The sequence below is a fragment of the Vombatus ursinus genome, unplaced genomic scaffold (genome assembly GCF_900497805.2).
Source record: "Vombatus ursinus unplaced genomic scaffold, bare-nosed wombat genome assembly UNPS02014171.1, whole genome shotgun sequence".
NCBI classification, from domain to species: Eukaryota; Metazoa; Chordata; class Mammalia; order Diprotodontia; family Vombatidae; genus Vombatus; species Vombatus ursinus.
Window position 1 is genome coordinate 5,191,502 of NW_020953949.1, and position 144,179 is coordinate 5,335,680.

The 144,179-nt window shown below is 38.0% G+C and overlaps 2 protein-coding genes and 1 pseudogene across 7 annotated transcripts; all 3 read left to right on the top strand.

The window, feature by feature from the left end:
* The first annotated feature begins 38,605 nt into the window (after nt 1–38,605).
* Nucleotides 38,606–84,576, top strand: MEFV (MEFV, pyrin innate immunity regulator). 4 transcript variants are annotated; one of them, XM_027859631.1, is made up of 11 exons: nt 38,606–38,621; nt 56,952–57,303; nt 61,883–62,611; nt 71,364–71,803; nt 77,658–77,753; nt 79,104–79,334; nt 80,729–80,751; nt 82,333–82,448; nt 82,649–82,681; nt 83,248–83,280; nt 83,775–84,576. In XM_027859631.1, exons 2-11 carry the CDS (start codon nt 57,024–57,026, stop codon nt 84,317–84,319), a joined length of 2,526 nt encoding a protein of 841 aa, XP_027715432.1. In that variant the 5' UTR covers nt 38,606–38,621; nt 56,952–57,023; the 3' UTR covers nt 84,320–84,576. The 4 variants fall into 4 exon arrangements, with proteins under 4 accessions (XP_027715432.1, XP_027715433.1, XP_027715431.1 ...); XM_027859632.1 differs by lacking the exon at nt 38,606–38,621 and adding an exon at nt 42,387–42,474 and having other exon boundaries at nt 79,161–79,334; XM_027859630.1 differs by lacking the exon at nt 38,606–38,621 and adding an exon at nt 42,388–42,474.
* A 16,355-nt stretch (nt 84,577–100,931) lies between these two features.
* On the top strand, nt 100,932–121,487 carry LOC114041276 (zinc finger protein 200-like). Of its 3 annotated transcripts, none has more exons than XM_027859658.1 (5): nt 100,932–101,020; nt 105,790–106,151; nt 106,936–107,027; nt 107,384–107,513; nt 119,957–121,487. In XM_027859658.1, the coding sequence occupies exons 2-5, from the start codon at nt 105,902–105,904 to the stop codon at nt 120,700–120,702; spliced, it is 1,218 nt and encodes a 405-aa protein (XP_027715459.1). In that variant the 5' UTR covers nt 100,932–101,020; nt 105,790–105,901; the 3' UTR covers nt 120,703–121,487. The 3 variants fall into 3 exon arrangements, with proteins under 3 accessions (XP_027715459.1, XP_027715461.1, XP_027715460.1); XM_027859660.1 differs by having other exon boundaries at nt 119,960–121,487; XM_027859659.1 differs by lacking the exon at nt 100,932–101,020 and adding an exon at nt 101,064–101,126.
* Nucleotides 121,488–127,246: 5,759 nt separating this feature from the next.
* Nucleotides 127,247–128,650, top strand: LOC114041278 (annotated as a pseudogene).
* Nucleotides 128,651–144,179: the final 15,529 nt, after the last annotated feature.

Here is a 144,179-nt window from a genome sequence, read left to right on the forward strand (position 1 = left end):
CAAACAGAAGTTGGCACGCCGCCTGAGCAGTCATCTGGAAGTGGAGGGCACTAAGCCTAGAGGAGACAAATCTGGCAAGGAGATTAAGCAGACAAGGCCAAAAAGAGGTAAAAGGAATATACTAAGGTTTTCATGGATGTCTCACATCCAGGCTACTTTCTCTAGTAAAGTTCTGGGGACACTCGTCACCCTTACAGGTGGTACAAGTCAAGAGCCCAGCAGAGACATTTATAATCCCTCCCCGGGTAAGTGTCTGTATGGCGACCTGTACAGTCTCCATAGAGCTTGTTTCCCAAGCAAGGGAATAATTTCCCATTGAGAAACAGGGTGTTGAGATAGAAAAATTTTCCCATAAAGGAGTGGCCAGTACAAAAAGGGGTGGCAAAGACCTCTGAGCTGGTTACATTAGGGAGGGGGTTTCTTGCAAAAACTGCCTTAAACAAGACGTTCCTAACTTTTAACCTCACAACTGAATAGATAGAAAATTTTGTTCCACAAACTTATTTATACTTTTCTAATTATACTTCAGAAATTGAATCTTGTACATATGATAAATTCAAACACTAATTTTACTCTTACTTAGGCCATGGGATGACTACAAATTCAGATTAAAACAGCAAGATCTCACTTACATGGTGCTCATGTCTTTTACTGACCACTTGCTCTGATCAGAGAAATCTACTATAAAAGGAAAAGGCAGGGCCATGTGACATGCCAAATATGACAAGATAAAACATCCTTAGCTCTTTTTGAATTCAGATAAGAATCACAGTTCTCCAATCGTGTGGTATCAATTTTACATTATAGTCAGACTCAGAAATAGTCAGGTGGGAAACATTCCTTCTCAAAGGAACATAATGGGGAAACTGAGCCAGGAGGATCCCATCCTAGACTGAGACTAAGACTGTCCTCACAGCTTTTTCCCAAATGCAGACTTTCACCTGTTAACAGTACAGGATCACATTCCCTCTGAGTAGCATGTGGCATTTCTCTCAGATATTGATGTAATGCAGACAACTATACCCAAATTCAAACTCAAAACAAAATTAGTTATAGTCCCAAGAGCCTTTTACCTCAAACAGCAAGTTTCACTAATCACAACTTAAGGCCAGAAACAGTTAATTTTACTCCCATGAAGTTGCAATAAGCAATAAAGATTTACCAGGACTCACATACATGAGAGATTTCACTTAACATCTTTCTGTCTCAAATTTAAACTTGTCCTAGTATAAAAGCCAATCATTAGAAATCATTTCTATACACTTGCAAAATCTCAGCATGCCAAGTTCATTGTTCAGGAATTCCAAACAAGTTCTTTTCTCAGGGCAGATGTTTGCCCACACAGATGGTTTCCAGGGACCTTGGCAAGTTTACAAAATAAGGGGAATTGCCATGTACCCCAGGGAGGGGCTAATCTTGTCCCTGCCTGCTGACCCCCATATCCCAAGGAGGACTGTTTTGAATGTGCAGAACCAATCTGGATAAGGCTTTTACCCAATCCCCTCCTTTTCACACACAGTAATCAATTAACAATTCTAGGTTTTAACATTAAAACAGTAACTTCAAATAACTTAGTTAACAATCTTATAACTTTCATAAGTGATAATCAAATTGTTTTAGCTATAAGCTCTTCTTTAATTACAGGTAAAGATGGAAATACCTGATTTTCTAAATGGCAGTTATCAAACATTGTAAGACAGGGTTAGCAAGGCTGACAAAGTAATATAACTGGTTTTACACAATTTTTCCACTGTCCTTTAGTTTCTTTAAGTTCACACTTTAATAACATCCAAATTATGAAAAGCTGATACAAAAGTTTACCAAATTGCAATAATACTAGGTGTTTAAAACTTTAAGCAAATGCATTAACAATCAGGTGACTCCAATTCTGTTGAATGCATTTCCAAATTTCCTTACATAAAAAAAATCGGGCATCTCTTCACCATTGGCATTCTATACTGGTCAGATCTAATTAAGGAGCTAATAATAATAGTTGTTAACATTTTTAATGTCTGCCCTCTGCCAGGCATTGTGTTAGGCACCTTACAATCATGTGAGATAAACTGAAATAGTGCCACTTCTAACATATGCCATAAGCATTCTGCAGTCATCATTCTTCCTTTTTTTCCCCCCATAATAACCAAACACATGTACCAGTCCCCATGTATATTTAGAGTCTGTATATATATTCCCTTCCTGACCTTTCAACAATTTTATAGCTTGATTTAAAGCATAAAGTTTTTATCCCCATAAACAGATTTACTCCTCTAGGAATCGGAGACTCCTGAAGGTCTTCCCTCACTTTCAATATTACTGGATTGCCCTGGGCTGGCACTCAAAAAGGAGGCAGGGTTAACATTATGATCCTGTGCCAAAATCAAATCGTCCTTTTTCCAATAAAATTGCTTCATATTTCAATATTCTTGCCTCTGGCTACTGAATCCAGAAGCTTAAATAAAAAAAAAAAACTACTATACCTCTGCCCTCCTCTTATTTGTGCCAGAATTCCAAGGGCTACTCCCTTATCTACATTTACAAACAAATGAAATGGTTTCTCCAAGGATGGTAAAGCTAACACAGGGGGTGAGACTAGAATTCTTTTATTCTTTCAAAGCTTTGATTACTTTCCTTATCCCAATCTATGGGATCTGGTCCCTCAATCAATAAATGTCTATATAGTTGCATAAGAATCAATCCAATTTCTACAATACCCTACCAATCCAAGAAACTTATGGACTTCCCTCTTAGTCCTAGGTCTGGGTGTATGAATAATCCCTTCTACCCTAGCCAGATCTAATCTCTTACTTTCTTCACTAATTAAATGTCCCAAATATTTAAATTCCTTTTCCACAAATTATAATAAACTTTGAAATGATCCATTATCAACTTAGATAGATGTACTTCTAAGTCACTTTGTACAGAAAATCATTCATCTCATCAATAATATGTTGAGACTATAACTTTAAATCACCATATTTTTATAATAGTCAAGATTTTAAATAAAAATCTGTTATCATAGTTTTATAAACAAATACACCTCACTGGGGATTTAACAGTTTTCAAATTATCTCATCTTTATCTCTAAAAAGATCCACTGCTGGTCAAGAGTTAACCTTAACACCATTTCTTCCTCATAATGGTCCCTCAGATTTTACAATCTAAAAGTTTTAGAAATACAATACAATTTAGAAATACAGTAATAACTTAAACAATAAACTTCAGATAACATCAATTTCATTTCCATATTATCACATATAGAAATGATAGCTCTTATGACTCTTATTACACTTTTAACTTTTAACATTAACTAATGATGCCACATCTCATAACAACCATTGTTATTATTTTTTTTATATAACAGTAAACTTAAATCCAATCAGATCTGAATTTATAATCACTAATGATAAACATTTAAAAACATTTTTGTTTTAAATCCAATACTCTTGGCCCTTTAAAAGGAAATATCTTCCATAAATTTATATATCCCCTTAAAAAGATACATGTAAATAATTCCTGCTCTAAACAGTTATCTTTTTTTTTCTTTCTTGTGTTTCCCTTCACATTCAAAACTTGGCCAGAGCTAGAATGTAAAGAGAGAGAGAAAATTTTTTTTCCCCAACATTTTCCAAAAGCTTTCAAGCCTTTTACTTTCAAACACTCTGTTCACACTGTTCGTGCAAATAGCTTATACTTTTCTTTCTACCCAGACTCCTTTCATTTCTACATGCTTAAACTTTCTTGCCTTTCCTTCTGATGGACTTTGATTGAAGTCCCTTTAAAACTGCACATATCTTATTTCTTTCTAATTCTGACCTGATACTTCAAAAATCCTTCTCGACTTGCCTCTTACCAATCATAAAACCTAAATAATAAAGTATTTGTCTCTCTTTCTCTCTCCCAACCACCCGCTCCTCTGAGGCTGCTGTAATTAGGGAGAGGGGAAGAGAAAGAAAGAAAACACTTTTCCAAGCAATAAATCCAGCTGCAGCTCTTAGAAGCTAACCTTGCTGGCTAGGGTTTTTACAACTGATAGGGTTGATTACACAGATACTCACTCAATCAGACGGAAACAAAGTCACAAAACAAATCCTGTTTATATTTTCTTGACCTCACATTTTTAATAGTGCACTCAATTACTCAATCTGTTCCCTATATTTTAGAAGTTCATCCCAATTACTAAGTCTAGATCCCAAGGGACTATCAGCCGGCATATCTGGTAACTTTTCCTTGTCTCCACCCGATTTTGAGTTAGATTTCCCCATCCTCCTCAGATGGCCGCTTTACCGACTTAGACTTAAAGAGTCTAGGTGAGCTCGTAGGGCCTCCCCTGACAAGACTTAAGTTCCCTCGGACATCTTACGGACCTCTCGGCTTAGACTCCAGGGAACCCGGTCACCCAGAGGGTTGCCGTTCTGGGCTTGCGACACCTTACGGGCCTCCCCACTTAGGTTCCACGCCCTCCCGGTCCACTTAGCTGGGTCTGTGCACAAACTTATGTGACCAAAAATTTCCTTCACTTCACACGGGTGGCCGCAGTGGTCTTCTGATTACCGGTGCTGCAGAATTTTTTTTTTCTTTTTTGCTACTCTGAGATCTCCCTTCGGGCTTTTGCCTCCCCAGGGGAGAGTCCCAAACCAGCCAGGACCTGGAGGCCACCAGAAAAGTCTGGCGTGGCGCCTGCCCCCGAATTTAGGCTGGGGGGTCCTCAAAGGGGGGGGTGCAATCATGGAGATGAGCCCCCAAACTGTGTGGGGTACAGAGACCCTTATCAATGAATCGGAGACTCAGAGATATTAGCAAAAAGAAAAATTCATTTATTAGCTTTCTCGAGAAAGGGCTCCCTCAGAACACCAAAAAATTGGTGCTGACTGAAGACAGCAGAGGTGTGTTCAGATCAACAGGTTACATAGGTCCTAGGGCAATCCCCTTTCCCAGCCCCCTCCTCAGGGCTCATTAATGCAAGCTCTGAGGGTGCAATCTATTTGTGGCAATCTACCCCAGCAACAAAGAACAAAGACACTTTTACCACTTGCCTAGAGATAGGGAAAAGCAGAAAAGCTGGAGGTTTTCTTTTTCTTTTTAGAGTAAATAGTTTTAGAAAGGGAGGAGGAGGTCTGATAAAGTACAAGATGTGTTGAAAAGCATGTTTCTTTACAAGGTCAATCAGCTGCAAGTGTTTCAACAGAACAAGAAGCTACTAACTCCCTGAGGAGGCTTCATTCCTGAGAGATTCTCAGAGATCATCTCTCACATCAAGAAAAAAATTTTAAAGGTAGGAATGATGGGGAAAGCACTTTTAGACCACAAGCTATATTGTAAAGCAATAGTCATCAAAATAATTTGGAATTGGCTGAAAAAAATAGAAAAATAGATCAATGAGACTGACTAGATAGGGGAGAATCAGAAACAATGGAACTCACTGTTTGATAAACCAGAAACATACATTACTTAGAAAGAATTCTCTATTTGATTAAAAACTACTGGAAAAACTGGAAAGTAGTCTGGCAAAAATTAAACTTAAGACCAATTCCTAAAACACATTTCACAATATGGTCAAAATACAGTATAAAAAATTAGAAGAGAAGCAAATTATATAACTCTCATAGCCATAAGTAGGAGATATATTCTTAACCAAGCAAGGGATAGTGGCAATTACAAAAAAATAAAACAAGTAATTTTGATGACATGAAACTGAAAAGCTTCTGTACAGACAAAATGCATCTGGGATAATGCCTTAATTTTCTTTGGCTTGCATTTTCATAGTATTTTAAAACATTTTGCCTTAAACCCATAAAATACAAGAGGATTCTTTGTAATGCTATTCTTTAATATTGAAAATTTTTATTTCAATATTTTCTCTAATTTAACAGCCTGATAACTCTGGATAATGTTAGGAATATAGCTTTTCTTGTTTTACTTCACATATCCTGGTTATTTTAGTGTGTAAATGGCAAGATTAGCTACCTCTAGACTTTAGCTACAGCATCTGTATAAAAATTATTTTCTGGATGCCAGTCCAGCAAAGATAGAAGAAACTGGTACAAAGTTATATGCCTTCATTTTGAGTACTTGAAGTTTAAATTAATGTGTGAAATAGGTTCACACCCCTTTGGCTTGTTCAATGAAACAAGGGAAAAGAGTTCTAGGAAGCCGCGTCACACAAAACACAGTGCTTCCCTTATCTTTTTCATGAGTAGGATTTCCAGTATTTAAATCTCACGCAGCCCTCCAGGGGAGGCAGGGAAAGAACCACAGGGGAACAAGCTCTGTGGATCTAAAGAGAGCCCAGCCTTTAGAAGATCTGAGACAGGTAAGAAACAAACAAGAGCTGATTGTGTACCTGGGAAGATAAAAATGGAAATTTCATCCTCCATGAGGTATTCTGGAGATTTTACTTTTGGAATATTTTCTCACTAGTAGTTTAGAGTATAACTATTCTTTTCCCTCAGTTTCTTTTCTCCCTGGAACAATTTTTTTTCCTTTTCTTTTTTCATGTTTTGAGATAAATAGAGAAATAGAGTTTACGGCAGAAAATTTCCAGATTATCAGAAAATTCAAGTCAGTGTAGATTAGAAAGGAAATGGGAAAATTCTTTAGGGGAAAGACTGGAGATTTAGAGGAATTTACAAGATATCCAAGCTACTATATAGGAAAGAAACCTGAATATACTACTGTGAAAGAACTTTAGATCTTCATCCACAACAGAAAACCAGCCCAGGAGGGAAAACTTGTGAATATCTTCATTATGGAATTGATGGGGTTGGAATCTGAGCCCCAAAAAGGAAAAACTCTGGCCCTGATGGGGTTGGAATCTGAGCCCCAGAAAGGAAAACTATGGCCCCAGACAATTTCCCACCCTTGGTAATTCTATTACCTCATGGACTCTGTACTTTCCCACATGGCCAAATCTCTGGCATTCCCCTGAGGCTATGGTCCCATCAACTGGTCTTTCATTGTGGCTATACCCAATCTCCCCCTCTATTGTCTTGCCTCCCTATGGCCCCAGACCACTTCCCACCTTTGGTCCCACCTAGGCTCCATTTCCCACCCTTGGTAATTTTATTACCTCATGGACTCTGTCCTTTCCCCACTTGGCCAAATCTCTGGTGGCTATGGTCCCATCAACTGGCCTTTCATTGTGGCTACACACAATCTCCCCTCCATTGTCTTAACCTCCCTATAGCCCCTGGCCATTTCCCACCCTTAATCCTAGCTAGGCTCCATTCTCCCTTTCTGTTCACCCCTGTTTACTAGCTACTCCCATTCACATCTCCTTAGGCCCTTCCTCCTGTCACCCCAAACTACTTGGCCACTCCTAGATCCCTCCCACAATCTTTCTGTATATAAAGTTCATCTTGTCTCCATTAAGATATTCTGATTCTTAGAATCTAGCCAATAGCCCATATATGCTCAGATTCCTTAAGAGTCTAGTTAATATGGCCAATCTTCAATAAACTTTGTTTTTGGCTGCAAGAAGGCTTGGGTTGAATTCTTTCGGGCAGGACCTGGGTATTGTGATTTTGGGGTGCCAGGACCCCTAACCTCTAGACTGCATCAGAACCTGGGCACCAGAGAATTCACACAGGAGACAAAGGTCATAAATGCCTTGAATTCAGGAAAGCTTCAATTGTAGTTCCGGTCTTTTTAGACATCAGTGACAACACAGAGGGAAGAGAAATCAATGAATGTTCTAAATTTTGAAAAAATGTTTCATTTCGTGGGCATATTACACAGGGCATCAGAGAATTATACTGAAAAGGAAACATTAAAATGTGTTCAATGTGGGAAAAGTTTCTGTCATGGCCCAAATCTTAAAAGACAACAGAATATAAACACAAGATAAAAAGCAACCCTGTGTCTGACACAGGTATAGGCCCTGGAACCTCCTTCCACCCCACCTTCCCCTGAACTTTCCCACATGGCTGTCATGGCACTGTAGCTTTGGCCTTGCCCCAACCTCCAATTCTCTCTTACCTCTACCTCTAACCTAGCCCAGCCCTTCATTGTCTGGATCACCCCAGGCCACTTCTCATCCTTAATCCTATCTAGATGGCTTCTCTGTTACCTTACAGTTACTCAAGACTACTTGGCCACTCAAAGATCACATCCAGATCTTCCCACAGTCTTTCTTTATAAAAGGTCCATCTTGCCTCCATTAAATTGCTCAGATTCTTAAAATCTGGCCAATTTGCTCAGATTCTGCTGGTTCTTAAACGTCCTGCCTGCCTCTACTGGTGAAACAAACCTTTTCTCTGACTGAAAGAAGGCCTGAGTCAAATTCTTTCAAGGCAGGACCTACACCTTTTGCCCTTGAATTCTGGGGTTCCCAGCACCCCTAGACCGCACTATCACCACAGTTGTGAAAAAAAACTTCATTTAGCTCACTGCTATAATCATATATGAGAGAGCTCACATTAAAGAGAATTTTTGTATAGAGTTATTGTGGGAAAAGCTTCAGAGACCTGGCTTTGTTACTAGTTTAAGAATTCACATGAGAGAGAAGCCATAAATGTAAATGTAAATTGTACAAAAAGCTTATCAGGCCTTATGCACCAGGAAATACATCTAAGAAAGGAAACACATATAATAATTCTATCACATTAACACATAATTGAAGCTTTCCTCTATTCCCACGCAACCACACATATACAATTCCTGGTGGACCCTAAGAAAAACAGCCAAGTAGATGAAGATTGTTTTTTTGGCAACTTTTCATCTTCCTTCTTTCATCTCTCTCAAAATCCTGAATTTTTTTGCCTCCACTCTAGTGTACATGACTTATTAGGCAACTAGAGTGAATCTGATAAAACTTATTAATCTAAGGGATTTAAAACTTAATATGTTGACATTTCCCAATAACATTTTTGTTTTAACAGAGCCCTTCAGTTATTCCAACAAACTTTAAATAAGGCACTCCATGTCCTTGCCTAAACAAATGTGGTGATTAAAAAGGTTCAAGAGACATAATTTCTGGGTAATTTAATCATTTTGTTAGTAAGGCCAACACTCTTTTTCATTTTTTTTAAAATTTTAAACTTAGTACAAAATAAGGAAAGAAAAAAGAAGCAAACTTAAATACTAAAACAATACAAAATGAGGAAAAAAAGCATTGCCATATGCACAGCAGAATGTGATAGAACATTCAAAATATACAGCAATAAATTTCCATTTCAAGAAAGCCTATATAAAAAACACTATGCATTGTGTTGAAAGCTGTCCATCTTTTCTTTGCTTCCTTAAAAGTTTTCTTTTGTTCTCTGCTGTGCACTTTTTACTTTGTTCTTTTTTCTCCCTTCCTTCTCTCCTACTTCCAGAAGGCTACAGTTAAATGCATGTGTATACACATGTGTACACACACATACATGCACGTGCATACATATATACATATACACACATATACCTGTACATACATACACTTACACATGCATATACTTAGATATTGGTAATCATAGTAATATATAGACATATACATTCATATGCATCTACATAAGACCATACCATACTTACTTATCCTCCATTTCTCTGAGGGTGGATAACCTCTTCCTTCATAAGTCCAAGTCTTTCCATATTTTTTCCGAGTCCACCAATTTGTCATTCCCTACACCGCAGCAATATCCCCACCTTCTACTGTCTAGTTCTTTTAAATAGTCCAAAACAACTTTGATAAATATGGCTGATACATAGTATAGCTTCCTTATTTTTCTCTTTTGATTAAATCTGTTTTAGCCTTAACTTTGTCCAAGATGATGATTACCATCCCTGCTCTTTTTTCCCCAACAAATTCTACTCCTGATCTTTATTTTATATTTGTGTGTATCTCTTGTTTCCTATCCCTCCTGACTTCTCTACTTTATTCCTACCTGCTACCTTGCCCTCCTATTACTTAACCTACTCCCACCAAGGATCCCTCCCTTATCCTCCCATTCCCATTAATCTAAACACCCTTCTATACCCCCCTTTAACCTATTCCCTTAGCCTCCCCTCTAAAGATCCCTCCCTTATCCTCTCCCCTCTCCCTATCTCCTTAGTATTTTATTTCTTTCTGAATTTAGAAGACTTTTATACTCTAGATATATATGTATTGTTTCCTCTTGAACCCATTCTCAATGAAAGTAAGTTTCCATAATGACCAGCCCCCCTTCCTTATCTAATTCCTCCATGTCAATTCTTCCTCTTTTTTCTTTTTAATTTAAAATTTTTTTTTTATTTTTAGCAATTGGGGTTAAGTGACTTGCCCAGGGTCACACAGCTAGTACGTGTCAAGTGTCTGGACTGAGGCCTCATTTGAACTCAATTCCTCCTGACTCCAGGGCCGGTGTTCTATCCACTGCACCAGCTAGCTTCCCCTCAGTTCTTCCTCTTGCATCTCATTTGTACACCATAATTACTCCTTTTAGTTGTTCCTAAATGGTCTTACTTTTTAAAATAATATCATACTCAGGTCTACCCCAATCTTTCTTTCTTTCTTTCATTTTTTTTTTAGGCAATTGGGATTAAGTGACTTGCCCAGGGTCACACATCTAGTAAGTGTCAAGCATTTGGTCTGAGGCCAGATTTGAACTCAGGTCCTCCTGACTTCAGGGCTGGTGCTCTATCCACTGAGCCACCTAGCTGCCCCTACCCCAATCTTTCTTATGAACTACCCAATTACTAATAACAATCTTAGACAAACATTTTACATTTCACATACATAAAAGGAAAACAGTTCTCCATCACTGAGTCCCTTGTAATGTCTTTGGTATGTACCTTATATTTCTCCTGGCTCGTATTTGTCAAATCTTCTATCAAGTTCAGGTGTTTTTTTGTTTTTTTTTTAAACAAAATCCTGAAAGTCTGCCAGTTCATTAAATATCCATTTTTTTTTCTTTCAGGATTATGCTTAGCTTTGTTGGGTATGATAGCTTCAGCCAGAATCCCAGTTCTTTTGTTCTTTGATATATAGTGTTAAATATATATAGTATATATATAGTATATATATATAGATATATAGTAGTTGATTAGTATTGATATATTGATATATATAGTATTGATATATTGATATATAGTAGTTTGATATATAGTATAAAAGACCTGCAGTCTTTTAGTGTTACCACTGCTAGGTCTTGTGTGATTCTAACTGTGGCACTGCTGCATTTAAATTGTTTTTTTTTCCTTGTTGCCTGTAATATTTTATCCTTGAGCTGGGGGTTTTGGAATTTGACTATGATATTCCTGTGGGTTTTCCTTGCAGTATCTCTTTAAGATAGTGATTGGTGGATTTTTTCTATTTCTGCTTTTCCCTCTTGTTTTAATGTTTCAGGACACTTTTCTTTAATTATTTCTTGTATTATTGCATCAAGATTCTTTTTTGATCATAGCTTACAGGTAGTCTGATTATTCTTATGTTTTCTCTTCTTGATCTCCAGATCAGTTGTTTTTCTTATGAGATGTTTCACATTCTCATCTATTTTTTTTCGTTCTTTATATTTTGTTTTATTATTTCTTGATCTCTTATAACTTTGCTCGCTTCCCCTTGCCCAATTCTAGTTTTCAAGGAGTTGTTTTCTTCCTTAAGATTCTGGATCTCCTTTTCTAATTGGCTTACTTTCTTTTCATAATCTTCTTGTTTTTCTTGGATTGTCCTTATTTTTTTTTTTAGTTCTTCCTCAATCTCTCTTATTTGATTTTAAAGTCTTTTTAAAGTTCTTCTATGAATTCTTTTTGGGCAGGTGACCATTTTAGGTTACTCTATGGGGTAAAAGAGGGTTTTCTTTGCTTCAGTATCCTCTTCTGAGGATGAACCTAGTCTTCTCTATTCCCATAATAACTCTCTGTGGTTAGAGTCTTTTCCCTTTGCCTGTTCATTTTTTTTTATTTGTAGCAGCATAGTTTTTGTAATCACCTGTAGTCCTGGGGTATAGAGGATGGTACCTCTGGTCTCAGATCCTCCTTCAGTTCTCCCCTCTAGGTTGGAACTGAAATGAAGACCTCCAACTTCCTGTAAGTGCCCACAGCCAACTGTGCCCCCACCCTGCTGCTTCGGCACATATGGGGTGTGTGCTGGTTCCTTCTTACCCTGGTCACGTCTCCCCAGCACAGCTGGGTCTGGCGTTCCTTGTCAGCAGAGGTTCCCTCAATTTTCCCTGGCTCAGATGACTAACTCCCTTCACTTTCTTTTTTTAAATTTTTTTTCCCCCTCACTTTCCCAGGGGTAAAAGTTCCTGTGGCTGGGGCCAAGGCAGCCTCCCAACACAGCTAACTCCAGGGCTTGCTGCTTGTTGTTTAAACAGACCTAGCCTGGACCTATCCTGGACGTGTTTACTCTTCACAGGGACCAAACCTCATCCTGGGATTTTTCTTCAGATCTTCTCCAATTATCCCAGGAGGAACACGGTTCTGCCCCTACTCTTATTTATTTTTACTGCTCTGTGTTTGCCCTGAGGCACTATTTTATCTCATTTGTGGGGGAAATCTGGAGACCTTGGAATTTTCTGACCTACTCCACCATCTTCCCAGAATCCTCTCTCAACATGTTTATTAATGAAAGGATGGTCATTTGGCCATCTCTCTTAGACCAAAGACAATCATGGCAGTGGGCTCACAGTTTATATACCCTTGAAGAGTAGATGTTTCCCTAGGGTGGAAATCAATCCTGATTGGTTAACAACTCATGAGAGAATGATTATTACAATGGGGGGTTGAGAGTGATATCATGTCACCCTTGGACAAAGAGACTATCTCTATACTCAGACCACCCCCAGCCTTGGGCAATCTATTCAAAGAATTTATGGCCCACCCAAGTCCGAGCAGAACACAATGGCTACTCCACCTGGGTCGAGTTGAACAAAAAAGTCCAAATCTCATTGTCAGCAATGTCCTTCAAAAAAGGACATAAGACATATATCACTAATAACCACAATATATAAAGAAAATATGGGGAAGATGGCGGAGTAGGTCAGAAAATTCCAAGCTTTCCAGATTTCCTCCATAAACAAGACAAAATAGTCCCTCATGGTGGCAAAAATAAACAAGAGTGGGGACAGAGCAGTGGTCCTCCTGGGACAACTAGAGAAGACCAGAGGAAAGACCCCAAGATGAGGTTTGGCCTGAGTGAAATACAAACACCTCCAGGCTATCTCCACTGAAACAACAAAAAACAAGCCCTGGGGGCAGCTGCGTTGGGAGGTAGCCTCAGCCTCAGCCACAGGAACTCTCACCTCACAGTGTAGAAGGTCAGATATCTGAGCAGGGGAAGACCGAAGGGCCCTCTGCTGCTGAGGGAGCCAGGCCCAGCTGGGCTCTGCTTTAGGAGAGAAGGAACCAGCACACACCCAATGAGGGCAGAAGCAGTGGAGTGGGATGCTGCTGCCTGCAGGCACTTACAGGAGAGCTGAGTTCTTGGTTTTCTTCCACGCCAGAGGGGAGAACTGAAGGTTACAGCCACTGGAGGGTCCCCAGAGAGCAAAAGCATTTCCAGCAGTGTGGTTAGGGGCCCTAACTGTAATTTGGAGGGGGAAAGACATGTCAAGGTTGGGCCCTGGACAAAGCTCAAAAAAGAACAAGAAGGACCTGAGGCCAGAGGCAACCATCCCCCTATCCCAGGACTAGAAGTGATTATAATAACAAGCTGCTAAAAAAAACAACAACAAAATAAAAATGAGCAAGCAAAGGAGAAAGAACCTAACCATAGACAGCTACTGTGGGAATAGAGGAGACTGGAGTTCATTTTCAGAGGAGAATACTAAAGCAAAAAAAGCCTCTCTTATCCCAAAGAGTAACATCAAATCATTACCTACCCCAAAAAAGAGTGCCTGGAAGAACTTAAAAAGGACTTTAAAAATCAAATAAGAGAGATTGAGGACAAATTAGGGAAAAAAAAAAAAAGGAAGAACAATCTAAAAAACCAAGAAAATTATGAAAAGAAAGTCAACCAACTAGAAAAGGAGATCCAGAATCTTAAGGAAGACAACTACTTGTAAACTAGAATTGGGCAAGGGGGAAATGAATGATATTATAAGATACCAAGAAATAATAAAACAAAATAAAAAGAATGAAAAAATAGAAGAGAATATGAAACATCTCATAAGAAAAACAACTGATCTGGAGAACAAATCAAGAAGAGAAAACATAAGAATAATCAGACTGCCTGAAAGCTATGATCATAAAAAGAATCTTGATACAATAATACAAGAAATAATTAAAGAAAATTGCCCTGAAGTTTTAGAGCAAGAAGGAAAAGTAGAAATAGAAAAAAAAAAAAAAATCCACCAGTCACCACCTGAAAGAGATCCCAGGATGAAAACCTACAGGAATATCATAGCCAAATTCCAAAACCCCCAGCTCAAGGAGAAAATATTACAAGCAACAAGAAAAAAAAAATTCAAATATTACAGAGCCACAATTAGAAGTACATAAGACCTAAGAGCTGCTACACTAAAAGACTGTAGGTCTTGGAACACTATATATCAAAGAGTAAAAGAACTGGAGTTACAGCCAAAAATAACTTACCCAGCAAACTTAAATATAATCCTGAATGAAAAAAAAAAAAGAACATTCAATGAATTGACAGACTTTCAGGATTTTGTAGCAAAAAGACCAGAACTTAACAGAAAATTTGACATATAAGATCCAGGAGAAATAAGGTAAACATGAAAGACCAATCACAAGGGATTCAATAAGGACAAATTGTTTACTTTTTACATGTAGAAATGTAAACCATATGCTTAAGATTGTTATTAGTAATTGGGTAGTTGGAAAGAAAGATTGGGGAAGAGATAAGTATAATGTGGTGATTCTAAAAAGCAAATTGTGTAGGAAAAGGTAAAAAGAGCAATTATCTCATATAAATGAGATTCGAAAGGCAGAACTGATACAGAGGCATCAGGTGGAGGTGGAGTGCTGGTAGTGCTGGTACCCTACTCATCAGATCTGGGTTAAAGAGGGAACAACATTTTCATCTACAAGAATGTAAAAGTCTTCTAAATTTATAAAGAAATAAGAGGGTGAGAGAATAGGATAAGCGAGTGATACAGAAGGGTATGAGTGAGTAGCACAAGGAAAAGGAGGGTAAGACGAGAGGATAAGGGAGAGATTCTTTAAAGAAGTGTGGAATAGGGAGGTAGTGGTTACAATTAAATTAGAAGAGGGATAGGGTAAAAAGAAGCTGAGAAGGTCAATAATGAGGAAAAATAGGATGAAGCGAAATACAGAAACAGTAATTATACCTTTCAATGTGAATGGGATGAATTCACCTATAAAACAGAAATGGATAGCAGAATGGATTAAAAATCAGAATCTGATAATATGGGGCTTATAAGAAACACATTTTAAAATGAGAGATACACACAGAGTTAAAATGAAGGGCTGGAGTAGAATGTATTATGTCTCAGCCAATGCAAAAAACAAAAAAAAGGAGGGATAACAATCATGATATCAGATAAAGTCAAAGCTAAAATAGATTTAATTGAAAGAGACAAACAGGGAAACTACATTATGACAAAAGGTACCATAGGTAGCGAAGCAATATCAATACTAAACTTATATGCAACAAATACCATAGCATCTAAATGTTTAAAAGAAAAGTTAAATGAATTACAGATGGAAAAAGATAGTAGTACTGTAATAGTGGGGGACTTTAATCTTCCCCTCTCAGAACTAGACAAATCTAACCAAAAAATAAACAGGAAAGAAGTTAAGGAACTGATTAGAATTTTAGATAAGCTAGATATTATAGATATTTGTAGAAAAGTGAATAAAAATAGAAAGGAATATACCTTACGTGGTGACTTTACAAAGACCGACTATATATTAGCGCACAAAAATTTTATAGCTAAAAGCAGAAATATTAAATATTTCCTTTATAGACCACAATGCAATAAAAATTATACTTAATCAGCAACCATGGAAACAGAAAAAAACTAATTGGAGACTAAACAACCTAATGTTAAAGAATGTATGAGTTAAAGAACAAATAATAGAAACAACCAGTAATTTCATTAAAGAAAATAACAATAATGAAACAACATATCAAAACCTATGAGATACAGCAAAAGCAGCAATCAGAGGAAAATTTATATCTCTGAGTGCTTACATCAATAAAAAAGAGAAGGAGCAGACCAATGAACTAGGTATACAATTTTAAAAAATATAAAAAGAACAAATTAAAGATCCCCAGTTAAACACTAAATTGGAAATCCTAAAAATTAAAGGTGAAATTAATAAAATTGAGTATAAGAAAACCATTGAATTAATAAATAAAACTAGGAGTTGGTATTATGAAAAAAATCAGTAAAATAGATAAACCACTGGTTAATATTATTTTTAAAAAGAGAGAAGAAAGCAAATTAATAGTATTAAAAATGAAAAGGGTGACTATATCACTAAAGAAGATGAAATCAAAGTAATTATAAGGAGTTATTTTGCCCAACTTTATGCCAATATATATAACAACTTAAGTGAAATGGAAGAATATATATATATATATATTTTTTTTTTTTTTGACAATTGGGGCTAAGTAACTCACCCAGGGTCACACAACTAGTAAATGTCAAGTGTTTGGTCTGAGGCCAAATTTGAACTCAGGTCCTCCTGACTTCAGGGCCGGTGCTCTATCCACTGCACCACCTAGCTGCCCCAAAATGGAAGAATATTAGCAAAAATGCAAACTGCCCAGATTAGCAGAAGAAGAAATAGATATCTAAATACACCTATTTTAGATAAAGAAATTGAACAGGCCATAAATGAGCTTCCTAAGAAAAAACCAAAGGATCAGATGGATTTACAAGTGAATTTTATTGAACATTTAAAGACTAATTAATTCCAATATTAAATAAATTATTTGGAACAATAGGCAAAGAAGGATCCTATGATATTCCTTTGATGAATTAAATATAATACTGACACCAAAACCAGGAAAAGTGAAAACAGAGAAGAAAATTATAGACCAAATTCAATAATGAATATGGATGCAAAAATCTTAAATAAAATACTAGCTAAAAGATTACAACAATATGTTACGAAGATTATACATTATGACCGAGCAGGATTCATACCAGGAATGCAGGGATGGTTTAACATAAGGAAAGCTATTAACATAATTTATTATATCAATAATAAAAGTAACAAAAATCATATGATAGCATCAATAGATGCAGAAAAAAACATCTGATAAAGTACAACACCCATTTAAAAATTCTTGAAAGTATAGGTATAAATGGACCTTTCCTTAAATTGATAAGAAGCAGTTATCTAAAATTATTAGCAAGCATTATTTGTAATGGGGATAAGCTAGAAGCCTTCCTAGTAAGATCAGCTGTGAAACAAGGCTGCCCACTGTCACCAATATTATTCAATATTGTATTGGAAATCCTAGCAATAGCAATAAGAGAAGAAAAATAAATAGAAGGAATCAGAATAGGGAATGAGGTAATAAAACTATCTCCTTTTGCAGATGATATGATGATATACTTGGAAAATCCTAAAGACTCAACTGAAAAGTTAACTGAAATAATAATTTAAGCAAAGTAGCAAGCTATAAAGTAGATCCACATAAATCAGCACCATTCCTATATATTACCACCAGGATCCTGCAGGAAGAGATAGCTAGAGATACCCCATTTGAAGTAACTCTAGACAGTATAAAATAACTGGGAATACACCTACCAAAACAAAACCAGGATCTAAATGAACAAAATCATAAAAAACTTTGTACACAAATAAAATCAGATTTAAATAAATAGAGGAATATTAATTGTTCATAGGTAGACAGGGCCAATATAATAACATTGACAATTTTACCAAAATTAATCTATATATTCAATGCCATCCCAATTAAATTAACAAAAAATTATTTTTACAGAGCTAGAAAAAATAATAAAATTCATTTGGAAGAACAAAAGGTCAAGAATATCAAAGGAACTAATGGAAAAATGTAAAGGAAGGAGGTTTAGCAGTACAAGATCTTAAACTATATTATAAGGCAGTAATTATCAAAACTATCTGGTACTGGCTAAGAAATAGAAAGGTAGATCCATGTAACAGAGGAAACATGCAAGCTACAGCAGCAAACAAATATAGTTACCCAGTGTTTGACAAGTGTAAAGACTTAAATTTTTGGGATAAGAACTCATTATTTGATAAAAATTGTTGGAAAAGTTGGAAAGCAGTCAAACTGGGCATAGACCAACATCTTACACCATTTACCAACATAAGGTCAAAATGGATACATGATCTAGATATAGAGGGAGATATTATAAGAAAATTTGAAGAACATGGAACATATTACCTATCAGACTTATGGATAGATGAATAATTTATGAATGAACAAACCAGAGACAGTGTTGTGAGATGTAAAGTGGATAATTTTGATTTTATTAAATTAAAAGTTTTAGTGCAACTAAAACAAATGTAGCCAAGATCAGGAGGAAAGCAGAAAGCTGGGGGAAAAAATTTAAAGAAAGTTCCTCAGATAAAGGTCTCATATCTCAAATATATAAAGAACTTTGTCAAATCTATAAGAATGTAAGTCATTCCCCAACTGACTAAATGGTCAAAGGATACGAACAGACAGTTTTCTGATGAAGAAATCAAAACAACTTATAGTCAAATGGAAAAAATGCTCTAAATCATTATTGATTAGAGAAATGCAAATCAAAACAACCCTGAAACATCATTTTGCACCTGGCTAAAATGACAGGAGAAAGTGACAAATATTGGAGGGGATATGGAAAAATTGAGACCTTAACTCATTGTTGGTGGATCTGCGAGCTGATCCAAGCATTTTGGAGAGAGATTAGATTTAGAATTATGCCCAAAGAGTTTTTACATTGTCTTTATACCATTTGACCCAGCATACCACTATTAGGTCTGTTTCCCAAGATGATTAGGGAAAATGGAAAAGAACCTACATGTTCTAAAATATTTATAGCAGCTCTCTTTGTGGTGGCAAATAACTGGACATTGTGGGGATGCCTGTCAATTGGGAAGTAGCTAAACAAATTGTGGTATATGTTCATGATGGGACATTACTCTGCTATAAGAAATGATAAGCTCAATGATTTTTAAAAAAGCATGGAGAGACTACCACAAAATAATAAGGAATGAAATGAGCAGAACCAAGAGAACACTGTATACAGTGACAGCAGTATTGTTTTAAGAACAACTTTGATCAACCAAGTCATTCTATTATAAATACCAAATTAACCACAAAGATCCTAGGAAGGAAAAAGCTGTTAGAATCCAAAAAGGAATATTGCTGTGGTGTAGGAAATGATGAACTGTTGATTTAGAAAAACATGGAAAGACTTGGACTGATGAAGGAAGATGCTATCCACCTTCAAAGAAACAGATGACAAGTGGAAATATGCCTAGTACAGTCTTACATTTTTTGTGTATGGGTGTATATACATGTATACACATTTATGTATGTATATATCTATGTGTGTGTGTATGTTTATAGATATCTATATGTGTGTATGTATATACATATATATCCATGATTAATTGTAGCCTTCTTTACGGTGGGAAGAGGAAAAATATTAAGTAAAAAATGTGTAGCAAAGAAAAAAGCTGGGTGGCTTTGAAAACAATGTGTAGTATTTATTATATAGGTTTTCTTGAAATGGAAATTTCTTGTTTTATACTGAATCCTCTCTTATGATCTGTTGGGTACGTGGCAATTTTTTTTCCTTTTCACATTATGTATTTAAGTGTAAAATAAAAAATACCCAAATAAAATTACAAATGCTAAAAAAATTAAAAAATAAAAAATGAATGCTGAAAACTATCTTTATACGTAATTGAAAAAAAACACTATTTACAAAAAAAAAAGAAAATGTGATAAAAGAATAAAAAGATACAAATAAAGTTGAGAGGGAGAGAGAGCCTCTGAGTGGAAGAGGGGCATTTAAGTGGAACATTAAAGGATGGCTAAAATTTCAATAGCTGGAAATAACAAACTACAGAGCAGGGTTCCTATCATTTTTTTGTCTCATGAATCTCTTTGAAATTTTGCCAATAAGTCTTTGGATCCCTTCTCAGAATTATGCTTTATGTTAAAAAAAAAAAAGGAAATTAATTATACTGAAATAATTATCAAAATATTAAGAAAAAAATCATTGACTACCTTTGTCCCACTAAGAGGCTCTCTCTTAACTTTATTTATATTTCGTTATTCTTTTATCATATTTACTTCCCATATTGTAGTTATTTGTGGTATATGTCTTATGTCTTAAGGTTAAGGGCTTCCTGTAATGGGACCAGTATGAACAAAGTCACATCGATGGAAAAATACAGGATGTGCTTGAGTGATGGTGATTTCATCCATTTTGGATGGAACAAAGGACATACAAAAAGGAGTAAATAGCATATGGGAAAGCTAGAACGGTGGTCTGGAGCCAGATTAGGGAGGTTTATGGTGGCCAGATTAAGTAGTTTAGACTTTACTTGGTAAATAAATGGGGAGCTATTGAAGGTTTTTTAGGAATTGAGTTACAAGAGCAAAGGTGTTAATAGGAAGATTAACCTAGAGATAGTGTGTAGGATATACTGGAGTGAGAAAGGACTAGATGAGATAGGGAAAGAGAACTTCAACTAGAATGGTGAGAATGAACAGTAAGGGGCAGATGGGAGATTGCAGAGCTTGGTTGGATTTGTGGTAGTGAGTGAATTATGGAGAGGAAAGAGCCAATGAACAGAGAGATTAGAGATGTAAGCTGGGAGGGGTGACTGAAGGGGTTTCAGGAGTTAGGGGGGGATGGAATGAGGGAGACCACTGGACGGGTTAGAATTGGAAAGGACAGCCACCCTTTTTATTTTGAGAGCAGAGAAAAAACTGAGCCTATAGATAGAAAGGGGCAGCTAGGTGGTCAATGTGGATAAAGTGCAGGGCCTGGAGCAGTGAAGATCTGAGTTTAAATCTAGCCTTAGTCACTTACTACTTGTGTAACCGTGGACAAGTCACATAACCCTGTTTGCTCCAGTTTCTTCATTTTTAAGTTCCAGATTCTCTCCTTCCCTCCATTCCCTCCCCTCCTTCCACTGAGAAGGCAAGCAATTTGACATAGGTTATGTATGCGTAGTCATGCAAAACACATTTCTATGTAAGTCATGCTGCAAAAGAAAGACAAAAAAAGGGTTACATTTGTAAAAGAAAATGATGAAATAACTAGCATTTTTATAGTTCTTTGAAGGTTTGCAAAGCACTTTACTTTTGGTGACTCCACCCCATTTTACAGTAATAATCATCATTAATAGTATTTATATAGCACTTGTTAGGTGTCAGGCATCATGCTTATTACATTATATTATATCATTATATTATATTACATTAACTCATTATATCCTCACAACAACCCTGGGAGCTAAGTGCAGTTGTAATTCTTATTTTACAGTTGAGACAACTGAGGCACAGAGAGGTCAGTTGACTCGTCCGTGGTCACACAGTGTCTGAAGCCCCATTCAAACTCGGTTCTTGTTGATTCGAAGTCCCACACTGCGCCACCTAGCTGCCGAGTGTGTGTGGCTGGAAGAGCCAGGACGCCGCTCCGCCCTGGCTAGGTCTCCCCCCGCTCTCAGTCGAGCTTTCCTTCGCACTCGCTTCTGGGCAGGGTCTTGGCCGCACAGCGCATGCTCCCCGTCAGCTCCCACAGCTGCGCAATGTCGCTCTTGCTCGCTCCTCCTCCTCCCTCGGGGTCTCTCAGCCCAAGACTGGGCAGAGACAGCTTTTACCTTCGTCAGGAGCTGATCTCGTGCTCGGGCTCAAGGGACAGGTTTTATGTGCGACTCTTTGCGGCCCTGTATGGGGTTTTCTTGGCAAAGATAACGGAAGGGTTTGCCATTTCCTTTTCCAGATAAGGAAACTGAGGCAAACAAGGTTAAGGGACTTGCCCAGGATCACACAGCAAGTGTCTGAGGCGGGATTTGAACTATTTTCCTGACTCCTGGTCCAGCATTCTATCCAGTGAGCTGCCCAAGTGACGGTCTCACCCACCAGTAAGAAGCAAGACTCCACCTCCGGCCACACCCCAGCCCTGGGGTTAGAGTCCCCCGGAAGCGGTGGGAGGGATTCCCGGCAGCCCCGGAGCCGGAGAGGGCGGGGCTCAGTGTGCTCCTCTAGGACCTCCCTCCTCCCCTCCGCACCCCCCCACTCCCGCGCGTGGCGTAACGCAGGCTTCCGGCTCACCCGCGGAGTCCTCTGTGTCTTCCTTCCCAGCTGTCATTGCGGGCTGGGCCCGAGCGCCCACGCCGAGCCAGGGGACGAGGCTGCGGAGGCGTCGGGCCTGCAGCCGGGCTCCCCGACGGGCAGTGGCCAAGCGTCCCAGCGCTGTTCCGGGGCTCCCCCGCGGCCGGTCCTGCCGCAGTCCCTCCCTCCCTCCCCCTCCCCGCACGCGCTCTCAGCGCCTTTGTCCCTCCCTTCTCTTCCCGGGTGCCCACCCATTGTAGAACTGCCGACCATCTGGAGAGGAGAGGACGGGATAAAGCCCTCATTTTACCGAGAGGTTAGGTGGCTGCTGCAGCCACGCCCGTTATTCTTGGACAATAATACTGGAGGACTTGGGGAAGCAGGTTGTTGCTGAATCACTAAACAGGCTTTGCCGGCCGCCCCCACAAAGAAGCTTCCATTTGAGTTCAATTGGGGTTTAAAAGTAGTTCGAAGCATTATTCATTTCCAATGGGAAGCCTTAGAATTTAATTAGGCATTACATAGTCGTGCTTTAAATAAATTTTTATTGATGTTTTGTTTGAACATCACGTACACTTCCATTGACTTTGCCCCACCGTCCCAGAGAGATATAATAAATACAAGTTCGGCAAAACAAGTATTTGTAAACTTGCACTTGGTCAGTTCTCGATTAATATGTGGACCGTTCTGCAGCCCTCCCCCTCGCCAAGAAGGGCTCTGTCCCCACTCAAGCTCCGCCGGTCGAATCTCTGCAATGCCAAAACTGTCTGTAGTAGGCATTTAATAAACGCCTGTTCCTTCCCTCCCTATCTCCCTAACCCATATATGGAAAAAGTCTGATTTAATAAGCAGGATTCCATACCCATGCTACTCCACTCATTTCTCTGGGGCCAAGCTTAGTGCTCAATTTTGAGGCACCTGGTTTCTGTAAGTTTCCTTCAATTTACATAGCTGCAGTGGTGTAAATTGATTTCATTCATAAAATCTCATGCTTTCCTGTATTCATATTCATAATTCTTATAACACAGTAATATTATATTCATGTAGCACAATCTATTATTTAACCACTCTACAACTGGTAGGTAAAGAAGTACAAATTTCGGGTAATTGTTGCAGTCAGGTCTCCAGACCCTGGGGTTGATTAGATTTCAAGGTCTCAGAAGGAAAGGTCCAGATAGATTGTAGATGTCTCAATGAAAAATTAAACAAGTTCAGAGCAGGAAATATATTATTCTGCTATGCTGTAAACTCCATAAAGTTAGGAACCAAGACTTAATTGTTGTTGCTTCTTACCTACCACTTAATGCTTTACATATAGCAGGTACTTAATAGTTTTGGGAAAAATTAATATTGAAAGGGTAGGCTCACACTTACCCTTTAGTACCCTATAGTAGGTAGGGTTCACATAAGAATCAGGATATCAGGGGCAGCTAGGTGGCAGAGTGGATAGAACACAAGCCCTGGAGTCAGGAGGACCTGAATTCGAATTTGGCCTCAGACACATAACACTTACTAGCTGTGTGACCCTGGGCAAGTCACTTAACCCCACTGCCTAACAAAAAAAAAAGGGGGGGAGAGAGAATCAGGATACCAACTAGTTTTCAAAGTTTCCCCAGCATTAAAAATACTAACAGGGGAGAAAAGTGATGGTGGTATGTTATCAACCGGGAGAGCACACAACTTTCTAATAGTGTTCTCCAGTTAAGCCCTACTCCCTCCCCAATTTAAATGAGCTTAAGGTTGGAACATAATTTTGATTTCAGAATGGAAGTTGTGGGACTCCTCAAGGAAATGCCATTCTGTCATTGTCCTGCTTTATTCTGGAAGGGCCACTTGCTTCAAAAAACAAATTCTTCAGGCATTATTCTTCTGAGACCTAGCAATCTCTGTACTTTAATGTCCAATAAGGCTAGAAAGAAATGTTGGGGTTAAGTTGTAAAAGGCTTTAAAATTAAACAGAAATTTATATTTGTTTCTATAAGCAGCAGGAAGTCACTGGATTTTGCTGAGTGACATGGTCAGATCTGTATAGTGGTGTGGAGGATGGACTGAAGTAGCAAGACCTGAGGCAGGGAAATCAGTTCAGAGGCTCTTGCAATAATCTGGGGCCAAAGTGATGAGGGTCTGCACTAAGGTGCTATCTGGATGAAGAGGGAGAAGGGGTCTGGATTTGATACTGTGGAAGGAGAAATGGCAAAGATTTTGCAAGCGTTTGGAAGTGCGGGTTGAGAGTGAGAAGTTGAGGATAACGGCAAGGTAACCAATGTGAGGACTAAAAGAATGATGGCACCTTCCACAGAAATAGTAAAGTTTGGAAGAAAGGAAGAGAGAGAAGGGAGTGGGGGAAGGGCTGAAGAGAAGGGGAGAAAGATATTAGGGAATCATTGGTGTGATAAAGCATGCTTCCTACATCAACACGGAAGTGATAGACATAAGAGAGATTTTCAGACATGGCCAACTCATGGATTTGTTTTGTCTGACTACACCAACTACTTGAGAAATTTTTTTTCAAGGAGGGAGGAGGAGGAGGGAATGTAAGGAAAGAGGGAGAACTAGTGATATCACATTCTCTACCCCACCCCCCAACAAAGAGTATCAATGCAGTGACTTCCTATTGACTCCAACATCAAATACAAAATGCTCTGTTTGGCATTTAAAACCCTTCATAATCAAGCTCCCTACCTTTCCAGTTTTCTTACATCTAGCTCCCTAACATAGTCTTCATCCTCTGACACTGGTCTCCTGGTTGTTCCATGAACAAGACACTCCATCCCTTGTCTCTGGGCATTCTCCTAAGTCCCCTATTCCTGGACCACTCCCCCTCACGCTCTGACTAATTACCTCCTTGTCTTCCTAGCTTTAAGTTCCAACTAGAATCTTGCCTTCTGCAGAAATCTTCCCCCCAATTCTCTTTGAATCCCATTGCCTTTCCTCTGTTAATTATTTCTTATATACCCTGTACATAGCTTGTCTGTATAAAGTTAGAGTGTTAGCTCCTTGAGGGGAGGGATGGTCTTTTGCCTCCTTTTGTATCCCCAGGGCACAGCACAGTGCCTGGCATATGCTTAATTAATGTTTCTTGATTGATTGATTTAAAGAAAATAAACAGAAGAGGAGCAGCTAGGTGGCATAGTGCCAGGCTTGGAGTTAGGAAGAATCATCTTCCTGAGTTCGAATCCAGCCTCGGGCACTTCCTAGCCGTGTGACCCTGGGTAAGTCACTTAACCCCATTTGCCTCAGTTCCTCAACTGTAAAATGACCTGGAGAAGGACAAAGCAAACCACTCCTGTATCTTTGCCAAGAAAATGCCAAATGGAATCACAAAGAGTAGGACATGAAAAACCAACTGAACAACAAAACAGAAGAGATCAGAAAAAAGGTTCAAAGTCAACACAGAGAAGTGAGATAGCTTTCGAACTAGCGTGCTAAAATGAGTATATGTTTAAAAAAAAACAAACCAAGCTGTACATTAAGTTTTGCAGTTTCATATACAATTATCTTACATTCTTTGCATATGGAAATGTTTACGTTTGTTAGTGTTTGTCAAATTTAGAAAAGAAGCAATTTTTAAAAAGATGATTGCTTTACAATTTAGTTTAAGACCTGGTGATGCTACGCTTTTTTTATTCCTACTTTTCCCCGTTGCTTCCCTTGACATCGTGGAGCTTCTGTTCTTTAATTTTGTTATTTTTGTCTCCTTTTAAAAAATATCCCCTTGGTATTTTGATAAAATATTTTAAAGTTTTATCAAAACTATATTCTACTAGATAAAAAATAGACAAGTTGATGAGTGTGATAAGTGAAACAGGCATGATTTATATGAACTATGTACAGCACCAGCAGCAAAGCCTATTTATGGGTGTGTCCGATGCCTGTGATTTCATTAGTGTAGAGAATGCCTAGGAAGGAAAACCCCACTATGAAGGTAAATCTGGAACTGCTCCATCATTTATAATCCTCGACGATTGCTTGAGGGGGCTGTTGAAGTTAAGTGAATTGTCCAGGATCACAGAGCAATGATATTTCAGAGGCAGGACTTGAACCCGGGTTTTTCTCACTTTAGAGCTAGTTCTGTATCCATTCCACCACCATGCCCCTGTGACATACAAAGCACTGGGGAAATAATTCTTTATGCAAGAAGAACTGCCAGGAAAACTGAAGAGCAGTCTGGTGAAAAACAGGTGTGGGGTAGCTTCTCAGGAACCACATATTCGAATATAAATTCGAAGTATGCAAATGAGTTAAATATGAAAAATCACTTCAATTTGACAAGCATTAATTAAGCATCCACTATATGAGAGTCCCTACCATCAAAAATCCTACATTTTAATAGGGGGGAGGGCATGGGTTTTTTTGTTTTGTTTTTCGTTTTTTTTTTTGGGGGGGGGGGGGTTGCACAGAAGATGTGCATTCCAGGAATGAGGGAAAACCTGTACAAAGGCAAGGAGACAAGAGATGGCATGTGAACAGGTGGATTCGCCAGCTTTGTAGGAGAGAATGAAATTCCGGAAATGTAAGGAGTCAGATTGTGTAATAAGGCTTTAAAATTCAGGCCAATTAGTTGGCACTTTATTTGAGAGCCAATAAGGAATGGTTTTCATTTTTGCCTTTGCATACCCAGTGCCTAGCACCCCAGTTGGCACATGGTATGTGTTTAATAAATGCTTATTGAATTGAATCCACAAAAACACAAATCTGACCAGTCAAAACATTTCTGCAGTGCTTATCGTCTTTAGGATAAAGAGGGATTCCTCAGCAAGACACCTCCCTCCCCCGATCTAGCTTTACTTCATATTAACTAATTTATTTCATATTAATCTCCTTCACAAACTCTTTGTTCTAGTCAAACCGTCCCGGCTGGTCCCCATATATAACATTCCCAGCTCCTACCTGTGTGCCTTTGCATGGGTGGTCCCCTGTGCCTGGAATGGATTCCCTTGTCCCCTCTACCTCTTATGCCTTTAGCATTTCTCAAAGTAAGTTAGACAGAAGTCAAAAGAGAGGATCTTGGAGTCACTTTATCTACTTCATGCCTCAGAATTGTTGAAGAAGGCCTTCATCAAAGACTCCACCAATGGGTCTAGTAGTCTATGGAAACCTCTCCCTCCCTCCCAGCCTTTGGGGAAGGAACAGAATTTGCTGTTCATACATTTCAAGGAGGTTGATAAAGGGATGGAAGCACTGGAACCGTTCCAGTTAACATGGGGTTTGGATGTGTCTGGAGTACACCTACCAGTGTATGACCAAGGTTTAAAGTCATATGGATTCACATAGCCCTTGAGAACCACAAATTCAATCCATTTTGTGTCTAGCTTGACTCCTTGTCTCTTAGCCCATAACAAACCCTAGCAACCTGAAAGCAGAACTTTCCTTTCTCTTAAAGCTTACTGTAAGGGAGGGAAAAAACCTTATTGTGAATTTCTGATTCTGACCTTGTTTCCACCCTTGTCAATACCTCTTGCTTCTGGTTTTTTACCAGTTAATTGATCCAACTGCTCAGTTCCTGATACCGATTTGTTGTACCACATTCCTGAGCTCTATTTGTAAAATGAAGTAGTTAAACTAGATATGTCCAAATAATTAAGGGAATAAGCATAGACAATGGGGAAACAAAATGAGTACTCTTTGTAGATGATATGATGATTTATATAGAAAACTCTAAAACGTCAACTAAAAGATTAAAACAATAATTTGAGTAAAGTTGCAGGATATAAAATAAATCCACATAAATCATTAGCATTCCTTTATATTACAAACAAAACCCAGGAGGAAAAGATAGAAAGAGAAATTCCATTCAAAATGCCTCCAGGATATAGAAAACATTTGGAAATCCATCTACCAGGATATACCTAGGACCTATACAAACCAACCACAAAATACTTTTTACAGAAATAGGGAGACCCAAATAACAGAGAAATGTTCATTGTTCATGGGTTGGTTGAGCCACTAAACATTTTAATACTACCAAAATTCATTTATTTATTCAGTGTTATACTGTACTACCAAAGGACCACTTTATAGAGGTATAGAGGTTGAAAAAATGACAACAAAATCCATCTGGAGGAACAAAAAGTCAAGAGTCTCCAGGGAAATAATAATAATAATAATGATGATAATAAAAAAAGCGGTAAGGAAGGGAGCACAGCAATACCACATCTCAAACTATACTAAAAAATAATATTTTAAAAAAATTGGTGCTAATTAGGAAATAGAGAAGTGCAAACAAACACAGTAGTTTAGTGTTTGATAAATCCCAAGACCCCAGAGACAATAGGGCAAAAACTCACGGCTCAAGAAAAACTACTTGAAAACTGGAAAGCAGTTTGACCAAAACTATGGAAAGGTCTCAATTCCCACATACATAAGGAATTCATTAAAATTTATGAGCCATTTACCAATAGATAATTGGCCAAAGGATATAAACAAGCAGTCTTCAAAGGAAGAAATCAAAGCTATCAACAACCACATAAAATTAATCCAAATCACTAATATTTAGAGAAATGCAAATCAAACCAACTTTGAGGATCTACTTCATATTCATCAAATTGATAAAGATGACAAAAATGTTGGAAAGGATGTGTGAAAACAGATACAATCATGCACTCTTGGTGGAAATGTGAATTGATCTACCTATTCTGGAAAGCAATTTGGATCTATGCCCCGCAAATCACTAAACTTTTTGACCCAGCAATATCACTATAGACTTCTTTCCCAAAGATATAAAAGAAATATGGAAATAACCCATATACAGAAAAATATTTATAGCAACAACTCCTGTAGTATCCCCAAACTGGATTCCAGAGAATGGAAGAGGGAGCACAATAACCACTTCCTGTCAGGGAAATGATTTTGTTGTTGTTCAGTTGTGTCCAACTCTTTGTGACCCCCAGGGAGGTGACCGATAGGCATAAAATATAGGAGACAAAGGTTTTTTGGACATGGCCAATGTGGGAATTTATTTTGCTGGACTTATGTATTTGTTGTGAGGACCTTCTTCTTTTATTGTTCAATTGGAAGGAAGAGATAACAAATGTTTATTAAATAAAGAACTAAATTTAGAACTCAAAATCTTATGAAAGTGAATGCTGAAAACTAAAAATAAGTAAATAAATAAACTAACAAACAAACCAACCAACCAACCTAGGTGATGAATGTCTTTTCCAGCTCTATGTGTATGATCTCAGGATTGTAGAGCTATTCTTATCTCTCCAAGCAGGAGAGGACTTAACCAGCACTGTGGATCTCATTCAGCTCCCAAGCTTCACCAGGCCCCAGCCAGGGAGGGGCCGAATGGACCACTACACCTTAAAATACTCAAAAATAGTTAACCATATCCTATTTGTCTGCTCTCTGAATTTTAATTATTTAAACACTTAACCTCTTCTTGAAGCTAAACTTCTTTTTCAAGTTGTCACATGGCACGGTTTTTAGTACTCTTACCTACTGATCATCCTCCTCAAGATGGACTCCAGGTGTCCTTCCTAGAAAGTAGTGTTCAGAACTGAACACAATATTCCTGGTCTGATCAAAGTAGACTGCAGTAGGCCTGTAACCTCCACTGTTTTAGCATTGTAGGATCTGACATACTCTCCTGTTGACTCGCTGACCTGGTAACTCGCTAGAGCTCACGAGACTTTTTTCATGAATCGGTACCTTCATGTAAAAAAAAGACCTCTCCCATCCCCTACTCATTTAGTTGATTTTTTTTTTTTTTTTAGCCTAGGTATGGGCCTTTTATACCTGTTAAATTTTGTTTTATTATAGAGTCTATTCTTCTAACTTCCTGAATTCTTTCAGTATCTCAGTTCTGTATTTCAGCATCATTTCCAATTTCTTATCATTCATAAATTTGCTAAATGTGCTATCTAGGTATTTTTTTCATACAAATCACTGATAAAAATTTTAAACAGAAAGGACCAAGAACAGAACCTTAGGGTACTACACTGAAGACCACCTTTTAGGTTGACAACAATCCATCAATTATTACTATGGGTCCAATTCTGAACCTGTACTTTTCTACATTCTTCTCTCATGTCCATTATCACTTTATCAAATGTCTTGTTGAAATCCTGACACACTATGTCTATCACACTGATCTATTAATTTAGTAACCTTGCCTAAAAAGAAAATGAGATTAGTTTACCATGGCTTACCTTGATGATCTCCTATTCTTAGTTATCATTACTTCTAATAGTTTAACCATCCTTTAGTAATGTATCAGAATTTTGCTAAGACAGTTTTCATAAGAAATCAAAGCTGAGTCCCATGAAAAAAATGCTTTAAATTACTACTGATTAGAGAAATGCAAATTAAAATAACACTGAAATACCACCTGACACCTATCAGACTGGTTAACACAATAGAAAAGCAAAATGACAAATGCTTGAGGGGATGTGGAAAAAGTGGGACACTAATGCACTGTTGATGGAATTGTGAATTGATTCAACCATTCTGGAGAGCAATATGGAACTATGCCTACAAAACCATGCACACACTTTTTGACCCTGCACTACTGGGTCTGTAGCCCAAAGAGAACAAAGAAAAAGAAAAAGAAAAAGAATCTATTTGTATCCAAATATTTATAGCAGCTCTTTTTGTAGTGGCTATTGGAAACGGAGAGAATGCCCATCAATTGAGGGATGGATGAACAAGTTATGGTATATGAATGTAATTGAATACTATTGTGCTATAAGAAATGTTGAACAGGATGGTTTCAGAAAAACCTGGGAACACTTATATGAACTGATGCAAAGTGAAGTGAGAATAACCAGGAAAACATTGTACACAGTAACAGCAATATTGTAAGGATGACCAACCATGAAAGACAATTAATTTCAAAGGACCCATGATAAAAAATGCAAACCACCTCCAGAGAGAGAACTGATTAACTCTTAGTACAGATTAAAACATACTTTTAAAATTTTCTTGATTTTTCTTGTTTTTGTGTGTTTTCTTTTGCAATTTGGCTAATATGGAAATATGTTTTGCATTACTTTACATGTCTAATTGATATTATATAGCTTGCCTTCTCAAGGTGATTGGGGAGGGGTAGGAAGAAGGGAGAGAATTTGGAACTCAAAATTTAAATAAAAAATTAATGCTAAAATTTTTTACCTGTAGTTGTGAAATACTTAATGAAATAAATAAAAATATATATTAAAAATAATTTTGCCAAAAATTAAAGTCAAGCTCACTAATCTATAGTTTGAAGAACTCATCCTTTTATGTTTTTTGAAAATCAGGACAATTCCCAACCTCCAGTTTGCAGAACCTCATCTATTCTCCATGATTTTTCAAAGATCATCAATAGTGGCTTAGCAGTCACATAAAGTTCTTTCAGAGAACCCTAGCATTCTTGTTTGGGCTTTGTGATCTCAGTGTGGACAGTGAGGAACTCTTCTACCCTGTACCTACTTCTCTTGAGTTTCACTCAGTGCTTTTCTAAACATTTTTGTTCTGTCCTTCCCCATCCTAAGGAAGTTCCCTTTGGAAGAGAAAAAAGAAACAAAGGAGTTGAGTCATTCTGCCTTCCATGTGCCACCAATTATTGCCCCTACACAGTGGTCCTCTCCCTTCCTGGAGCTTCCTTGTGCCCTCAATGAATCTCAGCTTCTCCCCCTTTTTTGTCCTAAGTATTAATCACCAGCTTTAGCTCCTTTGAAGGTTATTGCTTTTGACACTATTTTTATAGAACCATGCCACTCTTTTGTATATTTTCCCTTAGTTTTGCACCTGTCTTTTAAAAGCCTCTCAAAGTGAAGTTGGTCAATGAGTTTGTTGTCTAAGTACGTTTCTCCAGATAGCTCCCCTTTTTTTAGCCCTTAGGTTCATTTGTCTCATTGGCACCTGCTATTCATGATTCTCTGTATGTGTATTCTGGGTGGCTTTTAACCTTGCACACCTGGTCTGCCTCTTACTCTATGTTGCCTTGTCCTGGAGTTGGGATTAGAAGGACGGGCAAGGTAAAGTGGGATATGAACTTGAGGAAATAAGTTTGGGCCAGATTGCTGCGAGTGCTGAATGCCAGGATGAGTCAGAATTTGACTTGAGAGTTAATAACAAGGTTTTTGAATGGAAGACTGATGAGATGAAAGTGGTGCTTGGACAGAGTCCTCTGTCATGGTGTTCAGGATAGGCTGTCTGGAAGCAGGGAGGAAAGAATGTAGCAAAAGAGAGACCATTTAGGAGGATATTAAAATATTCCAAGTCACAGCATGTCAAAGAAAAATATTAATACTGTACCCTGTATTTTAGGCACACATCTTCCAGAAATAATTTAACATTAATCTAATATCCAAACCATTTCTAGCTTAGAAAGAGGAGATACACAAACTGGAATAGTTCCTCCATGCCCTCCAACGTGCCTCAAAACAATTTTGGTAACATTTACAAGAATCCTGAAGAAGAAAATCACATTACACAAAAATACAGTTTTGGGTTAATATTCTAGAATAGATGAGTAATCAAATCACTATTCCATTTCTTCCAAGACCACCCCCTTTCAGGGATCCATAAGGCTCCAAGAGATTTATATCAATAATCTTTTGAAAAAGGAGGCAGAGGGGCAGCTAGTTGGCGCACTGGATAGAGCACTGGCCCTGGAGTCAGGAGGACCTGAGTTCAAATCTTGCCTCTGACATTTGGCACTTACTAGCTGTGTGACCCTAGGCAAGTCACTTAACCCCAATGCCTAGAGGGGAGGGGGGCCAAATAGTGTACTACCCTTTCCATAGAAAGGAAAGCATTTCCCAGTGGGGGGCAAGAAGCATCCTAATGTACTCACAGTTAAGTTTCTTCATCACTCTTAATCCATTTCCCTAAGAAAAATCATGGCTTTTGTTCTACCCATTTTCCTAAAAGGAAAAGTCTGGAAGGAAGTTTATAATGTGTCCACAACACGTATTACTATACGTAAGGTGCACTAACAATGAAAAATTAAAGTCCTTGCCCTTGGCCAAAAGGCAGATGATTGGGGGAGAAAGAGTTTTTCTTAGGCATAGTAAAGGTGAGAGAAGAGTATAGGAAGGATAGATAAGGGCAAGCTCAGAGGAAAGGCCAAATATGTATTGTTGCCTCCCTTGGTGGTTTGGGACCTTACCTGCCTAGCATGTGCTACTACAATGCATTAAGTTTGTATAACACTAAGAAAACATCAGCATCTTTGGCCGAATGTGTCACATACAGAGAGATGCTTGTGCTGTGGCAAGTGGTATTGTATAAGACATGCGAGAAATTGATTTCAACTTTTTTTTGTGTGTGAGGCAATCAGGGTTAAGTGACTTGCCCAAGGTCACACAGTTAGCACGTATTAAGTGTTTGGTCTGAGGCCGGATTTGAACTCAGGTCCTCCTGACTTCAGGGCCGGTGCTCTATCCGCTGTGCCACCTAGCTGCCCCAATTTAAAATTTTTAAAAGATAATTTGAGCTCTTGAATATCTGCCTTATCAATAGTAATTTAATTTTCTTATTCTTCCCCAGTTTTCTTTCACCAAAGTGAAATAATCACTGACATTTGCTATTTTGAAAACAACAGAATCCAAAGTTCTGAAGAAATGTAACCACATAAATCCCAAAGAGATCATAAAAATGGGAAAAGGACCCACATGTACAAAAATACTTATAGCAATTTTTTTTGTGGTGGCCAGGAATTGGAAATTGAGGGGATGCCCATCAGTTGGGGAATGGCTGAACAAGCTGTGGTATGAATGGAATACTATTGTTCCATAAGAAATGATGAGCAGGCAGACTTTAGAAAAACCAGTAAAGACTTACATGAACTGTTGCTAAGTGAAGTGAGCAGAACCAGGAGAACATTGTACACAGTCACAGCAACATTGTGGGATGACTAACTTTGAAAGACTTAGCTCTTCTCAGCAATGCAAGGATCTAAGACATCTCCAAACACTCATGATGGAAAATGTTATCCACATCCAGAAAAAGAACTATGAAGCCTGAATGCAGATTGAAGCATACTGTTTGCTCTCTTTTTTTTTGTCTGTGTCTTCTTTCTCATAGTTCCTCCCATTGGTTCTAATTCTTCTTTACAACATGACTAATGTGAAAATATGTTTAATATGAATGTATATGTAGAGCCTGTATCAGATTACACACCATCTTGGAGAGGGGGAAAAAAATTTAGAATTCAAAATCTTAATGAAGTGAATGATGAAAACTAAAAAGAAAGAAAGAAATGTAACCACATAGAATGTAGGAAAAGCTTCCATGGTTACCATTACCTTATTTTACACCAGAGAATTCATACAGGGGAGAAGCTTCATACTTGTGGGAAATGCATTAGTCAGTTCAAACCTAGGCACTTCCCACTGAGTGCTTATTGGGGAGAAATTCCTTAATCAGAGTGGAAAAAAACTTTAACCATACCTCCACGTTGTTAACATAGGTAAGATGACTATTTCATAGGATGACAGCCTTCCATACAGTAGAACGCAGAATTCCTTGTTTACTGGAGATCCCTCAAAAAGAAAGGAAATGGAAAAAGCAATTATAGCATGAGCCTTATCCAGATGTTAGTACAGTGCCTGGTACAGAATAAACATTTAATAAATGCTTGTTAATCTGACTTATAAATGTAACCACAAGAGCTTCAGTCGAGGATCATAGTAATAAAAGCTGACATTTACATAGACATTTTAGGTTTGCCAAGGACGATTTTCTAGGTTGTGAACTTGGGCAAGTGAAAGAGGGGTTGACAAATACAGAGAAATCAGGAGGGGGTGGTGTTTTAGGTGTAAAAATAATGAGTTCTTAGAAACAAAGTAGGTACTCATTGACTGGGAAATGGTTAAACAAATTGTGGTACATAAATGCAATGGAATATTACTGTGCTAGAATATAATAAATATGGAGAAGCATAGGAAGGCTTAACATGAATTGATTGATGCAAAGTGAAGTGAACAGGCCCAGGAAAATAACATACACAATAACTACAACATTGTAAATGAAAGTAACAACCATGACAAAACGATCCCTCTGCTCCTTTGCAGAGGTCAGGGCTAAGGGGTGTGAAACATGAAATATGTCAAATTGGGGGGTGGGGGGAAGAATGTGTTGATTGGTTTTACCAAATTTCCTACACACACACACACACACACACACCCTTTCTGTTATAATGGTCAACTTTCTGGGACAGTATAGAAAAGGGAAAAAGCTACTGATCTAGATGATGCAAAAAAAAAAAGATATCAATAAAAGTATTTTTAGAAGTTTTGTTATATATGTGTTGAATTAGAGATGTTTAGGGGATATTCACGTTGAGATGTCCAGCAGCCAGTAGGAGAGGCAAAACTGGGCACTAGCTTGGGAAAGGTAGGATAGGCTTTCCTAGGGCTTGGGTAGATGGTTCAGGGTAATATGAATGAAGATAACAGTTTAATGGGAGTAAGAATAGAAGGGAAGATCGAGCTCAGGCCCAGACTTCCACATGACATAGTGAAACCTAAGGAAGCACATACAAAAAGCTTCAAAGGGCATTTCTGTATAGTGAAATCCAGAGCCAGAGAACTAGAAATAAATTAATATCCAAAACAATCTCAAAATAGGAAGGAGCTAAATGTGACAAACGTCTTACGGTTGAGAGAAGGCAAAGCTCATACCTTCAGAACTCTTTGAAAACATTATTAATCTGAGCAGTTAGGTGGCACAGTGGATAGAGCACCAGGCCTGGAGTCAGGAAAATCAGAGTTCAAATCCAGCCCCAGCCACTTCCTAGCTGTGTGACTGTAGGCAAGTCATTTCACCCTGTTTGCTTCAGTTTCTTCATCTATAAAAATGAAGGAAATAGCAAACCACTCCAGTATCTCTGCCAAGAAAACCCCAATGGAGTCACGAAGAGTTGGACACATGACTGAACAACTATCCTGTTAATATACTGTAGGTAGATTATTGTTTTTTTCAATAAATCCCCTTATAATACATTAGGTTAGTGTGGTACTGCAGCACAAAATAAAGGGCAGAACAATCTCAGTAAATAAATAAAGGGTAGAAATCTGTGCTGTGCTAGATGATCTTTTTAATGTCCCTCCCAACTCAAGATCTCTTATTTTATTTAACCTACATTTAATAGAGATTGGTCTTCCAAACGGGATTCAATCAAGGCCAGGAGTTATTGGCCTAGCTTAGGTTCATTTTCCCTCTGAGGAACCTTGAAAACTGATTAGTGTCACAAAAATCACAAAGACATATACCATTCTCAATATATTCTCACTTCTCAATCTTATCTCAGTTCTTTACTCAAAATCTTAATTCAGGAGGATGTTTTTAGCTTCATTTCCCCCTTGTAACAACAGAGCTAACTTCTCTGCAGTTATCTGACCTGCTAAACAACCTCGTACTGAGCTATAACTGTTACATCACCAATTGCCTAACAAACTTTTACACTTGGATGTCCTGTAGTCACCTTCAAAACAACATTTCTAAAATTGAACTCATCTTCATCATTACACCAAACTCCAACTTACCTTTCCTTCCAGAAATAATGGGACATAATGGAAACCCTTAAGAATTTTTGCCTGGGGGCAGCTAGGTGGCGCAGCGGATAGAGCACCGGCCCTGAAGTCAGGGGGACCTTAGTTCAAATCCGACCTCAGACCAAACACTTGAAACTTACTAGCTGTGTGACCCTGGGCAAGTCACTTATCCCCAATTGCCTTTAAAAAAAAAAAAGAATTTTTAACTGACCCAAATTTACCTCATAGAGCGGATTACAACAGAGCAGTGTTTCTTTTTATTCAGAAATTGATTTGAACTAGAAGAAACCTTAGAAATATAGATCAACATCTTGGTTTTAATTATGAGGAAACTAAGGCCCACAGGGATGAACTGGCTTAACCCATAGCAAAAAGGCAAGTTAGTGGCAAAGCTGCAAATAGAATTCTGATCTCCTGAAATTCCAGGCCTAGGCTTCTTTCATATGTCCAAAGTCATGGGTTCACTTCCCGGGTCAACCGTGTTTCAAGGCCAAACACACCTTTTTGGAAAAGATGCCGCCATTTGCTTTAAGGGATATAAGGGGGAGAGATTAAAGAAAATCTGTCACTATACCTAGAAAACATAACGACTGATCAAATTTTATGGAGGGTTCTTCAAAGGCATAATCAGGACGCTGACGATCAACATCAGGTCAGGACTCAAGGAGCGGGAAAGAGTTACGAACCTGAGCCAGGTCTTTCCGAGGGCGTGGTTCCGGGGATACCGGAAGGGACACGCCCTTTCCCGACTCCGTCCCAGAAGGCTACCTATTGGCTAGTCCGCTTTTTCGGAGGGCATTCTGGGAAATATCAATCCCAGCGGGCTTCCTTAGCGCTGTTTGATTGGTCTGTTGACTCCCGGGCGTTCCTGGGAGTTGTAGTTCCAGAAGCTATTCATTACGAGGGGTTTGGTTTCTCTTATTCTAAGACTTTCCGGCCCCAGTTAAGGGAGATGGGGGAGGAACTGTTCTGTTCCTAATTCCCAGAGGTGGGGGACGGAGCCTGCAAGGGGAGACAGAAGCGGAGGCTAGTATGAGAATCGTTTTGGGGAAAGAGGGCAGCGAGCAGCCCCAACTGAGCATGAGATAAACAATAAAAATGAACAACCATCTCCTCCCCCGCCCCCAACCTCTCGATCCTTGGGACACCCTTGCTCCTCAACAGCAAAAGACCCCTTTTGTGCTGGTCTCTGGCGAGACCTCCTCCCTTTGGTCGGCATCCCTTTATGCTCCTCCCCCTGCTCTCACCCCGCCCCTGGGAGACTGCCTCCCTTCTGCCCACGCCCCTTTAGCCCCCGCCTCCCGCGTTCGCCCCGCCCACAGGAAAACCGCCCCCTCTCGGCCCCGCCCCTTCAGATCCCGCCTCTTCCTGCTCTCTCCCCGCCCCTGGTGAACACCCTTTTGGTCCCGCCCCTCCAGACTCCTCCTTCCGCTCTTTCTCCCGCCCCGCCGTCAGGTAGAAAGCTTCTCCTGGCCCCGGAGGAATCCCCTTCTGTAAATGTCCATGCGGGAAGGGATCTCAGAAGTCACCTCGTCCAACCCGGATCTGAAGAATCCCTTCCTTTTATGTTATCCTTGCCTCGTGGGCGTCTGTCCTCGCCGTGAAAGGGCACATCACCCCCTCCCTCCCAAGCAGCTCATGCTCTTCTGAACAGCTTCCACCCTCCCTTAGGTCCGACCCATGAGCGTCTGTCTGCCGAGGTCCTCTGTCACGTCCCCAAAGGTTCCTCCTTCGGCTCGGTCCCTCTAGATTCCGCTTCCTGACCCTTGTACCCCCTGGAGACCGCCCCCAGGCTTCCTTTTCCTTCTCCCTATCTCCTCCCTCTTTGTTAAGTCGTTTCAGTCGTATCCGACTTTCCGAGACCCTGCTTGAGGTTTTCTTGGCGTAGATACCGATACCGGAGTGGTCTGCCATTTCCTTCTCCAGCTCCTTTTACCGATGAGGAAACTGAGGCCAACAAGATTAAGTGACAGCTAGTACGTGTCTGAAGTCTGATTGATGAGTCCGTGTCCAGGCCCAGCATGCAATCCACTGAGCCATTCTCCTTTGTAGTTGAGGGTGGAGGGGAGGCGGTTAATAGTAAAATGCAATTATGAAGGGGATGTGGTTTCTCCACTGGGCCTTCCCGCCCCCCGCCTCTGCCCTCTCCTAGATAAGTAATGCTCTAAAGCAGCCTGCAGGCCTATTTCCGTTCAGGCCTCACCTCTTCTCCCTTTGACTTGTACCCAGCTGTGACCTGGCTTTGAATTACCCTACATCCGACTAAAGGCATGTCCTTCTGTCACAAGGCTCTTAAAATAGCCTGGGAGATTGAGTCATCTGGCAGGACCTTAGAGCTATCTAATATATTTGATGATGTTTAGCTTTCTATTTGGTATTTTTAAAAAAATGTTAATTTTTTATGATTTTTTTTTAAAATGATACCCTGATCACTATAGCCTTGGGAGACACTAGGGCTCCTTAGTCCCAATTCTCCAAACATATTTATTCCTTATCTTCCAAACCTTTTCATCCTCCTCAAACCTCCCATGGCTCCCCTCGCCCTATCCCCCATCCTCTCAGCTGAGAAACTTGCCTCATATTTTATAGAAAAATTGAAGCCATTCCTTGTGAGCTCTCCCTTCTCCCCTCTTCCTCATTTCTTATTTCTCAAATGCCTTATGCCACTATCATCTCCACTCCTGTCTCACGGGAAGAGGTGACTTTACTCCTTACCAAGACCCACTCTTTCACCTGCAAAAGCAATCCCATTTCTTCCCATCTTCTCTGAAAGATTATCCCCCTCTGTCATCCCCACTTTGCTACTTATCTTCAATCCCACTCCTTCCCTACTGCCTAAAAACATGCCCATGCTCCTCATCCTGTAAAAACACCCACTTGATCCGTCCATCCCTGATAACTGTTGTCTTCTATCTCTTCTACCATTTGTAGCTAAAGTCCTTGAAAAGACCATCTATACAATAGGTACCTTCATTTTCTCTGTTCTCCCTCACTTCTTAATCCCTTACAATCAGGCTTGCCACCTCAACATGCCACTGAAACTCCTCTCTCCAAATCTCCACTATCTCTTAATTGACAAATCTAATGGCCTTTTCTCAAACCTCATTCTTTTTGACCTCTCTCTAGCCTTTACACTTTTGATCACCCTCTTCTCCAACTACCTTTCAGACATCTCAAACTGTATGTCCAATAGACATCTTAAACTCAACATGTCTAAAACCAAACTCATTATCGTTCCCCCTAAATTTTCCCCACTTCTAACTTCTCTATTACTATAGAGGGCAACACCATTAAGCCCAGTTCCTCAGGCTCACAACCTAGGTGCCATCCTTGACTTCTTACTATTACTCCCCATATCCAATCTGTTGCCAACACTGCCTGTCAATTTCACCTTTGCAACATCTCACAAATATGCCCCCTTGTCTCCTCTGATACTTTCACCACTTTGGTACACATCCTCATCACCTCACTCTTGGACTATGGCAATAGCCTGTTGGTGAGTCTGCCTGCCTCAAGTCTCCCACTCCAATCCACCCTCCATTCAGCCACTAAAATAATTTTCCTAAAGCAAAGGCCTGACTGTGTCATGTACTTACTCAATAAATTTCATTGGCTCCCTATCACCTCCAGAATTAATACCAAATCCCCTGTTTGGTATTCAAAGCAATCTTCTTACACTTTGCTCCCCAGTATGTACTTTTTGCTTTAGTGACACTGGCCTCCTTTTTGTTCTGTGAACAAAACACTCTGTGTCTTGTCTCAGGACATTTTTTCTATCTGTCCCTCTCCCTCTTCTTTGCTTATTGGCTTCCCTGGCTTCCTTCAAGGCCCAATTAACCAGAAACCTTTCCTAATCCCTTTTAATTCTAGTGCTTCCCTATTTCCTATTTCTCCAATGCATAACTTGTTTGTATATAGTTGTTTGCATGTTGTCTTCACCATTAGATTGTGAACTCCTTGAGGGCAGAGATTGTCTTTTACCTCTTTTTTGTATCTCCTGCTTTTAGCACAGTGCCTGACATATAATAGGTATTTAATAAATCAATTTTGCCCTTTTTCAATGGAGAAGTATGGGTGCTAAGACTAATTACCGGATATATGGGGAAGCTATGTTGTGAGCTGGACAGAGTTAAATATGGTTATTAGCCTTAATTTATTCACTTAATGAAGGTCCTTCTCCCTCCCCCCTTTTTGTCCTGACCTATTATTCCTTTTTTCCCCAGGGGATTTCCCCCAGAGTTTGGAAAGGGCTTTAGAAAAATATTATTTAATATTTTCAGTTTTATTATAAATTAGGTTTTAAATATGCCTCCACAGTACATTTAGATTATTTTCCTCTTTCTTTGATGTGAGTCAAAAGGTATACACATTTTAGTAACTTTGGGGGCATAGTTCCAAATTATTTTTTAGAATGAATAGACCAACTCACACTCTACCAACAGTTACATTATTATTTCCCCAAAGCTCCTGCAACAATTGTCATTTTCTCCTTTTGTCACATTTGCCAGTCTAATTGAGCATGAACTCTGAAGTTGCTTTAATTTTAAATTAAGTCCCTTCAATTAATTTAAATTAATCAATTTAATTAATCAATCATCAATCAATCAACTGATTAATTTAAATTTAAATAGTTTCAATTATTAGCAACTTAGAGAATTTAAAAAATATGGTTGTTGATAGCTTGGATTTCTTCTTTTTTAAAATTGTCTGTTCATGTACTTTGACCATATCTATTGGGTAATGGTTCTAAGTCTTGTATATTTCAGTCAGTTCCTTACATATCTTTGAAATGAGTCCTTTATCAGAGAAACTTCCTGCAAATATTTTCCCCATTTATGTTTCCCTCTAATTTTACTACATTAGATTCATTTGTACAACAATTTTAAAATATTATATAATCAGAATAGTTTATTTTATCTTCTGTAATCCTATCACTTGTTTAGTCATGAATTCTTCCCCTGTCCATAGATCTGAATGACAATTCATTCCTTATGCCTCTAATTTGCTTATGATATGACCTTCTATGTCTAGGTTATAGAGCTATTTGGAGCTAATCTTAGTACATGATATGAAATATTGGTATAAATCTTATTTCTGCCAGATTACTATCCAGTTTTCCCAGCATTTTTTGTCACTTTGTAATAAGGCTCTTTGGATTTATAGAGCACCATGCTACTTTGTTTGCTTCTGTATGGTGTGTGACATCTCTATTTTTTAACTAGTACTAAATTATTTTAATGATTTCTGATCGATTGATGTATTAATTCTGATTCCCCTCCCCTTATTGTCATTGAGATTCTTGAACTCTTGTTCCTCCGTATGAATTTTACTATTATTTTTTACATCTCTATAAGGGATTCCTTTAGTAGTTTGGTATAATCCTGACTAAGTAAATTAATTTAGGTAGTATTGTCATTTTTTATTATATTTACCCATGAGTAATGAATACATCTCTATTTTTTTATCATTTATTTCTCCAGTTATGCAAAGTGTTTAATAGTTGGATTCATATAGTTCCTGGGCTCATCTTAGAAGATACACTCCTAAATATTTTATATCTTCTGTAGTTTTTAAATTTAAATTTTATTTTCAGTTTCAAATTCTCTCTCTCCTCTCCCCCCTCCCACACTGATTAAGAAGGCAAGAAAAACAAGACCAATTGTAAATATGTATTCATGCAAAACAAATATCCACATTAACCATGTCGAAAAAAGGAGAAAGAGGAGAAGATGATGATGATGATGATGAAGAAGAAGAAAGCAATAAAAAGAAAGAGAAGAAAATCAGCTTCAATCCACACTCTGAATACTGTCAGCTCTCTATCTGGAGGTAGATAGTATGTTTTATGAATCTTTTGGAATGATGTTTGGTCATTGTGTTGATCATAGTTTCTAAGTCTTTCAAAGTTTATTATCTTTATAATGGGTCATGTGGGGTGTTCAGGAGGACTAACACCTCTGGCATGAGGATTTATGGAACCCTTTTCAGGGCTGTTCATCCACCTTTGGTGACCACCTGGTTCACTTAACTCCCACCCCTGGCTCCAAGAAGCTATAGCGTGAGCAGTGGTCATACCACTGTAAAATCTTCTTGGCAGACAAGCTAAACCGTCTGAGCATAACCAACAGGCCTCAAATCTGTTGGTGAGTTAAGGGGATGTCTACCCCAAGCATGTGAAAAATGGGCAGATTAGAACAATTTGTTCCAAGGGCCATGAGGGCAGCTGAAGCTGGCACTATGGAGGTCTTAGAATTCGGTCAGACATCAAAGATGCCAAGGCCATCCACTGAACCCCAGGCCATCACCAGTCATCTTGATTTTTGTCTTGCCGCTAGACTTCTATGACTCTGGAAGAGAGAAGGAGGCTATGACTTTGTTCAACTCTTCCTCATTTAATTCCAATTCACACACTAGTCAAGACATCACTTTGTGATGTCGTTAGTCATTTTTGAAAATGAAGGACAGACAACATCGTTATATTATTGCTGTTATTGTATTAATTGTTCTCCTGGTTCTTATCACTTCACTTTGCATCAATTCATACAAGTCTCTTGGGTTTTTCTGAAATCATCTCCTTTTTCATTTCTTATAGCACAATTGTATTCTATTATATCCATATAAACCATAATTTGGTCAGCCATTTCCCAGTTGATGGGCATTCCTTCAGTTTCCAATTCTTTCCCATCACAGAAAAAACTGCTATAAATATTTTTGTACATATGGGTCATTTCCTCTTTCTTGGATCTCTTTGAGAGGTATAGACTAATAACACTATTGCTAAGTCAAAGGGTATGCACATTTTAACAGCTTTTGGGGCATAGTTGTAAGTTTTCTAGAATGGTTGGAGTACTACACAGTTCCGTGATCTGTACCTATTTTGAATAGAATTCTTCTTTCTAGCTCGTACTGCTAGGATTTGTTGGTAGTATAGAAAGATTCTGATGATTTATGTGGATAATTTTATATCCTGCAACTTTGCTAAAGTTGTTAATTGTTTCAATTAATTTTTAGTTGATTCTTCAGGGTTTTCTAAGCAAATCATCAGATCACCGGCAAAAAGTGATAATTTTCTTTCCTCTTTGCTTATGTGTACTCTCTGGATTTCTCTTTTTTGTCTTAGTGACACAGTTTTAGCAGTATGTTGATCAGTAGCAGTGATAATGCGTATCCTTGCTTTATTCCTAATCTTATTGGAAAAGCCTCTAACTTTTTTCTGTTACATATAATTTTCCTGTTGGAATTAGATATTATTTACAATATTAGGGAAAGGTCCATTTATTCCTATGCTTTCACCAGAAACAGGTATTGCATTTTGACCAAAACCTTTTTAGCATCTCTTGATATAGTCATATGGTTTTTATTGTTTATATTCTTAATATGATCTATTATATTTATCATGTGTTGAATCAATCCTACATTCTTGGTATAAACCCAATCTGATAATACCTTATAATTTTTCTAATATTTTGTTGTTCCCTATTTGCTAATACTTGATTTAAAAATTTGGGGTTGATATTCATTAATATGTTGTTCTGTAGTTTTCTTTTGCTACTTGATCTCTTCCTGGCTTAGGTATTAAGACCATTTTTGTATCATAGAAGATTTGAAGGGTATCTACTTTTCTTATTACTACAGTTTATATAATATTGGAATTAATTGTTCTTTGAATGTCATTTGTTAATCTGCTAGGTCCTGGAGTTATTTTCTTTGGGGGTTAATTTATGACTTATTTAATTTCTTTTCTGATATTAGATTCTTTAAATAGTCTACTTCTACTTTTGTTAATATGGATAGTTTAATATTTCTATAAATAGTCATCTATTCTAAAATACCTGTTTTCTTAAAATGTGATTGGACAAAATAGTTTCTGATGATTTACTTTGTTTCTTCTTTGTTGTGAGTTCTCCTCTTTCATTTTTGATACGAACAATTTGTTTTCCTTTTTATAAATCAGATTAACTACCTGTTTATTTTACTATAATTATTATTATTTTTAAAACAGCTTAATTTTATTGGTCAATTCAATTATCTTTTTGCTCTCAGTTTCATTAATCTCGATTTTAATTTTCAGAATTTCTGGGGGTTTCCATGCTAAATTCATAAATTTGTTATTTTCTCTCTTTTGGTGATGAAAATATTTAGAGATAATTTTCCCCTAAAAATAGCTTTACATCATACCAAAAGTTTTGATGTGTTGTGTAGGCATCGTCATTTTCTTTGATGAAATTTTCTATTGTTCTTTATAATTTGTTGTTTGAGCCACCATTTCTTTAGAATTATGTCATTTCACCTCCAATCACTTTTCAGTTCTTTCCTTAAGGTTCTTTTATTGAGTATTGTTTTTGTGGCATTGCAAACAGCAAATTATATATACAGTATTTCTGCTTTTCTAGATATTGGAGAGGATTTTATGTCCCAATACTTAATCAAATTTTGTAAGTGTCATATATTGCTTACAGTATGCAATTTCTTTTCTCTTCTCATTCAGTAATCACAAAAAATCTATCATCACTAATTTTCCTAAAGTTCTATTCATGTCCTTTAGTTCTTTCTTTATCTTTTGTTTAGATTTGTCTAAGTGTGAAAGTGGTTCATTACGATTTCCCATTATTGTAATTTTATTCTCTATTTATCTTGCCTATTCAGTTAACTTTTCCTGTAAATATTTAGGTGCTATGCTAGTTGGTTTGTATATATTAAGTAATGATATTGATTCATTATCTATGGTTGCTTACCCCTTTTAATCCTATCTATATCTGAAATCATAATTGCTGCCACTAGTTTTTTTTCTGAGATCAGCTGATACGTAATAAATTTTGTTTCAGCTCCTCATCTCAACTTTATGTGAATCTTTTTTGTTTCACATATGTTTTTTATAAAAGACATTATCAGATTCTGTTTTCTAATCTATTCTGCTATCCTCTTCCATTGTGGGGGTAAGTTTATTCCATTCACATTTATAGTTATGATTGCTAATTTTCTGTTTCCTTCTTGAAATTTTTCATCTCTTTGCTCCCATCTCCTTTTTTGAAAATAAGAATATGGTGGTAGTTTGATTGGTATGGTGTTGAATAAGTAAATTAGTTTAGGCAGAATTGTCATTTTTATTATTTTAGTTTGACCTATACATGAGCAATTGATATTTTTCCATTTGTTTAGATATGACTTTATTTGTGTGAAAAGTGTTTTGTAATTGTATTCATAAGGTTTCCTGGGTTTGTTTTGACAGGTAGTCTCCCAAACATTTTTTCATAGTGTCTGCAGCTGTTTTAAATGGAATTTCTCTTTCTGTGTCTTGCTGCTGGGTTTATTGGTCATATATTGAAATGCTGATGATTTGTGGGTTTATTTTATATCCTGCAACTTTGCTAAAGTAGCTATTTATTCCAAATAGTTTTTTAGTTGATTCTCTAGGATTTTCCAAATATGCCATCATATCATTCACAAAGAGTGATAGTTTTGTTATCTCCTTGTCTATTCTAATTCCTTCAATTTCTTTTTCTCCTCTTATTGCTATAGCTAACATTTTTAGTCCAACATTGAATAATAGTGGTGATGATGGGCATCCTTACTTCACTGCTGATCTTATTGGGAAGGCTTCTAACTTATCTCAGTTACAGATAATGCTTGCTGATGGTTTTAGATAGATACTACTTACCATTTTAAGGAATGCTCCCTTTATTCCTATGCTCTCTAATGTTTTTAATAGGAATGAGTGCTGTATTTTCTCGGAAGCTTTTTCAGCATCTATTGAAATAATCATATGATTTCTGTTGGTTTTGTTCTTGATTTGGTCAACTATGTTAATAGTTTCCCTAATACTGAACCAACCCTGCATTCTTGGTATAAATCCAACCTGGTTATAGTGTGTGATCCTTGTGATATATTGCTGTAATCTCCTCGCTAGTGTTTTATTTAAAATTTTGTTTTAATATTCATTATGGAAGTTGAACTATAGTTTTCTTTCTCTGTTTTTGCTCTTCCTGGTTTAGGTATCAGCAGCATGTTTGTGTTATAAAAGGAATTTGGTAGGACTCCTTCTTTGCCTGTTTTTTTTTTCCCAAATAGTTTATGTAGTATTGGAATTAGTTGTTCTTTAAATGTTAGGTAAACTTCACTTGTGAGTCCATCTGGTCCTGGAGATTTTTTCTTAAGGAGCTCACGTATGGCTTGTTCAATTTCTTTTTCTAAGATAGGGTTATTTAAGTATTCTATTTCCTCTTCTGTTAATCTGGGCAATTTATATTTTTGTAAATATTCATTCATTTCACTTAAATTGTTAGATTTATTGGTATATAATTGGGTAAAATATTTCATAACGATTGCTTTAATTTCCTCTTCATTGGTGGTGAATTCATCCTTTTAATTTTTGATACTGGACATATGGTTTTCTTCATTCTTTTCTTCAAATTAAATTGGCCAATGGTTTATCTATCTTATTGATTTTTTCATAAAACCAGCTCCTAGTTTTATTTATTAGCTCAATAGTTGTCTTACTTTCAATTTTATTAATCCCACCTTTGGTTTTCAGAATTTCTAATTTGGTTCTCAGTTGGGGATTTTTAATTTATTCTTTTTCTAGTTCTTTTAGTTGCCTGCCCAATTCATTGAACTATTCTTTTTCTGTTTTATTGATGAAAGAATTTAAAGAAATTAAATTTCCTTGAGTACTACATTGTCTGTATCCCTTAAATTTTGTTATATTGTCTCATTGTTGTCATTCTAAGGAAATTATTGATTCTATGATATGTTTTTTGACCCACTTATTCTTTAGGATTAGATTACTTAGTTTCTAATTAATTTTTTAATCTATCTGCTACTCTTTGTTGAATGTAATTTTTGTTGCATTATGATCCAAAAATGATGCATGTAATATTTCTGCCTTTCTATATTTGATTTGAGGTTTTTATGTGCTAATACATGGTCAGTTTTTGTGTAGGTGCCATGTACAGCTGAGAAAAAGATATATTCTTTTCTATTCCCATTCAGGTTTCTTCAAAGATCTGTCATATCTAACTTTTCTAAAATTCTATTCATGTCCTTAGTTTCCTTCTTGTTTATTTTTTGGTTGGACTTATCAAGTTCTGAGAGGGGACAATAAGAACCCTCCCCCCCCTTCACCCCCAATATAGTTTTGCTGTCTATTTCCTCCTATAAATTACTTAACTTCTCCTTTAAGAATCTGGATGCCATACCATTTGGTGCATATATGTTTAGTATTGATATTACTTCATTGTGTAGGGTACCTTTTTAGCAAGATGTAGTTTCTTTCCTTTTCTCTTTTAATTAGGTCTATTTTTGCTTTTGCTTTGTCTGAAATCATGATTGTTAGCCCTGCTTTTTTTTTCTTCAGCTGAAACATAATATATTCTGCTCCTGCCCCTTACCTTTACTCTGTATGTATCTCTCTGCTTCAAGTGTGTTTCTTGTAAACAACATATTGTAGGTTTCTGGTTTTTGATCCACTTTGCTATCTACTTGTTTTATGGGAGAGTTCATCCCATTCACATTTGATTACTAATTGTGTATTTTCCTCCATCCTATTTTTCCTCCTGTTGTCCTCTCTCTCCTTTCACCCTTTCCTTCCTCAGCAGTGTTTTGCTTCTGTCCGCTGCCTTCCCCAGTGTGCCTTCCCTTCTGTCAGTCCCCTTGCCCTCCTTACTTAATCTCCTTTCCTCCTACTTGTCTGTAGGGTAAGATAGATTTCTATACTCAACTGATTGTAAGTTATGCCCTCTTTGAGCCAATTCTGATGAGAATAAGGTTCAAGTGATGCCTACCACCTACTCTCCCATTTTCCCCTCCACTGTAATAGGTCTTTCGCACCTCTTCATGGGTAATAATTTACCCCATTCTACCTCTCCCTTCCTTCTGCTCCCAGTGTAATCCTCTTTCTCACCCCTTAATTAATTTTTTATGTCATTCCCTCCAATTCACCTTATACCTGTATCCTCTGTCTATGTATACTCCTTCTAACTGTACTATTAGTGGTATAATTCTTAAGAATTACAAGTTATGTAGGGAACAGTTTAGCCCTCTGGAATTCCTTATGTTTGCACTTTCCTTTTTACCTTTTTATGCTTCTCTTGAGTCTTGATATTGGAAATCACATATTTTGTTCAGCTCTGGTCTTCTCCTTATGAAAACTTGAAAGCCTTCTATGTCATTGAATGATCATTTTTTTCCCCTTGAAGGATCATGCTAATTTCACCTAGTAGACGATTCTTGGTTGTAGTCCTAGCTCCTTTGCCTTCTGGAATATTATGTTCCATGACCTCCCATTTTTAAATGTGGCAGCTGCTAAGTCCTAAGTAATCCTAACTGTGGCTCCCTGATATTTGAATTATTTATTTCTGGCTGCTTGCAATATTTTTCCCTTGTTTTGGAAGTTCTGGAATTTGGCTATGATGTTCATTGGAATTTTCACTTTGGAATCTCCAGAAGTGATCGGTGGATTCTTTCAATGGCTTTTCTATCCTCTAGTTCTAGGATGTCAGAGCAGTTTTCTTTGATGATTTCTTCAAGTATGATGCCCATGGCCTCCTTTTGATTGTGGCTTTCAGTTCGTCCAGTGATTCTTAAATTAACTTTTCTGGATCTATTTTCCAGGCCAGTTGTTTTTTCCAATGAGGTATTTTACATTTTCTTCTATTTTTTCATTCTTTTGAATTTGTTTGATTGATTGCTGATGTCTCATAGAGTCATTAGCTTCCACTTGCCCAATTCTAATTTTTGAGGAATTATTTTCCTCAGTTGGCTTTTATACCTCCTTTTCCATTTGGCCATTTCTACTTTTTAAAGAGTTGTTTTCCTTTTTCCAAGCCATTGACTCTTTTTTCATGATTCTCTTGCATCGCTCTCTCTTCTTTTTCCAATTTTTCTTCTACCTCTCTTATTTGATTTTTAAACTCCCTTTTGAGCTCTTTCATGAGTTCTTTTTGGGCTTGAGACCAGTTCTCATTTTTCTTTGGGGTTTTTCCCATAGGTATTTTGACATTGTTGTCCTCTTCTGAGCTTGTGTCTTGATTTTCCCTGTCACCATAGTAACTTTCTATGGTCCAGGGTTTTTTTTTTTGTTTTGTTTTGCTCATTTTTCCAGCCCTTTTCCTTACTTTTAAATTTGAGCCCTGCTCCTGTAGTGGAAGGGGCACTGTCCCAATCTTCTTGTGCTGGGGGTTGCAGGTCCTGACTGTTTGCCTGGTGCTACCCTGAGGCCCATGGGGGATGCTTGTGCCTGGTACTGCACTGAGGGGTAGGAGATGGCTGGTGCTTCTGGAGGCTTCAGGACTCTGGTAGCTTGCCTGATGCTGCCCTGAGACACATGGGGGGGTCCTGGTGCTGGTGTCTGCCCATTTGCCCAGGGCTATGCTGATATATGTGGGGGGATCCTGATATTGGCATTTGCCTGTGTGGCTGCCCTGAGGCTTAGGACTTTCTGTTGGCTTGTAGGGCCTGCTTTTGGCTTACTGAATGCTTCCTGTCCTGGACCGTGCTCCCCTTTTCCCCAAGTGAGATAGACCTTTCCTGCTGACCTTCCAAGTTGCATGGGCTAGAAGATTGTTTCACCCCATCTTTTTGCTGGTTCTGCCATTCCAGAATTTGTTTTGGGGTGCTATTATAGTTGTTTGAAGAGTTCAGGTAATTTTCTACCTATTCTGTTATCTTGGCTCCTGGAAGTCTCAAAGTTGCTTTAAGTTGCTTTTCTCTAATTATTAGTGATTTAGAGCATTTTTTCATATGGCTAGAGATAGTTTGAATTTCTTCCCTATTCATATCCTCTGGCCATTTATCAGTTGGGAAATGGCTCTTAGTCATATAAATTCGAATCAATTCTTTATACATCTGGGAAATGAGAACTTTATCAGAGAAATTTGCTGTAAAGATTTTTTCCCTGTTAACTATTTCGCTTGTAATCTTAGTTGCATTGGTTTTGTTTGTGCAAAACCTTACAAATTTGATGTAATCAAAATTGCCCATTTTATCTTCTATCATCCTTTCTATCACCTGTTTGGTCATGAAGTCTTCCCCTATTCATAGATCTGAAAGGCTATTTCTTCTATATTCCTCTATTTTTTTTTTTTAAAGACTAGGTCTCTCTATCTCACCCAGACTGAAAGTGCAGCATCCTTTTATAGGCCTGAGTCCATAGCTCCTGGCAGGGGAGCTTTGATCTGCTACATTTCTAATCCATGCAGGTTAGCTCCTCCTTAGGAAACCCAGTGCCCTTCATTGTATTGGTGTTATACTTAGTGCCTACACCTGATTGGCTTTGTCAGCTGAAACTCTGAATATATGAGCTTGATCCACCAGCCTCAGCCTTCCCACTTACAGGGATTATAGATGTTTGACACCACACCTGGCCTCAAATTTCTTTCTGATATGACCTTTTATGTTTAGGTCATATGTCCATTCGGAGCTTATCTTGGTATATCATGTGAAGTATCCAGTCTTCTTTCCAATATATCAGGCTGCGTCCCCTGACATGACACAGGACTGAATATTACTGGTTTTGCTAATCTCAAGGAGGGCACATAGTATACAATAAAATATAATCAAGAACTTTAAAAAACATCTTTTAATTTCCTAAATGGAGCTAGGACACTATGAGGGCAACCCAGGAGCTAAATAAGAACAAAAACACTGCTGCCTCACCTACCCCAAGAAGCCTATTTGTTGAGGGTCATTCACCTAGGACTAGTCCTAGATAAAATAATGAATTGGATGAAAGTGTAGTCAGTTTCCTGTCTTCTCTCTCACCCAAATCAGGCACCCATTTTCCAGGCATACCCTGTTCTTTCCAAGGTATCAAATGCTAATTTATAAACTAATCCCAGCTAGTGGAAATATATACTTTTAAAAAAACTTTATAATTATCCAATATATGGTATTATGTGAAATAATGGTCCAAGTTTCCATAGTGCTTTATGATTTAGAAAGTACTTTCCTCATCTTGGAGTTGGGTAGTAGGACAAATATTATTCCCATATGATAGATGATATTCAGAGAGGTGATGTGCCTTGCTAACATCCATCAGTCAGTAAGTATGTAAGCCAGAACTTGAACTTAGATCTGTCTATGCTGAGTGCACATCCGTAGCATCATGCACCTGATGTCTCATGGACTTTCATGGATTGTCCTTTGGTAGCACCATCAAATTCAAAATCCTGAGTGGGGTGGAGTAGTAGTGTGACCTAGAATCCCAGAAGAGTTTATTGTTTTGGGGGAAGCCAGGATGTAAATTTCTGGCACTAATTGTAGTGACTTTATGGCAAAGAGAAGCTCTCTTTCTCTCACACAATCTCTTCCCCAGTGACACATCTGGAGTCCTTCACTCCTGCATCCCTTTTGTTCCAGTCCTTGTTCTTTTATCCCCAGACTTCTCCACCGTCTTCTAGATTCAATTTCTGTTCTGTCTTTTCATCTACTCCTAAAAATCTTCTTTTTGGGGAGACTCTGGGGTTATTGAAAATGAAGTTGTTAAGATGAGCCATGCCTGTCAGATCAGTAAAGTTTATGGCTCCTCTGGCAATCCTCAGCCTCTCTATCTTCTCTTTTGGCCCCTTCTTTCTGCCTCCTAGTCACTGTTGCTCTTTTCTGATTTCCTTTCTGTCGTACCTACAGTGTTCCTCAATTGACTTCTTCTCCTTGCTCATTAAATACTGTCATCATAAAACCAGTGAACCAATTTCCTCTTTCAGATATGGTCTCTTCTTCCTCTCCTTTCAGATTCACTTCTGTGATTCATTTAGTAATCAGTTTTCCATCCCTTTAAGCTCCTGTTTATATTTGAGTAGAAGGCCCTTCACACAAAATAGAGGGAGTGGTTTTGGAAAGGTCCTGATCTCAAAATTTAGGGCTCTTACCTGAAAAGAAGAGAAATGCCCAGGTTTGTAAATGAAGGAAAGAGGAAGTTGGATGTGTGACAGGAATATTTCATCTCACTTTGGGAAAATCCTTTTGGTGACTACTTGATGACTAAGGCAGATGTCATTACTGAAGTTCCATGAAAAATAAAATTTAGGAATTTCCCAAAAGTATCTGCTTTTAATATGCTCAAACCTCATCTACTTCCTGTGAAAGGCAAGTGAGTATGTGTGAGAATATTTTATGCCTTTGTGAATGTGTGGAGAAAGGGAAAAACTTTGGTCATAAGCCATTCTTATTTGTTTTGGAGAACTGAAACGAAGTTAGGCAGTGAGTAGAAGAGAAGCCTTCCTAGAGGGGATTCTAGAAAATCAAATAGAAATTAATTGAGACAATAACTTCACCAAATTTGCAGGATAGAAAAATAAATCCATATTAATTATCAGAATTTCTGTATGTTATCACAAAACCCAGCAGAACAAGAAAGAAGAGAAATTTTATTTAAAATAACTATAGGGGCAGCTAGGTGGTGCAGTGGATAGAGCTAAGGTCTTGGAGTCGGGAGGACCTGAGTTCAAATTCAGCCTCAGACACTTGACACTTATTAGTAGTGTGAACCTGGGCAAGTCACTTAACCCCAATTGCCTCACCAAAAAGCAATAAATAAATAACTATAGAATGCATATATGTGTATAATAATGCATATAATACTGGAAGTCTACCTACCAAGACACACACAGGAACTATATGAATAGAACTATAAAACACTGTTTATAGAAATAAAGACAGATCTAAATAATTAGAGGAATATTAGTTGTTCATGGGTAGGCCATGCCAATATAATAAAAATGACAATACCACCCAAGTTAATTTTTTTTTTTTTTAGGCAATTGGGGTTAAGTGACTTGCCCAGGGTTACACAGCTAGTAAGTGTCAAATATTTGTTCTGAGGCCGGATTTGAACTCAGGTCATCCTGACTTCAGGGCTGGTGCTCTATCCACTGCACCACCTAGCTGCCCCTCCAAGTTAATTTTTCTATTCAATACCATATTGTTCAAATTACCAAAGGATTACTTTATAGAGTAACAGAATTCATCTGGAGCAACAAAAGGTCAAACATCTCAAAGGCATTAATCCAAAAAGTGGGAAGGAAGGGTGCTTAGCAGTACCAGATCTTAACAAAGCAGTTATCATTAAAATAATTTGAGACTGGTTAAGATTAGGTACTTAATATATAAAAGCAAATTAATCTAGTAGCCTGATGTTTGATAGAGCCCCACTCCCAACTCTAGCAACTAGGGGCAAAAAACTCACTATTTCACAAAAATTGCTAGAAAAATTGGAAAGCAGTTTGTCAGAAATTAGACTCAGACCAATGTCTCACACTTTACACCAAAATTAGCTCAAAATGGATACATGACAAATATAAAAGGTCAGATTATAAATAAATTAGGGAAACAAGTAAAAAAATTTCCTTGCAGATCTATAGTCAGGGAAAGAGTTCAAGGGACAGAGAAGACTGAAGAAGATAAAATAGGTAATTTTGATTACGTAAAATTCAAAAATTTTTGCACAAAGAAAAGCAATGCAGCTAGAAGGGTAAATGGGGGGGGAAGTCTATGATAGGCCTTATTTCATATATATGCATACATATATAATATGTATGTTTATATGTATATGTATGTATATACATGTATATATGTATATATACGTATATATGTGTATATATACATATATGGAATTGATTAAAATTTATTTAATAAACTCAATTTCCCAATTGATAAATGGTTAAAAGATATGAATTAGCAAGAAGAAAGGAAGGGGGGGAGAGAGAGAGTATTTATTATGACTACGACTATTTTAATTTTACAGATGAGGAAACCAAGGCTCATACAGCCAAAGTGAGTTGCCCATGGGTACACAAGCAATAAATATCGGAGCCTGGAATAGTTGGAGCTTCTATGACTAGTGTGCCTAGATGCTATAGATGTAACGTGTTGCATCCAAATCTAATGCATTTAGGGTACAGCTCTGGGTCTGTTTCCACCATGAAATCTTTCCTGACCAATTAAGTTACTATGCTTTCTTTCTTCTTTGAACTCCTAAAACATAGTCTACTCTGTGGAATAGAATTAATCATTCACTTTTTTGCATTTGTACTCAATTGATTTGTCTGTGATTATTTTCTTGATGAGATTCTAAGTTCCTTGAGGGCATTGTCAACTACTTCTGTAGACCTCACAGTCCAAGCATAGGACTGGGAAGATAATAGGTTTGGGGTAGTTGTTGAATTGAAATTCTACCCCCAAAATACTTACTGAATTGATGCTTGCGGCCATGGGGTCTCATTTTGGCAGCCTGGAGCTCAGGCCCTGGTAACCTGAACAGATCAGAATTGTTATCAGATCCCTAGGCAAATGTTATCCCTGCCTACATCCTAGGGCCCCTCATTAGCCCCTTATGTTCCTAGTGCTCTCAGGATGCTTTCTGGTTGTCTAATTCCATCTCCCCACCCTTCATACATACTTTGGCACTCTACCCAAATCTCCCCTCCTGAGAAAGGCACCAGGTGCTAGAATTACCCTGTCCTCTACCCTCAGCTAAAACTCCCATCCTCTCAGTGGAGTTCATCATGGCTAGGTTTTAACAAAAAAGTGAAATACAAGTGAGTTATTAGTTAACCCAACCCTCTCAGGGCATTTATATTTTCAAATTGCAAATCATTTATCCAAAATGAATCTTCATTTAGCCAAATTAGTGGAGAATACAATTTTTTTCAGTTGTAGAAACCTTTCCTAAGACCCCTAGTCTACTGGGGTAAGCTTTTTGTAAGCCTTGACTTTTGTAAGCCTTGACCCACCAAAACTCTACTAATCCTGTCAGAAGAAAAGAGAGGAATGTGCTTTTGCTTTTCTCCCTCAACTTTCATCCCTTTCAGGGAGCAAGTAGGCTATGGCAGATTTTTTTTTTTTGAGTTCCAAACAGTACAGATATGTAGAATTTTTCAATATCCAGTATAGAATGCTAACCCAACAAGTAGGTCTCTTAGGACCTGTCCTGGGAAAGGCTTTATTGTGTAGTAGAAAGAACATTAAATCTAAATCAGGAGAAGTAGATTTATGAGATAGTGTGGTACAGTACAAAGAGTATGGACTGTGGATTTGGAAGACATAGGTTCAAACCCTCCTTTGTCAGAGGGACATCTACTTTAACTCATGTGACCTTGGGAAAATCATTTAAACTCTCTAGGCTTCAGTTTCCTCCTCTGTAAGATGTTATCATTATCCTAGATGACCTATAATGCCCCTTCCATTCCTAAACATATAATCCTATGAATCCTGGCTCTTTTACTAGCTGTGTGACTTTTTGAAAATTGCTTTTCTTCTCTGATCCTCTATTTCATCATTTCTAAATGACATGTAGATTAGGCACTTCCAGATGCCAGGATGGCATAGTAAGCAGTAAATTGCCATAACTCTCCCATATTCACCTCCAAACAACCATAAAATAGCGCCCCAGAACAAATCTTGGAACAGCTGAACCAGCAAAAAGACAGGATGAAACAATCTTTTAGCCCAAGAAAGTTGGAAGATTGGCAGAAAAGGTCTGTCTCACTTGGCTAAAAGGAAAATAAGCATCCCATCAAGTCTTTTTTTTTTTTTTGCGTGAAGCAATCAGGGTTAAGTGACTTGCTCAGGGTCACACAGCTAGTAAGGATCAAGTATCTGAGACTGAATTTGAACTCAAGTCCTCCTGACTCTAACACCAGAGCTGTATCTACTGTGCCACCTAGCTGCCCCCCCCTTTTTTTCTTTTTTGGTGAGGCAATTGGGGTTAAGTGACTTGTCCAGGGTCACACAGCTAGTAAGTGTCAAGTGTCTGAAGCTGAATAAAAGTCTATTTTTTAGGAAAAAAATTGCCTACCTTTTTTGGAAGAGGGGAGGGCAGGGAGGAGGAAGAAAAATTTGGAACTCAAAGTGTAAAAATGAATGCTAAAAATTGTCTTAACATGTAATTGGGAAAAAAATACTATTAAGTGACATACTGTAATAAAACCTATACCACCTGTCTCAATGGATTGTTGTGTGGAAATCATTTTATAGACTGAAAAGTGTCATATAAATGTTATTGTTCTTTTTCTTTTTCCTATTCCTTGGGCCTGTTTACAACCGGTTGGCTAAAATAGCAAGGGTGGTGGTCTCCTTGGCACTTGATTGTTTCTTTCACACTTAGATGACTGGAGGTCGCCCTTCCCTAAAATCCTTCATGATATTTTGATTGATCAGCTGGTGGTTCCGAAGAGGTGGCCAGACCTCCAGAATACTAAAAGAGTCCATATATTGAGGGGAATGGGAGGAGTCTGGTACTCCATCGGTCTTCCCTCCCTTTCCGGTTCTTCCTTTATTTCACAACCTGTCACTTCCCTATATTTCTTTGACAGCCCCAGGGTTGGAGATTTCTGTTCCCTTACTGATGCCTGGCTGATTGGCTCAAGCAGCATTGACCTGGTCTTATGGCAAAGACCCTGAGCGACCACCTGCTGTACACCTTGGAGAGCCTGGTGACCTATGATCTGGAAAGGTTCAAGTTCAAACTGCAGAATGCCAACTTGGATAAGGATAGAGATCGCATTCCCCAAGGCAGGCTTCAAAATGCTACTGGGCCAGTGAAGCTTGCTGCCCTTCTGGTCAACTTTTATGGGGAAAAATATGCTGTGAAGTTGACCCTGCAGGTGTTGCGAGCTATCAACCAAAATTTCCTGGTGGAGGAGCTCAGCAAAGCAACTAACCCAGGTAAGTCTGGCAACCATGAGAAACAGCCCCTTTTTTTTCCCCTTCCAAAATAATACTAATACCTCTTTACATTTGTATTGTGCTTCAGACTTTCAAAGCACCCTCACATCTGTTATCTAGAAGGTAAGTACTGGAAGGGGCCCTATTTTTAGAATTTAGAACATAGAGTGTCAGTGTTAGAAGTCCCTGACACACACAAAAAGTTAAGAACTCTTTCTCTAGAGCATATGTTAGAAGTGGAAGGGAATTTGAAATATGGAACATAGAATATTAGAACTAGGAGGAACCTTAGGATATAGAGCATAGAATATCAGACCTAGAAGGGATCTTATAACATAAACCACAAAATGCCAGAGCCAGGAACAACATTAGTTCAGAGACCATAAAATGGCAGAGCTGGAAGGGACTTTATAGAACATTTTACGAAGGAGGAAATCAGTGAAGTGTCAAGTTTACAGAACCAATTAGTAAAGCTAGGTCTCCTGATTCCTAATCCAATATTCTTTGCACTACAGAATGTACCTCACACTAAACTAATAATCCTATTTCATAGATGGTGAAACTAGATATGCAGAGCTGGTGACTTGTCCCAAATCAATTAGTTAATAACTAAACCATAATGAAAACCTAACTCGCAAGCCCAGGCTCTTTCCATTAGATCACAGTGCTAGTGATTTCCCTTCATTACCTCTTGAATTTTGTCTTAGCTGGGTAGCCTTCAAGTGTTCCTCCTTCTCAGAGGCAGGAGGATGATCTCTGGCTGTGTAAAAAGTCTCAGGCCCACATCATTGTATTTCAGGAAACTCCTAGTTTCACTTCCTCTTTGGTTTCTCATTTTCTCCTTTGTTCCTTTGTACTACCCTAGGGAAGGTAGGTGGCACAGTGGATAGAATTCCAGGTGCGGAATCAGGAAGACTCTTCTTCCTGAATTCAAATCCAGCCTCAGACACTTACTAGCTGTGTGAACCTGAGCAGGTCACTTAATCCTATTTGCCTCGGTTTCCTTATCTATAAAATGAGCTGGAGAAGGAAATGGCAAACCACTCCAATATCTTTGCCAATGAAACCCCAAAAAGGGTCATGAAGAGGCAGACATGACTGAACACTACCCTGTTACTCAACAATACCTTCCCCTTTTTTGAAAACAACTCCAAGCTTCAGACAGACATACAAATACTCCAAAGTCCAGATAGGGATTCTGTATTTGTTCACCAAGTTTAAAATTCCCATTCCTAAAGGCTGAATAACCGTCAAAGACAGCTGCAATTTTGTATGACTGCCCAACTCTTCTACCTTAACCTTCCACTTATCTCAAAAAGATCCTTGGTAGAAACTGCCAGCCTTCTAGCTACCCATTCCATTATATACTGAATCCCATGCTCCCTTCTATCACTGCTCATGCCTTGTTATGCTCCAACTTTGGACTGCCCCCACTACCTACTTGCTCTACTTTTCCTCGAATACTTACTGCTGGATGCTGCTAGAGAAAGTTATTCAACTATACCAACTGGATGCACTACAAGTTTATGTTATCTATTATCATCTGACTGCTTATGGCTGTATACCAGTCCTTTTATTCTTCCTTGTCCATAAGTAGCAGGTTGTCACTGCGTTTTACTTGCCTCTACCCTTGTGTGGACTGGACATCTCCACCACCATAGGAGGGCTTTTCTTCTTGATCCAAGCACAGAAAACTGGAAAGAAAATGGCAAAGGCTCTCCCTCCAATACCATCCCAATTTATCATCTTCCCACTTAATAGCCATATTACTGACTCATTGTTTAGAGAGATCCTGGTATAATTGTTCCCCCTGCTTTGGGAAACTGAAGAAAAAAAAGAATCAATATTTCTTTTTCTTTCAGCTCCAAGCTCTCAATGAGAACATTGATCTGGCAAAATAACTCACTTGTAATTTTCTCTCTTTCCCTTCCATTTGCTCCTTTCTGGATCCTCTCTTCTATATTTGAGCAAGGAGACACATAGATTAGCAATGAAATGGGGGCCTGGAGTCTGATACTGAGGATATCACAGCTAGCACTGTTTCCCTACATGGCTTCTGGTCTCCTGGCCTCAGCTCTTCTGCTTTCAGGACACTGCCCACCCCCATCTCTTCTACTGCTAGTGCCTGTGTACTCTAGAATAACTTCAGCTACCCACAGTCCCTTTAGCTGGGAGGCTGGCGGTATATCAACCCCCATCCACCAATCCCCAGGTTAGAGCAAATTCCCTAGGGAGATTGAGGAAGAGTGGGGAATGGTGGCAGACCTCTGTGCAAAACCAGTAGGCATTTATCTCCAGCATCCTGATCTCCTTGGCATTGCTAAAGCAGCTCTTCAGCTCATTGAATGTAATAATCCCTGTAATGGAAACCTTTTCTTTTCAAACCACCTATACCACTCTTCCCCTCTCCTTTTTACTAGAGGAACTCACCTTTTATTTTATGGGGCAAAGTGAGATCATCCATCATGAACTACCTCTCTCCTATTCCACACCTTAAATCCTCTCAACATCATTCCCCATTCTCTTCACTTGTTCAAGTCTTTGAGAAAGCAAGTAGCCTTTTTCCTTGCCCTTCTTCTACATGTACCCTTGATCACATCTCACTGATATAGGTCTTCAGTCTAGAGGAGGAGTTTTCAGTTTCCTTCCTAGAAGAAATACAGATCTCTCTCCCTATTCTTCGCTTCCTTTCTTTCCTGTGGAAAATTGGCTTTGTAACCATGATGAAAGGCAGAATGTTATAGAATATTGTAGCTGCAAAGGAGAGGATCAGTGCCAAGAGAAATTTGAGAAGGGAAAATTCCCTTTAAGCTTGGGGAGTCAAGAAAGGGCTCATGAAGGAGGTGGTACCCAAGTCATACCTTGAAGGTTGAGGGTAGGGGTGAGGGCCATTTAAGTAGTTATGATAATAGCACAGATAGGGAGGAACAAATGAAACAAAGTACATAAAGTCCTCTACGAATGCAAGGTATTCTCCTTCAAATGCAGTTGTGATTGTTTGTTCAAATACATTGTATCTGAAATTAAGTATTCACAGGACCTGCCCTTCAGGAGACTAGAGAGCTCAAATTCAAATAAATGGCATGACATCGATAATCTGGAAATTTGAGTTCTAGTCCCAGCTATTACCACTAATAAACCTTGGATTTGGATTGGAGACCTTGGACAGTTCTCTTCTCTTCTCTGGGGTCACGTTACCTCCTCTATCAAAGCTTTCCAGCTCAAATGTTGTGTGATTCTGACTCTAGTCTAGGAGATGAGTAAGCCTGGAGTTATTGTCTTAGAATTCTTTAATGAATAGATAAGAATCAATTGACATTATTATATTGAGTGTATAGATATGCCAACAAATTTGTTTGGCATTTCTTTTCTTTTTATTTTTTTGGAGGCAATTGGGGTTAAGTGACTTGCCTGGAGTCACACAGCTAGTAAGTGTCAAGTATTTGGTCTTAGGTCTAATTTGAACTCAGGTCCTCCTGACTTCAGGGCCAGTACTGTATCCACTGCCACCTAGCTGTCCCTGTACTTCTTAAAACAAAAGAAATACTAATAACAACAACAATAATAGCTTACATAATAAAGCACTTTAAGAGACAACATGGTATAGTACATATAGGCTGCTAATTAATCTCGGAGTCAGGAAGACCTGGGTTTAAATGCCACATCTGGCACTTTTAACTGCATGACCATGGGCAAGTCACTTAAACTTCAGGTAAATCTTAGGTAATTCTCTAAAACATATCTACTAAGTTATAGATGGATTGCAATCTGAATTGGTGGAAGGAGTGCCCACACCTTCTAAATCACAGATCCTTATTTAATGTTTACAAAGCACTTCTTTCCTCAGAACACCCCTGTAAGATAGGTAGTGAAAATATTATTTTTATAATATATATATTGGTATCTTTTGCTTTTTAGATTACCACAATTTATCCTAGTATTCCCTTTCTTGTAACAGAGAGCCACCCCATGTAATAAGTAATATTTTTTTAAAGTGGAGGAGGGATGAGACAAAAAAAAATCAGCAAAACTGATTAATATATGGCAAAAAATATGAAAATATATGCAATTTACCACACCCATGGACCTCTGCAAAAGAATGAGGTAACAGTAAAAGTATTATTTTCCCTGTTTTATATATGAGAAAACTGGGGTTTCAAGAGGTCTAGTGATTTAACTATGATTACACAGGTAGGAAGTCAGAGTTTAATTCCAGGTTTTCTGATTCCCACTCTAGGTTTTTTTTTCCTTTTTTTTTAGTTTAATTGAAAGTGTCAACAAATCGTTTAAAACACTCTAAAAGTCATTTTAACCAAAATTCTTTGCATACCAAAAATTAGTGTGCTGATTATAAATTACTCTACTTATTAAAGGTAAAAAATAAAGCAAATAAATTGAATATATCTGCAGTCTTGACTTAAAAGTAAAATTTAAACTTCATTTCTCAAAAGTGTTTTATAATTTGGACTTTAGCTAATTTTGACAAGTGGTTCCCTCCCACCTCCTCCCTTCACCCACAAATCTTCATTTTGAGTTTATGGGTTTTTAATGATTTGGTCCAATTTGGATGTCCTTTCAGAATGTTTGACTCAAGAGTGTGTCACAGAAATCTCGAGAACCTCTGTTTTCTCAAGGGAAACAGTATCTAAGAGCCTGATAATGGAGAATCCAGATGCTGATTTGCAGGACTCAAATGAGGTTGGCACAGCTGGGCTTCAGGTTCCAATTCCATCCATCCAGTCATATCCTGGGCAAGAATGTCAGAAGAAATCCCAAGAGGAATGGGAAGCTCAGAGGACTTTAAAGGGCTCACATATGACTGAGGTTCAGAAGAGACAAAGAAACCAGACTGTGAATGGACCTCCCAAAAGGACACAACTAACAGTCTGCACTGTTTCTTCAGGAGACAAAGGACCTTCATCTCCGGAAGCTGCTACGACTTTAGAGGATGAGAGAGATGGGATTCTAGAAACAATGGTTACCTTAAAGACAATGGAAGCTAGAAATCCAGATGCAGCTCTGGTTCCAGAAAGCAGCAGATATGAGCATTCAGAAGTTGCTGTCACCTTAGGGCAAACAGCAAATAGGAATCAAAAGCTCTTTTCCTTGGAAGAGAATGGAATAGAGAAGCAAGGATGTGATGCATCTTTGGGAGAGCAAAACCACCCAAATAAAAAATCCACTGATAGTTGCCAAGTCCCTGGGTCCCAGGAGGACAAGATACCTGGGAATATGAATACTTCCATGTCTTCAGGAAAGAAAGAACCTATGAATCCTGGAAACCAGTATTTAAAAGAAGCTTGTGAAGGTATTTTTCACAATATTTATTTTCAGCCCCATAAGTACTATAGTGTTATTTTCTCTTAATATCTCTTCATATCCTTAGTGGAATGCTTTGTAAAAAAAAAAATTCTCTTTTAATGCAATAATCTTATGCTTTTAAATTATGCTATTTGAATGATATTCTTTATGAAGCCTCTTGGCTCTTAAATTTTAGGCTCCGAGTCAGAAGCTTGAGTTTTTGACCTAGCTCTGATTCTGACATTCATTAACTATATAGCAATGGACCATATAACTTTTTCTCTCTTAACCTCAGTTATCTTATTGGTGAAATGAAGATAATAATACTGGCCTCACAGGATTCTTGGGAGGAAAGTGCTTTGAGAGAACTGTAAAGTGACTCATAAATGTTTTATTGTTGTTATTATTATTATTGACCTCTTTTAGGACAGGAGTAGGGGAGGGGCAATGTAAGCGGTCTTAAAGACAGTGTCTTTGTATTTGGTCCTAAATCGCTTCCCAGAAATCATGCAGAAAGCTTAGAAAAGTGAAGAGTCAGGGAAGATGAGAGATCATAAGATTGTAATTTCATTATGAGATCCTGATTTAGAGCTGGAAATGACCTTAAAGGTCATCTTTTCCTTTTTTTTACCAAAGAAGAAATTGAGTCCCATTAAGGTAAATGGCTTGATGGAGCTTACATAGTTAGTAAGTGGCAGAACTGGGATTTCAACCTAGGCCCCATGACTCCAAATCCAGGTGAGAGTGAAATCACATGGTTGGACAGATTACAAGCCTTCAGAAAGCATTTGGAACTTGATGTACAAAATATGGAGTTAGATGACTAATGTGAAAATATGTTTAATAGGAATGTATATGTAGAGCCTATATCATATTGCACACCATCTTGGGGAGGCGGGGAGAGAAAAATTTGAAACTCAAAAGTGTATAGAAGTGATTGTTGAAAACTAAAAATAAATTAATAAAAACAAATTAATAAAATATGGAGTTGGGGTGGGAGTGGTCAAGGAATCATAAAATCAAAAAAGTTGTAGAGCTAGAAGGTCGTGGAGCCCATAACCTATAACCAAACAGTGAACCTCTCTACACCCGAAAACCTCCAGTGCTGGAAGACTATCTGTAGCACAGCTAGACAACTCAATCATTAGGAAACTTGACCTTATGTTAAGCTGAAATTTACCTCTGAAACTTAACTACAGTTGGCAGAGCTGTGATCAAAGAATGAGTAGAAGAGGTCTAATCCCTTTTCCATATGATAACTCTTCAAGCATTTGAAGACAGTGATATGTCCCCATTCCAGTTTCTCTTCTCCATGAGAAACAGCCTCAGTTATATCAGATAGCCCTCCTATGTCATGGTTTCCAGTTTCTTCACCCTGATGATTGCCCTTCTCTACGTGTACTCCAGTTTTTTAATGTTTTTCCTAAACCATTGTATCCAGATTCCAGAGGTGTCTAATCAGTGTCCAATCTATGATCCTCACCTCCCTCCTTCTGGATGTTATGCTTCTCTTTCTTCAGCTTTCAGTTCACATTTCATACTGTTGATTCATATTGGACATGCAGTCCACTAAAAACCCCAGGTCTTTTTCACATGAACTGTTGTCTAGACATGTCCTTCCCATTCTGTACTTGAGTATATGGGGGCAGTTTGCCCCAAATATAGGCCATCACATTAATTGCTATTAGATTTCTTGTTTTTAGATAAAGCTTACTATTCTAACCTATTGAAATATTTTAAAATCCCAATCCTGTCATTCAGTATGTTAACTATTCCTCCTAACTATGTATCAAACACAAATATGATAATATCTAGGTGATCTTGATCTTCATCCAAGTCATTGATAAAAATACTGGGTAGAAAAGAAGCAAAGACAGGTCCTTGGCCTTTCCCCTAGTGAACTTCCTCTAGGCTGACATCACTCCACCTATCATCACTTGGAGTTGAGTCATTCAGTCAGTTTCAAATACCTCTAAACTGTATCCATCCAGCCCACATTTCTCCATCTTGTCTATGAAGACATAATGAGAGACATTATTTGGTGCCTTGCTGCAATCTAGGGTATGCTATTTCCATTCCATTCTGTTTAGTTATCAATTTGGTAAACCATGTTAAAAATAAAGTCAATTTAGCTTGATGTGATGTGTTCTTAATGAACCTATACTGAATTTTAGTGACCTTTGCTTCCCATTTTTAATGATACATCCTAGGATCTTACCAGAAATTGAGATCAAGCTCACTAGTTTGATTAATCTAACATCTTTTATTTTTATTTATTTTTGGCTAGGCAATGGGGTTAAGTGACTTGCCCAGGGTCACACAGCTAATAAGTGTTTTTATATGTCTGAGGTCATATTTGAACTCAGGTCCTCCTGAATCCAGGGCCGGTGCTCTATCTACTGTGCCACCTAGCTGCCTCCAATCTAACATCTTTTAAAAATTCAGTTTAACATTTGCCTGTATTGATTTCATAGTACCTCTCCCTCACTCCATGATTTTTCAGACTTCACTTTAAGGCATACATCCATGAGTTCTTTCAGGATGCTACACTGTAGTAAGTCTGGGACTAAGGACTTAAATTCATTGAGGGCAAAGTTGGTTACTCTCTTACTATCTTCAATGTCATGTTATACATTTTTGTTCTATATTTCCCAGTCAACATGCAATTTTTTTACTTCTAAAATTTTATTTGTTTTTAACATCCTTTTCTTTTTCAATTTTGAGTTCCAAATTCTCTCCCTCTCTTCACCCTTCACCAACCCATTGAGAAGGCAAGGAGTATTATATCAATTATACAAGTGAAATCATGCAAAGCATATTTCCACATTAGCCATATTTCAAAAAAAGCAAGAAAAATAAATAAAGTGAGAAAATTATACGTCAATTTGTACTTAGAGCTCATCAGTTGTCTCTCTGGAGGTGGATAGCATTTTTTCCATCATGAATCCTTTGGAATTGTCTTGGATCATTGTATGGATCAAATAGCCAAGTGTTTTCACAGTTGATCATCATCACAACATTGCTGTTACTATGCACAATGATCTTCCAGTTTTCACTTCACTTTCCACCAGTTCTTATAGGTCTTGCCATGTTTGTCTGAAACCACCCCCCTTGTCATTTCCCACAGAACAGTAGTACTCCATCACAATCATATGCCACAACTTTCAACATGCATTGGTTAAGCACTTACTATGTGCCAGGCACTCTGCTAAGTTCTGAGGGTACAAAGAAGGGCAAAAATAATCCCTTATCCTTGATAAAAAAAATAGAAACAAAATACAAATTGAAGTTATGTTTTTACATCATCATCTATTATTGTTGTATCATCCACTTAAATAGCTGACATGCCATTCTTTGATCCTATCCTTTATTTTACTTTATTTGGCTCCAACTTCAACTTTAAAATCTCCTCTTTTAATTTTTTCTTTAACATTCAGGACAAGGCTCAGTTCAATTTGGTCTTTAGCATTCCTGACATTTTTAGTGGACCATACATACCACTTATATTCATCTGGTTACCTACCCTTGCTTTTATCTTCTGTATAGGTCTCTTAAGTTGGTCGATTATTTCACTGTGCAACCATACAGTACTCTTTAGACAACCTCCCCTTCTCTCCTCATCAAAATGATTTGCTTGTACTGTCATAATTTTGTTTTTGAGCATATCCCATCCTTCTTGTGCCAACTTCCCTGGTAGAATTTCAGACCATGAGATCCAATCTGTCCTTTTTCTGGACTCCTTGAAACTTACTCTGCCAAAATGTCAGGCACACATTGACTTTTCTTCCTTATCAATCATAAATGCTAAGATGGGATAGTAACTTCTTCCCAAGACACTGTCATTTTTATTTCAGCAACCAGTTTTTATTGTTCACAATCAGTTACAGAATAGTTTCTTTCATTGATTTCTCCATATTTTTGAGAATGAAATAAAATTAAGGCAGGTCAGTAATTTACAAAGTATTCTGCTTTTGTCCAAAATAAAGCTCTAGAAGATGTTTAAATAAGTGAAATTACTCCCACACTACTATATCATACCACCATGTTAGGTTTTGGATGTTTCTAGAACTTACTGTCTATTTTGTTCTGGTTGGTTGGTATCTATTATGTTCCATACTATCACTATTATTACCATTACCACCTCTAAAGGTGGGAGGGATCCTGATAATGATAATAATACTATCTAGCATTTATATAGCATTTCAAGGTTTGTAAATGCTTCACATATGTTATTTCATTTGATCCTTACAACAGCCTCGTGAGTTAGGTACTAACATCATCTAGTCCAACCCCCTCCTTTCCATAATGATGTCACTTCAGTTTCTTTCTCTGCTGATACCTAAATGCTGTTTGTCATGCTTTCTCCCTAAATTACCAGACTTGGGTAATGGTCATTATGTTAGATAATACTCAGGGGGCTCTAAATTATATCATGGATACATGCCCCAGGAGCACAGCTATGTCCTGATTGTTCATGTCAAGCTGATATATGACCACCCTGGCAATAGTCCTCAACTGGGACTAACTATGACAAGTCACTCATCTCTTCTTTCTGTGACCAGTATTGGATGTACTACTCCACAGGGTAACCTACAGATCCTTATTATCATTCCACTGAATATGAGGAGCTGCTTCCTCTTCCAGACAACTAGCTGTAAGGGGCAATTAGGTGGCACAGTGGATAGAGCACTGGCCCTGGAATCAGGAGGACCTGAGTTTGAATCTGGCCTCAGACACATAACACTCACTAGCTGTGGCAAGTCACTTAATCCCAATTGCCTCACCAAAAAAAAAAAAAAAAAAAAAGACAACTAACTATACCTTCACTATGAGAGCTTCACACCTGCAAGATAATTCTGAAATTTCTGTGGTCTTTCCTTCTCTGTGTTGCCTCTTCCACCCTAGAACTTCCTTACATAAGTTTGGATTTCCTTTTGCTTCTTTAGATTTCTTCCCCTTTTCCTTCCCCCATCAAAGCACTTTTTTTTTCAAGAAACATTTAATCATTCCTGATAATCTGAAGAGCAGAGAGTCATTCTTCTAGGCCTTTCATTTTCTCTTTCAGCAGGAAACAACTGCATTTTGTGCATAGATAGTTTTTTTTTTTTTTTTTTTTTTTAGTTCTGGCAGAAATACCAACATCTTTGGTAGGTGGAGATAAAACTCACTATTCAAACATACTTGTTCTCTAGCTAGCCCTTTAATTTCCTGAACAGTAGTCAGATAGCTTTGCATATTAGTAATGCTCCCTGGGATCAAGGTAATCCAATTAAAAGGCAATTGGAACTTCATTCTGCTGCTCAGCTGGCCATTAGGTAGTCTGATTTCCTTAGTCATAGCTATTCCAGAAAAGAGATTCTGAATCTATATGCTGATTCTTCTAGTATAGTTCTAATCCAGAGAGTGTATTTGCTATTTGTTGACTTCAACGAATCTTACAAAGGATTGCAACTACCTCCCCATCTCAGAATTTTGTATACATTGTAAATGGATGATTGTAAAGGTCAGAAAATCCACTGATTTCCTATGCCATGCCTGGCATTATTCTAGGACCAATTACTATGAATCAACAAGACTCTCTTGGGGGTTTGCAAACTTCCAAGGGTCCCTAAGTTAGGCCTCAGATTCTCTTCATGGGACCCTAGAAGGTATACTATTAGTGGCTGCACTCCCAAACTGAAATTCTCCAGTCATAACCTCATGGCTATAGGTTAGAAGAATTCTTGATTCCTTGAACAGCCCAGTGAGCCTTGTTGAGTGAGGTCACAATATATGACCCATAGCTGGTCATTCAAGAAATTGTGAACCTTAGAGCATTGCTCCATCCCATCCAAGTATTCCTGCCCATCAGACAATCTCATTAACTAATGAGGAGAGGAGAATTCTCATGTGGTTTTCCTACTCAACAAATTTCAATAGTTCCTTATCTACTCCAGGATCAAATATAAAAACCCTCTGTTTGGTGTTCAGAGCTCTTCATAACCTGGGCCCTTCCTACCTTTTCAGTCTTGTTACGACTTACTCATCTCCAAGTAATCTGCAAAGTACTTGACCTTCTTGGCCTTCTTGAAGTTCTTCGGACACGTCACCCTATCTCTCAGTTCCAAGCATTTTCCCTGGCTGTCCCCCATATTTGGAACTCTCCACTTTTCATCTCTGCCTCCTGGCTCCCTGGGCTTCTTTCAAGTCCTAGCTTCTATAAGAAGCCTTTCTTAATACCCTTAATGCTGGTGCCTTCTCTCTGTTGATGATCTCTAATTTACTCTGTATATACCTAGTTTGTAAATAGCTCTTCGACTGTTGTCTCCCCCTGTGAGACTGTTAACTTCTTGAGAGCTGGCGCTGTTTTTTGCCTTTCTCTGTAGCCCTACTGTTTGGCACAGTGCCTGGCACATAGCAGGTGTTTAATTAGATGTTTATTAACTGACTGGCACATTTCCCAAACCATCCTACAGCTGATTCAGTTAGGGTCTTGTCATAATAATAGTGACTTTTCTAATTGTGCCAATTGGTCACCTCTTTCTGGGCCTTTATATACATTCCAGACTGAAATTTCAGTGTTGATTTTATCCAGAATTGTCCAATTAAAATTGGATTACCTCTCTTTGGTGGTAAAGGCACTCAGGTACTAGTCAGGTCTAATCGTCATATAAATAAGACAGTTATAATCTTAGAGCAATAAAAATGTTGGGAAGCAATTGTCAAAGAAATGGTCATTTTAAAATCACTACTAGTAAAGCAATATTATCTTCTTTCCTAACTTAAAGCCCATAATAACATATTTAAATGGTCCTTTTCTCAGAACAAGAGAACAAGAACCCTGGCTATATAAATTACCTTACAAAATTCAGTACTGTCATTATGAGGAACAGTATGATCATCAATGTTAACAATTTGTTTGTCGAACACTATATGGCAAAAGCTCTCTTAGTAAGAACAATTAATTCCATGAAGTAATTACTATCCAAAGTAATAATTATGCAAAATATGGTAATTGGTTCCAACCAAATGGAAATATGCAGTGTGAATTTGAAATAATATGATCATTTCATGAGATTCATTATTCACATTAATCAAACCAAACTGTATAGACATTTTATGTGTTTGTGCACATTTAACAAATACCTTCTTAAAGAATATATTTGCCCCTGGGGTAGGAAGTATCAATAATTTCAGCCAGCTGTTCCACACAATATATTTTACATTCCCAGTTAAAACTTTCACAGTTAAAATTAAAGTTCATTACATTCCCAGTTAAGGTTCTTTCCAGAAAGACATTCATTAGGAATTGATGTATAGCATTTTGTCCTAGAGATAATAAACATTCTGTCAGAAGATACAGTCTCTGTGTTCTAGAATGGCACATTTTCTTCTTTGGATAAGGGAAAGGTTATTAGTATAGTTGTCCTGCTCCTTTGTCTCCAACTCTATAAAAGGGAATATTAATTTACGTTGGGATAGGCATGAACTCAGTATTGAAGATCTTGACTTCGTGCAGCTGTTTGGTGGTTAACAGCAATCTGATTGCAAAAGTTTTGCAAGAGTTTTCATTGTGATTGCCCTACAGTAGTGCAATTTCAAATTCATCCTGAAAACACATATGCTATGACATGAACGTGTTCATCACTATAGCATTTACTCTTTTGGATAAAATCAACTTATGTGAAACAAAAGAAAAAGATCATTATGTATGCTTCTTTCTTAATAGCTATATAGTCTTTTTTTTTTTTTGGTTAGGCAATTGGGGTTAAGTGACTTGCCCAGGGTCACACAGCTAGTAAATGTTATGTGTCTGAGGTCAGATTTGAACTCAGGTCCTCCTGACTCCAGGACAGTGCTCTATCCACTGCACCACCTAGCTGCCCCCAATACCTATATAGTCTTTTTGAGGTTTTAAAAACACTTTATTCTCACAACAATCTTGAGAAATGGATGCCACTATTATTACCCATATTTCACAGATAAAGATACTAAGTATTGACAGGATCACAGTGCTAGTAAGTTCCTGTGGCCAGATCTATGCTTAGTCTCTAAGTCCAGTGTTCTATCTCCTGAGCCATCCAGATACCTCTTTGTCTCAGTCTGAATTCCCAGTGGGTGAGGCAAATAGAATAACTGTTGAGCTTTTGGAAAAAATTTCAACCATTTTTTTTCAAGCAAAATTTGTACTGCAGCAACAATACCAATTTATACCAACTCTCCTCTTTGCTCAAATGTACTATGCTAGTCACTGGGGGCAAAGTATAGCTCCTTTCTAGAGACTGGCTAACAGAAACCAAAAAGTAGAGGACTCTAGAACATGGTGAAAAAGGATGATATTTCAAGTCAGACAATTTGGGTTCAAATCCTGGGTTTTTTTTTTTACTATCTGTTTGACTTTGGACAAGTCACTTCGTTAACCTCTTTGGCCCTAAGCTCCTCATCTATAAAATGAAGTTGGCCTAGATTAGGAGTTCTTAACCTGGGGTTAAATATTTTGATTATTGCATTTGAATATAGTTGGTCTCCTTTGTAATTTTGTATTTTATTTTGTACATTTTAAAATATTATTCTGAGAAGAGTTCTATAGGCCTCACCAGATTGCTAAAAGGGTCCATAACACAAAAGTGTTTAAGAACCTCTGGGATAGATGATCTCTAAGGATATTTTCTAGTTCCAAATTCCATGTTCTGTGAACACAGATCGTGGAATGTTAGAACTAGGAAAAAACTTAAGGAGAAAACAACAGTCCCTATAGCCCCTGGGTCTACTTCTTTCAGATGAGCTGACACTGAGCAGGACACCCATCAAAGGCTTCAACATCCTGAAGATCACAGGAGCTCCTGTCAGAGCAGTGTCCCTGAGAAGAATGCAGGAGTCATGTTCTATATGTCAGGATACGGTGGGAAAACCATCGAGAAATTTCTGTAGCCACCACATCAGATATCATCACAATGTTGGGTATAATGTCTGTCTCAAATGCCAGGCCATGTTTCCTAAGAATTTCCAACACAGCAAGAGCCTAGGAAACATACCCATTGACTTCCAGGAGCCAATGCTAAGGCCTTGTTCCACGCCTTGGTGTGAACACCACCCAAAGCAGCTCCAGCTGCTGTACTGCAAAGATCATGGAAAAACCATTTGTCTCAACTGCAGTATGTCCCCGGAGCACAAAGGTCACCGAATACTTTCCATTGAAGAGGCTGCTCAGAGCTACAAGGTAGGAGCCTCTAGAAGGCTGGATCTCCTTCCACACAGCTAGCTGGGTCCTGGACACCCACTAGATGGACACTTGTGGGGTGAATTGTGTATGGGAGGTGGATAGTCATCCTCTCTTTTCTGCAACCACTTTGGAAAAGGGCCTAATATTCCATTTAATGTCTGAATAGAGCTGGCCCTCAGCAAATTTGGGCAACAAGTCAAGCTTGTCTTTGGTGCTCTCTCACCTTCCTGTTTTTGCAATATTTATTTTATTTTAAAAAATTAATGAGCATTTGTTTTGTCTCTCTCCTATTTCCCTTCCTCCACTGGAAAAAAAGAAAAAAAAGAAAAAATTCTTGATCAAGATCTGTGATTTGATCCACCAATTCTTTAGGATAAGTTTTTAGTCTCCAATTATTAATTGTTTCTTCAAAGACTCTTAAAAATCTCATTTTTTACTTATCAAGCATTTATTTTGCCTTCTTCCTACCCTGAAAAAAACTCTTGTAATGAATATACATCCCATACTGGCCATGTCCAAAAAATGTGTCTTATTTTATTCTGCTTATTAGTCCATTATTTCTCTGTCGGGAGATAGATAGCATTCCTCATTAGTTTTCTGGGATCATTACTGATTATTATATTGATCAGAGTTCTTAAGTCTTTCAGAATGATTTATTTTTATAATATTTCTGTTATCATTTAACTCGTTTTCCTGATTTTGTTGACTTTATTCTGCATCATTTCATATAAATCTTTCCAAGTTTCTCTAAAACCACCCCTTTCATTATTTCTTATAGAACACTAGTATTCTATTATATTAATATATTACTTTCCTTTTAGAATCACAGAACATGGAATGTTCCAAACTGGAAGGGAATTTACAGTGAGAAACATAGAATGTTAACAATTAGAAAGGACCTAAGAACTTAGAATATTAGAACATAGAATGTTAACATTAGAACGGAACTTAGACTTCCTTTAGTACAGCTGCGTGACTATATATTTGAGGAAAATGAAACCCAGAGAGGATAACTGATTTGCTCATGGTCACTAAGCTAATGAGTAGTAGAACCAGTACTAAATTCTAGGTCCCCTAGCTTTTAGCCCAAGGTTCATCCTATTACAACATTTTCTCTCTCTCTCTCTCTCTCTCTTTTTATTTTTGTGGCTATTCTGTTGCAACCATCTCCTAACTTCCCCATAGCCACCTAAAATCACATGGTTTGGGCACCCTCATACGTATCTAGAAGTGTCACATTCTCCAAACCTATTACAAATTCTGATACTTCCCCATTCCTAATTAAAATACTAGATGGCTATGTCTGAAAAATCAATTAGAAAAGATTTATGGAATTTCTACTATACGCTTAGCACAGTGGGGTATGTAAGAAAAATATGGGGTATAGTCTTTTCCCTCATGGGACTCATAGTTTCAATCAGGAGACAAAAGTAATAGAGAACCACATAGGACAGTCTGTAATCAGATGCCAAATTGTATAAATGTAGACTACAAGTGTGATAGACCAGAAAAGGGAGAACAGAAGGTCAGAGTGTGTAGATTTATTTGAGGTGGTAAATAGAGCTAGGATTTACATTGGTAGACAGTGTTGTGGTGGAGAGGGAAATACATCCTATGCCTTAGCAGTAGAGCAAGCAAGGGCACAGAGATGGGAATGAGTATTACCTGTGCTGAGGACAGTGAGGAGACCCATCTGACTGAAACAGAATATATTGAGAAGGAGTGGGCAATCAGGTTGGGCAAGCTTATGGCAACTATATGGATACAGTTACATAACATGCTTTACCCAAATAAAGACAGATCTAAATAATTGGAGAAATATTAGTTGCTCATGGGTAGGTTGAGCCAATATAAGAAAAATGACAATACTGACGTAATTAATTTACTTATTCAATGCTATACCAATCAAACTATCAAAGGATTACTTTATAGAGATAGAAAAAAAGTTATAATGAAACTTATCTGGAGAAACAAAAAGTCAAAAATCTAAAGAGAGATAATGAAAAAATGGGAAAGAAGGGGGCCTAACAGTACCAGATCTTAAACTTTATCCTTCAGTATTTTTTTTTTGGGTCTCCTTTAGCAAGCTGTTGACTTGTTTTTCATGATTTTCTTGCATCACTCTCATTTCTCTTCCCAGTTTTTCCTCTGCTTCTCTTACTTGCTTCTCAAAATCCCTTCTGAGCTCTTCCAAGGCCTGGGACCGATTCATATTTTTCTTGGAGGCTTTGGATGTAGGAGCTTTGACTTTGTTTTCTTCTTCTGGTTGTATGTTTTGATCTTCTTTGTCTCCAAAGTAAGATAATATAGTCTGACTCTTTTTGCGCTGCTTGCTCATGATCCCAAGCAATTACTTGTGTTTAAAACTCTTTGTTAAGGTAAGAGTCTGCTTCCAATGTGAAGAGTGTTCTGTCCCTAGCTTTGGGGGTTTGTACAGCTGTTTTCAGAGGTACTTCTAGGGATCTGTAAATTTTCAGTTCTTCCAAGGTGGTATGATAAGGGGCGTGGTGTTTCCTCTCCACCACCACAACAAGCTCCACCACGCCAGCGCTCCTCCTTGTCCCAGGACCGCCCCTCAGAACTGTGACCCAGATTGAAGCACCAGTAAAGCAAGAGATTCCTGCCTCAGCACTGGCAAAGAAATCCCTGCAATCCCCCTCTGATCAGCCACTGGATTCCCCCTCAGTCAGTGGGCCCAAAGCTCAAGAAAAAGCCATGGCCCCGGGCCACTATCGAGACTTGAGTCTGAGACCTAGCTCCTGTCTCACCGCAGCCACAGACTTTTCCCATTGACCTTCTAAGTTGTCTTTGGCGTTCAGGGGTTGAGAAGTCTGGAAACCACCACAGCTGCCCACAATTCAGTCCTCTGAGGCCTGCTCCAGGGTCACTGCGGCCTGTGTGCCCACTCTGACCTGCGCTCCTCTCCCAGCCCGCGCAATATACCTTTCCAATCAACCATCCAGGCTGTCTTTGGCTGGAAATTTGTTTCACTCTGTCCTTTTGTGGGTTCTGCTGCTTTAGAGCCATTTTTTTAGGTATTTGGAGGGCTTTGGGAGAGAGCTCAAGATAGTCACTGCTTTCCCTCCGCCATCTTGGCTCTGCTCCCCTTAAACTTTATCCTACAAATCAGCAGTCATCAAATCAATTTATACTGGTTAAGAAATAGAGAGGTCAATCAGTGGAAAATATCAGGAGCATAATATGTAAAAGCAAATAAACAAATAGCCTAGTGTTTGATACATGCAAAGATCCTAGCTATTGGGGTAGGAACCCACTATTCACCAAAAACTATTGGGAAAATTGGAAAGCAGTCTGGCAGAAACTAGGTATAGACCAATATCTCACCTCACATGCCAGCATAAATTCCAAATGGATACATGACTTACACATGAAGGGAGACATCATAAAGTAGAGAAGCAAAAAGGAAATAGCCTGTCAGATGTATGGATACAAGAATTCATGACCAAATAAGAAATAAAGAGGCACGCAGAAGATAAAATGGACATTTTGATTACATAAAATTAAAAGATTTTTGCACAAATAAAACAAAGCAGCTAAAATTAGAACAGACTGGGACTCAATTATAAATTATAAAAGGTCTTAAAAGACAGGCATAGAAGTTTAGATATGATGAATAAACAGTGGGGAACATGAGATGAACTAATCTACACTCAGGTCCTAAGGACTGACAACAACTTGGTGTGCCATTCTTCCCTTGGCCAGCAAGGCCTAAGAACAAAGCAGTGACACTAACTGGGTGTCAGAATGAGGGGCAGGTTGTTTGCTGTAAGAGCCTTTTGGCTGCCCCTTAAATCATACCCCATAGGGGGCTGCCCACGCTTCCTCTACCTAAGACCACCCCTTCCCACAGATAATGGAGCAAATGCCCTTTTCCCTTTTAGGGTAGATCTGCCCTGGATATATGGGACCTTTGAGGAAGCCCCTCTGGGATCCTTGAAAGTCTGTATCATATTCTCAAGGGCTCATCTAGAGGAAACAGTATAGACTGTGCCTAGGGTAGGACTATAGAGGTGGCATGGTATGGTAGAAAGAAACCTGGATTGATAGTCAGAAGACTTAGGTTTGAGTCTTGGCTTTGCCACTTACTAGCCATATAATTTTGGACAATTTGCCTGCTCTTTCTGAGCCTCAATTTTCTCATCTGTCAAATATAATAATAATAATAAATACTTGGACTTCCTACCTTATAATGATGTTGGAAGAAAGTACTCTGTATTTAGTAAAGTAGCATGGGAACAGTCAATTCAGCAAATTTTTCAATCCAACATAAATTAAGTGCCTACCATGCACAATGCCCAAATGAAAGAAGATACAGTCCTTACATAGTTTGATAGAACTTAATAAAACAAATATGTAAATAATCACAATAAAAAATTATAATATGATAAGTAGATGGGAGAGGTCCTTTCAAGTGCTATGAGAAATTGGAGGAGGGAAGAGATCACTTCTACTTCGGGAGATCAGGAAAGGCTTCAAGTAGGAGCCTGGAACTAAAGATGGACTTTGAAGGTAGCAAATGACTTTAACTGGTGGAGGTGAGGTGGGGGTGGAGAGCAATTCCAGGCGTATGGGACAGTGCTTAAAGGCAAGGATGCGGGAACAGGCCCAACAAGGTTGGGAAACAGCTCGTTTGCTTTGGTAGGAACACAGAGGGACAAAGGGCAGTGGTATTAGATAATACTGAAATAGTAGTCTTGAGTCAAATTCTAGAGGATGTTTAATACCAGGCTAAGGAGTTTTTGGTTTTATCTGCTAAGCAATTGAGACACACTAGAAGTTTTTTGAGTGAGAAAGTCAGGTGTTTTGACTTGTATACTAGAAAAATTAGGAAGGTCTGTGAAGTATGACCTGTCTTGGTTATGAATTCTAGACTATTGCCCTTAAGTTATCCATCCCTGAATATTTCTAAGAAAATAACTTGAGTTTTCAGTGTGGTCCAGCGTGGAGGCAGAGGAATGAACGGGAGCAGTGTTTCCTGATTGTTACTAATGTACCACATTTTTTTCCAGTTCATACAACTTCTTAACACAGCTTCTCCTTAGTTCTTAAAACATACTTTTAAGAAAAAACTGAGGGGCAGCTAGGTGGCGCAGTAGATAGAGCACCGGCCCTGAAGTCAGGAGGACCTGAGTTCAAATCCGGTCTCAGACCAAACACTTGACACATACTAAGCTGTGTGACTTTGGGCAAGTCACTCAACCCTGATTGCCTCACCAAAATAACCCCAAAAAACAATAAAAAAAAAACTGAATCCTTATTCCTATATCTTCTTCTTCCCAGCTCCTATCTCCCTCAGGATGACGTGGTGGCAAAAGAGCCAGATTTTGAAGCAAGAGGAGCTGGAATCTGATTCTGGCTCTGCCAACTAATGCCTATGTGCACCGTGGGCAAATCACTTAACCTTCCTAGGCCTGTTTCCTTCTATGAAAAATAAGGGGTCTGTACCAGATAACCTGCAAGGTCCCTTTCTAACCTGCCATCCTTTGCTTTGGCTCTTAGTCCTTCGTCTTGCTCCTTTCTATAAGAACTTTTGTCCTTACCTTTATCACTTGTGGTCATTCCCATTCACTCTACTCCCTTATCATGGCATATGTTTTGTCCTAGGGCACTCGGGCCTAGTAGGTCTTGGGCCATTGTGGGCTTGAGAGACTTAATCGTTGCCCCACTAATACATTATATGAAATGCTTGCTTTGGCATTGATTTGCTAAGGGCCTCCCATATTGAAGGTATGTCCCTATCCCTGCTCATTTAAGTGGCACTTACATTGCAAGTGAGTTAAGGAGTGAGGCCTTTATTCTGATCCTCGACATTTTAAACAATTTAAACCAGGAACAAATTCAGAGCCGTCTGGAGCATCTTAAGAAAATAAGAGAAACAGCTGAAGAGAAGAAATCACAAGGAAATGAGATGATGGCAACCTTCCTGGTAAGGCCAGTGACATTCTGCAGATACTTCTCTCTGGGGAACTACAAAAAGAGAAGTTTGCTACTGGATCTCAGAGTAGGACTAGGGCCTGAGCCCTCTTGAGACTCCTTCCTGATTCCTGGGGAAATAGAAAGAGCTTAGAAATTTAGATGGCTTTCATTGGTGGTCAAGAAGAGTGGGGAAAACTGCTAAAAAGTGGTTGCTTTTCCTTTTACAGTTATCCTTCCACATCTTGGGGTGGGTGGGGATACGGTGCCCCCAAAATCTGGGAAATCTATGTAAAATTTTTCAGCCCTCCCTTTGTACCAGAGAAAAAGTATGAATTTTTTCTTTTTCTTTTTCTTTTTCTTTCATAGGGTGTTTATATTACGTTATTGTAAAATTTGAGTTAAGCATTTGGTCATAGATTCTTATCATATGTTGGCTTTGGAGTGTCATCTGTGGCTTCTGAAGGACTCCCCCAGAATTCCCATTTAATTTCTTATGCTGACCCGTAATATATCAAAACCTCAATAGGGAAAGTCTCAATGTGGTAGAAATTACTGGATATTATCATCAAGTAGACAGATCATTCAGAAAGGTGGAGTAAGCCATGAGAACTCTATTCCTTAATAGCTAGGAAGTTTATGATGTCACTGCACCCATGTGGTCTTCCCTAGCTTTACCCAGGAGACTTCCTATAGCTACAGGGAAGACAATGGAAGAACTTAGACCCCACCTCCCACCCCCATAGGTAAAGTATATACACACAGAAAGTATTCCAATAAATGTTTAACAGTTGGCCCTTTGAAAAAGAAATGTACATATAACACAAGTTTAACCTGCATTTTTTACATTTTCTCTATTATTTTCTTAAGTCTACACAGCCAACAAAATAATAAATCAAGGCCTGATTTATGGTGTTTACTGATTTCTGAGGTGTAAATGCTCACACTGAAAATGAGCCAGTTCCAGTAACCACTGTATATTTTGTTTTGCTTTTTCATTTTATTTTTCAATTAACAAGCATTTTTTTTCTCTCCCTCTCAGACCCACCTCCACTTAAGAAGGTAAAAACCCCACCAAAATCCTTGTAACAAATATGTGTAGTCAAGTAAAACAAATTCCCATATCATCCATGTCCAAAAAGACCCTGAGGGAAGAGACAGAACTACCCTCAGGCCCATTCTGAGGAATGGGAATTCTTAGCACATATGCAGAGTTCCTCTAACCTTTATGGGCTTCCACTAAACCACAGTGATGGGAAAATGAATCCAGTAGCCATCCTTACAGTGAAAGCCTCAATGGGTAATGTCTCTGAGTTATTCCTAACACACTTGAACCCCTGTCCTCCTAATCCTGTTGCCCCAGAGCAAGACAGAGACTCAGAAGGAGCAGATTATGTCCCGACTAACACAGCTGCATCAGTTTCTAGAGGAACAAGAGCAGCTCTTCCTGGCCTGGTTGGAAGAACTATCCAGAACCATCTTCAGGAGCAAGGAAGAATACATCACTAAAACATCCCTGGAAATCTCCCTTCTTGAAGAACTGATGGGGGAGCTGGAAGAAAAACAGAAACAGCCCTCATGGAAGCTTTTGCAGGTGAAAATGAGTGACCCCTTGCATAGAGAAGGGCCCTATCAGAATGGGAGTCCAGTGTGCTCCGTCATTCCAATGTATGCTATGCTCACGCCAGGGTGTCAGCATCCTGGGCTTGTTCTGTGCCCCTGAGTCCCTGCCCTGTCCAGTGTCCCCTTAGCAAGTGGATGGAGAAAAGCTCAGCATACCTGTTCCACTTGACAAGTTGTGGTAAAACCCTTGAGTGGCTTCAGTTGTCTGTAAGACTCCTTGGGAGCTCAGATCATTTTCCAGGCATTTCCCAATACATTCAGATCTCTTTAAAGAAGGAGGTCATAAGGCCCAGGTAGAACTGATTATTCAACATGACCTCCTCCTTCCTATTTTATTAACAACTTACACTCATATGGCCATTTAAAATTTTGTATTCAATCTGACAGAAACTTCAGGGAACCAACCAACTTTTGGTTTTGTATGTTTGTTTTTTGGAGGAGGGTAGGGGCCCAAGGGCCATCAAATTTTTGGCAAATTCTTTGCCAATTTTTATATGTTCCAGCTAATGTCCAAGGTTAGATTAATGTCAAGCATAATCTGTCAAATGTTCGGTGTAAATAAAAGTTCATAAATGTCTTTGCTCTTGGTCCCTTTGACCCAATGGATGGACTTTCCTGGATCAATCAGGAAAGATACAACTGTGAAATTGAAGCAGTGTCCACAGTTCAGGGGGGCACTTTGGTTTACACTGAACCAAATTTTATCCAGCTAATGTCAGATTTTTTGATTATTGTTTAACATTAGCTATAACACACATACATGTTGGTCTAAATATAGGCTAATCCTCTCCTCCCCCTAAAATTAGATCTCTCTGAAAGGAAAAAAAAAAAAGTAGATATACATTGTAAAATAACAGTGACTACAGGACCCATGCAGGTTTTACACAAAATGGAGGGTGGAAAGTGTGCTGTATCTGAACCAAAATGATACATATCAGGATGCTTTTCTGCCTCTGGGGAAGTTATACCATGGAATACAATGGTCTTAAGCTGTCTGAAATGGCAACAACCTTGGGCATGGATCCTGTAGCCCAATAAACACAGGGCTCACTCTATTATATTTGAAATGAACTGTCAGGAATCAGGACCTGAATGGGTTTCCCTCAAGGGTTGTTAAAGTCAAAGAGGAGGGCTAGGTTTAAAAATTTGTTTTTGGTATAAAACTGCTGGAACTTTTATAGCAAAGCAATGGGAGAGATCGAGGGCATTAGTAACAGGCTAGAGCCAGCAGCACTAGTAGGAGTTGCTGAAGTAGAAGAGGGTGGTGGTAGGTGTGGGAACTGAGTAACCCCGTCCTGTGGCTGAGCGCGTTAAACCAAGGCTCCAGAACAAGACTGACAAGCGGTTTCCCCTTTTCTCTCCTAGGACATCAAAGTCACCCTGATGAGGTAATTACACAGCTCACAACACACACACACACACACACACACACACACACACACACGGTGCTGAGAAGAGCCGGAGAAGAGCATTTAGAAGGCCCAGCTCCTCAGGCTCTGTAACACAGAACCTTCTCTTCTGGATCCCAATTGCTTTGGGGGTTTTTTATATTCCCTTCTTTCCAAATGGGTAGGTATTTCCTTGAACCTCCAGTTTGATCTAAATTGTTCCTCCCAGAGGAAGTGAGGTGACTGGCTCAAGAAAGGAGGAGACCACACCATCTGTCCATGACAGGCTTCCCTCTGGGATTCTTGGAAGTAGTACCCTTTCTAATCAGTTTCCTGGTCTCAGCGTAGTTCTTAGGGACCTGCACTCTTCATCTAGCTGTGTCCTTCCTAAGTGTGCCCAAGAACCGACCTGCCCTGATCCTGGTGGGTCAGTAGTTCATTCCTCAAACATTCATGAAATGTGGACTATGTGTTAGTACAGGATTGGGAGTTGGAAAAAATAGAAGGATAAATAAGATATGATTGCTGCCCTTTGGGAATTTACCATCTAATAGTGGAGATTAAACATGTATACAGGCAACTATACAAATTAAAATCTGATAAGAACATAAAAATAGCAAGTATTGTTAGATCAGGAAAGATGACTTCTGAGAGTATCAGGGAAGGTTTTACAGAGTAGGTGATTTTTGAGCTGGGCCTTGAAAGATGGATATTATGCTTAGAGGGGAAGATCCCTAGGAACTTGGGGCTGACGAGATAGGGAAAAGTCATTGATAAACTGGAAAGGGTCCAGAGGAATTCAGCCATGGTAATCAAGAGCATGAAGGTCATACCATACGCAATTCCACTGAAGGAACTTGGCATGTTTAACTTGGAGAAGAGAAGATTGGAGTGGGAGTAGGGGATAATGGTGGCTGTTTTAAGGCATTTGTAGGGCTGTCATGTGGTATACGGATTGGCCTGTTCGATTTGGCCCCAGAGTGCAGAAGTTGGAGCAATGGGTAGAAGTTACAAAGAGGCACATTTAAGTTGGACATAAGGAAAAACTTTTCAACAAAGAGAGCCCCCCAAGTTTGGAAAGGGATGCAACTGGAGGCAGTGCATTTCCCTCATTGGAGCTCTTCCAGCAAAAGAAGAATGACCACTTATTGGACATGTTATCAAAGAGATTTGGTGGGGGGTTGAACTATGTGGCTGATCTACTGCTGTTGTGTTAATTCTGGATTATAAGATCAGAATTTGTGGAGGTTGAATGGGGTTCCAGGACTTGGGGGCTGATCAGGAAGGGTAGGATTTTCATAAGGGACAGGGAAGATTATTTCCCTTTCTCTGAGGATCCCGTCTAGAAAGAAGAGCCCTCTAATAGAGATTAGAATTGAGGCCAAAAGGTAATGTGGCATTTGCCTAATGTCCTACGTGCACTGAGAAGTAGCACTGGTCTGAATCCCTACATAGAGGTCAATTGGGAGTTTCCCTGGCCTCCACTCCTATAGGAAATCTATGAAGTGAGACCAGAGCTTCCTCTCAGCACTGCCTTCCCTGTGACATTTGCCATTTTTTTGCTGTCTGTTGTATCTGTAGGGCAGAATGGGTGACCCCCCCTAAGGAGTTGGCTGTGTCTCCTGAATTGAAAGAGAAAATCCACATTCTCTTCTGGAAATCAGAGTGTATGCAGAAAAGCATGAGGAGGTTCATAGGTGTGTATATAAAATTGTTTGATATTTAGAGAAATCGGAAACAGATCATAGCCATCTCATCCCTGGATCAGACAGCAGAATTCAGTATCTTTATCTTAGTCCCTTTTTTCCTTCCATCTTTTAAGGACACTGTTAATTTCTACCCAAAATCTCCCTTGCAAGGCGTCATAAAAACTCATCCCATTTCCTTTTTCTCCTAGAGAGTCTGCAATCAGAAATGGAAACATTCAAAAGTGAGTGTCTGGGTCTGCTTACCCAAGGAGGGAGGGGATAGTTTTATATTGTTCCAAGAATGCTCTCTCTGAGTTATCTAGAAGGAGAAAGTGAAGGAAAAAAGGACTATTTCCTGGTAGAACTCCCCCAAAGCTCACCTGTATGAGCCTCTCTTTTTGTTCCCCTTTGGCTATGTTGCTACTAGTGGGTAGACTTGGGGTTTCCTAAATAAACCACACATATTTTCAAGGGATCAGCCTGACCTTGAGCCATTAATCTGTTCTTCCTAATTTCTTTGGTTAGGTTCGATGGATTTTCCCCTAATACCTTTATCATTTGATAAAACCTGATAATGTTTTTTCTGCTTTTCCAAAGCTTTCCCTCCCTTAGCTTGTTCCCATCCTAGGCCTAGATCAAGAGTCAGGCTAAATCTGGGGACAAATAAAGCATATATCAATTGTAGGTATTTATGAAAATCCAGAGAACCCACTATCCTGGGGAAGTTCCCAAAATTCAGAGGTCAAAACAGAGAGTTCTATCTTAGCTTACACACTCAGATTCTTTCTCATCTTTTTTGTCTGTTCAGTTTTACAGCTGAGAGAAGTCCAATTACATACAGGTAAGTGGCTAAGATCAGAGATCTTCAGAGCAGCAGAAAACCTAATTCAGGGTCTCTCTGTTCTTTACTCTGAGGCTTCAGAAGAACAGATACCAGTTCTAGAGGCATGGAAAAGGCATATATGCACCTTAGGCAAAGTTTGAAAATTCATATATGGTCCCTGTATTAACACAGTAATCTGTCCACTAAATTCTCTGAGCCTATACTACAATACAGGTAACTACACAAAATAAATACCTGTGGGCCATAGAGAAAAGAATTTTCTAATATATATACATATGGCATATGTATATGCACATACACACATATATATGTATGTGTATCATATATATCATATATTTATATAAAATTGTACCACATATTCCCTTATATATTATTGTATCCTGGGGAGCTGCCAACTTTGCCTCCCCTAGTCTTATCTTTGCCTAAAACTTATTGGGTAGGGAATAGAGATACCATTAACTTCTCATTGGTTATTTGGATTTTCATTGTAGCTAATGTGACTCTGGACTCGGAAACAGCTCATCCTAAACTTATCATATCTGATGATCAGAAAAGTGTGAGACTTGGGAAGAAATGTCAAAAGTTGCCTAATGGCCCACAAAGATTTGATAATTCTGTCCTCGTTCTGGGATCTCCAAGTTTTGTCTCAGGGAAACAGTATTGGCAGGTATACGTGGGAGACAAGACTATGTGGACATTGGGAGTCTGCAAAAATTCTGTAAACAGGAAAGGGAGCACGGCCTTTTCACCAGGAAATGGATATTGGTTGGTAATGATGACGAAAAAGAATGAGTACAGTGCTTCCACCATTCCACCAACTCCTCTTTCTTTAGGGGAGCCCCCCAGATGTGTGGGAATTTTCCTGGACTATGAAGCTGAAGATATTTCCTTTTACAATGTGACTGCCAAATCCCACATCTATACCTTCCCTTTCTCTGGTTCTTCCTCTGATCCTCTCCGACCTGTCTTCAGCCCTGGTATGCATGATAAAGGCAAAAACACAGATCCTCTGACCATCTGTGCAGGGAGTATATAGAATTAAAGAAGTTTAGTATCCATGCTATTGAACATGAACCTACTCTGGAGATCTCATGCTCTCTATAACATTTTATACTTCATTTATGGAGTAAACAAACATATCTTACTTTATCATTGTGCTTGCTTTTAACCTTTCTACTAGACTATAAACTCTTTGCAGGCAGGAACTCTGTCTTATTCATCTTTGTATTCCCTATAGAACTGTGAATAAAGACTTGTAAATAGTAGGTTCTAAATAAATGTTTGTTGAATGAATGACCAGCCTCAGTATCTTCTGACAGGGACCTAGCTGTAATAATAAAAAAAAATTGCAACTGTTTGAATAATAGAGATTATAATCAGTGGAACAGATTAGGAATACAACATACAAAAGCCAACAAACTAGTAGATTAATATTTGATAAAAACCCAGAGACCCTAGCTACTGAGGTAAGAACTCACTATTTGACCAAAACTTCTGGAAAAACTGGATAATCAGGTAACAGAAATTAGGTTTAGACCAACACTTTATACCATATACCAAGATAAGTTCCAAATAGATTATGACCTAAATATAAAAAGTCACATCATAAACAGATTAGAGGAACAAGGGAAAAATGACCTTTCAGAGCTATGGAAAGGGGGAGAATTAGTCAAGAGATAAAGAAGATCATAGAAGATAAAATAGACAATTTTGATTACACAAAATTGAAAAAATTTTGCACAAATAAAGCCAATGCAGCTAAGATGAAACAGAAACCAGTAAACTAGGAAAATCTTTGTAGCAATTTTCTCTGATAAAAGTTTTAATTCCAAGATATATAAAGTACTGAGTCAAATATATGAGTCACTTCAAATTGTGGTACAGTGGAATATTACTGTGCCATCAGAAATTATTGATATGGATTCAGAGATGCATGGAAAGATTTACACTGTCTGATGCATAGCAAATTAAGCAGAACCAAGAAAAGTGCATATGTGTGTGTGTGTATGTGTGTGTGTATATATATATAAAACACACACACACATCAACAACAACAATAACAATAACAACTATAACACTGTAAATCAAAATAATCACCACAAAACTATCAAAAGTGAATGTTGGGAAATTACAAAGAAGAGATATGGGAAAATACTCCTTTGCGGAGTTTTTTCCCCTGAGGATTTCTTTAGCTATATCCCGGAAATTTGGTACATGATATCATTACAATAATTTCCTTTGATCTAATAATTGTTTTTATGATTTGTCCTTTGACCCATTTATTATTTTGAATTTCATTGTTAAGTCTCCATTTGGATATGTCTTTTATTTGTGCTACATGAACTATTGACTATTTTATTGTATTGTGACATGTAAAGGAGAAGTTTACCATTTATACCTTGTTATATTTATTTGCTCAATTTTTGTAAAAGTTCCATTTGGTTCTTGGAAATATTTATATTCTTTAGAACTACCATTAAGAAGAACCATGTATTTTAGCTCTAGCTTTTCTAGAAATTTATTCAATTCGATATTTTCCCTTTTGTTTATCTTTTTGTTGGATCTGTCCACAACTGAGACATTAAAATCTCTTGCTACTGTCATATTTATATCTATATTTTCTTTATAATTTAGATTGGAATAATATTGATATTGGTTTGTTATCTATGGTTCCTTTCAGCATAATGTACTTTCCTTATTTTTATCTTTTTATGTTGTGAATTTTTGTTTTTGCTTTGTTTGATAGCAATTGCAGTTCCTACTATTTTATTTTTTTTTTTAGGCAATTGGGGTTAAGTGACTTGCCCAGGGTCACACAGCTAGTAAGTGTCAAGTGTTTGGTCTGAGGCTGGATTTGAACTCAGGTCCTCCTGACTTCAGGGCCGGTGCTCTATCCACTGCACCACCTAGCTGCCCCAGTTCCTACTATTTTAGACTTAGCTGATGCATAGTAAATTTTGTTCTAGCCTCTCATTTTTATTCTTTGTATGTCTTTGCTTTTAAGGTGTATTTCTTATAAGCAACATATTTTGAGATTTCATTTTCTTGTCCAATCTGTCATTTTCATTTTAGTAGGTTATTTAACATTTAAAATTATATAGGTTTAGATTTTCTTCTATTTTCTCTAATATTATTTTTCTGAATTATGATTCTTTTCTTACTCTTTATCTTTAAAGAAGTACTTTCCTTCTTTTGTTATTTTGCTTAATCTACTTTAAGACAATCTTATTCCCTTAGGTTCTCTTCCTTTTATTTTCAAGCCCTCACACCTTCCATTTATCAACCTTTTCTCTACTTTTAGAGTTTTATTAATTCTTTTTATTGAGTTATCTAATTCTCCTTTTTTTCTTCCTCTCAGTTAAGTATTCTGCCCCTGCTTTTTTTTTTTTTTTTTGGTGAGGCAGTTGGGGTTAAGTGACTTGCCCGGAGTCACACAGTTAGTAAGTGTTAAGTGTCTGAGATTGGATTTGAACTCAGGTCCTCGTGACTCCAGGGCTGGTGCTCTATCTACTGCGCCACCTAGCTGCCCCTCAGTTAAGTATTCTAATGGATGTTGCCTCAGTCAAACTGAGACCTGGGAAAGACCTTAGCTTAAAAAAGCCAAAGTCTCCCACTGTATTTGGGGCTGTCTCTATCTCTTGATCTATATCTTGCCACTGGACCCAGATGGCTCTGGAGAAGAAAGTGAGGCTGGTGACTTTGCACAGCCCTCCCTCACTTAAATCTAATTCACTTGCAAGTTATGGCAAGTGACTTCCTGATGCCATCGTCCTCTTCGAGAATGAAGGACAAACAACAACAATAAGTATTCAAGTAAAATCCACCTTGTCCCTCCCTTCAACTTTTTTTTAGTTTCCTTTTTCTATTTTTTTGAGCCTTTTGCTAGAAAATAATTGCTTTCCCTTGTTCTCTTCATAATTCTCCTCTCAGTCATTCTAGACTTTTATTCTTTGATTCCTGGTTCATGTATCTATTTGCTCTTTCCTTAACTTTTGTGTTTCTCATGGAATTCAAGCTTCTAATGTACCTATTTTGAGTTCCTTCTTCTAGATAATTGTTATGTCATTGCATTGCAGATTCGGGCTGTACCCCTCCACCCAACCTTTTCCTGTTGTGCATCACTTAGAAGTGGCAATTCCTGCAGGAGACAGAAAGGATAGAAATATTGCCTCATTGTAAAATTTTCCTTTGTTCCTGAATTGTGCCTTTCATTACTCCTCTACGCTCCCCAGGATAATTTTCTTTCCATTTGCCATGAAATATATCAGGTTTCATGCCCTCCTATCCTTCTGGAAATCAGTTACCCCAGGAGTTCTGATTTTCCTTCTTCTGAGACAAGATGCTGTTCATGGAGGCACAACACTCTCTGAGAGGTATTTCTGAGCACTGAATAATTTCAGATTATACCCAATGGAAGGTGTACATCTTTCATTATAGATTCTCTCTCTGCCTACCATGGAAATGGTCTTCAGTGGACACCCTCCCACCATTGAATTTTCCTCCTTTCCACCTATTTCAATTCCTCCTTTTTCTACTTTACCCATTTTCTTCTTCTTCTACAGGTATTATTTTATTTTTACTTTTTCCCACTGATTTTTAAAAATTAGTATTATTTAATATTTAATTTTCTCCCAATTACATGAAAAAATAATTTTTAACATTTGTATTTAAAATTTTGAGTTCTCTCTCTCCCCACCCCTTCATTGAGAAGGCAAGCGATTTAATATAGATTATACATGTGTAGTCATGCAAAATATATTTCCATATTAGTTATGCTGCAAAAGAAAATATAGACCAAAAATAAAACCCAGGAAAAAGAAGGTGAAAAAAAGTATGCTTTGATTTGTATTCTGACTCCATCAGTTCTTTCTCTGGGGATGGATAGCATTTTTCATAATAAGTCCTTCAGAATTGTCTTGGATCATTGTATTGCTGAGAATAGCTAAGTCATTCACAATTGATCATCTTCTAATATTGCTCCTGGTTCTATTCATTTTACTTTACATTAGTTCATGTACTATTTACTATTGATTAAGGTGAATCACACATTCTTCTCCATCTTTCCCCCCCTCTCTCTCCTTTTAGATAGCCTCCTGTTTTGCACATTAGTCTCACAAAAAACATTGATTCACCTGCAGGAAGAGTATTGGGAGGCTCTGTCTATATTCTACCAGGCCTGTTCCTCATCCATCATTTCCACAGAAGTTCTGTTTTCACCCTTGTCGCCTGTATTTTGTAGAAAGTTATCTCTTAATAGTCTCTCTGTTATTATTTTGTTATTGTTGTTGTTAACCCTTTAGTTATTTTTTTTTGTTTTAAAAATATTTTTCTAGGTTAATTTATTGTCTGTGCCTTCTTTGATTGCTTTATTTGTTTGCCTTTCTTGTGTTTCTGTTTTCAGGAGTGCTTGCAAAGCAAATAATCTCCTCCTGTCTGGGGTTTTTTTGTTTTCTTGTTTGTTTGTTTTTGTTTTTTTTTTTTTTTTTTAGGCAATTAGGGTTAAGTGACTTGCCCAGGGTCACACAGCTAGTAAATGTCAAGTGTTTGGTCTGAGGCTGGATTTGAACTCAGGTCCTCCTGACTTCAGGGCCAGTGCTCTATCCACTGTTTGTTTGTTTGAAGGAAAACTTCAAATGCTTCTCTTTTATTGGAGGACCATCCTTTTTCAAAGATGATTAGTCTCAGGTTTTCAGAATAGGTCACCTTGTATTCTATCTAGTGTTCTTTTGCTTTGGGAAACATTTGACTCCATTCCCTTTCGTGATTTCCGGTGGATACAAAAGTCTTCTGTTATATTAATCTCTTTTCTTTTGTATTTAAAAATATTTTTCCACATCACTTGCAGAATTTGTTGTTTGTTATTGGAATTACTAAGTTAAACTACTGTGTTTTGGAGTTTGTAGCATAGGTTTTGTTTGTTTTTGTTTTTGTTTTTATGTGATCTGTGGGTTCTTTTCATTGGCACTTTGTTTTCTGTGTTCAGATGTTCTGGGCAGTTTTGTTTTTTTGTTTTTTTTTTTGTATTATTTCTTGCATTGTGGTGTTCAGGGTATTTTTTTTTTTTACTTGTCCTTTTCTTCCAGGAGACCTAGAATTCTTAAGCTGTCTCTATGCAACCTTTCTTCAAGATCAATACATTTAGCCGGCATAGAAATCACATGTCATTTTAACATTATTGCTTTTTGCTTCTCTTTTTTCAGATTGTCCTTTACTTCTGTGTATTTGTATTTCTAATAAGTTGTTCTCCTTTTGTTTCTTTGGTAAGACTTGCCACTGTGGATTCAATCTTTTTTTATTCTGTCAATTATTTCTGCTGTGCAGGCCACATATTCTGTTTTCACAACTCTTATTTCTGTCTTAAACCATTCAGGAACATCCTGCTGTGGTTCTATGTGAGCTTGGAAATCTACAGGGTCCTCTGCCTCATTTGACATTGATTCATATTCTTCTGTCTTGCAATATTTATCCAGAAATATTTGAATTTGCTTAGGTGTCCTGGATGCCTTTTTCCCTTTTGTTATTAATATCTTTTCTCATGATCTATCTGCTTGTGCTCAAGATTTATAACTGTTTTCTTCCTCCAGAGACACTTGGTAATTTGTCTTTTTCCTTATTTTCCCCTATTGTTCATTTTCTGAGTCCTTCACCTTTAATGGCAGATTTCTTGAGGATCACACTTCAAAACTATCTTGGCCTTCTCCCATGGTAGGGAGTTCACTTTTCACTAGCCTTAGTTTCTCCCCCAAGTTATTTCTGGAGGGGGTGGGTGGGTATAGAACTGACCTTAGCTGGATGCCAATCACTTTTACTTCAAGTCTTGTGGACTTGGATATATGGGTATGTTGGCCCTGTTCCTTAGTTCTCTGACTCAACTCTGCTGCAGAGTAGTTTGCATGTTGCCACCCAGGAAAAAGATGCTGCCATTTTTCTATTCCTCCATCTCTTGATTATATAGTGGTTGGGGGTAGAGTTGAGTTGCAGTTTGTTGCCACAGAATAGTAAGGTCATGGCAGAGGCAGGGGGTGTGCTGACAGAAACTATAGCAGCATCAAGGAGATTGCTCAGTGGATCCCAGATAACAAACCCGTGGATCCCATTGTGCAGCCCTCCCAGAATATGGGGGTTGTTGTGGGAGGGATGCTGAGTGAGTGAGTTAAAGATTAAGGATGTCTTCTTTGCGGAATTCATCATTTCCTTTTTTGACAGTCTTTTAAAAAATTAATTATCTTAACATTTTTTAAATGACATGTAAAAACAATGTTAACAGTAGTTTTTTTTTAATATCTTGAGTTTCAAATTCTCTCCCTCGCTTCTTCTCCTTTCCCCTGATTGAGAAGGCAGGTAATTTGATATTAGTTATACATGTGCAGTCATAAAAGGCACATTTCAATATTAGTCATGTTGTGAAAGAAAACACAGACCAAAAAAACCATGAAAAAATAAAGAAAGTATAAAATAATATGCCGTTATCTGCATTTGGACTCCATCAGTTCTTTCTCTGGAGGTAGATTGCATTTTTTCATCATAAGTCCTTCAGAATTGTCTTAGATCTTTGTATTGCTGAGAATAGTGAAGTCATTCACAGATGATCATAGTACAATATTGCTGTTACTATGTCTAATGTTCTCCTGGTTCAGCTGCTCATTTCACTTTGCATCAGTTCATGTAAGTCTTCCTGGGTTTTCCTGAAAGCATCTTGCTCATCATTTATTAGAACATAATAGTGTCACATTACAATCATATACCACAACTTGTTCAGTTATTCCCCAATTGATGGACATCCCCTGAATTTCCAATTCTTTGCCACTACAAAATGAGCTGCTATAAATATTTTCCTGCAAATAGGTCCTTTTCCTTTTCAAAAAACCCCTTTGGAATACAAATCTAACAATGGTATTCCTGGGTGAAGGGATATGCCGTTTTATAGCTCTTTGGGCATAGTTCCAAATTGCTTTCCAGAGTTGTTAGATTAGTGCACAACTCCACCAACAGTGTATTAGTGTCCCTATTTTCCCACATCTCTTCCAACATTTATCATTTTCCTTTTCTGTCCTATTAGTCAATCTCTTTGATCTATATTCTGTTGCATCTCAGGCTCAGAGGCTGTATTGAGTGTATAATCATCTGGGAACAAAAAGTTGTGCACCAACTCTCCCTCCATTTTAATCTTGGATTGTAGCCTTTTCATGTTAAATAATTTACCATCAATGCAGTAGTTGACCTTGATGCTGTTTTTGTCCTTGTTGAAAGCATCCAAACAACATTGCTGAAAATATCATGCTAAAAAGCACAGGAGCAAGCACACAGCCCTGTTTCACTGTATGACTGGGAAAGCATGACTGCATCATCTACTATCCAGAACCTGTGCGAGCATGCCATCATGGAACTGGTGTACAATACTGATGTACTTCTCTGGGCAGCTAAATTTTGCCATGATCTGCTACAAACCTTCATGAGTGATAGCATCAAAGTCCTTGGTCAGATCAACAAATGTTGTGTATAGACCTCTGTTCTGCTCCTAGTATTTCTCCTGGACTTATTGGGTAGCAAACACCATATTGACTGTTCCTTGGCCCATTCTGTGTTTTTGTTGTTTTTAAAATTTTATTAATTTTATTCTGAACTTGAGAAATAAAACAAGCATTTCCATAACAAAGTGGAACAGAAAAACAGAGGATTGCACTGGAAGTTGCAGATCCATTATGTACAGCTTGCTGTTCCTTTCAAATATACAACAAAGTTATCATGTAACTTTCTTTTTTTTCCCCTACCCCACCCCCAAACTTCAAGAGGGCTACCATTAGACACAAATATGTATGTGTCTCTGGCAGGATTCTAGCGAGAATCTTGCTGGTAATGACTATAAAAGAGAACTCTCCTCCCCTTTAATTGTCAAAGGACAACCTATTTCCTTTTCCTTTATAGAGATAGACAACGGATGCATCCTTGATCTAATTTTGGCATGACGACTGATACCAAGAAAACAGAGGTTTTCCACAAGCCAGCACCGCACCAACTATATATGGAACCATTGGTTACAGCAAACAGAGAAAAATGCTGTTGATAAGTTCACTTACCTTGGCAGTATACTTTCCAGCGATGTACAATAGATGACCTAGTTGACACACGAATTGTCAGTTTTGCTGAGAAGGCAATTCTTGGTTGTAATCCTAGCTCCTTTGCTCTCTGGAATATCATATTCCAAGCCCTTCAATCTTTTAATTTAGAAGCTTCTAGCTCCTATGTTATCCTGACTGTGACTCCTTGATATCTGAATTGTTTCTTTTTGGCTGCTTGTGCTGTTTTCTCCTTGACCTGTGAGTTCTGGAATTTGGCTATAATATTCCTACAAGTTTTCATTTTGGGATCTCTTTCAGGAAGTGATCAGTGGATTCTCTAAATTTCTATTCTACCTTCTGGTTTTAGGATATCAGGGCAATTTTCCTTGATAATTTCTTGAAAGATGCTGTTGAGGCTCTTTTTTTGATCTTGGCTTTTGGGTAATCCAATAATTCTTAAATTGTCTGTCCTGGATCTATTTTCCAGGTCAGTTTTTTTTCCCCCAATGAGCTATTTTACATTTTCTTCTTTTTTTCATTCTTTTGATTTTGTTTGATTGATTTTTGACATCTCATGGAGTTATTCATTTCCGCTTGCCCAATTCTAATTTTTAAGGAATTATTTTCTTCAGTTAGCTTTTCCATTTGGCCAATTTTAATTTTTAAAGGGTTTTCTTCCGTGGATTTTTGCACTTCCTTTTCCATTTGGCCAACTTTATTTTGTACCACCTTTTCCATTTGGCCAATTCTGCTTTTTAAGGACTTATTTTCTTCAGTGAATTTTTGTTTATCTTTTTCCATTTTTTGTGCTTCCTTTACCAAGCTGTTGACTCTTTTTTTCATAATTCTCTTGTATAACTTTCATTTCTTTCCCCAATTTTTCTTCTACCTCTCTTATTTGATTTTTAAAAAACTTTTTGAGTTCTTTGAAGAAGACTTTTTGGGCCTCAGATAAATTTCTATTCCTCTTTGAGGCTTCACACGTAGGCATATTGACATTGTTGTCCTCTTCTGAATTTGTGTTTTGATCTCCCCTATCACCATAGGAGCTTCCTATGGTCAGGGCTTTTTGATTTGTTTTTTGTTCATTTTCCAGTCTATTTTATGACTTTCAAAGTTGAGCTCTGCTCCTGGGGCACAGAGAGCACTGTTTCATGCTTCTTGCATCTGGGGCAGGGTCTTAGTCATTGGTTTGCCATGTGCCGGGGCCTCTGGGGCTGGTGGCTCACCTGTTGTACTGGGATCACTTGTCCTATTCGTAGTCACTAGTCTGCTTCACTGGGGCTGGAGGCCTGATAGCTGGCCCACTGTGCTGTTGGCCTGTTTAGCTAAAACCATGGGGCCTCAGTTGCTTATCTGTGCTGGGGCTAAGGGCCTCCTGCTGCCTTACCCAGATACCACCTGCACTTGGCTGCGCTCCCCTTTAACTCAAGTGAGACAGATTTTTCCTGCAGTCCTCCTAAGTTATCTTGAGCTCTTCTACTCTATCCTTCTGTGGGTTCTATCACTCCAGAATTCATTTTGAGGATTGCTTTAAAGTTGTTTTGAGGGAAACTGGGGAGAGCTCAGGCAACTTCCTGCCCTTTTTTCTTTTTTTTTTTTTTGCCATCTTGGTTCTGCCTTTGACCTCCAACTTTATGTTAAAGTTGGTTCTGATCCTGGGGTGGAAAGGACATTGTCCTAAGCTTCAGGGTTTTTTTTTTTTGTTTTTTTTTTATTGTTTGGTGCTGCTGTTTTCAGAGCTAATTCTGGGGGGTCTGTAAATTTTCATTTCTTCCAAGATGATATTATCTAAGGAGAGTTGCAGTCACTGCTCTCCTGGTTTGTACTATGGTCTTCAAGCACTCTTTTCCACCCTGGATGGAGATCAGGGTCCTCCCTCCCTGTGGCTGTATGCTTTGGTGTGCTAGTGCTCCTCCTTGCCCTGGGACTGTGACCTGGACCTGAATCCCAGATCCTTGTATGGGCAATGAAACAGAGTCCTGCACTCGGTGCTAACAAAGGGTCCTTATAATTTCCTTCTGACCAGTTGGCTAACCTCCTTACTGCGTGTGGGATAAGAGCTCCAGAAGTCACTGTCACAGATTCAGTCACCCCCAAGGCCTGCTGCTGGTTTGCCTGGTCTCTCCTGCTGCCGGATTGTTGTGCTTGTGTCATACTGTACTCCACTCTTTCCAGTGAGACAGACCTTTCCTGTTGACCTTCTAAGTTGTCTTGGGCTGGAAAATTTTTTCACCCTGTCATTTTGTTGCTTCTGCTGCTTTAGAATTCATTTTGAGGTGTTATTTTATAGTTGTTTGGGGGGGAATTTGCCTTTACTTTGCCTTCTTGGCTCCTCCCCTTTTCATAGACTTAGGAACTCTGATCAACACAATGACTAACCACAATCCCAGAGGGATCATGATGTATCATACTACCCACCTCCTGATAGAGAGGTGAGGGACTCTGAGTGTAGACTGAGACATATGTTGGCAGCATGGTCAATATGGAAATTTGTTTTGCTTGAATATACATATATGTAACAGGGATTTTGTTTTTCTTCCTTTCTTAATGTAGGAGAGAGATGTGGACCTTTGCAAAAATTTAATTAAAAAAATCTATTAGGTTGTTATCATTAGAATTATTAGTATTTTAACACTTAGAAGCAGCTGTAATTATTTTCCTTTTGGAAATAATTCTAATTTTGAAGAGGTTTGAAAGGTTGTAAAGATCAGAGAAAATATCTGGTCCTCCATCTTGTTTGTCACATGATCTAGAAGTCTCATCTAGCTTTCTTTAAACTGCTTTTTAGTTCCTTTGCATCTTGGTATTTTGAGGCATTATAGCTTATAATCTTCTACCATCCCTCTCCACAACATTTACAGAGGAGTTTCTATTCCAAACTGTTGTTCTCCTTGTTCTGCTTAAAAAGGAGATCAACTGCTTGGCAATGCTGTTTTTAGGTTTCTTTAGTCTCATTATGGTTATAGATTTTTCAGTGGATAGATTTCTGTCCAAGATTGTTACAATCAGTAATAATTGCTCTATCCTTCATTTTACTTTTTTCAGAGGGTTGATGTTAATTGCACATCACCTTTTCTTTATCTTCTCCAAATTTTTAGTTTCTCTTCTAGTCTTACAATCATTTTGATCTTTGTTCTAATAGTGGTCTGACTGTACACAGGTGGTTGAGGAATGACTCATATCATCAAGAGTCATCTCCTTTCTGTTAAAAAATAATTGACTGCATTTTTTGTGTATTGGGTACTGTCCACTGCTAGCACTGAGAATAAAAAGGCAGAAAAAACAGTCCCTGACCACGAGGTGCTTACATTTACTGGGAATGAGGTATACTATGCTCTCTAACAAGGTCCTTGATAGTGGTTCTTATTGCATCAATTCCTCAAGGAGTGCGGTACTGTTTTCTTTTTTTGTTTTGTTTTGTTTTGACTGATTATTTGCCATGGTAAAGGCAGTCCCAAAGGTTTTCACTGAAGTTCCCATATTATCATAGCTTGCATTTCTCTAATTGGGGAACCAACAGGAATTAGGTAAATGATGCAATTTAAAATAAATTATATTAGAGAGATAATGACTGAGTCTGGTCTATTTCCTAAGGTTTAAACAATAAGCTAACAGATTCATTCCCTTCATTAACCTTCCCCTAATCCAGAAAGGCCCTCATTCAGAACTCAATATTCCATTCTTCCCCACACTGGAGCCCTACTCCAAACCACTGAGACTTGTCATATTTGCTTGCCAGTTTAACTACCCTCATAGTGAACTTCTGGACTTTGCTCTCAGTTAACTGTTTGTGGTCTCTCACCAATGTTTCCTGTAGCAGTGGGGTGTGATATAAGCCGACTTATTTTCATTTTTGCCTTGAAACTATTAAAGTCCTTCCTGCACCATTTTTTCCCCAAACCATTTTTTCCTTCTGAGAGTTAAAAGAAGCCAGCCTACCCTGTAGTTCTGTACATCTTTCACTTTCTTATACTGTTCCAAGCAGCAAAAACCATCTGTTCAACATTTTAATCATCACTGAACGATTGCTCTGAATCTCATAGTATTTTAGGGAACAGTTTTTTGAATTTGCCAGTTTTGTGTCATGACAAACCACAGACTAGTAGCCTTTCAACATAGAATGGGGAGATTCCCCTATTCCTGCTTGTTCTTATGGCAAATGCCTGCATGTGGAGTTGCTTTACTTGAATCATGCTTGAAGCTCCAACTGTGTCAGGTTAGTCACCTTTAGGTTTCAAGGTTTTAGTAAAGGAAATCACAGTAACATTCACTACTGGAGGTCCAACAGAGCTGGACATTAGGCAAAGAAAAAGGATTTAGAACAGGATTGTATGCAACATCATCTGTAGTCACAGTGGGTCTAAGGATTCCCAGCTCTGAGATATTGTTGTTTTACCTTCACATCCTATCCAGCTCTCGACTAGGGCCATCTTATCACCTGCCAGTATGCTACCACTGAACTAGCATCCTACATACTACACACCAAATCTGGACATACAGACCTAAACCTCTGCATCTTGGACCTCCAAAATCCATGTACCCAGAGTCTGGGCAATTTGATCCACTATAGAGTTCTTCCCTCAGGCTCAGCTCAGTTGTTTGGTGACTAAATAGGATTAACCCACTATATCCACTGCTGGCCTTGGATACCAGACCACTTTTACCTTCCTATCCAGATCTCTACCTAGACTACCTTATTGTTGACTTGCTACAGCCCTTCTCTTTATATCCCCTCCACTTTTTGCTCTAGCTACAGTAATTCAATCAATAGTGTTAATACTTTTGAAAAGTGTTACTTTCCTGAGATATAAATCAAATTTATTATCTCTGGGAATTCCTACTCCTTTCCCTGGTGACTACTTCTGTTCCTCTATTAGAATGTAAGTTCAGGGAGGGCAGGGTCTGTCTCTATTTTTTACGTTTTTATTCTCAGCAATTAGCATGCCAATCAATTTTTCACATTATTGCCAAAATGATTTTCCTAAAACTTGGGACTGACCTGTTACTTTCCTATTCAATAAAATCCAATTATTTTCCTTTACCTTTTAACGTGGATAGGCAAACTAAGGACCTTGGGGCCAGTCTAGCCAGCAGCCTGTTTTTGTACTGCCTATGAGCTAAGAATGTTTTTTACATTTTTAAATAAAGTTGGAACATAGCCATGCTCCTTTGTTTATGTATTGTCTATGACTGTTTTTCTGCCATAATAGCAGAGTTGAATAGTGAGAACTGAAAACATATGTGGTATTCTCATCACTTCCCACTGTTGCTCTGTACTACAAATTATAGTGACGCAGTTAAAACTGGTCAGCATTTCAAGTGCCCCATGTGTTGCTGTACTGTGACTTTTTTAATAACCCACATTTTCAAAACAAGAAAAGAGAAAAATAAGTTTCATTATGATTTCTTACCTCAGGGCTGAAATTAAAAATTTACTGAACAAAGCAAAAAACTGCCCTCTGTTACTATTCTTAAACAATGAATGGCTCTGGAAATTAACTTTTGCCACAGATTTCTTAATGAATTCAACCTAAAACTATAAGTTAAATAGCACTTAAAGTAAAAATTTTACTTGGTAAAGTCCATGTGATGATAAGTAATGTTTGAATCACAAGTAATGTAGATTTATTGCTTTATACACGTCTCATTCTGTCGAAAGATAAAACAAGAAGCAAGATCTCCATTTCCCCATTAATTTGTAGCAGATATTCAAACTACAGTTCCAGCAATGTCTTTTGGATCTCTATGCAAGTGGGAAGGGAAATGTCTATATTTGAAAATCCATTTAACTGTGCAATTGAGGAACTTCCATCTAATCTTCAACTGAGTGATTGAATGACATACTAAAAGGCAAACATCAAAAGAATTCTATAAATGCCTTCCAAGTGATTAATATACTCAATTAAAATCATATGCTCACGGACTGTTATACTTAGCAGTGAATGTGTAAAAAGATATCTTTATAGATGAAATATATAAAATCTCATTACATATCAGCATTAATAGATGAACATTTGCAATTGATTTCGATCAATGCATGGGGAACACCTTTGAACCCCAGTTAAGTGAAATGTCATCCCCCCAAAAGAACCCAATGCTTTTCATTAGTAGATCTGTATTATAAACAATTGTACTCAATTACTATTTTTATATTTTGAATTCCATCAACAAAAAAAAAATTACTGAAATTTGTTTTCTCTCGTTATATGAATACCTATATAATATCCTCAATTTTGCCTCTTGACCACTATACCCTATGGACCATGGGACTTTTCCATCTGACTAGCAGGTGAAACTTTCCTATGTATTTGTTGTCTCCCCTATTAAAATGTGAACTCTTCAGAGTAGAAACTGTCTAACTTTTTTATTTCTATCCTCAGCATTTAAAAGTGTGTTGCACACAGTAAGTGCTTAATATTTGCTTTTTCATTCATTACTTATACATGATGTTCTATCTCCCAGCATTGTCTTTGCCCTGGATTTCCCCCATACCCAGGATGCATTCCCTCATCACCTCTGTTTCTTAGGATCCTTGACTTCTTTCAAGGCTTAGTTCTACATGAAGCCTTTCTGTATCTCTCCACCCCCTAGTTGCCAGTGGCCTCATCTTTTATCTATTTTATACATACAGATACAGGTGCAAATTGTTTTCATCCTAAGCCCCAATAGACTGTAAACTCCTACAAGGTAAATACTCACTTTGGTCTTTCTATTCTAAATCCCTAGCATAGCACCTGGTGCATAGTTAAGTGCTTAATAAATGCTGACTGACAGTGGTAGGAGTAAGAAGAGAGATACTGGTTATCTGATGTAGGGGAGACACCACAAAATGGGAGCAAAACTGGAAGAAGCAGCAACCTAGAATGAAATTTCAGCATGTTGCACTGACAGGGGAACAGAAACTGAATTTGGGAGACTAAGTCTGAATACAGGATCCACCACAGATTAATTGACCTGAAGTGGGAAGACATGTCATTTACTCTTTCAGTTTTTTGTTTGCAAAACTGTAGAAAATACTGATTCTACTACCTAATTCACAAGGTTTGGAAGAATCCTATAAATTATAAATCCCTAAATTCACTGATTTTTGTTTAAAAATAAAACAAAAAAAGGACACTTTCACCACCCTGCCTTCTTTGCCCCAGAACTAAGGAAATCAGACTTTGTCTTAACCAATTTCCTATTAACTTCTGTGGAAGGTATAAAAGTCCTATGAGATTTTAGTCCCTGATGTGATAAACTAAGAGTATTTCTCTCCAGGAACACACTTTTCCTGAGTCTTAGTGTCTTCATTTGCAAGAAGAGTGGCTTTGACTACATGGGAAACTGGCATAGAGAATGGCCTTGAATCCAGAAAGATTTAGGTACAAGTCTTTTATCTGACACATACTAGTTGTGTGAATCTGCCAGCTAGGTGGCTAGCAGAGTGCTGAAGCTAACTATGTAAATACTAGCAGTTATTATGGGCAAATCATTTAATCTCTCACTGCCCAACCAGTACTTTAAACTATGTTACATGTCATGTGTCACAGGAAGCCTATACACCTTCAGAATATAGGACTTCCCTTTTAAAATGGGAATTTCTTAAAAGGAATGTGTGTACTTATCTGTAAATATATATATATATGTATTCATTATATTATACATATTAAATATATAAAATACCCAATCATATTATATTCAATATATATTCATTCACTCATTCATTTATTGAGTTGCATGTGAAAAAAAGTACTAATGCACTCGGATTTTCTGCAAGCCAGACTTAAGGGAAAACGTGTAGAAAAGGGAAACTATATTCTGACAGCGTAGGAAAGGCGAGTTGTCATTATTTCACCATGATCGTTGCGAAGGGGCGCAGACAGGATGGTTACTCCAGTAGAAGGAATAGTTTTAAAAGGATCCGTTCGCACTCTCGGTTGCTCTCCCAGGTGAGTAGGGGCCGAACTCCTATGGAAGAGGGAGTCAGCCTGCGGCCCAGAATGAAGGTCACTAAAATCCAAGACGGAGACTGCGCAGAGGCTGCGCCCACTCCCTTCCTCTTTTAACACTGATGAAAACTCCACCACCCCAACGTCCCCTACGCCAGGCTTTGCTGGAAACAGAGGGACAAAGCACCGACGTCACAGGTTAAATTTCGTTTCCTCTTCTGGCTCCGCCCCAAACCGCCCAGGCGTGGGTGGGGAGGGTGCCGGAACTCCCTTTCCCGGAAGCCTTTACGCGAGTCCGTAGCCTATAACTCCCGGCATGCAGCGGCTTCAGCGCTTCTTGGGACTCCGGTTGTCTCCCGGCTCCCCTTCGAAAGGTCGCTGGTAGACGGAACGGCACTTTTGGTCTACTGATCGGCTCGCCTGCGTGGATGACCTTGCCGGCTCCACCACGTCGTGACTCGAGTTCCTGGCTCCGAGCGCCGCTCCGAGCGGGGAGACCAGACATCTGAAGTGGAAACGAGGCACCGGGAGTGACGCCACGGCTAACTAAGGCTTCACTGTCTTCCAGAAAACACGCGTCACCGCCGCCATCCCCGAGGGACAGCTGTCTCAACCAATAGATGGAGAGAGTTCTTCCGCGCGGGCGCGAAACAGGACCAATCACAGGCGAGGAGCGGTGGGCTTTTCCCATCTAGTTCTATTTCCTGGTCTCTTCTGGAATACCTGATTCCCCCGACCCTAGAGGTGAGTGGATTTATGGACTGCGGCCCCTCCCTCATTCCATCTGGTCTCCTCTGGCCGGAGTCTTGGGACGCCGCGTCTGGGCAGGGTGAAGGAAGCTGCTGCTCAGGTGATCGCCGGGAAGGGAGAAGCTGCTGGGCGGGGCTGAGCTGGGAAGTGCTGGGCAGGGCCAGGGTAGGGCAGCGGAGCGCGAGGTTTGGCTAATCTCGGTCCGATTGGGCATCGGGAGCGCCTGGGGGGAGACCGGGGAGGATCGCCGGAGTCGGGCCTGCGCCCTGAGCCGAAACTGAACCCTGACATGCGCTGTGAGGTGCAGCCCCTCGGCGGCCGCTGCGGAGACCCCGGCGTCCGCACGCCCCTCAGCCCACGGGACCCCGGGAGTATGGAGAGAGGAAAGGAGACGAAAGAGTAGGGTCCAGAGGCCGTGCATTGGGGTCAAGAGGGGAAGGAGACATTGGACCAACCTTTGAGATGCCACAGTGTTTGGGAATTTCCCCTCGAGTAGAAGGTTCATAGGTCAGGCAGGTCACTGATTCTCAAAAACCACAGTAACGTTTGCCCAAATATACTTACTTAAGCGCCCTGGTCTTCTTGTAAGACGTGGTTGGCAGACCTTCTTTTCTTTACTATTAAAAGATATATTGAGTGCCTACTGGTAGAGTTCAATGAGGCTTTAGAGGTTATACAATTAAGCTCTTTCGGTTTTTTTTTTTTTTTTTGGCATGAGAGAACTGAACCATAAAGCAAGGAAATGACTCCTCCAAGACCACACTCAAAGAGTTTGTGGCAAAGCTGGGACTAGAACTCCTAGACCAGCTCTTTTTGTGTCACAACCCGCTATGGCAGTCTGCTGAAGCTTACTTACCTCAGTAATTTTTTAGCGATTCATTATTGAAGAACATGCTAAATCTCCAAGGCTAATGGGGAAAAAAGTTAAGATTTAATTCTTACCCCATCCAGATTCATTGGCTGGACCCTCGGGTTAAAAACAAACAAAACCCACAAACCGTTCTCTGGACATTAGCTCCTAGTACTCTTAGACTAGAAGACTGGTCTTCCGGCTTACAGTCTTGTGTACTTTAACATTATACTTTATTCTCATTGTTCATTTTTGAACCACATTTGTCGGTCTTCATCTTTATGAACCTCTCAAGTATCTGGCACTTAATGATATTTTCTATTGCCTTGATTTCTGTGACATTACATAATTAGATTTCTTCATTTCTGCAGCCATTCCTTTTCTATATCTTTTGATGCCGTTCTTGCTACTATAGGTGTTAACATAGTTCTGTCTTTTGTTTTCTCTAGCTCCAGAGAATGTAAGCTCCTTGAGGGTAGAGCCTTTGATTTTGAGGAGCATAGTAGCTACTTAATAAGTACTTGTTGAATTCTTGTGTATTTTCTATGCCTTCCCACTAGGTAATCTTATGTACTTCTGTGGCTTCAGTTGTCGTCTTTGTAGGCAACACCAAAATCTCCAACTCTTACTTCTCTCCAGAGTTCCATACTTACATTTTCATCTGCCTTCTAGATTTCTATTTCAATATTTTGTTGGCACATAAAGCTTAATAAATCCCAAACTGAACTCTGTTCTCTCTTAACCTTCTTTTCTTGATTTCCTGTATCTGTCAATATACCACCATTCATCCCAGTCACTTATCATTGCGATTTACAGAATATCTGGCTCTTTTCTGCCTCAGGTTTGGTCAGTTGCCAAGCCCTGTCATTCCTCCAAAATAACTGTTGAATTAATTTTTATCATTTATTGTAATGCTAGTTCATCCTTAATCTAGGCTGTTGCAGTGATCTTCTAATAGGTTTCCCACATGCCAGTATATCCTACATATGCTTCCAGATTAATATTTCTAAAGTACAAATAATCTGATCCGTGCATTCTACTACTCAAAAACTTTGATGGCTTCTTATTGCCTACTAAGTAAAGTAAACAAAAAAAGCTTTATTCTTACATTTAAGGCCTAACACAGTAGAGCTTCAATCTACCTTTCCAGTCTTATCTAAGTGCTGTATATTCTGCCATTATGTATTCTACACTTGAGTCATGCTGAACCCGGATTCCTCCCGAACTCCTTCTACCTCTACATCTTTGCTCATGTTGTTCCCTTCAGTCTCCATCTTTTGACAGGTTAACTTGTGGTTCAAGGCTTAATTTGTAAATTTTGTCTCTGAATCGTACACTTGAAGATTGGGGGAAAATATTATATTTCCTTTACCTAATCTGGTAGCACTTTATACATTCTGTACTTCAGTGTATTGGAGAATATGACTCAAGAACAAGAAACAAAAGAGGTGAAAGGCTTGTAAACTGCCTCAGTCCTGCTATCCCATGAGTACTTTTCTCAAGAAAAGATGTCATGCATAGTGATCACTAAGTAACATCACAACAAAGTGAAGTTGACTTCATATATTGGGAAACAACTAGTTACTAAATAGGAATCGTTTTCAAATCAGTGGTATTTGTACTGTAATTGAGTTGTTAAAACTGATCAAAATCAGTGTTAAATGTGAACATATGGAATAACACTAAAAGGGTGTTAGTCTGACTAACTAGTTGTTGGCATTGAAAAATAAGAAGTGGGTAAAGGAACAGATAGCAACTTAGACTATCACTCTTTCCTTTGGAAGTTTGACAGCAGTCACCACAGTGAGGAAACCAAAAAAGCCAAGAAGCTACCACAGCCAGCAAATAATTTACTCTTCTTTTAGTGGTACATGGTAGCTAAGGGAAGTTTTGGTTAAGAACATAAATTCATTTCCAAAATATAATATAGAAGAGTGATGGAAGATTATAAGCAGTATCGTCTCCTAAAATAGTACTGGAGTGAAGATAAGTGTGCAAAGCATGTGGTAGAGAATCAATTAGACCAGCCCTGGGAGGAAGATGAATAGATGAAAAAGATACATCAATTTCTTTACAACAAACTGTTTTTTCTTTCAGTAACATTGGGACCATCGCATTTGGATGATAATATCTGTCTCATGTGCTGCATGAAAAATCAGAAATAGTACTAAAGAAAACAGATAGGAAGACCAAGAGGAGACTTCCATTTAGGACATGACAAGATTTTGAAGGGTTGATTCTAAAGATCTCTGAAAGAGAGTATACAGATGTTAGAAAAAAAAATTAGACCAGGCATGATGGATAGAAGAACAAGCTTCATAATCAGAAAGACCTAGATTCAAGTTTTACACGTGTCACATAGTGGTTGTGTGACTCTGGGCAAGTTAACGCAATGTTCTAGGCAATTCTTTAAGGCCATAAATTGCAGTCATTGGTAGAGGGAATTTCTTCCCTGGCAGTGATGGAATCTTCTACAAAAGCTTTGAAAAAAGTTTGTAAATAATATTAAGGACAGCCTACGTGAACATATGAGGAAGAAGAAGCAAGTAAACTTTTGTAAATTATATTCTTTAGTGACCACATCTTTTAGTCACACAATTGACTGAAAGGTAGAAAAAAATACAAAATCCCTCTGTATATTGTCTTACTGTAAAAAAAAAAAAAGCATTCAGCTGATCTAAACGCTACTTAAAGATTCTCCAACAAGATATCTGTCATGTACATGTAAAAATCATAAGATTCCTTGAAAGACAATAGAAAGAAACTTTATTCTCCATTATTATTATTGCCAAGCCCGGCATAAAACTGGAAAATAGGCTCACTAAAGGTATTTGCCACCATCATGGAAGACATCTAGTTCAGAATCCAAATGGAATGATCCAAATGATGAAGTCCTCCAAATTTTACAGTTTTCAGATGACATTGTTTTGATTTTACCAAGCCTCAGAACATTGCAGAGCCCACTTAATGAGATTCATGGTTATTCAAAAGAGTTTGACCTAACAGGAAAACAGAAATCAAATGGATAAGGAATGCTTGTTCTCTAGACTAAAAGCAATGCAGTTGGTTAGAAAATGCATTGAGCCAATTGTTAGTACATATATTTTGGAAAAACACTTAAGATGGTCAATCTAATTTTATTATCTGTCTACATATGTATCATGACACTCCCGCTAAGATTATAAGTCCTTTGAGGATAAGGACTGTGTTTAATCTAGCACAGTGTGTTAAACATACTGGGGCCTAATAAATATTTGTTGAATTTCAAGTAGCACTGTGATAAACATTGAGCAATGATACTTGCAGACCTGGTGAAATGTTTTTTCTCGCAATTCAGCTTGGACATAAATACAATAACATAAAGAACTAACCAGTCATAATCTGGCTTCTGTACTAAAGCCTCAAATCTTTTCTCTGACTTTTGAAGAAAAATGAGGAAGTTGATGTTTCTAAAGTTTTACCCATCTCAGATATCTTTAATCATGCTGTTTCAGAACTTCCCATTTCACATGACTCCCCCAGATTCAGCTTTGCCTTTTGTTATTTTGGGGTTCTTTGTTCAGCTTCATTCTAGAGATATGAGGGGGTACAGGAAGGTGATTCATAGTTTGGCGAAGGGGGTAAGAACGAACTGTATAGCCCTGTATAGGTGGCGCAATGCTGGACCTAGAATCAAGAAGACCTGAATGTAAACCTGGACATTTACTAGCTGTGACCCCAGGCAAGTCACTCAACTTCTGTTTACCTCAGTTTCTTCAACTGTAAAATGGGGATAATCATAGTACCTATCTCCTGTGGTGGTTGTGAGAATCAAATGGGATAACATTTGTAAAGTGATACATATTAGTTACATAATAAATGCTTGTTTTCTTGTTTCCTTTAGATAGTAATGTTGTCTTCTCTGTTTCCTTAGGGCTCTGTGTGACATAGTCAACTAGCAGAAGTCAAGATCCTGTTTGAAAGGGCCTCCTTTCAGACAAGAGATTTAACATATAGCTGAAATTGTGGAAAATCTGAGACTGACAATGGCTGCAGAAGCGGTCCTAACACCCCCAAAGCAAACAGGGTCCCTTATACTGAAACTGGTGCCAGGCCCTAAAATGGGTCAGGATGCTCTACAAGAATCTTCTGTACCTCCCAAGACCATCCACCAGTTAGTACTGGAGCACTTCTTTACCTTTCTGCCAGAGAAGAACCAGTCCCAGAATCATAAGACTGGCAAGGAAGACACCATAATCTTAGTGAAGGATGTTACCTCAACACTGCAGAACAGGGGTAAGAAACAAAAATTTCACTAGGGAGAAAGGGAGAATCTTATCCCTACTCTTTCCCCAAAAAAGGTGAGAGGTATGGAGCGATAAGTATTTCCTTGCCTAGGATAGTGGATATTGTTTGGTTGATATTTCTTCCTTTCTTCCCTTGACCAAGTCAAGTCTCAGTAATCAAGAGAGTAATTATGTCCTTAGCATAAAAGGTGTATGAAGGTGTTAGTCCTGCTGTACTCAGCTTTGGTAAAATCACATCTAGAGTAGTGAATGTAGAGAATAACTGGGAAGGGCAGGAGGTTTAAAGTCAGTTCATTTAAAGATGAGTTGAAAGAATTGAGGATATTTAGCCTAGAGAGAAGATTTAGAAGAGCAAAGCCTTGACACATAAAGAATTGTCATTAGACTTATTCTTAACTAGTATCCGTGGGTAGAAGTTGAAGAGAGGCAGACTTAGGCTTTTTTGATAACTGGAGTTGCCCAAAAATTGGAATGAACAGTCTTGGAGGTAGCAGCAGTTACTTTCTCCTACTGCAGGTATTTAAGCAGAAGCTGGATGATCACTTGGGGGTTGGGGGGATGTTATAGAGCAGATTCAAAATTTAGGTAAGGATTGGATTAGATGACCTTTGAGGACACTATGATTTTAATATTTATGCCTTGGTCTCTAAGAAAGATTGATGCTGCTAAGTCTGATACAGAAGGGGATGGGGCAGCCTAGCCTTAGGAACTGAGGGAGAATCCGAACCCCGATAATTTGGAATCTCAGTATTGTCTGTCATTGCTATTCTCAGCTCATCCTGCTTCCTGGGTGACTATTTTTCCGAAGGATAGGCGTGTCCATAAACGGGAAGTGGGGCCCCAGGCATTTCCATCTGAACTTCAGGTAAGCTGCACTTCCTTCTTTCTCCTGAATGCAGCCTTCTCTTTCCTGTTTCAGAACTTTCCTGCCCAGAAAACCTGATTCCAACAACTTCATGTTTAGCTTAAAGGGAGGAAGGAACTGGGTGGTCCTATGCTACATGTTCTTTATAGGCTGCTTCTTCACTGCTCCCACCCCGGCTGCTATCTTTAAGTCTCTGATATTTTTCCATCTATGCTATATTGATAATAATACTCAAAAGTTCATTTTATCTCAGTTATAACTTTATCTTTTTTACCTTAATATCTCTTTCTCATCAAGGAAATTAGGACCGTCTCAGAGAAAATAAGTACTAATTGAGGAGTCTGTCATTGTTTCAGGAGCCTGTGGTATTTGAGGATCTAAATGTGTATCACTCCCAAGAGGAGTATGTGGGCCTGGATCTTGCTCAGAGGTCCCCCTTCTCCAGGAATCATGGAGAGGAGGATGTTGGTGACATGGTCTTAGAAGGTAAGAATTCCTTGAATTTTGGGAGCTGTGGGGTATCGTAGCGTCATAACTGAAAGATACTTTGGAGACCATCTTGTCCAACCCCCTCATTTTGGTAAAGAAACTGACACCCAGAGAACCTCATAAAAGGATTTGCACCTAAGGTCCCCTTGTTAGTGTTAGACCTGAGGCTAGAATTTGGACCTCCCAAATCAGAGCCTTTTCATTATAGCAACACATTCTCCCTGAAACCTAAGGTACCTGAATAATTTCACATGCAGCTGTACTATTTTGTGAAAGTATCATCTTTCTTTAGTTCTAGAACTTCTGAAAGAGTTTCTGCTTTACATGTATACACACATACCCTTTCACCCTCTACCCCCTCTAGAGGTTACATTGAGCTTAATTTGTTGTTTAGAAGAGATATTTTGAGATGTGGGAAACTATTGAGTTAACAGTATGGGTTGATATGTTGATATGTTACAGAATCATATCAGAAATACAAATGATAACAAAAACTAATGGAAAATTTAAGCAGACTATTCTTAAAGATATCAACATGTGAACTCTGTGGTGTCTGCAAGTTCATGGATGTAGGATGAGATTCATTTACTGATACTCCATAAACATTGGGAATCCTTATCTTCAGCTCAGTTCTGCCTGTTTTATAACCTCTCTTCTTTGGTACTAGCCCTTTTTTGGAGCAGCACAAAACAGGTCTACTACTTCTGCATAGTAGCTCTTTAGTTATTTCAACATATTTTGCCTCTCCTTATTGTTCTCGGTTAAACAACCTTACTTTCTTTAAGTTTCTTTTATGAAATGGTTTCTAGAACTCCTAATCACTTTCGCTCAAATATATTCTTATTTGTCACTATCCTTCTATTGAGGCACCTAGGCACGAACCACGTGCGTTCCAGAGTTGGTTTAACTATTACATGATATGATAGAACTGTAATTTACTACATTCTGATGTAATCTATGTTAATGTATTTTAAAAAGTATTAGTACAACATACTGCTGGCTCCTACTCAACTTGTGGTCAACTAAAAGCCTCAGAATGGGAATTAAAACCTGGTTGACCTCAGTGAGTTCAAGTTACCAGGCCTGGTTCCATTCCAGGATGCTAATCTAATTTGCAGATGTGATTTCTCAGCTACTATTGGTAATCTTTGAAAAATCATGGAGTAGGAGAGATGACAGGACTGGAGAAAAGTGAATGCTTTTTTTTTTGGCTTTCTAAAGGGGAAAGGAAGTAGGCTGGTGGATTTAATTTCAATTCCTAGAAAAAATCTGGAACACATTATGAAAGGATATTTTATGAACATTTAGAAAAGGAGGCAATGATGAGTCAACATGGGTACTTTCCCCCCCCCACAGAATCCAACCCTATCATACCAAACTGACCTGATTTCCTTTTTGACAGAATTACTGGACATTGACTGAATATACTTGAATTTTGGGAAGCAATTTAAGAAAGTTTTTCATGATGCCTCCCATGGATAAGATAGAGAAATATAAGCTAGATAATAGTTCAGTTTTATGTGTTAATCTGGGAGACATAACTAACACATTGAATGAGAGTTGAGATACAAAAAGACCTAGAATCGTAGTCCCCAAACTTTTTGTTTTTAGGATCCCTTTACACTCTTAAAAATTATTGAGGATCCCTCCCCAAGTAACGTTTGTTTTTATGGGTTATAGCTGTTGATATTTACCATATTAAAAATTAAAGTGCATTATCATTATTATTAATTATTATTATTATAGTTTTTGTTTTGTGGATTCCCTGAAAGGATCTTGAGGACCTCCAACGTGGATCATGCTTTAAGAACCCTTGTTCTGGAACAGTAATCTGAATATAAAAATTGGAAGGGCATGTGCAATTGAATTTTTTAATCCAAGTTACAGAATGGAGAAGACATGACTAAAACTTCATATGGAAAGAGATCTCAGGTTTTTGGTGGACTATTAAGTTCAACATGAGTTGAATATTATATAATAGTTGAGAAAACTTGATGTATTCTTAGGCTATATTAATGAAAGTTATAGTATCCTGTTTTACTCTACCCTGATCAGACTATATCTAGAAAATCAGGTTCATTTTTGAGCACTGTGTTTTAGGAAGAATATTGATAAGCTGAGATCATACAGATGTATGAGATGATAAGTAGACTGGAAGCCATTCCTAAGAGGGTGATTAAAGGAACTCTGGAAGAACATACTAGCTTTCTTCCTGTATCTGTCATGGAAAAGAGCATTTGATTTGTTTGATCCCAGAGGGCAGAATTTGAAGCAGTCAGTGGAAGTTGCTAAGACACATTTTGGCTCCATATAAATTAAAAACTTTGAGCTATGTGAACTGCTACAGGAGACATTTTGAGTCCCCATCACTAGAGATTTCAGGGATAAACTAGATGTCTGCTTGTTAGTGATGTGATAGAGGATATTCCTGGTCATGTAGGAATAGATGTTCTTGAAGGTCTCTTCCAGATCTGAGAGTCTGATTCTATGAATGATGCAGTGTATGTTTGGAGGACCAGTCTGGTTGTGCCATAGCATTTTTATTGGGTAATATTGTGGAGAAAGGGAGAGAAAGGTAAGTTGAGGACAAATTGAGTAGAAGTTTGATGTAATATTGCCTGCAAATAATGTCTTAGCTCCTTAACTGGGAATTCAAGACCTTTTACAGTTTTCTTCCTCACTATACCAGTGTGCACTTAACCAAATCATTCAACTTATCAGTCCTCTAAAATGTCTTCTACTTTTCCACCTCTCTGCCTTTGTTCATGCTGTGTTCTTCTTCAGTGTCTTTCTCCACATCTCTGCCTTTTGATACTTTATCTGTCTTTGATGAGAATATTCCTATGTGACACCTTCCCTGATAATCCCCTATCTGAAAGTGATCCCCTTCCTTATTTGAAGCCTCATAGAGCTTTGGACCTCTCTTAATGAATTTTGACGCTCAGATCTGTCGTAGAATTTGAGAGCTAGAAGGGACCTTAGAACACAATTGTCTTCTCTATGTAATATCTACTTTTTTTTCCCCACAAGATTGTAAGCTCCTTGAGGAAAGAGACCACTATATATTTTTTTCATCTTTGTATCCTTTACGTTGTCTTTAATAAGTGTGAGTTGAATTGAACTGAATAAGATTGAATGATAAGAGTAGTATTTTAAAATGATCAGTCTGGTAGGACTGCATGATAGATTGAGGAGAGAAGCTGGCGGCAGGGAGAGTAATTTGGTGACTGTTGTAGTAATCTTGAAGTGGAGTGGTGAAGAATTGGACTAGCGTGGTGACAGGATACAAATGGAAAGAATGGATTTGAAAGATGTTATTAAGGAAAAAATCAATAGAACTTGGTGTTTGGATGTAAATAAAAGAAATCAAAGATGGTGCTAAGGTTTAGCTGTGATTGAACTAGGAAAATGGTGCCTTTTACAGAAATATGGAAATTAAAAAGAGGAGCCAGGTTAGGAAGGAAGGTTCAGTTCAATTCAGCAAACATTTATTAGGCACCCACTATGTACTAGGTATTAAGGATGTTGTTCTTTCTTTGTAGTCAAGTAGGACCAATAACATCATGATGTTGGGATCAGGGATACGAAGTCAAAGAATGAATCAGCCTCTATTCTCAAACTTACATTCTATTAAGAATTAAAACATGTCCATAGATAAGTAAAAATTAAGTAAATCCAAAAAATATAAAGCACTAATATGAAGATCAAATTCAAGCTAAAAATTTAATTTTAAATTATTGTAAAACATCCAGGTCAGGGTGCTCAGTGGGCATTTGAATATCCACAGCTGGAATTGTGTAGTGAGGTCAAAATTAGAGATGTAACTTTAACATATATCATTTTTGTAGAGGTGATAGTGGAAGTGGTAGAACTCAGTGAGGTCATTGGAGAAGAAACTGTAAAGAAAAGAATAAAGACTAGAAACTGAGTCATTGAGTATGAGCATGTAAGAAGTAGAAAGAAGATGGAGAACAACTAATTAAGACAAAGAAAATGTTAAGAATTTTTATCATTTTCTTCCAATCCTGACTTAGTAGGTATTGTGATATCATGTCTGTCATCCAAAGCATGTATTGAATGCTCTGTCGATTGTACAAATGCTCTTACCCTCTGACATAAATATGATGACCTGGACTTAAAATGTTGAGGGCATATAGACAGAATAAAAAGCATTATACTAATTAATGAATTGGTGGTGAATATTTCTAACATATTTCAGTTGAGAGTTAAGTACTTGCTAGGTATTTGAGACAGGGGGCAGTACATAATTGGGATAAAATTCAAGAAGAGTAGCTTCACAGAGTTGTAATGAGGATCATTTGGTGAGAGAATGCTTATAAAGTGCTTTGCAGACCTTAAAGTGCTATTTAAATGTTGATGATGATAATATTATTTAAGTTTCAGGTTCACTTTGGGCAGCCTTTCTGAAGTCTTCTTTTTGGAGAGAGTTTGCTTTTGTTCATTTCTTGAGGTTGCTATTTGATAAGCAATATAGACACTTGAGTTAGTCTTGGCTTTTGAAGAGTGACTGGTGGAGTAAATTGATTTTTGACCCCCTAAGCAACAGTTGTACATGGGCTCATTCCAGCCTGCCATCTCCGGAAACATCATCACTACACTGTATCATAGAATATCAGAATTGGAATAGGTATTAGAAGCCATCTAATCCAGTCTGTTCCTAAACAAGAATCTTCTCTACAATATCTGGTAAATAGTCATCCAGCTTCTGCTTGAAGGCCTCTGGTGAGGGTAAGCCAACTATTTTTCAACCCATTCTAATTTTGAAGAGTTCTAGTTGTTAGGAAATTTTTCCTTGCATCAAGCCTGTTAGCCTCTACAACTTCATCCCTTTTTAAATTTTGCTGTTGGAGAAAACTGATTGTTAAGCAGACCCTCTTTCTACCCCACCCCCACCTCCATGTAACAGAAAAACTGCTTCAATAATAGTTCTTGACATAGTACTCAATACATTTGGTAGGCATTCGATAAATGATTAAATAGTCATGCCTTACTCAGTGATGAATGCTAGACATGTTGGTTGGTTCTTTAAAAAACTGAGAGTTCCGTCGTCAGTGGTAGGAGAGCCACATTCCGTTCAGGATGTGTTGTTAATTTTTTTTCGGGGGGGGGGGGTCTTAGTTTGGTTAGCCTTGCTCTACAACTTCTATTCTTTTCCCCATGATTCATTAGGTGATAACTATATCTAAAGTATTTCAAGTCGTTGAGGAAGTGGTTGATAATATCTTTCTCCCTGATTTCTTGTTCCAAAGCAACCACAAAGTTGGAAGATGCCTAACTCTGGCACAAGACTGGAAGGCAGATACCTAAGAAGGGTGTGTGAGAGAGATCTTGCAAGATTTTGTGGGGAAGACAAGGATTTTCATGGATTCATTGTGAATGTTAGTGATTCAGTTAAGAGTCAGCAGCATGATGTGACAGCTATAAAGGCTAATGCAATTTAGGCTGTATGAATGAGATCTAGTGTCTAGAAGAAGAGAGGTGATGGTTCTGGTTAGACCACATCTATGATAGTATGCTCATTTTTGGCTGCCATATTTTAGGAGTATTCATAAGCAGCAGTATACCTAGAAGTGGGTGACCATGTTGATAGTTGATTAGAAACCATACAATATGAAGACTGGTTTAGAGAACTGAGTATATTTAATGTAGAGAACACTTGGGGGAGATGAATTTATATAGATAAACAGTGGGGGTTGTTTTTTTTTTTGTCTCCAACCTCCCTATTTTATTTTTTTTAAGAATTTTTTTTTCATTAACAACTGATTGTCCCTCTCACGTTGGCCATGTCCAAAAATACATATGTCTCATTCTATCTCTGTCAGGAGAATTCATAGCATCGTTCATCATTGGTCCTGTGGAATTATGTTTGGACATTGTGTTGGTCAGAATTCTTAAATCTTTTGCATTTGTTTGTTTTTACAATGTTGTTGATATTCTTTAAATTTGAAAACCATCTCTTCATTTTTTATGGCAAAATAATATTCCATCACATCCATCCACAATTTGTTCAGCCATTCCACAGTTAATGGGCACTCCTTAGTTTCATGTTTTCTGTTACTACAAAAAGTTTCTATAAATATTTTTGTACATATGGGTCCTTTTCCTTTTTTTTTCTTCCTTTATTTCTTTGAGGTATAGGCCTATTAGTGTTATTACTACTAGGTCAAAGAGTGTAGACAGATTAGTGACTTTTGGAACATAGTTCCCAGTTACTTTCCAGAATGGCTAGACCAATTTATAACTCAACAAACAGTGTATTAATGTGCCTGTCTTCCCACATCACCCACATTTGACATTTTCCTTTTTTGTCTGTTTGGCCAATTTGATGGATATGAGGAAAAACCCATCAGAGTTGCTTTAATTTCCAAATCCTTAATGATTTGGGTCATTTTTTCGTATAGTTGTGATAGCTTGGATTTTTTCCTATGAGAACTGCCTATTCATATGCTTTGATCATTGTTAATTGGCAGGTGGCTCATATAAATTGGCATCAGCCCTTATATATCTTGTAAATGAGACCTTAAACTTGCTGCAAGTATTTTTCACATTTCCCTGCTTCCTTTTTAAAAAATTAAATTTTGAGCAGCTAGGTGGCATAGTGGATAGAATACCTGCCCTGGAGTCAGGAGGACCTGAGTTCAAATACAGCACAGACACTTGACACTTACTAGCTATGTGACCCCGGGCAAGTTACTTAACTCTGATTGCCTCACCAAAAGAAAATATAAATTTCATTTTTTAAAGGATTTTTCTTTTTCCACTTTTTCCCTGTCCATTACAGAAAAAAACAACAACATAAAAACAAAACCATTGTAACAAGCATAGTCAAGCAATAAAACAAATTCCCAAATGTCCAAAAATGTCTTTTTTCATTCTGCTTATTAGTCAATCCACCTCTATGTCTGGAATTGAGTGGCATTCATCATTAGTCCTCTGGAATCATAGTTGGTCATTGCATTGATCACATTTAATTCTTCCCATAGAAACAGTCTTCTCACAGAAACGGTTTCCTCTTATAGTACAACAATATTCCATTAATTCATATACTTAATTTGTTCAGCCACTCCCTGGTTGATGGGCATTTCCTCAGTTTCCAGTTCTTTGCCACTACAAAAAAAAGCTACTGTAAAGAGGACCTTTTTCTATGATCTCTTTTGGGAGCATAGTTTCAGTAATGGTGTTGTTGCTTCGAAGAGTATGTACAGCTTAGTAACTTTTTGGTCATGGTTCCAAAAGCAGCCCCAACAGTGCATTAATGTGCTTGTTTTCCTACAGCTCCTTCACCATTTATCATTTTCCTTTGTTGTTGTCTTTGTTGATATGATGGGCCTGAAGGTGAACCTCAGGATTGTTTTCATTTGCATTTCCCTAATTATTAGTGATTTGGAGGGTTTTTTAAAATATGGCTGCTGATAGCTTGAATTTCTTCCCTTGAGATCCCTCTGTTTATAACCTTTGACCATTTAATAAGGCAATGGCTCATATAAATTTAAATTATTTCCATATATGTCTTAAAAATAAGACCTTTATCAGAGAAACTTTCTGCAAATATTTTTCCCCAGTTAACTGTTTCCTTTCAGATCCTAGCTTCATTGAATCATTTGTGCAAAAACTTTTTATTTTTTTGGAATTCATATTGTCCATTTTATCTCATGTGATCCTTTCAATTCCTTATTTAGTTGTGAATTCTTCCCCTATCCATAGATCCAAGAGAAATTTTTTTTCCTTGTTCCTGTAATTTTATAAATGACATCACCCTTTATGTTTAAATCACATATTCGTTTGGAACTTATGTTGGTATATGGTGTGAGATGTTGGTTTGTGTCTAGTTTCTGTTGGTCTGCCTTCTAATTTTTTTCAACAGTTTTTGTCAAATAATTATTTAGTTCTTACCCTAGTAACTGGGATCTCTGTATTTATCAAACACTAAATCACTGTGTTCATTTGCTTCCATATATTATATAACTTAATCTGTTCCGTTGATCATCCTTTCTCTTTCTTAACCAGTACCAAATCATTACTGCTTTTAAATGGTCTAAGAACAACTTTTTCCCTTGTACATTTGATTTGAAAAGCATCTTTCAGTCTTTATTTAAAGTGAGACTTCTCTTCTGCCCCTTGGTAATTGGGAAGGTAGGTTCCAGGGTGAGCCAGAAAGGAAGAATATATTTATTACATACCTACTATGTGCCAGGCACTGAGCTAAGTGCTTCACAAGTATCTCATTTGATTCTTCCACCAACCCTGTGAAGTAGGTTCTTTTTCTCTCATTTTGCTGAGGAAACTGAGCTAGATAGTTTAAGTGACTTACCCAGAGTCAGTTTGTGAGTTTCTGAGGTCAGATTTGAACTCGGGTCTTCCTGAAAAGACGTCCAGCTTTCTGTCCTTTATACCAGGGCCTCTTAAACTTTTTCCACTTCAGTGCTTCTTAAACTTCCTTTTTTTTAACCCAAATTTAAGACTTTAAATTTATCTTTATTAAATTTCATCTTAGTAGGTCCAGTTCATTGTTATAGCCCATGGAGGTCCTTTTTGATACTAATTCTGTTTTCCAGTGTGTTAGCCATTCCTTCTAGCTTCATGTTGTTTATAAATTTCATGACACAAATAACACTTATGCCTTCAGCCAAGTAATTGTTAAAAATGTTGAATAGTATAAAGCTGAGTATAAATCTCTGGGACATCCCCTTAGGAACTCCATTCCAAAATGACATGGACCCATTATGACTGCTCTTTGGATTCTGTTGTTAAACATGTACTAACTCTACCAACGATACTGTTATTTAGTGACTAGATAGTCTTGTCTCTGCATCCTAACTACAAGGATAGCATGAGAGTTTGTCAAGTGCTTTACTGAAATTGAAATATTCTATGGTTATATAGTGTTCCTCCAATTTACCAGACTAATAACCATATCAGAAAAAGAAATGAAGCTAAGCTGGCATGATCCATTCTTGAAGAGCCCATCTTGGCTCTTACAGATCACTACTGTCCCTTTCTGGATACTCAGAACCATCCCTTTAATAATGCATTCTACAGTTTTGTCAGGAATTAAGTGAGGCTCATTGCTCTTTGCTTATAGATTCCAAAATTTCTTCCCTCTTTTTGAAAATTGAGACATTTGTCCTCCTGCTGGGGTATCACTTATATTTTGCACAAGTTGTGCAGTGGAAAAGCACTAGATTTAGAGTCAGAGGACCAGACTTAAAATCCTGGTTCTGCTACTGGCTCCCTGGATGACTTTTTGCCAGTCATTTAACCTCTCAGGGCCACATTTATCTAATCTCTAAATGAGGGTATTAGACTAGATAACTTCTAAGTTCACTTTTAATTCTAAAATCTGTAGGGAAATCCTCTACATTTTGGATTGTATTCTAAATGTTCTCCATAACAGTGGCTGATCTTTGGTTAACATACGTCTTCCTGTTTTATTCCTCATTTGATGTTAGTGATCAGAGGATCATCAAACAAAGTTATGTCTTTTGTCTTAACTTTAAATAAATTTTGGATAAGTTTTATATTTCCAGGAGAGATACTTTGTTAGAGGGAGAATCCTTTAAAGAAATATTTTGCTCTACTGAATTAAATGCTTTTTTAATAGTCAAATAATAAACACAATGCAATCTTATACTCATTACACCTTTTAGTCAGTTTTGTGAAGACTAGAGATGTGGTCTTATTTACTGTAGGGAATGATTTAAAGAGGCCTGCCTGAACTCTTAAACCTTCATCAAAGATGTACTCAAAGTGTGGAGATTATTCTCAAGAGAAATGTTATAGTTATGAGAAAGTTGGTGTATATTAGTTGGTAATGATTGTCTTTTTTTTTAGGAGGGGTAATAAAAAGAATTGAATTTTTCTCCCAAGTCTTTGGTATCCTTCCCTCTTTCATATATCATAAAAATTTATCTTTTACAGATCTTTTTTTCAGATTTTACAGATCTCTTTTATGGTCTGTTGTCATTCATTTTGTCATTAAGTGCCCTAGTGATAACTACTTAGTTGGATCTCAAAACAAACTTTCTTCAAAATGATTTTTCCCTCTGCTGCTTCTCACTGTTTTATGAAATGATGATAATGCTGTTAATCTTCCTCTAGTACATTTTACAGACTAGTTTATATTCTAAATTGTTGTTTCCTTTTACTACCATGTTTCTCTGCTTGAAAAAAAGATCAAGTATTTCTTAATTGAGGAAGTTTGTTAGTTTCTAGGTTTTTCTTGTTGGAATTGATTTACATCAGCTGAACTTGTTTGGAAAGTGGTGACAGTCTGTCAGTGTTAATTCTTTTATCCATTTTTCTATTTTTGGATCAACAGCTTGATTCAGAATATCAGACTGGAGTTGCCTCAGTTGTATGCCACATCTCATTTTCTAATTTGAAAGTGATTTTGATCTTTGCTTTAACAAGTCAGTAATCTACCTGATTGTACTCAGATAGCTAATCCAGAAATTATTTCCTACATCTGTAATCAGGCATTTCTTGACTGTTAAAATATAGTCAATTAAAGAGCAAACACTTCTTTGGTGCTTGCTGAGGTTAGCATTTCTAGCTTCTCTCAAGTAAAGGATTTGTAATATTTAGGGGTGAGGTTTATGTGTAGTCTACTGGTCTTTTACTTTTCTTTTTTACTCCTGAGCCATATTTTTCCAATGTATTTTTCATTTTCTTACCATATACCTTTGCTTTGAAGTTACTTAACATTAAATATCCATGCAGATTTAATTTTTAGAGTCCTAATTGAATTCTTAATAGAATTTCTCTATCTTTTTATCTTCTGGAGTGGATTTTGGTATGTAAACTGAAATTATTTTCTTGGTGTTCCTATTTATGTTACTAAGGTCTTCACTTTCTTGCCCACGATTTCATAAGCCCTTACAGTACTATTTAGGATTCCTTTTGGTGACATGTCCCTACATGAATCATCAGAGGTGGCTAGTGGGTCACCAGGTTTGACAAATCTCAGCAAATTCTCTATCACCTCCTGGACATGGTTTCTGAGGAGATATCTGCCTTGTCTGTTGTAAAAAGTCAAATCAAATAGCTGCCTTAGTATATCCCTAAGCAGAGAGTCATAAACTCTTACTATTTCTTCTTCTGGCCTTTCCTGGAAGACTTAGCTCCATTCGCAACTTTTGGATCCATCTTAACATTCCTTGGAGCACAAAAAAACCTGTTCCCTTTTGAAAATGTTCAGCTCTCCTCCTAGGAGAAAAGACTCATATCTATTAACTCCAAATATTCAGTGGTCCTCTTTCTCTTCTCTTTATTACATTTTTTGCCTTCTAAACTCCTAATGCAGGTTGAGAATATTCTCTTTTTCTTAATATCATTTTTATTCTTTGTTTTTATTTTGAAGTATTTATTTCATTCTTTTAATGAATTCATCTGATTACCCTGGAAAGCAGAATGAGAAACCACCTTGTACTTTGTGCACATATATTTCTTGGCATTAGCGAAAGGCATACAGCCTGAAGATCACTTTAGAATTTCCTTTGTCCTTGTGCTACAGGTGAAAATTTCTGTCTTGTTGGTTGTACCTATGACAGATTAACCTGGGGAACTACTGTAGCAAACAACCTGTTGGCCATAGTTGTTCATCTTGTCTTGATGAGTTTTACATTAGGAAAATTTAGGGAATCCCAGACAGAAGTTCTACAACTAACTCTATAGATGGGAAATTTTCCTACAGGATTCTTTAACCACTGTCCTCTTGACAAGGATGGGAACTGGGAATAAACAGTAAAGGGACAATTACAATAATAGAAAAACCACATGTGGATATGATAACATCAATTTAGTACAATATGGAAGAAAAAAACTTTTCCCCCTGCCTGTCTTATAAACATGAATTCCAGATCTCAAAACCTAGAGATTGCTAACATTTTAAGCTCCTCAAGGATAAAAATTGTCTTCTGTAACTTTTCTTTCAAAAAAAAAAAAAGTTTTATTAAAAGCTTAACCATGAACTCCACTGCACCCAACTAAGCTGGCTTAGTGATAATTTAATTTCAGTGCATAAAATATAGTAGTTGTCAGTGATTATATCTAAGTCCTCATGAGTATTTTTTTCCTTTCTGCTTTTTAATGCTCTGTTTAACAGAAATGTCCGTATATGCTTGTTGAATAAATAAATGGTGACAAATAAGATAAAAAAAAATAAACATGTAAATTCTCTCAGTTCCTTTCCCATCTTGGTCAGGGTAATTTTTTTTTCTAGTTTTTCAGTCAAATTAAGTAATGAAGTACTATATAAATTTAGCTATTGTTATTTCCAGCCCTCAAATTTCCCACAAGTCCCGATAGAGTGGTCTTCAAATCAGTAACAACCTAGGGCATACATTTTGGTATTTCCTCCTATATTTTTTCCACTAAGCTTAAGAGGGTATATTATATGAATTCTATCTTTGTCTCAACAGTAGATTGCAATGAGAATAAGGAAGATGATCATCAGCCAGAAAATCCAGAGGATGTAGAACATCATGAAATGTCATCAGGTTACTGTGAAAGGGATGGTTCCCAGATTTTTAAGCAGGCAAAAGGCTATGAGAAGCATCCAGATAGCCATGAAGAAAAAAGACTAAATACCTCAGTCCCACAAGAAAAGAGATTAAAAAGTCTTTTAATTACTGTTGAAAATGATGCCCCATTAGAAGACCTTTCAAAATATGTGGACATGAGTATTCTTGCACTTTCTCAGAATCGAAGAACACGAAGATTCTATACATGTCCACAGTGTGGGAAACACTTTACTGAAAGTTCTTATCTTATTTCCCATCAGAGAACACATACTGGAGAAAAACCTTATGATTGTATTCACTGTGGGAAAAGCTTCAATCATAAAACAAACCTCAATAAACATGAACGAATCCACACTGGAGAGAAACCTTATACTTGTTCTCAATGTGGAAAAAACTTTCGTCAGAATTCTCACCGGAGTCGCCATGAAGTAATTCATGTAAAGGAAAAACTCCTTAAATGTCAAGAATGTGGGAAAAGCTTCTTAGGAGATGAAGAATTCTTGCTTCATCAAGAAACTCATGAAGAAGAGAGGCCCTATAGATGTAGTAGATGTGGGAGAAGATTCAGTCGACAATCAAACTGTACCAGACATGAAAAAGCCCATTTCATACCTAAACCACAAAAGCAAGTGTTGTTGAGTTAATCGATCAGACCTCATTTACCTTGACGTGATTCTCCCTGTGGTGACCCTCTAAATGCTAAGAATGTAAGAAAAATTATTTGAAACTCTGAACTCACATAGTGAAATTTTGTTAATAGTCCAAATGAGATAAATATCCAACCATCACAGCTCAGGCATTATTTACTCTTTGAAGAATGTATAAGCAAAAAAAACTATATGAATGGGCCAAGCCTTTGTATTCAGACAAAGGACTAAGGATAATTTCCATGTAAAGCAGTGCAAAGAGAACTGTAAAGTCTCCAAATCTCTCTTTCAAGGAAAAGCTTCCTCTGTATTTTTCTGTCTATCTACAGGTTTGTCTTAGGAGTGGCCAGAGTAAAGGCTCAGTATGAACCCATTACTAATGTAGTTGTATCCTTCTTTCCTCTACGTGAAAATTGGCATTAAAATATGGCAATATAAAAATGAATCAAGTATAACTGACACATGCTACATACTTGTCAGAGTCTTGGATATAGTGAACCAACAACTCTTATTAGGTCTCTTAAATAAGTAAATGACTAAAAGTTTGAAATTCTAAAAAGAAAGTTCACTTTAGACAAGGAACCACCATGGATTAATGTAGAGGGTCTACAAAGTGGATCACTCCCATTTGGATTACACCTAAGTGCAGTTTCTGGTCCTGTATAGCTTTTACCATTTCAGTACAATATTTGTATTCTGTGACTTATTTTGAATATTCATGTTTTATCAGAAAAATGCCATTTTTCCTCTGATGTGATTAAAAAAAGTTTTCTGCATTCTTATTTTTGTCTGCAACAGGTCTTTTCTTTTCCCATCAGCACCCATCTTAGCATTTCATTATGGAAGTTGAGCTGATAATGAGAGCACAGAAATCTAGTATACAAACTGAAGGTTATGTGTAATGGGAAAACAACTCAGAATACTGATGGTTGGTCTTTAGTGTTATCTTCATATGAGAAGTTGTGAGTGTATATATGATTCAATCAAGTAAATATTTATTGAACACCTACTGTATGCAAGACACTGTCCTGTGTGCTGGGGATATAAAGACAAAATAAAAACAAAACAGTCTGCCCTCATAGAACCTTTATTCCATTGGGGGATACAGCATGTACATAAATATGTAAAAACAAGGTGATTTGAGAAGTGAGAGAACACTAAATTTGGAAGATGATCAGGGAAGACTGCAGAGATAGAGGATTTGGCACCTGACCTGAGTTTTAAGGAAAGATGAGGAATCTAAAGCAAAAGTGAAGAAGGTGAGCTTTCCTGATATGCAGGGTACAGTTTGTGCAAAGGCACAGAGAGAAAAGATAGAGCCATTTATCATCTAGTTTGGTGGAAACTACATGAAGGGGAATAATCTGAAATAAGACTAGAAAGATCAGTTGGGACCAGACTGTGAAGGGACTTCACACCAAGCTGAGGAACTTATATTTTTGTCATAAGAGGCATTAGGAAACCATTAAAGGGTTTTGAATCAGGGAAGTGATATAGTCAAACTTATTTTAGGAATATTATTTTGGCAGATTTGTGAATGATAGATGCTAAAAACCGGAAGCCAAGAAACCAATTAAAAGGCTTTTAGAATAGTTTGGGAAGGAGGTGATTAGGACCTGAATTTGAGAAATTTAGATGGAGATGGTCAAGTGGGAATTGATGCTACAAGTTCAAGAAAGAAATTAGGTGAAGTATATTCACTTGGGTCATTTGAATAGATGATAATTGAACTCCTGGAACCTGATGAGACTATGTTAAAAGGGAGAATGAAGGAAAAGAGAGTAAGGTTGTGGACACAGCCTTGGATGATATCCAGCTTAACTTCAGTCTCTCCTTGTCTTTGTCTTCCCTGCTGCATTCAAATCTCCCAATCCATAAAAAAGCCTCATTTCATCCCACCATCTTTGCTAGAGATCATTCTCTATCTCTCCTTCCATTTTCAGCAAAGCTTTCTGTTTTGTTTTTTTGCTTAGGCAATGGGGTTAAGTGACTTGCCCCAGGTCACACAGCTAGCAAGTGTCAGCAAAGCTTTCTGAAAAAGCAGTCTATCTTTAATTCTTCCTTTCTTCTTTGTAATATGGTTTATAACCTCTTCACTAAACTGAAGCTTCTCTCCCCGAAGTCACCAGTGATCTCTTAATTGCCAGATTTAATAGACACTTCTCAATTCTAATCCTTCTTGGCCTTTCTGCATTTGACACTTGACCACTTCTCCTGAATACTTTTTTCTCTCCAATTTTTCATGGCACAGCTCTTTGATTCTCCTGACTACTCCTTAGTTTCCTTTCCTGGGTTATCATCTAAGTTGGGATGTCCTCCAAATTCTTCCTGGACCTTCTTCTATTTCTTTTCCATACTATTTCATCTGGTGACCTCATCAATTCCTATGGGTTTCATTATTATCCCTATACAGATTACTCTCAGATCTATGTATTCTAAATCTAGCCTATTTCCTTCACTCTAATTCCACATCACAAACTGCCTGTTACACATTTCAAACTGAACATCCCATAGGCATCTCAAACTTAATATTTCTAAAACATCTCATCTCCCCCTTTTCTGTCAGCTAACATACCCCTCTTCCAAGCTTCTTTATTGCTGTCAAAGGCATCACCATCCTTCAGTCACATAGGTTCACAAACTAAATCCTCAGTCTCAATTCATATTCAGTAAATTGTCACATCTTGTCATTTCTAGATCTGTAACATCTCCAGCATCCGTACCCTTTTCTCCACTCTCCACCACCCTAGTTCAAGCTTTAATCCAATCTATTCTTCACAGATGCCAGTGATTATCCTAAAGCATATGTCTAAACAAGTCGCCTTCACTCCACCTCCCAGTAAACTCTGTTGGTTCCCTTTTTTCATGTAGGATCAAATGTAAACTATTTGATATTTGACATTTTTCACAGCCTGGCCCCTTCCTACCTTCTTACAGATTATTCCTCCTTACACTCTTATGTTCTATCCACATTCTGCCTTACAATGTTCTGTTCCCTGTCCTTGTGCCTTGGTATTGGCTGAGTCCACTACCTAGAATGCTTTCCTTCCTTAACTCTGCCTCTTGGAGTCTTTGGTTTCCTTCAGGACATAGCTCAAATATTACTTTCTGTGCAAGGCCTATCCTGATTGCCCTAGGTGCTAGTGCCTTCTCTTCCAAGGTTATCTTGTACATGCTGTCTCCCCCATTAGAATAAAGAACTCCTTAACTGCAGGAACTATTTTGCCTTTTTCTTTATAACCCCACCACTTAATGCCTGGTACATTATAGGTATTCAGTAAATGCTTATTGATTGATTGTTAACTGAAAATTTTTAAAAGATAGCAATGAACTAAAAATGGGGAGAGTTAATATTCCTCTTATAACTTGACCGATGTAACAGAGATAACTATAAAGTTATTACTGCCTTGAAAAAATTTATTGAAAAGCCTGTTTAAATTTCTGATAAAAGTGACATTGTGAAAGATTTCAGCCAAACCCAGCTTCCCTGGGAAATATCTCAGAAAAGATTAAAGAAAATGTTGTAATGCAAAGATTTGATAAGACCAGAGAAAAACTAGTAAGCTCCTCTTTCCAGTCCAGCACTACACAAGAAGATGGCACAGAAGCCCATGGATAGTCTTGTTGGGTAACTTGAAGCCAGTGGGATCTCAGTACTGTCAGAGTTGCAGCAGAGGAAAAAGCCAACACTCAGTAGATGACTTCCCTAGGAGAAGGGGCAGAGGTACATGGGAAGCATATGCTATAGGGTCCTCTAGGATGCCTGAAACCAGTTCCATCTCCAGTGACCTGTTAGATCTTCATGAGAAGGTGAAGACACCTCTTGGTACTTGCCTAGGGAGATTAAATAGGACAAATGCACCTGTGCAGCTTATACTGCAGTAACCATGAGGTCTAAAGCAGTAGTCTCTGATACTGGATTAGGACTGACCTGGGCCACATTAGGATGAAAAGTGGGATCCTAGTAGGTGACTAGGAAAGGAGACAAATGAAATAGAGGCCAGCATACATATTGGGCCAACAGGAAGCAGATGCCAGGGATTGAGGCTGAAGACTGGGCTTGGTCCTCTCTATAGGCTTGGCTCTTTGTCCCACGCCAGGGTTGCAGAAGGAAGACCAGAAACCAGTCACCTCATGGAGAACTATAGTATGGCAATGGCTGTGGTATTGTTATGCATGATAGATAGCACTTTGGCATGTTCACCTTTTCCAAGAATGTGGGTGAGGATAGAACTTGCTCCTGATGTTGAATCCTAATCTAAGAACTGAAGCTAAAGATGTGAGTAAACAGAAGAAAACTTTAAAATGAAGAAATACTATAGAATGAGGAAGATAGCAGATTAGTCACTTCTCCAGTTCCCTTTAACTGTCTAATACTCCCACCAAAAAAGAATTATGCACAAGTGTGTAACGATTATAGTTGAATAAACAGGACAAAGAGAAAACCCTGACCAAGTAAAAATACTTCTGAATTTACACTAGAGAATTCATGTACTTAAAGCAATAACTCAACACATTTTCCTTATCAGCATCCAGACTTGTGGTAGAGACACAGGCTAACACTGGGGGCTTATTAGGAGACCTCCCTCCCTCCACGGCAGGGACTATCAGCACACTCTCTCTGTCCTCTCACTGTAAAATAAGAGGCAGACTGACTCTACCCAGCTTGGGGGATGGCAGGAAAGGGCTGAAAATGTGAAGTCTTCCAGCTGGAGCCCAATCCTAGGTAAGGGAATTTGTAAGACTTCAAGGATTCTTTCCTGAACATCCTCTTCACCTTTTCTCCATCCCACAAAAATCAGTAGATAATGATACAGTCCAACTGAGGAAAGAAAGAAGAGCCCAGAGAGGAATTGGGGGAAAGAATCAGTCTTGCCCTGCCAAGGTGTTCTCAGGGTAGGGAAACAGGCTGGCAAAACCTATATCCCCTGATATGTAGGGGCTGAGGCAGTCTTGTGACCTTGCAAAAGGGAAAGATCCGAAAAGTGATACATGGGGGGAGGTGGAAGCTTTTAAAAGAAAGAAATACAGAAAATTTTTAACAAAAGTGTAAAAGCACAAGCAAATAAATCAACTTAAGAGTATCTTAAGCCAGAAGGAAGGATGAAAACTAAATCCTTAAAGAGGAGTAAACAAATTCCTGTCAACATACAAAATCTTGTGGACTCCCACGAGAGCATGAACAAGAAGAAGAAACTAGTATTGTAGATAGAGTGCTGACCTGGAGACAGGAAGACCTGAGTTCAAATCCAGCCTCAGATACTTAACTAGCTGTATGACCCTGGGCAAATCATTTAAACTGTGTGCCTCAGTTTTCTCAACTATAAAATAGGGATAATAGCACCTATGTTGCAGAGTTGTTGTGAAGTTAAAATTAGATAATACCAGTAAAGCAGCTAAGAAATTAGGAGTAAATATAGTTCAGAATTTATAGCTTTAAATGCAGAATTTAAATACTCAGCAGTTTAGGAGAAGTTGAATTCAGGATTAGGAGTCTAAAGAAGGGAAAGAGATTAACCAGTTTGAAACAAAAAAAAAAAACTGGAGTGGGAGGTTATCTGCCATAAAAGAAGTAAAAGGTAGCAAAGTAAAATACACCCTTAATGTGATTTGACCTAGAAGAAAGGTTGCATAGGGATAGCTTAAGTATCAAAGATCTCCCAAAAGAACATGACAAAAAAATGAACACCACAATGTATCAAATAATGCAAGAAAACTTTCCAGAATTTCTGAATACAGAAAACAGAAACACCAGTTTCAAGAATTAGGTTGTCTTCAGAAAAAAGACTTGTGCTTTAAACTCCAAGTCACAATGACTAAATTTAATAATTTCCATTACTAACAGCAAATCCTTGAAATAGAAAAAATATCTCTATTTTTAAAGAAAAGAAAATTTGGATGACACAAGATTATTCCACAGGCACAAGAAATTGCTGAAGAGAACAGAATACCGTATTCTGAAAAGCAAAGGAACTCAAGCTCCAAATGCACAGCAATATATTTTGCAAACCTGGACTTAGCAATAAAAAGAGATAGAAATCCAACAAAAGAGGGGACTCTTAGAGTTTCTGGAGAAAAAAATAAGATACTCAATTTGCAAATGGCCCAAACTATAGAAGGAAAAAGTGGGATAAGAGAAGCCAAAGAAGAATTGAGTAACTCCACAGAAAATATACAACAAGTAACAGTAATGCCTCAGAAAAAGGAATAATGTGTCTGGAAGGATTCAAGACAGAAAGCAAGACATTTTAAAAGGTGAAATTAGACCTATTGAAGAAAAAATAGGAAGAAACAGCTTAACTTGCACCATTCCCCACTCCCTTTGAGCACAGGCTGCTCTCACTACTACCTTATTACTATCCCTGCTTTCCTCAACTGTACCCTCTTGGTATCCAGGAGGCAGACACAGAGGTAGCCTTACTGAGGAGTGACTGAGTGGTGAATTCTTATGGTGGTAAGAGTGTCTTGGAAGGTGGTTATGGTTGGACCAGTACAGTGTGCAACCATGGGGAGGTGAGGGGGTGGGGGTGGGTTCCTTTCGGGCAGAGAGAATGATGGTGTCTCCTCTACTTTGCCTTCCAGCCTCAGCAGCTTTCTAGAGCACTAGTGCACTGATCACCAGGTCACCCTCTCCTGCAGTCTTGCCATGTCATTTTACAAACAGTCTTGTCAGCTTCTGCCAGTGTGTATTCCTCTTTTATATTGTGACCTTGGCAAAGTTGCCAGAGATACTTTCAACTAAGAATTTGGTTTCTAGTTGCTGAAACTGGATGTGAAAACAAAGTTCTGTAATGGAGTGGAATTATCATCTTCTATTTTATCTAGTACAGACACTAGTAAAGTTAGTGGGACCAAAGTTACAGTTAATTAGAGACCAAATATAAATGGTGTGAGCATGGTCTTTCACTGGAAAAAAAAATGGAACATTGATTACTCTGGGAACTTAAATTGCAATTAAAGATTAGATTTGCCAAGATTTGAAGCTGACATTTGACAATACATTTTCACCAAACAGTTATGAAAAGTGGTAAAAATAAATCTGCTCATAAATGGAAATATATAAATCTTGACTGTAATATTGACTTTGATTTTGCTGGACCTACAATTCACAGTTCATCTGATTTTGGTTACAAAGGCCAGCTTGCTGGTTACTAGATGACTTTAGTGGAATGACTGCAAAGGATTACAGGACTAGAACCTTCCAGATGCACACTGTTGTCAATGATGGAACAGAATTTGGAAGTTCAGTTTGTTAGAAAGTATGTGATGATCTTGATACTTCTGTAAAACTAGCATGGACATCAGATACCACCTGCATCCATTTTGATATTGCAGTTAATACCAGTTGTATTCCACAGCTTCTATTTCTGCAAAAGTCACTGCTCTAGTTTAATTGGTGTGAGCCACACTCAGACCCTGAGGCCCAGTATGAGACTTATGCTATCTGCCTTGGTAGATGGAAAGAGCATTTATGCTGGAGGTCACAAACTTGGGCTTGCCTTGGAGTTGGAAGCTTAGTACATCTGAAGGAACTTTTAAGGAAAGGATATCAGAAGATTTGTCCATAATATATATTTCCAGTGTGACTTGCTGACTCTTTTTTTCCCAAGAGAGATGATTTAATTAAGAGTTGAGCCAAATAAAAGCTGTATTTTATAGACAGGTACTTGTTGGTTGGTTTCTAGTTAAATTGATTATCTAGTTACCAGTGCTGCGGTGGTGCAATTACTTATACGTTATTTAAATGTATTTTACTGTTAAATTGCTACCCACTTACAATGAAATAGACCTTTTTGAAAACTGCAATTGTGTGCATGCTTGTTTTTGTTTCTTTTAATATTTGATATTGCCATTTGATGAGCTGAATCTGTGGACATTTTGAGATAAGATACAAAAATTTTGTTAATTCACTTTCATTAGAGATACTTTTGGTATTCTAGAACACTACAATTTATGAATAAAACATGTATAGTTGTGCCTCCAAGTATTTTCAGAGTTAAAGCTTTTATAATTAGAATAAAATGAATTAATTTACAAGCATTCCCTTTGGTCTCCTTATCTAAATCATAATTTATTTTCCACAAGCTCTTCATTCATATCTGGGTTTAAAATCTCAGGCTTAAAAAAAAAATAAAACATGAGGACATATAAGAAAGAGGAAACAACTTAGAAAGTGGACAATTAGTGTGAACAATGAAAAATAGAATGGAGCACACAACAATGATTTGATGAAACAGCAAGAAATATTAGAACAAAGTCAAAAGACTCAAAGTAGAACAAGTTGCAGAGGAAAAAAAATCAAACACTCTGAAACTTATGACTAAATGATACCATATTATAGAGATGCAGTCATGATGGCAGAGTAGCAGGAAGAAGTACAGCCTACCTCCCCCACCAAATTCCACAATGATCTCAAAAATGTTCAGGACTAAATTCTGATAAAAAAGTCCAAGAAAAAGACATATTGAGTCATTTTCCAGCCTCGGGTAGATAAGGGATGAAGGTCTATGGACACTAGATCTGACCAGCAGTGTACCACTGCATGCAGAGCATTGCAGCACATAGAAAATGAAAGCTAAGACTGGGTACTGGGGTAGAGAGAGAGAGAATAGTGGATCCCTGAACTAGTGCAGAGTGCAGGAATGGGTGCCGTTTGGAAGCTCTGTTGCCCAGTACCCAGTTCTGAATCAGACTGAGGGAGAAATCTGCAGATAGGGGTGATAGAGAGTAGCAGGAGCAAAGAACAAGCTTGAAAGCAAACAGTAGCTATGTGGCTCTGATCCCAGCAGCAAAATGGGCACTCAGCTGTAGACTCCAGCCAATAATGGAAGCTTACAGTGTCATGAGCAGGATAGGAATACCAGCCTAAAGGAGAGCCTGCAGTTCAGTAACTCAGGACCTTCAGAGCCTCCCAGAAGGCCTATTAATAGTGGCTGACTCCAGCGGCAGACTATTGAAATCCCTACCAGGGACAAGCCAACAGACCCAAACCTGGCTCAGAATAGGAAGGCAATAAGTAGTTTTTGCCCCAGATCACACCAGTTTGGGAACACGGAAAGTCTTCAGGCCCCCAACCTGAACTGTGAAAGCAGCAGAGGGACATAGGAGGACAGAAACTTAGACCAGACATTCACCACCCCCAGAAATATGCAGAGCCCAGCATTAACCTAAAGTCTAAAGTAAAGCAATAGACTGAAAGAATAAGCAAATAATCTCAGTATAAAGAGCTATTATGGTGTCAGGGAAGCTTAACTCAGAGAAAGAAAATTACTCAAAAACATCTACAACCTGTAAGAAAAATGCAGGTTGGACAAAAAGTCCAACCAAAATTCCTGGAAGAGTTAAAGCGAGAGTTTTAAAAAGCTAAAAAATTATTTGAAAATGGAAAAAGAAACGAGGGCTAGGAAAGAAAGATATGAAAAGAGAATTCATAGCTTGAAACAAAAGGTATAAAACTTTGCCCAAGAAAATAACTCCCTGAAAATGAAAATGGACTAAATATAAGCTAATGGCTCCATGATACATCAAGAAATAAAATCAAGACAAAAAAAAGGAAGAAGAAAATGTGAGCTATAATAGCAAAAACAACGGACCTGAAAAATAGACTAAGATACTTTAAGAAACATTTGACTATCTGAAAGGCATAACAATAACATCGACCATCCACCCCCCACCCCACCAAGATACCATGTTTCAAGAAGTAAAACTGCTTAGAACTCTTAGAACTGGAGGAGTGAAGTAGAAATGGAAAGAAGGCACTGTTGCCTCCTGAAAGAAACCCTGAAATAAAAACTTGCAGAAATTGTAGCTAAAAGTTCAAAACTCCAGGTCAAAGAAACATCACTACAAGTAGCCAGAAATAAAGAATTCAAGTACCAAGGAACCACATGTGATTTAACAGTCACCACAATAAAGGAGAATGAACTTGGAATGGTATTTTAAGAGAGGCAAAAGATTTAGACTTAGAACGAAGAATAAATTAGGTAGCAAAACAATATAATCCTACACAGGGGAAAATGAGCTTTTAACAAAATTGAGGATTTCCAAATGTTCCTGATGAAAAGATCAGAGCTGAGTAGGAAATTTGTCTTAACAGACACAGGTGTCAAGAGAAGGATAAAAAGGTAAACACGAGGCAATTTTCAGAGGAAGAAATCAAAGCCATCAGTATCCATATGAAAAAAAATGCTCTAAATCTCTAATAATAAGAGAATTGCAAATTTAAACAATTTTGAGGCACCACCTCACACCCCTCAGGATTGACTAAGATGACAAAAAATGGAAAGTGACAGATGCTGGAGGAGATGTTGGAAAACAGGTACACTAGTGCAGTTGATGGACCTATGAACAAGTTCAACCATACTGGAAAGCCCCAAAGTTGGAACCATGCCCCAAAAGGCATCAAACTATGCATGCCCTTTGACTCAGCAATACTGTTACTAGGCCTACACTCCAAAGAACTCAAGGAAAAGAGGAAAGGACCCATATGTACAGAACTATTTATAGAAGCTCTTTTTGTGATGGCAAAGAATTGGAAACTGAGGGCATGTCCATTGGTTGGGGAATTGCTGAAAATTTTATGGCATATGAATGCAGTATTGTGCTGTAAGAAATGAGGAAGGGGATGGTTTCAGAAAAACTCAGGAAGATATATAAGAACTGATCCTAACTGAAATGGGCAGAATCAGGAGAACAATTTATCCTGCAACAGCAATATTGTAAAAATAATTAACTTTGAAGGACTTAGTGATTTTGATATATACAAAGTTCAGCCACAATTCCAAAGGATTCATGATGCAACCTGTCCACCTTCAAATAGAGAACAGATGTGCTCAGAGAGCGGATCAAACCATTTTTCCTCCCTCCTTCCTTCCCTCTCTTTTTCTTCCTTTTCCTTTTTTTTTTCTTGGACATGGGTAATGTTTTGTATATGTATTAATGATCTTGTTTTTCTTGTCTTCTCAAAGGATGGGAGAGGGGAAGGAGGGAGGAAATTTGAAACAAAATAAATTGAAAATTTAATTGGAAACTAATCATTCCTATAGTATGGGTGAGTCAAAAAATAATAGGAACAATAATTTCATTAAAGATGATGACAATAATAGTACAATATGCCAAAATTCTTAGTATGTAGCCAAAGCAGTACTTTAAGGACATTTTATATCTCTAAACCACAAATTAATATTATCTCTGTTCCATTGTGTTTTGATGTTTTGCTAAACATTTCCCAATTACATTTTAATCTGGTTCAGACCCCACTTGAAAATTTGCAGGGGTGACACTTTTGATCTAAACACTTTCATCAATAAAGTAAATAGTAAAAGAGAGAAAGAGAAGATCTAAAGATTAAGCACTATTCTAAGCACTTTACAAATATCTCATTTAATTATCATAACAATTCTTATGATTCAGGTGCTATTATGCCCATTTTATAGTAGACAGAATTGAGGCAGACTTAAGTGACTTGCCCAGGGTCACAAAGCCAGCAGGTATCCGAGGCCTGATTTGAACATAGGTCTTCCTGACTCCAGGTCCAGCACTCTATCTATCCATTGTACTGCTTACCTGCCTTTATGCCCAAAGAGATCAAAGAAAGAAAAGCTCCCCTTTTTGTGGTGGCAATGAGTTGAAAATTAAGGATAGGCCTCTCAGTTGGAGAGTGGCTGAAAAAATTTTGGTATATAAATGAAATATGACATTGTGGTGTATGATATGAAGAAACTGAGTGAAACCAGGGAAGAATTGTATGAGCTGACCAGGAAAATAATTTATACTGTAACACTAATGTTATTTCAAAAGCAATTTTGAAAGCCTTAAGAATTCTGATCACAGTGATCAACCATGATTCCAGAAAACCAGTGACAAAGAATGTTGCCCACATCCTGACTGACAGGAAATAGGCTAATATGCAGAGTGAAACACATTTTTGGACATGACTAATGTAGGAATTTATTTTGCTTCAGTATGCTTATTTGTTAAAATGGTTTTGTTCTTTTTTTTCCCCCAATGGAGAAAGAGGTAGAAAGAAGAAAAAATAAATGCTTGATCATTTAAAAAAGTAAAATTTAAGAAATAATACATATGATGACTAGAGAAGCACACAAAGGCTTCCATGACCTGATGCAAAGTGAAGTAAGCAGAGCCAAGAAAGTTATATAAACAGTGATGATAACAATGTGTATGAAAAGAACTACAGAATAATCACAAATGAATGTTTCAAATTTACAACCTTTTTCCTAACATAATGCATCACCTCCCACTGATTTGGAGAGGTGGAAGAGGAGGATTTCATAGGTAAGAACCATTGCATTGCATTTATGGTCAGGTTTTTTTTTTTTAGTGGCGACCATTTTTGTTGATTTTCCTTTGTGCTTTCTACTTTAAAAATAATTGTTATATTGAGTGGCCAAAGGGAAGAGAATGAGGTATATAGGAAGAAATTTAGACTAGGTAACCACAAAAGGTATTAATTTTTTTTCAATTCATTGGAGGAACAAAAGGTCACAAATTGGAAGATAATGAAAAAAAGTGGGAAAGAAGACAGCCTAGAAGGACAAGAGCTCAAACTATTTGTTGCTAATTAAAAAATAGAAAAGTTGACCAGTGGAATCAATTAGGTATACAAAATCCAGAAGCAATTAAACACAATATCCTTGTGTTTGGTAAACTTAAGGATTCCAACTATTTGGGTAAGAATTCACTATTAAAAAAAAACCTTAGAAAAATGAAAAGCAGTTTGGCAGAGATGACTTTTATGTCACCATATAACACTATATCCAAGATATATAAGGAATACAAATGGAACTTCCTTTGTATTAACAGCCTGAACAGGAAACAAATCACCCAGCTCCCACATATTTGTTTTGGCAAAAGACTGCTAGCCTTACATAACCAATTAATAATCAAGAAATTCAATGAGGAATTACTGTGATTTCCATACCAGAACTTCCCCCCCATAAGTCAGCCAGAACCTCCCAGGCAACTTTAACACCATGCTTCATCTGCCCTCATCATGGAACTTCCTTCTACCATGTAGTCCCCCTTCTCCCAGTGGTGAGTTCCTCTAGCTAATTCCATTTTGGGGAAGGGCCTAGGTCAGCCAATCTTCATCTCCTTCTGGCTGTGTTTCTGACTTTCTATAGACTTCTAAACCATGTGCTAGGTGGGATACTTTCATTCTTTCCCTATCTCCTTTTTAGCTCCCTTTTGCATATTGTCTTCTCACATTAGAATATAAGCCCGTTCAGGGCAGGGACTGTCTTTTTTGCTTGTATTTGTATCCCTCGCATTCAAGTGTCTGTCACTTAGTGCTTAATAAGTACTTGTTGCCTAGGAAAGAACACACCAGCCAAGCCAATGCTAGTGCTGGCATATTTCACAGTGAAACCAAAGACAGGACAGGAAGCCAGCTAGATTGGATAGTTCCTCTGAGAAAGCTTCAGGGTGTTCTGAAAGCCTCAGAGTGGGGGACCTTGGAAGCCCCAGGGAGTGACAATAATCAGTGCAGTGCTCTACACAGACTGACAAGAAAGGTCCTGGGACTTTGATGTTGCTAACATTGTCCGGAGGTACCAGAAACAGCTCTGAAGCTCCATAATTCTGAATCTTTAAGATCCAGGGGGGCCTTAATCCTGTTGCAGGTGTGTGAAAAAGCCTAGGGGACATTGGTGGAGACCAAGCAGGGCTAACTACCACACTGAAAAGTGTAGCTACGGTTGGAGTCGGACCTCATCACAAAGTCCCAGTTCAAGAACTAAAGCTTAAGATATAAATGAATCAAAGAAAATGTTGACATCATAAAAAAATTATTTCAAGTCTAGACTCCTTTGAAGTAACTTCATTATAATTACAAACTCTCAAAAGAAAAAAATTGGTTTTCTTAAAGCAAGAATTTTAAAATGAGTTTAAAAACTCCTGAGGAAAGAATTGGAAGGAGAATAAGTAGCTTAGAAGAGAAAGTGCCAAAAAGGAACTCTCTGAAAATTAGAATAGATCAAACAAAATAATATAATGCCTGTAAGACAGCAAAAAATATTAGAACAAAATCAAAAGATTGAAAAAATAGAAGAAAATGTAAGCTATATAATACAAAAAACAACTGATCTAGAAAGCAAGTCAGGGAATCGGAAAGATAACTTAAAAATCATTGGACTCCTCGAAAGTGATGATTTTTCTTAAAGAAAAAAAAAGTGTAAACATGAGAGGCAGAGCCAAGATGGCAAATTAGTGGCAGTCACCCTGCTGAACTCTCACACCATTCCCCTTTAAACAACTTTAAAATAATGCCTCAAAATCTTGGAGTGGCAGCACCAACAGAAAGTTGGGGATAAGACATTTTTTCCAGCCTAAGAAAACTTAAATGAGCAAGAGGAGACTGTGGCACCAGGGTAGAGGCTTGTCTGGAGCCCACACGCTTACAGCAGTAACTGCAGTAGCAGAGAAGCAGCTCAGGTGTTCTTAGCCTAGAGATGGTATGGGAGTCAAACAACTGGTCAGAAAGATATTACAGGGCATCCTTTGCTGGCACTGGGTCCATATAGCTGGCTCTGATTGGCAACTCTATTGCTCATACACAGTTCTGGGTTGCAGTTACAGGGTGGAGAGGAGTGCTGCTACTTGTTCATAAGAGAGCAGGAGCCCTGGTCACAGTTCCAAAACAAAGAAGAGCTTGAGCTGCTACAAGGGACCAAGGGTCCTTTCTGGGTAAAGACTCGAGTGTTGACTAGGAGAGTAATAACCATACCTTTTCCAGGATCACACCACTCTGGAAGTGCCAAGATTTAGCAGAGCCCCCCACCCCTTTGAACTAGCCCTGAAAACAGTAGCATGAAGAAACCAGAAGTCTTGAGTGTCTCCCCACCCCTTGGTAAGCAGAGCCTAACTTTCATGTTAAATCCAAAGTTAAGAAATAGATCAGAAAAATGAGCAAAAAAAAAAAAAATTGACCATAAAAATCTACTGTAGTGGCAGGGAAAAAACAAATCAGAAGACAACAATGTGCTACCCAAGAAGCCTCAAAGAAAAATGCTAATTGGGCCCGAACCCAACAAGAATTCCTAGAAGAGTTGAAGAGATAAAAAGTGGTGGAAGAAATATTGGGAATAGAGAGCAATGCAAGAAAATTATGAAAAAATAATTAATAGTTTGGTTAAAGAGGCACACACATACACACACACACACACACACACACACACACACACCCTGAAGAAAATAACCTTAAAAAAAGAATTGGCCAAATGGTAAAAGATGATAACTTTAAAAAAAAAAAAGCAGAATTGGCCAAATGGAAGGTAAAAAAAATCTCATTGAAGAAAATAATTCCTTAAGAATTAGAATTGGGCAAATGGAAGCTAATGACTCCATGAGACAGCAAGAAATGAAACAAAGTCAAAAGAATGAAAAAATAAAAGAAAATGTGAAATATTTAATCAGAAAAACAATTGACCTGGAAAATAGTTTGAAGAGAGATAATTTAAGAATTATTTAACTACCTGAAAGCCATGATCAAAGAAAGAGCCTTGGTATCATATTTTAAAAAATTATCGGGGCAGCTAGGTGGTCCAGTGGATAGAGCACCAGCCCTAGATTCAGGAGGACCTGAGTTCAAATCCAGTCTCAGACCAGACACTTGACACTTACTAGCTGTCTTGGGCAAATCACTTAACCCCCATTGCCTCACCCCCCAAAAAATTATCAAGGAAAACTGCCCTGATATCTTAGATCCAGAGGGTAAAGTAGAAATTGAAAGAATCCATTGATCTCCTGAAAGAGATCCCAAAATGAAAACTCCCAGGAATATTCTAGCCAAGTTCCAGAGTTCCCAGGTCAAATAAAAAATATTCCAAGCAGCCAGAAAGAAATAATTCAAACATCGTGGAGCCACGGTCAGAATCCCACAAGATTTAGCAGCTTTTACATTAAATGAGTGGAGGGATATGATATTTCAAAAGGTAACAGAACTAAGATTACAAAAAAATAACCTATCCAGCAAAACTTGAGTATAATCTTTCAGGGAACAAATGCATATTTAATGAAATAGAGAACTTATAAGCATTCCTAATGAAAAACAGAGCTGAATAGAAAATTTGATGTTCAAACACAAGACTCAAGAAACACAAAAAAGATAAACAAGGAAGAGTAGTCAAAAGGGAGTCAATAAAGTTAAACTGTTAAAAAATTTAAAGTTAAACTTCCTATGTAGGAAGGTGATACATGTAACCCCTAAGAGCTTTATCATTATTAGGGCTATTAAAAGGAGTTTACATAGAAAGAGGGTATGGGAGTGAGTAGATTATGTTGGAATGATCTCCAAAAAATTGAAGTGGTAAGAAAGAGGGATGCACTGGAGAAGGGAGGAACAGTAGAATGGGGAAAGTTTCCTCATATAAAAAATGCACAAGGAAAAGCTTTTACAATGGAGGGGAAAATAGGGAGGGAGTGGTGAGCAATGCTTGAACCTCACTCTCATTGGAATCATCTTAAACAAGGAAAACTATATATACACAGTTGTATATAGAAATGTTACTTACCCAATAGGGAAGTAGGAGAAGGGGATTAAAACGGGGGTGGGAGGGGGGAGAGAATGATAAAAGAAAGGATGAATTAAGGGAGGCAGCAGTCAGAAGCAAAATAGACGGGAAAGGACAGGATAAGAAGAAACAAGAAATAGGGTGAAGAAAAATACACAGTAATCATAACTGAATGTGAATGAAATAAACTCACCCATTAAACAAAAACGGAGTGGATTAGAAACCAGAATCCAACAATATATTGTTTACAAGAGACACTCTTGAAACAAAAATACACATGGAGTTAAAGGTCTTGAGCAGAATCTAAAATGCTTCTGTTGAATTAAAAAGGGCAGGGGCAGCATATGATCTCACCTGAGATCATGAAACCCTATAGAATTGGTCAAATGATAAAGTAAAAGCAAAAATAGATCTAATTAAAAGAGATCAGGGAAACTATATTGTGCTAAAGGTATGCTAAAAGGACAATGAAGTAATAGCAAAAAATTTTACAGTAAGTTTCTATGATAAAGGTGTCATTTCTCAAATATATATTGAGTATAGAACTGGGTCAAAATTTCTTTTAAAAAAATAGCCATTCCTCAACTGATCAATGGTCAAAGAAAATAAATAGGCAGTTTTCAGAAGAAATCAAAGCTATCTCTAGTCATTTAAAAAAAATGTTCTAAATCACTGTTGACTAGAGAAATGCAAATTAAAACAACTCTGAAGTACCACCTCCCACCTATCAGAAATGACAAATGCTGGATGGTATCAGAGAAAAATAGTTACACTAATGCATTGTTGGTAGAGTAGTGAACTTGTCTGATCATTCTGGAAAAATATTTGGAACTGTACCTAAAGCGTTATGAAACTGCGCGTACCCTTTCACCCAGCAATACTACTACTAGATTTGTATCCCAAAGACATCAGAGAAAAAGGAAAAGGACCTATATGTTAAAAAAAAAAAAAAGTGTTTATAGCAGCTTTTTTTGTGGTGGTAAAGAATTGGAAATTGAGAGGATGCTCATCAATTTAGGAGTGGATGAACAAGTTGTGGCATATGATTGTGATGGAATGCTATTGTGCTATAAGAAATGACAAGGGGGTGGTTTCAGAAAAAAACATGGCAAGAACTATACGAGCTGATGCAAAATGAAGTGAGAGGAGCCAGAAGATCATTGTGTACAGTAGCAGCAATGTTGTAATGATCAGTTGTGAAAGACTTGGCTACTCTGATCAATACAATGATCTAAGACAATCCCAAAGGACTCATGATGAAAAAAGAACTGATGAACTCTGAGTGCAAATGAAGTAGAATTTTCTCGGCTTCTTTTTCATGCTTTTAAAAAAAAATACAGCTAATATGGGAATGTGTTTTGCATGATTTCACGTGTATAATTGATGTTGCTTACCTAATCAGTGGATGTGGGAGGGAATGCCAGGGAAGGAGAGAATGAAAAGAAAATAATGTTTAAAAGTAAATAATAAAATGTTTTTTAAAATAAAATAAAAGCCTGAACACAATTTTTGAGAAATTGTAATAAAAACTGACCAGATCTGTTAGAACTAGAAAGCAAAATAAAGATAAAAAGAATCTATCAATCACCTCCTGAAAGGAACCCCAAAACAAAAAGTCCCAGCAATGCCACAGAGGGACCTAATGCCATTAAAAAAAAATACTCAAGCTTCCAGAAGTACAAAAAGGGAACACAATCAAGATCACACAAAACTTGGCAACTTCCATCAAATCTGAGAGATCTTGGAATACAATGTTTAAAAAAGTTAAAAGAGGCTTACAACCAATAACTTATCTTTTAAAGTGGAGTCTAATCCTGTTGGGGAAAAGAAGGAGCTTTATTGTACTAGAAGACTTTGAATTATTTTTATGAAGAGCTAAGTAAGAATGTCGAAATACAAACACAAGAGTACAGAGACAACTGGGAAGGTTTCTCTCAAAATATATTTGAGTAATTGATAGATGTATGGTGATGTAATGCTAACATTCTAAAGGGGAAAAAGAAACAAGTGACCCTTCAGAACCTTAATTTCTTCAAAGGGTACTGAGAAAAACAGGTAGATTGATTCTGTTCTCATGGTTTGAAGAATGGGAAGTAAGAGGGGGTCAGTGTAATATGTCAGGGTAGAAAAGGCAAGGAAGAAGAGGATGGAACTTGCTATTTTTCTTAATTGGGGTGTATGAGATTATACAAATGAAGAGGTAGATGTGGGGACAATGGACACCAAATAAGCCTCACTCTTCACTGGCTAAAGGATTGCATACGCTCATCCTCACAAAGTTTGGTGTAGAAATGCACAAAACTCAATAGGGAATGGCCTTAGACACTTGACACTTACTAGCTGTGTGACCACGGGATTGCCTCACCAAAAAGCAAAACAAAACAAAAAACTCAATAGAGAAACAAATGAGGATGAGGAGGTTAAGAGGAAAGATAATACTGGGGAGGAAATAGGCAGAAGCAAAACAAACTTCCTGATCCTGAGGTAGAGGATTAAAAGCGGAAAAATAAAACACAAAGGAAAGAATTAGAATTTAAGGTGATGCATTAAATTACTTCTCAGAAAATTTAAGAATTGCTGAACAAATTATGGTATATTAATATAATGGAATACTATTGCCCTGTAAAAAAATATGAAAGAGATAGTTGCAGAGAATCCTGGGAAGTATGGATTGATAGAGAATGGAAGGAGCAGAACCAGAAGAGCAATTTATACCGTCAAGAATAAGAATAAGTAGTTATTATGTCCTAATGAATTAGAAGAGGAGAAGATTATACTATGGAGGCAAGACAAAGGAAGGTTAGGAAAAACTATCTCACATAACCAAGGTGCTCAAGTTGAAATCTATACAAAGAGGAATGGGGAGGGATAACTGACATTTGAATCTCACTCTCATCTGAACTGTTCAAATAAGAGAAGAATACACACATAGTTGTGTAGAGAAATACTCTTTAAGGAAATGTATCCCTGTATCCAAGGAAATAAGAGGGAAAGGGGAGAAGGTGGAATTAGAGGGAGAGTAGATTGGGGAAAGATGAATTCTAAATATAATGAACTCTCAAGATATACAAAAATGTAGCTTTTTTTGAGGTGGCAAAGAGTGGGAATCTGAGAGAGTGTCCGTTAATTGGGAATGGCTGAACAAGTTATGATATATAAATGTGAAGGAACCCTGTTGTACTCTATGAAATAATGAATGGGATGTTTTCAGAGAGACCTGGGAAGATTTGTATGAATGGACACAGTGAAGTGAACAGAACCAAGAGAACAATTTATACAATGGTATTCTATGAGACAAATGACTTTGAAATACTTAGAAAGTGTGATCCCCCTAATGCCAGTGATGATTCCAGAGGACTGGTGATGAAACATACAGCCCACCTTCTAATGAAGAGGTGAAAGACCCAGTGCAGAATGAGACATTTATGTGTGCGTGTATATGTATGTATAAATGCATGTACGCAAACATTTATGCACACTTGTATATTGCACACACATACATTTGTGTGTATGTATTTTCTTTTGGACATAACTAGTGCAGAAATTTACTTTGATTATACTTTTTAATAAGAGGATGGGTTTTTTGAAAAAAAAAAAGTTAAATTAAAAAAAAGAAAATATCTGCGTAGCACCTCTCCCCCCAGCACAATTTGCACCCAAGCTAGATAAGAGACTAATTCCCCAGAGGAGTTGGCTGCTAATACTCTAAGAGTGTAGGATAATCTTATGGGTGGCTATTCCAATCACTGTAGCTTCTGAACTCACCAATGTGCTTTCCCTTAAATCACCCAGTTTCCTCAACTCTCAAAAAAGGTATTTACTCAAAGGGCAAAGCAAGAACAATAATTATATAACATTTTTATATACCTATAATCCATATGTAACATTTATACACCCATAAACCCAGGGCACATTATTCTCCACATAAAGCATCAATGGGGAAAGCAGGCATCAATTTAAATTACCATGGTAATAAGGTACACATGACTATCCTCCTAAAGTTCGCTCATTCTTAAAGATTCACTTTGTTGGATGGGTGACCGACTGCAAAGCTGGGCTATTGAGTTGTCCCACTGCTGGAGTAGTGCTCCACTCTTGTGCAAGGGCAGAGACCATTAACCTAAGGTTTGCAGAAGTTTATCCAATTCTTTTCTCTTGCTTGTACTATGAGGGTTTTTCACTTTCACCTCCCCACTTCTCCCCCAAGCAGCAAATGGCATTGCAGAGATATAACCTCTCTTTCCTTCCATGGAGCTCTATGGTCTTTTTATTTTTTTTTGGTCTGCCACGATTTGGGACCGGGTCTCCTCAGTGATAAGCACTCTAATTTATCGTGACCTGCCAATACATTCAACAAATCTTCATCTCTTCAAGCTAAGCCATAACCAGGCAATGGACAAACAGCTGCCCAATAATAACAAAATATTCAGGGTTCTCGGGTTTTTAACTCTAAGGTTCTTTTGGTCTCAGCAAGTGTGCAGCTGAGGAAGCAAGGCCTCGAAACAGTTTTTCCTGTTGGTAAGTGTATTGTCTCTATGGGCTGCTTTTTTCAGTATGTAAGGTTCACATTTGTCTTTGCTTCTAATCAGCAAAACTACTCATGTCTCGAAGGAGCACACACACAGATGCATTTGTTTATAGGACTGTATTTATTTCTTATAAAGGAGAGATTTCTTTTTGTGAGCGGGTAGGAGAATGTGGTAGTAATAATAATGATACTAAAAACAAAAAAAGAAAAGATTACTTAAGGAAAGAGATTAGAAAGAAATTCAGAAGGGAATGCAAACAGGATAGGAGAGGAACTACAAGGCTAAAGTAAAAATAGACCAACAAACCCCTACATAACTGAAATTCACAGTTTCATATAAAATCCTTTCTTGTTCTTTGTATATTAAAAAATCTGTTAGTGATTGTTAATTTCATGATAAAAAGTAAATAAAAATATTGTTTATGAGAAACACATGTAGGGGCAGCTAGGTGGCGCAGTGGATAGAGCTCTGGCCTTAGCATCAGGAGGATCTGAGTTCAAATGTGGCCTCAGACATTTGACACTTACTAGCTGTGTGACCCTGGGCAAATCACTTAACCCCATTGCCTAGCACAAAAAGAAAAAAAAAACACATGTGGAACATAATTGCAGAATTAAAATGAGGGACTGGAACAGAATTTATTGTGCCTCAAATAAATTACAGAAAGTTGGGAAGACTTGTAGAAACTGATATAGGGTGATGTCAGCATACTCAAGAGACCAATTTATACAATGGCTATAATATTTTAATGGAAAATAACTTTAAAAATCTTCAGAATTCTGATCAATGCAATGACTAATAATGCTTTCATTAGCCTGATGAGAGAGAGCCTTCCTCAGAGAAGAGATGGATGGTGCTGTGCTGAATGAGACATACCTTTCAAATACGACCACTACGTGGATCTGTTTCACTTGACTGCTCTTATTTGTTACGAGGAACAACTTTTATTTGCAGGAGGTTGGGAGGAAATTGTGGATAGTGATAGTGATGCAAGAAAAGAAAGAATAGAAGAATAAAATAATAAAAGAGAATAATCTCCCTGTTGTCATGGTCCTCTTCAAGAACAAAGGACAAACCACAACCTGTGAGATGACTGAGCTGCTGAATGGGGACCCAGCTGGCCAGTTCCAGTTGGGCAGCTCTGCTCTGTCCTCCCCTCCCCTGTCATCTCCTTCTCTCCTCTTCACTCTTTCCTCCCCTTCCCTCTCCTCACCTCTCCTTCCCTCTCCTTTGCCTTCCCCTCATCTACCCTCACCTCTCATCGCCATGTTCTGCCCAAAGGAAAGTAAATTTTGATGGCCAAAAGCTACCTAGTTAACTTGGGGTTTATAGGCTAGATTTCTTTCTCAAAGACCAAGCCTTAAACCCAGTTCATTCTGGATCTCATGGATTGGACAACAAAAGGTCCCTGTCCAAGCACCACTTCATGGTTATTTTTTGGGCCCTTCTGGCTCAGAGTGAATGTAAATAGTAACAGTTTCTCTTTTGCCCAGCAATCCTGAGGGTCTTCCTCTCCCCCAGTTGAATGAGCCTTTTAAAAAATATGCAGAAAGAAGTTCAGAAAAGGATGCATACAGGCAGAGCAGTTTTGTTACTATCACGTGGAATTTAATATGCATCTCAAGCATGACTTTTTATATTGGAATGTCCATATTGAAGTTCATAATAAAAAAAAAAGTTTAAATGATACAGATTTATAGAAAGTACTAAATGGTGTTCTTTACATATATGTGTATACATGCATATGTGTATATCTATTGTGTGCATATATGTATATGTGTGTATATATATGGGATATGTAGGACTTTCATAAAAAATTAATCATGCTCCAGGGATAAGGAACTTATACATATAGAAAGGCAGATACCTATTCTTTATAGACTGTAATGTAATAAAAATAGTAATCAATGAATGAAGTATGAAGAAAAGCTTTCATCCTTAACAGAAAATAAAAAATATAGCTTAAATATTTTTTATTTGATGGAAATAAAAATGTATTAGAATAACCATGATACAATATATGAAAATCTATGGGAGGCAGCTAACAGCCTTAGAAAACTGTTTCTGCTTTCCAAGGACCAGTGTAAGTACAGAGAGGCTTACTACTAGCAGACTGGCCACTTGATGATGAATTCTTTTACCATGGCAATCTATTAAACAAAGGAAAATACAAAATAGCTCCAGTCCTATCCCTTTTGGATGGTGAAAGAGTAGCATATTTCATTAGTACCTTAGCAGAACACACTAAGAATCACATTGTTTTAGACTGTCAATAAATCAATAACTGTTGATAGTCAAGATGTGAGATCCAACTATGCCCCTATCACAGTAGATACATAGGATCAATGAATGTACATGCTACTGGAAAATCTGCATCATATCCATTTGACATTCCAGAAAATAAAAGGAATGGGCA

Coding starts and splice junctions, on each gene's coding strand:
- MEFV (XM_027859631.1), top strand. CDS start 57,024: ATGGCAAAGACCCTGAGCGACCACCTGCTGTACACCTTGGAGAGCCTG. Junction 57,304..61,882: donor CAGCAAAGCAACTAACCCAG/GTAAGTCTGGCA, acceptor ATGTCCTTTCAG/AATGTTTGACTCAAGAGTGT. Junction 62,612..71,363: donor TTTAAAAGAAGCTTGTGAAG/GTATTTTTCACA, acceptor TACTTCTTTCAG/ATGAGCTGACACTGAGCAGG.
- LOC114041276 (XM_027859658.1), top strand. CDS start 105,902: ATGGCTGCAGAAGCGGTCCTAACACCCCCAAAGCAAACAGGGTCCCTT. Junction 107,028..107,383: donor CATTTCCATCTGAACTTCAG/GTAAGCTGCACT, acceptor TCATTGTTTCAG/GAGCCTGTGGTATTTGAGGA. Junction 107,514..119,956: donor TGGTGACATGGTCTTAGAAG/GTAAGAATTCCT, acceptor TTGTCTCAACAG/TAGATTGCAATGAGAATAAG.